Raw genomic sequence first — 113,395 nt, forward strand, 5'->3', positions numbered from 1 at the left:
TGCTCAGTGCTACGGATATCATGCAGTTCCAGGCTTGATTTAGGTACTAGTGAAAACCCCTTTTAGTTGTTGCAATCTTTGATAGATAGGTAAGCACTTTTAAAGAGTTAAGTAACCTGTCATCCACACTTCCACCTGTGGCTTTTCTAAGTTGGCACCCGACGTGGATGTATGTTTAATTATTTTAATAACACCTAAATGTACAAAATATGTGCTACGGCCTAAGCCGTATTTTCCGTCTTTGAGGCCTGTTTCTATGAAGTTGATGAAGTGAAGACGCTCATTATTTTGATTTATTGCTTGGAAAGGAGACTTTACACAATTATCTTTTACTTTGAAATAGCCATATTATTATGTAGGCTTAAGTCCGAGGTACACAAGTTAGCTGCAGAAGGAGTTAATGTGAAACTAAAGCAACAGTCCAAAAATTATCCCTCCACCTAACTTTACAGTTTGCGAACAGGGCAAATAGTTTACGATAGCAAAAAACGTCTGACCTATTCCATAACTTTACTTTATATCGGGGGGTCTAATTATGGGATAATCAGTCATCATCACACATTGTTATGGTTTCAAAGAGAAGTGACGTAGCAGTTCAGCTCCAAGGCGTCGACTAAACGAGGCCGCAGAGGTGATTTAGCGATATTTCCTTAACGATATTATTTCATCTCGTTGATTTCTTTATGTTGGCTGAAAAACTGCGGACAAAGGGCTGTGGTGACCTGGATTGTTATGTTAAATTGTTGACTGAGAAAAATAAAGCACGATTAATATAAGCTTCAGTAACTCTAGAACTCGACAACTAAACAAATAAAGATCAAATTAAATTTTCTTATAGTAGAGGCACGAGTAGGACACTATACTAAAAGTAAAATAAACTTCTAAATTCCTTTATACTTTTCACAACGATATCCCATTGATAAGATCCACGCAGACTGTAAGAAAAATAGGAATTCGCTTCTATCGCTCCTCTTTGCAGTTCTTTCCTTGTGTTGNATCGGATTTAAATTTCAAAAGTCATTGACCAATCCCAGTTCATATAATAACTATTATGACGTTTTCTATTGGCCAAAAGATTTAACTTTCTAAAAATCCGCGTGCAACCATATCCTGCTTAAATATTGTGCACTTTATTCAGCACAGATTAAACAAGCTAAATGACAAATAGAATAGATTGAAATGACAGATTGCACTTGAATTACCCTACTGACAATAATGCAATGCAAAGTTTCAAATAGTAATCTGACAATAACACTATACAATAGTTTAGTTTATCTACTAACAGATACACTCGTCTGATTTTATTGCATCGCAATGTTGCACCGTCGGATAGCTTTCAACTGAACAATGAACTTGTCATTTTGACATAATATTTCCCATACTGAAACTGTCAAGGTGCCAAACTTATTCTTCAGTTAAAAGTTAGGTATCTGACGATGTTACAATGAGCCCTAAAAAGATTTCAAAGACATTAGTATCAATAAGGATAAGTACAGGTAGGTAGGTGCGTGTGTATTTTTGATTTACGCATAGCCTAAAATATGACGTTCATAAATTTTGACTAGAAACATTAACTTTCTCGAAGATTAGTGAAAGTGGGTTCTACTAAAGCTGCGAGTTGTCAGCAACTTCGGAGGCTCTCAGTGTCGGGATTTAACGCTTGGTAATGGCTTTTGACAACAATGAGTTCCATTCATTGTCCCATTTGAGACGCTATTTCGAGAATATTCGGTGGTGGCAATATCCTTGCGGAATTAGTTGTCAAGAGAATTAATAATAGAGCCAATATGGATAAACATAAAACTTTTAGATTAAGTACGGTATAAATAAACTAGGACATATTTATATGAGTTATCCGTGTTTCTCTATTTTAGATGAAAGGATCGCAAAAGTTTAAAGTCTTTTATGTAAATCTAATGCGCTGGTAATTGATGTAAGTACAGCTATGAATAGAATAAAATAGAAATATTTATTTGTCTTTTAATGTTTCTTAACATAACTTTATCTGTGTAATATTTTTAGAATGTTACGTTAATGTATATTTGAAAGTGTTTTCTTGTTACAGAAGATTTATCACCTCTAATAACTAACTAATTGCCAAAGACATTTGAGAAAGATAAACAAATAGTAATAGAACATTGGTTAGCTTTTGTCTCCAATGTAAAGCTATGCCGTGATACATTTATCATGGGCATGGTCGCCATTAGTTAATGGACTTTGATTGCGTATATGACAGGGTTGAAGGCACAGCCGTTTATGAATCTGTTTGCGTCAGGCACGAAGATATGACTTATAGGGTTCCGTATACCAGCCACAATATTTACATACTTTGATAGGACATGATATGTTACTTAAGTACGATTATTTACTCATAGGATGAATCGTATTCCCCTTAAGTGCATGATAAACAGTCGGTCCTAATCTTTTTCCCATTCCATCCTTCAAATATTTTTCTATATTGAATAAAATGTTATGAAAATACCGATAATTTTAGCTCACTTGGAGAGTAAGGAGAAAATCTAGCCATAGTAGAGTGAGAAAATTATTTAGGCTATTCCAACAAGCTCTCTATAGAATAAAACAATTGTTTTGGCATCCGAACCACAGCTGACGCCGCGCGAAGCCCCAAATTTGAAAATGTAATTCTGATCGGGCGCTCTACATGGAGAGTGCCCGACCCGCACACGGAGATGGGTACTCAGAGTTTAATAGAATAGTGCAGTGTAACCTCGACCTCTTTGTTGCTCTTTGATACCGAGAAATTCTATGTAAATTTCCATTTATTCACACAATCTACAAAGTAGATTTCTCGCTAAACGCGCCTTTCTTTGTGTATTCTAAATAGCTCCTCAAAGATAGCGAATACGTTTTACATCTCGTATGTTTATTTATTCAAATTTAATGTAACATACAACGTATAAAAACTTTTTCGTGGACAAATTACCCACAATGTAGCACATAATCAAAACTTTGATTGCTTCTTTCTTAATCTAGTAAATCAGTGAACGCGCACTAATAAGCGAGATTAAAAGGATAAGGGGAAAAGTAATTTCCAAAGCCAGAAGGCAATAACATGTATCTCCATGTCGACATAATGTCCTCGTGTAAGTATACGTTCCACTAGTTATCTCCCAAGATAACGTGCGATTCGCCACGCGACAGATCTTACTGAGTAATGAAGTTCAGGTGGCCGCTAGGGAAATCTGACATAGTCTTGGAACTCGCAAATTTAATAAAGATCAAATATATTGAAGGCCACGCATGAAATAATAAATGCCGGCATGCCTAACATAATAAAACTATGAAATATTACGTGTTGAGGATTTAACGTATACAAATTACCGCTAATTCTATTTTAGTGTTGATACCGCGATCAGCGAGCAAGCTTGCTTACAATAACTGTAAATCATGGATTACTACTACATTTTTCAGTTTTTGTCTTTGAAATCTGAAGCTTTGTTAGCCATAAGTATATGCGCTTAACTATAAGCGCTTCGTTACTAATATTTTCTAAGAAATTAAATAAATTAATTCTTAAATTGCTCATGTATTTGGCTCTAGCCAATTTATGCCTCATCACGTTTTTAATACTTAGGTAAAGATTGTTTTTCGGAATATGGTCCACAGTAAAATTAGCTGGAATACTTACTTAAAGTAGATATTTTATAGGTATTTGCATACATAATTTAAAACTGATTGTTCATGCCCAGTACGATACGGTGTTTATTCATCCATCATAATTCATCATCCATTACTACTTGTTTATTGAAGGTAAAGATCTATCGTCATCATACCTAATGTAATCTGTCTAAATGTAGAAGTTCCAGTCAATTAGAACTCTGAAACAAGACGATACTGAACATTGTCTAGTACCTACTATACTGCAATTGATAAGTAGATACCTACCTATAGTTTCTGCCGATGCAATATCTTGGTCACCGAATTGGTCATGCCATCATCATGTATTTCAAATGATTGATTTGCTTCAATTCAGTTAAATATTATGATTTATTATTTCCCATTCGTGTTGTAAAAAGACGAAATGATCTGAATCGTGACTGAGATGCGAGTGACCTTATAGTGTTCCGTTGTTACAAAACTTGTACGGTTTTCTAAATATTGATAGAACAAGCATCTCATATTAAACAAGTAACTGCTCCTTAAATTAAAGTCTCGTTGGAATCACCATCACGAGTATTACGCTTTAAATTCGAATTTTACTCACCCAAAGAGTATAAATCATTCTGATATGCAGTAAGAGGAAATATCGCACTTATACGAGTAGCTGCGCATCTTTATGCATTTCAAGGAAGATGTGGTGAAAATTGAATGTCGGGTAAACGTAATAGTGTCTGAGACGTTTGATCGTGATCTACATGCTACATTTTATGCGCTGACAAGATAGATTGAGTTAACTTAAACATACGCAAGCGTATAGTCTGATGACAACTATAAATAGTTTTTGAAAAAACCTATAAGTTACTGTCAATATGTATACGAGTAGTACGAGTACATTACATAATGTACCTATTCTATACAGTATAGTACAGTACATCCGAAATGTGGAGACTAGCGTGAGAACCTGCTAAACTTAGTTTGCACTTTCAAAGTTTTCAATAACACGGCGCTACCTAAAAAAAGTTAAATTAGGATTTATAAAAGCAGAGCAAATGCTTTAAAAACATCATGAGTGAACGCAAGCAACTTTTACAGAGAAATAAATAAAGTAAGCAATAACTTCTTAACGAATAAGGACCAACCCAATAATCGTAACAAATATCAACAAATCTAATAATGCTGTTGTTTGTGTGGATAGGAGCATAAATATGAGCGTGTATCTGATTGCTGGTGTCAAAACCGTGTCATCCTACACAAATGATAAAACTTGGCGGTAACTTATAACTCAGTTGACCAATTTGATTCGTTAGCATCAGCTCTCAACCTTGTTTAGCTAATATTAGCAAACTTGACCTTCACAGGTTGGGTTTTTATTGGCTGTCAAACTGTAGATCCTGGCTCTGGCTACACAGGAGTTGCAGTGGTGGGAACAAAAGGTGGGAATACTCCCGTACGTAATACTAGCACACCTAAATACTCGTATTATATCGGATCCCTAAAATATAGAGCTTGCTACGTATCTAAACGATCCCGATCATGGGAATGTCTCTATCAGCATCAGCGAAGCTAGTGGAGCATATTATCAAGCAGCCCATCATGGCCGCCGGCGCGGGTTGCGGCTAATCGCACCATAATAGCCGCTACAGTGAAATGACACTAAGTAGGCTCTTGAAACTTCCAAAATATGACAGTAATTCATGAAAAAATAGAATTGCTTAAAATGGGAATCGAAACTACCATAAAAAAATACTATGACATAGTATAGATGCCAGATATTTCTTAAGGTTCGGCCAAACCAACGCGATCACACGCGATCAGCCGGCGTGCAGCGATGGCGAACAATGCACTTAAGATGGAGTTGCCCATTTTTAAATAAAGCAAGCTTGCAAAATTTTATTCACTTTAGCTAAATTTTATTGCCTTTAGCTTGTCAAGAAAGGATGTTAGAACTCGTTTGTAGGACTCTTATAACTTGATTAGAACCTACTTTCGATATATTTTCATTATGTAACCGCTTAGCTATGTCGTTCGACGCGTTATCAATTGGATATTGGAAACTATTTAACTGATAATGATAGTGCTGAACACCCAAAATGAAAAATGACATTTTCGTGCGGCAATAAAGATAACCTGTGTAATTTAAGCGATTCTTACACTCGCTCGTAGACTGGGCTTTGGTTTCATGCTCAATATTGTTCAGTCTGGTTCGGCTAAGCTCAAAATATTTGTAACCACATTATATGTATATGCTCCAATTTTTTTTAATGTTTGAGACTTACCTATCTTAACGAAACAATCGTATAATTGTGATCATTACCTTAATTGCAATCTATGGCGGGCTTAACCAAAAAAATTACAAAGACCACAAAAAAAAACCATACGGAATGACTCTATTAATACTAATATCCCAATTCTTAATTGATCATACCAATTTAAGGTAATAGTGGTCATGAAATTAGCACACATAGTGGTCATGAAATTAGCACACCATAAATTGAACGGCGTAATTTGTTCGTTTAGGTCGCAGGGTGTTAGAACTTTCGTTTCTCATTCTCAGTTAGAAAGCTTCGTGAGCTTGACCAATAAACAACTGCTCTGCGTATTTCGTATAATTCTACGATAATTCTATACCAAAGTATACTTGATACTTGGTCTGAAACATTAGGTATACCAAAGAGGATTCAGAGCTATAAAATATAAAAATCTCATTTTGCAAAAGTTTCGTCGATTCTCGATCCTGAATATTTTTCCAATAATTTTATGCCAATACTTTCTGGTCGCAGTTTGCACAAAAATATTCACTTGTGAATATCGAGAATTCAAGACAAATGAAAAGTGTTATGTGAAAGAATATAGAAATTGTAAAATGAACATTTTGATTCATTTTAATTTTATTGTGTGTCAAAATGTTCTGGTCTTAAACTCAAACTTGTTAGAAATCAAGTAGAATTTTATCTCAGAACAATATTTCTCTTGGCTGACCGAAAAATATCGGGTCTGAATTCAAAACGAAATTTGAAGCCAAGTAAATAGTGGAAATACCCTCGATATTCCTGAAATTGAAGATATATGCGAGCACACGTCGGAATTTCCACATTTACTTATAGCAAAAAGCGCCAGAGTTTTCATAGTTTGTTTTGGTGCTTTTGCTTTAAACTTTTCAACTTGGGGTTTTTGAAAACTAGATAATCATATTGGGCACAAAATAAAAACACAAAGCGATTTTTACATTTTTTGATTCTATACTAAATAATGTTTGATCATTAAGATTATGACCAAACGTTGTTTTTCGTCAGATAGAATAACACTTAACAACAACATACCCACTTTTTGGTAAGCAACCTTGACTGTTAGTGGTTGAATACAAACAAACTAAAAAAACACCCATTTATGAGCTTGAACCCGAGTCATTTGTTAAGTATGTAGACGTTGATAAGCAATTCTACCGAGTATGCTTAGTGCTGGCTGAGATTAGTGTTAACAGACCACAGTTCAAATTCTGTTTCATTGTAAAGTGTACGTCACTGCGGTGTCGACTATCCATCCATTTGTGTCAGTTCTCGTGAAAATAATAAACAACCTGCCATTATAGATACTCGTATTTAATCCAGGCAAGTACCGAAACCATATTTAAGCTCCATGATAAATTAACACAGCGTTTCTGATAAATAGCTCGGTTATTAATTAGCCATACGTCATTTGTTTATTTGTACATAAGATAATAAATAAGAAGTAAATAAGCGTTCCTCATAATTCATGACACGGTGAATCGTGGTTTTAATCAGGGCCAAAGTTTGGCTCGCCAATCTCTTACGGTCGGATAAAGAAACTTCTGTAAGTAGTACCTACAGACGCACATTAAGCTAAATGTTGTAATCTTATTCAGTCGTATTAGATGCTATTTTGCAAGTTTGAGCAGTCTGCTTTTCTATTGACTGTACCTACGTATAAATGCGTAAAGAAAGTTCACTAAAATCCAACTTTGAAGGTGAAGAGTAAATAATTAAGAAAAAAATGTGTTTAAGAGTTATCATGCAACTTATTTTGGCGTTGTCGTTATGTAATAGTATTTTAGTATTAATATTTTTTTTCTAACAGACCATGGAATCAGCTACTGATTATAGGTGTATAATCAGATATTATTTATACAAAGTTTTTATGAAGGCCCAATGTTATTTTTTCTTCGCCTTGGCCGACAACTTTGTTGGTGTAAGGAATAATGTATAATTTCAGACTTGGTTTGATGTTTGACTTCAACACGTTTCATAAATCGTTTCATATTACAAGTTCTTAAACCATCCGTACTGAATAAAACTTGAGGTTTTATACGGTGTTATGAGTAACGTTTATGTTACTTAGAAGTTTGTAGCGATATTGCGCGCCTTATTACACCTGTTAAAGGGGCTATATCGGAAACAAACGAGCTATGCGAAGTTCTCACTCCTCACGCATAGCGCAGCTAAAGGCGAATTTATTCGCTAGGGCCATCAATTCTGCGATGAAAAGCGGCCGTGTGAGAGCACGCTTGAGTTACGACTCGAGGAGGTCAGCCATCACAATTAGTGCAAAATGAATATCTACGGATCCAACAAAGTTCGTTCGTTCAGCCGAATGACGTCTACTGCTGACCAGATCGTCAGTCCACCTATTGGGAGGCCAGTCCACACTACATCTTCCGGCAAATAAATGAATACAGATCCAACCAAGGCATGATAGACAGTATGACACATGGTGTGATACATTTTTGTAATGTTAGACCTCAATATAAGATATTTTCCTGGCACATTTCTCATCAGATAAGCAGGGCAGCGCGCTATTTGACACAGATAAAATTATTCTTTCCTCCTTATTTATGTATTATGTCGTTAGTAAAGGAAGACGTTAATTATGAAGTTCGCTGTACGTGTCATATTTTTTCGCTGGGAGATAAGAGAAGTTCATGATAATTTATGTTTCCGTAATAGCTAATATGATGGTATTTGTACAAGTAACTTGAGAAACATTTATTTAGTAGATTCGTCTCGTTAGTTCTTGCTTTTACGGACCGAAACCGTTAGGTAGGTACGCAATAATCAACTTTTGTCGGTGATGTGTTATTAAATGTAGAGTCTCAAATATTGCGAAGCCGCTGGTAGCTGGAGTCAATAGAATACAAGTAGTCAATACTTTTTAACTGTCGTTGTGGACAGTTTAGGGTAGGGCTTTGTACAGCATTTATCTGAAACAAACGAACGAACTTTTAAACGAAATTACGCTTTTTGAATCTGGCTGCTTTCGCCCGTATTCCACCTTGAGTGTTGCCTCGTCTCGTTAACTAAGAACTGGCGGAAAATTAAGCCCCTAACCGACCCGCGAGCGCGAACGGTAGCACCATCATTGCCCATTAACCTCATAATAGGTTAAATATGCTAAAGAGCTCGCATTCACGAATAATAGTGGCGTCAAAGTTTATTGATATGCGCACCGCGCTCTGGGATGCGCGTGGGCTAACATTAGGGGTATTGGGACAAGTACAAGTTGTATGAGGAATTGCTTATATAGGTCGGTTAGTTTATGGGGTGGGGACGTTTATTTTACAAGTTTAAGCGCCTGAACACATCTCATTAAAAAGTAGATGCAAAACATAACGATCAGTGACATTGATAACCAGTGAAGGAAATGGTGTTGCTTGATTGTTTTAGTTACAGATATATTTTCCCTAAAAAACTGACGATCATCATTCAACTATATTTTTTACAATGTTGATTTATCCATTTACCTACTTATCTAATAGAGGAAATCCAACCACATAACTTATGATAAAGTAACCTACTAAAATAAATTTTCTCAACCACAACTCTAGCTAAACTTTCCGGGCACTGTTCAAAATCCGAATAGAACTTGAATCGACGGGAAAATAAAAAACATTAGTTTGAAAAGCTGTGCAGTCTGGCGCCTTTGCAAAATCTCTGTCTTAAACCAAATAAGGACCAAAATTGTATGAACGAAGCTACATAGTTCTTTCGTGCCCAAGGGCTTTCATTAACAAGAGATTTCCTTGTCATTTGGAATATTTTCAAGTCACGTGCTGTTCTATGCGTACCTTGAAGCGATGACTGTAGGCTATTGCAATATAAATTGTACAAACTCTACGGGCGGCCATAAAACAGATGACATAGAGAATAACACAATAAACTCAATAAGATTAAGTATATTATCCGTCTGCCTTGTGTGCCTGAGAATACCCAGGAGATGTTATTGTTTGACCCACTTCAGAGGACCGCGTTTGAGATGAAATTCCACAGCGTTTATGACATCAGATTTTTCAAGTTTCACTTTACGATACGTTAGGTTTAAAGTTGATCGAGTTATGGAGCAATATTTTGGGATATCGTGTTGATACTCGACTCCAATATCAACGTAGAACATCGCATATAACTTGCTTTTAATCTACGTGTATTAAGGAAGCCTCAAAACAAAGTTTTCCCATTGTAAGTAAGTTTTCCTTTTGCCATCTAATCACATAAGTTATGAGCAATAATAGGGAACGATTTCTGATTTATTATCAGAGCATTTGCACATATTGCGTTCATAACACTTGTTTTACTCGTAGTTATAAAAGTTATATGATTATAGTTTATAGCTTCATATCTTTTGCTCATTTTCAATCTGCATTTGATAACAAGTCATCCACCATCTGTTTTGTGTTGAGTTGAGATATTTTAAGAATTCATGTTAAATGTTTTGTCATCGTTATTCCGTGGGCCTAATTTCTACTAAATCTTATTTCAAAGCTCGCTTTACTTTTAATTCTATCATCCTCAGCCCGTTGATCAATTTGCCGCAAGAACCCTTCTATTATACCCAATTAAGTTGAGGTCCTTTGTGTTTTATTGGTACTAAGATCACACGATTGTACATAATAAATAAATAGCTATTTATGTACTGAACTATACTGAAACCTATTTAAATAGGTTGAGAAGCGGAATTGGTACTGTGCAATGTACTTAAGAGGTTTTAAAATTGCAAAAAAAAATATTAGTCAGCAGAAGTCCCAAATCTTTACTGGTATAAAAATTTTAGAAGTCTATTAAGCCTTAAAATTTCAAATCTTAACCTATAATATACCGCAACATTCACTGACAAATGTAAACATTTATCAACGCTACAGACTACGCAGCCGTTGCTTGAATACGCAGCCTCAGACAGAATTTTAACAACTTCATAAATCATCAAAACCTTACGTTTGACTAAGAACTAAGTATTGAAGCTCCTCTGTGTAAAATTGGACCGATTAAAATTCACTTAAAGCCATCCATACTGCTATAAATCACATGTTTTTAAATTCAGTAATTTTGGCATAATCGTAGTCAGCAATCAATATACTTACCCCCTTATTAATGAAAAGATATGTACACCTAGGATGAACTCTGTATTATAATGACATTTCCATACTAAATGTCAATTTAAGCCAGAATTCAACTAACTAACTTTTATTAAAGGGTATAAGAATCGCCGAAAAGACATTCGGTACTATAGAATTAATAGAAAATGACTCTTCTTGAAGAAACAAGACAAATCAAACGTTAATGTAGTGCTATAATTTGGTGACCGTGCAAACAAATTTTACTTTACTTCTAAAAATAATATCACCGACTTGTTTTGCTGTTGTACACGTGTTCGGAAAACGCGAAGTCGTCAAGATAAGGCCGTCACGTCGCAGGCGTGTAATGAGTCTCTATCTGGCGCACTGTCGCTGCAAGATCAGCCCTGGCTACGCTTGTGCTTTGAATACGCGAACGTCTTTGATAAGGGCCACAGTAGACATGCTACTACGACTATTTCGACTGTATCGATGCAGCATCGTGATTTCGCGACTTCATGCGTTCAGACGCGGTATCAAGATCACGCGTTTTAGCGACTCTATCGATGCAGCATCGCGATTTCGTGACGTTATGCGTTCGGACGCGGTATTAGAATCATGCGTTTTAACGACTGCTATCGCTGCGTCGAGCTACCGAAAAGCGACTCGATCCCGCGTTNAATATACCGAACTCTCCCCTATGATTTTATAGTTTCTAGCTTCATATCTTTTGCTTATTTTCAATCTGCATTTGATAACAAGTCATCCACCATCTGTTTTGTGTTGAGTTGAGATATTTTAAGAATTCATGTTAAATGTTTTGTCATCGTTATTCCGTGGGCCTAATTTCTACTAAATCTTATTTCAAAGCTCGCTTTACTTTTAATTCTATCATCCTCAGCCCGTTGATCAATTTGCCGCAAGAACCCTTCTATTATACCCAATTAAGTTGAGGTCCTTTGTGTTTTATTGGTACTAAGATCACACGATTGTACATAATAAATAAATAGCTATTTATGTACCGAACCATACTGAAACCTATTTAAGTAGGTTGAGGAGCGGAATTGGTACTGTGCAATGTTAGAGATATTAAAATTGCAAAAAATAATAATTAGTCGGTCTCCCAGTCAGTGGAAGTCCCAAATCTTTACTGGTATAAAAATTTTAGAAGTCTATTAAGCCTTAACATTTCAAATCTTAACCCATAATATAGCAGCATTCACTGACAAATGTAAACATTTATCAACGCTACAGACTACGCAGCCGTTGCTTGAATACGCAGCCTCAGACAGAATTTTAACAACTTCATAAATCATCAAAACCTTACGTTTGACTAAGAACTAAGTATTGAAGCTCCTCTGTGTAAAATTGGACCGATTAAAACCATTCAAACTGGTATAAATCACATTTTTTCAAATTCAGTAATTTTGGCATTATCTTAGTCAAGCAATCAATATCTATCTTGAAAATTATAAATAACTTGAAAAAATCGAATTGCCTAAGGCGGGAATTGAACCCACGACCTTCCGCTTGCCGGGCGACTGCTCTTCCAGATGATTTATTGATTGAGATGCGACTCTTAACGCTAAAAATTAAATAACTAAATATCTAATATATAAACTAGCTGACCCGGCAAACTTTGTTCCGCCTTAATGGCAATAAAAAGTCCTATGTCCTTCTCCTGGCTCTAAACTACCTCCCTGACAATTTTCAGCCAAATCGGTTCAGCCGTTCTTGAGTTATAAGTGGAGTAACTTTTTACCCCGTTCGAAATTTTTAAAAAAGTCTGCTTATTTATTGCCATTAAGGCGGAACAAAGTTCGCCGGGTCAGCTAGTAGGATATAAGAATCGCCGAAATGACATTTCGGGTCTGTAGAATTCGTAGAAAATGACTCCTCTTGAAGAGACAAGATATACCTAACGGTAATGCAGTGCTACAATTTTACTTTAGTACAAAAATAATATCACCGACTTGTTTAGCTGTTGTACACGTGTTCGGAAAACGCCAAGTCGTCAAGATAAGGCCGTCACGTCGCAGGCGTGTAATGAGCCTCTATCTGGCGCACTGTCGCTGCAAGATCAGCCCTGGCTACGCTTGTGCTTTGAATACGCGAACGTCTTTGATAAGGGCCATAGTAGACATGCTACTTTTGCGACTGTATCGATGCAGCATCGCGATTTCGCGACTTCATGCGTTCAGACGCGGTATCAAGATTACGCGTTTTAGCGACTCTATCTATGCAGCATCGCGATTTCGTGGCGTCATGCGTTCGGACGCGGTATTAGAATCATGCGTTTTAACGACTGCTATCGCTGCGTCGAGCTTCCGAAAAGCGACTCGATGCTGCTTTTCGCGTTTTTAAAAACGGCTAAATCGTCGATCGCCGATGCTAAAAGTCGTATGTGTGCTGTAGCTCTAACTCCCCAAACTTTTTAACAAATATTACAGCAGCATTGCGGAATATTGAATCTCGCCAAGAAAATGTTTTCCGAAGTTGTACCCTCAATTTGGATTATGAAAGTAATAAACTGTCACTGTCTACATTTCCTGGTCAAAAACTTTCTTATTAGTTTTAATAAAGCCTGAAATATAGCTATTCTACTCTCTCGTAACCTTCTTTTACAGTAATCAGACTAAGCGATGCAATTTCATTAACATTCACAACAAAATGTAGAGCCAGGAAATTGCCAAAATACTCATTTTCACAAGCACTCATCATCATTAGCGTACAAAACTGTTGTAGGTACTTTGCTTGGAGTAATAAGTGAAACAAAACACTTGGACAAAATATTATCGACAAACCTTTATCGACTGTTTCAATGGCAGTTATCTGCCACGAGTCAAAAGATGTCATTTTCAGTAGTAATATAATGTCATCTACATAAATGCGGGTCTGAATAGATAAACATATGGTGCTCCATCTCGCCCGAGGCGCAAAGCCGACCGTCGGGGTTCGCATTTACCGAAACCCTTAACAAACGAGCTGTACGGAAGCTTTCAACCATCGCACAAATCCTAGCCGAAAAACCTTCATGTCAAGTACATCCGTTCGGACTCTGAAAGGCGCATTCATTTTCTTTCTAATTTAGTGGATTTTCGGCCGGCTTCAGTTTGAGCAGCTCACGCGATTTGCAGTGTTTGAAGAATGGTTTTAACGATTTTTTAAAACAAATTATAAGTCGGTCTAATCTTATACTTAAATCCCGCCTTATCTGTCCTATTTTTATGAACTCTTATAGCTTATAATCCGATTATTAAAATATCCAAAGATGTAGGTACCTACTCAAAATTTTCACCGATCTATTTCTTAAGGTATGAAAAAAACATTATTAGGCACAACGACAGGACAAGACATCGAGTTAATCGTTATGGCATCTTAAGCAGATGCTATAGATGCTATTTTGCAGCAAGATGAACAGTCTGCTGTGATGTCGACTGTACATATAAGCATGTTTAGATTTGGAGGTACGATCCGTGACATCTGCAGACTGAAGCCATAGGTCCCGGGAGACTTGTAGACGTTGTGTGTATGCATTTTCCTGTTGGCTCTTATTTCTCAAGTACTAAGGATCAAACTGGGTCAGCACTACAATTGCTGTTTTGGACATCGCTTACCCATCCCCACATAACATTGAGTGGGAACTCTCATGGGTACCGTACCAAGCCTGCAAAATATTTTGGTTACTATCAGAGACCGAAATTGTATGTATTAAGAAATGTTTTGTATGGGTGATATTATTGGCAATCTTTTATACTAACGTATTAGACTAATAGTTAAATGCCAATTCAGGTATGCCAAACAAAAAGACGTTATAACAGCTCATATTATAAAGTACAGTAAAAGATTGGAGTGTCATGTAAGAAACCTAATAGCAATCAGGCCTAGGGATAAAATTAATGAACGCTAATTAATGAAGACAGTAACTCTTAACAAGGAGCAACAAAGGAATATAAAATACAGCTATGCCAATTTGAAACGGAAAACCTAACGTCTCAAGTCACATTATTAGATTTTTGAAGTAATTTGTATGAATTACTTTTTTCGATACTACCTACCCCTTACTTATAAAAGTACCGCGTGTCACGTTTTGTATAGGAATGCATAAGTATCTTGAACTTGTAAATAGTTCAAATGCGCGTAACTTTAGAAAAGGAGTGGAGTAGAGATAAACTTGACTTTTTGTAACACTACGAAAAACTAAAATGTAGGTCTAACTAAGAAATAGTAACATGGAATTACATAGGTATTTTATTGTAAAATAATAAAATTCGTACAAATATGCTTTGATACGCAAATATCCTGCTAACTTAGCATATCGTACTGGATAGTAGCTGATAGTTACAATGTTACAAAAAGACGAAATCCCAAACAGTACCCATATCATTTTTGCGTTGATTGGCGGACGCGGAAAAGGCGTTCTCGAATCATAACCCTCATCATTCCGATACCGTATTCGGCCTTTCAGAAACTTTTACTTGAAAGAAATATGCGTATTTCATACAAAAAGGTTTATTTATTGTGCAGTTTAACGCAGGCGATTCCGTAGCTTAATCTTTCATATCATTAAATCGTTTTCTTCTTGTTTCAGATTTCATCCAAGAACATGGAACTTTAGTTTAAGTGAATAAGCTTTAAGTTATTCTAGTCATAACATACCAAAGAACACCAGTTTAAAACTATGTGCCTATAAGTTTAAAAATACTCAAAATCTAATTTACTGCTATAGCAAATAGAGTGAAAAAATAAGATAAGTGTTATAAATAAACAAGTGAAAGCGTCTAAAGACTTAAGTGAAGTTTAGTGTTAGTGTGTACAGTGGCAGTGTTATTGTGAGTGAAGTGAAAAAGAAAGAAATCAAGATGCTGCCAGTACCGCAGGATCGCATGTCTGGTCGCAGGAGCAGTTCCATCGTCAGCCGAACATTGCTTGGACGGAGAGCGTCGGTCTACGTCACAGGGGCTCATCAGGACCCTGCCAAGGTAAATTAAATACAGTGTTACAAAGGATTCTAAGCCACAAACATTCAAATAAAACTCAATTACCTACGTACGGTAAGCCCCATGGGACAAAAAGATAATGTTCTTTACCCAGCCCTAAATGCATGTTTTTTCCTTCCACTTTATGTGCAAACAAATCACGTTCAATTGCTTAAATTGACTTTATCTATTACATTGCTCAAATAACACAGCTAGATATTTTGAATAATTTAAGAGAAACACATTTCACATTTCAGCAAATTGGCTTCACAATAAGTAAGTGATTTCGAAGTGTTTAATAATATCTCACATAACGCCAAGAGCCATGTACCGTACGTACTGATTCGTATGAGCAGTGAAAAAACAATAAACGTGAAGTAGTAGATAATAACGACGGCCTCTTGTGCTGCTTAAATTACATTCCAATACTCTAGACTTGATCTCAACACTCCTGATTTTAAGAATTTCGGCATATTAGTACGAAGAATTCCGCCTATTTTCACAGAGATTGAGGAAACATCGACATATTTGCGTTTTATTATTTGCCTTATTATATGGTTGTTATGGTGTCCGGATGAAATAAAGATACAAGCTCATGTATTTTGCAGTAATTTGCATTGCAGAAACGTTCTCCATATTCATTAAAAAAAACTGGCTATATCCAGTCTTTATAAAAGTAAAAATCTAAAAATCTGTATAAATTATGTAAGAGACTAAATGGACATATTCAAACTTATTTATTTCATTTTTATAACAATACCGTTTATGTATAAAAGATGCGCCTACTAGATGTACTTAATCCATAAAACATGATAAACTTATGTCCCTATGGTAGTAGTAATTGGTATGCAATTAAATTGAACTTTAGCAACTAAATACTACTGTAAGAAGACGAGTTATAAATAGACTAATTTAGTAAATTACCTACTTCAAATTGAAGTCGATATTGCCATTCATAGCATCTTACCGATTCTGATTGTCTAGCTAGAGGTATAGAGAGATGATTTAGATGGAACAATGGTCCCACCCGCATATCTAATCGAGATCGAAGTTAGTTTGCGACTACCTGGGCCAGGCTAATACCCAATCAAAAAGGGCATGAGAAGTATTTATACAAGCAAATAGTTACTTTGATAACAGATAGAAGTTTAATTACTTACTTCCATGTATGTTCTACTTAAGTATGGCAAATAGTTTCAAAACAGAACTTAGACAAATAAATTAGTACAAAAGTTAATACTCTACCTCGAGAGCAACGTATTAATATCATATTAACAACAGACTTCTATAGAATTAGTCAACCAGTTTCTAAGCACGAGTAATCAATCTTCTAACTAAATAGGAATTTAGGATATAGAAACATACAGGGTGTCCCGGAATGGGTGAATCAAACTGATAGGGGAGGTAGCTCTACTAATGTACTATCCCTAAAAAATATGAAAAAAAAGCACATAAGGACAAATTTTTTTTTAAACGCGAAAATAAATCAGCTTTCCCTAAGTATCTGGCTATAATTGCTGCGTTTGGAGTTTATTTGTACTTTTTTCTTATTAATATTAATTGTACATGATCGCTTCGTTTATCTGTAAACAAACTTTTAAAATAATGACTAGATTTCGAGTTTAGAGCACATTACCTATTTAAAAGAAATTCCGAACTCAATTTTTTTTTCATATTTTTTTAGGGATTAGTAGAGCCACCTCCCCTATAAGTTTGATTCACCCATTCTGGGACACCCTGTATACGCTAGGTAGGCAGACAAATACGACAATAGTACAAAGGTGTCTATGTCGGACCGCCAATTCTAGGGTCTGTAGTTCGATCCCAATTCCCAACGACCATTGGATTATTGAAGTGAAATCACTCCTAACACGCGTATTAGCTAATCTGGAGAAAATAGCCGTATGTCAAGCTTATGGTAATGGGGTGAGATGAGTGTGACGTGTGATATTTCGAATATCTTAGACAAGATGGCATATCGTACAATTCTTTCAGTTCCAATTCATCTAAATGGCCTGTTTTCCTTTCCATGCAAACTGGTCAACGTCATTGAGTCACTTATCCCTCCATTCCCTACTATAAATCGTCCTCCACACACCGATCAGCCATTACTCAGTTTCTTTATATGTATACTCATTTCCGAAAGTAAGAAGAAATTGTTATTTTTGTGATAGGCGTACCTAACTACTGATCGACATGTTGTTCGTAAGTCTTAATTCAATACGTCTGTTAGGGACACAGGGTTTGGTCAAGTCGATCTAGGCTCTAGATCTGAGAGCGTCTAAATCGTATTTCGTTAGACCCTTCACATAGCAATGCATGTAATACAATAGACGTATGAAACGGAGCAGTCCTCAGTTTCGTTATCTGATCTTGATAAACAACAATAGTTACCTAATACTATCGAAATCGTATTAATGAAAGTTCCTTCACAGTTCCGGTGCCTTAAGGAACATGTTATAAGAACATTTAACAACCGAAGAATCGGAAAATTAACAAAGAAATTACAACAATTAGTTAACAAATGCAAAATTCATAATAAGCTCTTAATTAACTATTAACTACGACTATTAGGGTGCTGAACACCCAACGGGTAATTTTTTGTGTTCGATAAAGATGGACTTTTATGAAATCAAACTTTCAAGTAGGTACCTAAACATCTGCGTAAATGTTTTCGTACATTTAACAAGAGAGACATAACTGATTAAAGCCTCAAAATTGTAAAACGAATTCCGTTAAACCGGATTTATCATTTGTCACTGCAAACACGGATACCTTTTTTCGGTCGGCCTTATTGGATTACAAAAACAACGTCCTCATTTTGTACCTTCATTTATGAGATAAGTTGTACATACAACGGCACATCAGACTAAAAAAATTGTTGGAAAATAGCTACTATTGTAACTACATAAGATTCACGGTGTTTAGCTTCAGGTGCTGTCGCTGTACAATCGAATTATTTATTCCATGGGCGACTTAGAGTTTCGGTTTGATCGTGCCACGGAATCGGCAACAGCTGAAGAGAAATTGCATTATAAATCGTAGGTAACTACAATAGGTGTCGTAACAGTAGAGTTTCTGTTTATCCCAATTGATATCAGTCTATCAGGATCGTTAATATGTTATTACCTACTACTGAAGTAAGTATCTGTATTAATTTATGTGTGATCTATCATGTGCCATACTATCTGAAGCACAGTCAAATCAATTCAGTAGAACGAATGATATTGTTACATGCCTCTAGCGTTACCAAGACCAGTAGTCATGATAGTGGAGACAATGACTTTCTATTTTAGATTGTAGAGTCAATTAAAGAGACTATCGACGAATAAGAAGGAGAGGTCATGTTTGCCAAAAATTAAACACCTTAGACAAAGTATCTAAAATCGTTTTACGAGGCAAAGTAACACAAAAAACGTCTGAGCGAAGCGATTTCGGAATTACAACTGTCACTTTCTCCATTCCCCTGGAGTCTACTACTCCACCGTTACACTGTCGCAGGAGTTCCCAAATTGTTCTGTTCGCGAGCGCGAGTCAATTAGCATTGCCCGCTTATCAATTAGATTACAAACGCGTCTTAATGGAGGTACGTAATGAGCCGCATCATTACGCATCAGAGCCATTTATTATTGAGGTTTTGTTTGGTTAAGGTAATTCCTTGTTGTTTGAAATGACTACCGATTGCTAGCGACTTTACCTGTAGATGCTATTTTAAATAAAATTAATTGAGGCAGTTCCCTACTCCAATCGTAAAGAGCTGTTATGAGTTATTCTGGTTTAAATTAATCCCACCAAAAACATTTTCATGCAAAATGTTGCCAAGACATACCGTATGGCTCGCACTGTGAAAAAGTTATGAGATCTCATGCAGAGCCAAGCTTCTAACTCTACACGCCCCAACTCTACGCCTTAGTTAAAATAAATAGCTTAACCGTTTTTTTTTACTACAACAAGTTTTGTTAAATAACCAGTTTCAAGAATCCTGCAAAAATATTATGCATAATATTTTTCCATGGAAAACATTTATTTTACTGTTATTGTTCACGTGTAAAATATCATACATCTTTCGAAACCTTCCCCTCCTTTTCATTAAAAACAAAAGTCCTATTGCTTCCTTTACAATGGGAAAATATGACTTGAGAGATGGTTCAAGTTACCCTGAAACGTTCACTTTTAATGATGTGTAAGAATTCCACAAATATTTTATGTCAGTTAACGTTTTCAAATCGAGTTCAAGTAACCAAGTTTTTTAAGTTTACATCAATAAGTTTAGTTTACACGAACGAGTTATAAAGCACCCGCAAATAATAGAAAGTAACATATTAAATACAAAACTAAAGCTTTATACATTACTCGTACATACGGGATTGGAGTTTCTAAATAGTTTTTCTTTTCCATTCGCCAGCGTTTTCGTCCACGAGCTCTTTCATTCGTCCGGTGAACAATGTCGTATTTTGGCCCTGCTAAATTAAAAACCGCCATATGTTGTGTTTTGTACTACTGAAAATATATTTTTAACACCAAAATAAATGAAGTCATGAAAATTTATATGAGTATTGAGTACTAAGAAGCATATTATAATAAGTATAGATTCAAGAATTGAGTAGGTAGGTACCTACATACCTAAATATGTTCAAATAATATTGAGCAATGAATTTTCTGACATGAACTCTTTACGTAGAAGAAAATTATGGTTTTGAAAGTAGCCTTCGAAAACTTTGTCGAATGTATTGCTTAGATATAGGTTAAAGATAAATGTAATACAGATCCTCAGATATTTCGATTTAAGGGTACACGGATATTTGGAAGCTACGTGTGAAAGCTCTAACATCAGTGCACCGGTGATGCGACGCAAAAGCAATATAGGAGACATGTTCCGGTGGAATTGATATCAGACTATGAATACGAAACACCTTCCAAACATAAGGATATTTTTGTGCTACGTAACCTACACCAACCTATCTCTAGACTGTTTTCTGTGTAGGCATCCAATATTTTGTTTAAATTAGGTGACAGTGTCATCCTTGATTATTTGATATCGAATCGACATAATATCGAAATAATAATGTGAGTTAATGCATTATATTATTTCATCTCCGTGTTGATTCCATCTTGAAAACGAGACGTTTCATTTCTTTATGATATTAAAAAGCATCAAAATAACAGCACCTCTGTGAAATCATAAAAGTTGCACTATTCCGAAACCGTAAAACAAGTCTTATGAGAATATTTTAATGAAATTCCTCGGAAAAGTAATTTGGCAGGTAAGAAATTGTTTACGTTTTAATGGTAGCTCCGCTCAAACTGCTTACCTTCATGTCTGCGTGTCGGGAGAGCGTAAACATTAAATGAATTATAGCGTTTGTAGAACTGCGTAAAGTTTCACGAACGCGTGTTTACACTTTACAATCTCATTTGGCAAGTGAATGGCCGGTTTCTAATCAGTCGGGTGTCGAATCTATTTGAAAAAATCCATCCACTGGGCAAACGACACCGTGATTTAGATAAATGTACGCCCAACGACGAGGCTACCGCCATTCGGGAGGGCCTAACGTTAGTAAAATCATTGACGTATTACGATGTAGATATCTTGGCGTGATAAATTAAGGGAAAGTAGGTAAGATACGGTATTATATCTTTCTGCTTATTTTAAGTCACTATAATAAACAAACATTTACCTTTTGTGTTAGCGATTGTATGATCGTTGATAATTGAGCTTGTCCGTGATTTCATACGTCGTTACGTTTCATACGTTAAAAAGCTCTGTCCACGTGAATAAATTGAGAATCAACTTATAAACTCTTAAAATTTTATTGGGTGAACTTAAATCAGCGTCATTTAAGGGCCTAGATCCTAACTGAGGTTGAAAACCAAAAAAAAAAAAAAATTAAGTACTAAGTTAAATAATCATAATCATCATCTCAGCCATAGGACGTCCACTGCTGAACATAGGCCTCCCAACCATGTTGCCTGCCGTTGGTAGCAACCTGCGTCCAGCACCTTCCTGCTACCTTTACGATGTCGTCGGTCCACCTTGTGGGTGGACGTCTCACAAGGTCCCAGTGAAATATTAACACAGCATAATGTCAGTTGACATACAGTTAAATAGTCCAACTAATATACTCGTAGTACCTAGATCGTCTATCGCCGAACATAAGGTCGTGGCGACGTTACAAGCCAAACTTGAGCCCTAATGTTCCGAATGACTTCGAAACGTAGAACTTACATTAAGTTAGCCGTCGAATAAATTTGCGGCAGCCCACAGAACGGCTCAATTTACTGCCGATAGTCCAACCGGCCGAAGTTTACAACTTCATCACCCTGTACAATGAAATTAAAAATTCTTGCTTTAAAAATCTAATAATAAAACCAGCTGTAAGAACTGAGTTTTTATAAATCTGCATTCATATGAGTCAACTCTTGTGAAGCTAAAGTTTTGTATAAAATTGTTGTTACCTAACTTTCGGTAGTCATATTTACACGACACTACCATTATAATAGGCAATAATCAAACAGCTACTTACTTAATATGAAAATTATTTGAGTTCTTAGCACAGCCAACTGAGCCCAATTTTTAATTTCGGAGCCAAAATTATCTCTTGTATAAACTAATCTCCTTACAATTTCCATGCCAGTGTTGTTGCAGAGCGCCTACATAAATTAGGGACTAAGCGGCGGCTTCAGATAACGGTGGCCGCTCCAAGCACAAGAGCTGCTCGTTTTCATCACATTACGACGGAAAAATTACAGTGAATCTGCCCACAAACAACGTCCCTTGCCACAATGGCCGCCTTAGCTTCGTTATAATTAATTGTGTTGACACAAACTGTAACCGGCTCATTCATACGTTAATTAGGGTTTCGTTGGAAATAGTTAAGGGTCTGTTTTAGCCGGAATACCTAAACTTTGAAAACAGTGCGCTACGGTCACGTAATGTGCTTGAATTAGGATCGTTTGACCAGAAAGCCATACCATGGGTAAATCCGTCATTTGGCTAATAAATTATAAGTAGCGGGTGTTGCTCCTTTAGTAACGACTAATTGACCTGATGTTGACCAAAAACCATTCTAATAAGAACTAGAATAGATCATCAGTAGAAACCAAACGACATGGCCATGACCAAAAAGACATTAGAATGAGAACTATAATAATAGTTTACACTAGGAATCACAGAACCTCCTGGATCTCCATAAGATTGTTAGATCCATTCCGAAAAGGGAAAATAGATTCAGGGGCAAACAGATGCTTTCAACCTTTCCCGAAAACAGACTTTGCCGGTAATTTCGCAAAGTTACTAAATTCTTTTTTCCCCCAAAAGTTAGCGCGACAAATAAAACTTTATGAAAACAGAACCGTATTCATTGAAACGGTAACGGGAAGTTTTATCCCGTTAGCCCCCTAGTCAAGCGTAGGTTGGACAAAACTGAAAATAATTCTCCATTCGCGCGCTTTTCGCTTCGAGCCGGATGAAATAAATGCGATTATGGCTTACGCAGCTCACAGTTAAAATAATACCGTTCCACTCCATTAATTTAACCTTAACCTGCAGATTTTTTAAGCTTTTGTTTTTAAAAAAAACATAAAACTTTATGCAAAAAAGGGCTGGGAATGGGGCATTATCTAAATGGCAAGTCATTAGATGACTGTAATAATGAATGCTTGATTGCTGCTGGGTTTTAGTACCTAAGCTTTAAAAAAAACACATTATAAATTCTGATATAAATGCTGTTGCAATGCAAAATGCGTACGTACTTAATAACAATTAAACTTCGTCTATCATAAAGTTGAATACAAGCAAGACTTCTACATAATGTACGTATTTTTAGCATTATCCCTCTCTCTTACCCCGGGCTCTGTTACGAGCAAAAACGTCAGATAAAATCATAAACACCTGTAAAAATCGCGTTACTAAAGACGCAAAAGGTTGTTACCACCCGATAGGAGACGGGGATTAGTCGATAGCACCCTAAGTACCGTATCCAGGGCATATCAGAGTATCCATTTTTGTTGCAATATAGCATCTATTACCACTCCATAAGACGTCACAGTGTTTAGTTTGATATGCCGTCGTCCGTACATTATGTAATATTTATTATCGCTGGCAAAATGACGGCTCCGTAAACAGAATGACGCAACTTCTCTTCCGATCGTGTTAGGACCGAGATTGATTTTGTATTGAATAAATTGCCATACACTGCCAGAGATATGCATAACTTATAATCTCGGTAAAGAAGTGCCTGAGATTTTTTCTCCTTCATGGATTTTACTTAGGCGGTATCTTCGTTTAAACTAAACAATCCGCTTTCCTAATAAGTATTTTGCATACGTAGGTAATTGTCACCGAGTAATTTCATACATTGATTCTATTGATGAAAACCAAAGTCAATGTAACTGGTCTGATAGGTAGTATATTAAGTTGTTCTATGTGTACTCATAAGCTGTAAATACTACTGAATTCTTACCTGAAATCGTCAAAACTAAGTTGCTAAATACGAGTACCTACACTAAATCAGTAAATTCGTAGTTAATTCAATTCTAGTGGCACATAGTTGAACTTAGTCATCCACCGTTTAGCCTTCTTGTCCAGGCAATATCCGCCATGCCATTCCAAATAGTTTCATCTGTCGGCTGCAGTCGTGCGTGCTTACTTTAGATTTCAGAAAATTTTACCGTATCGTCGTAACTAAAAAGTGTGTTTTGAACTCTTTTTTAATTTCTTCTGCTTTCGCCATACGAGTATTTAATTATGAGTACACAAGTGTATAATATACAATTATTATTTTGATGCTATTGTTGGCTTTTATTGCCCGTAATCCTACTACATATTTGGTGTAGGTGTTATTTCAGACAACAAAGGTTTTCTTATATCAAACTATTTATTTTATAATATAAAAAATATTTTATTTACAAATTCGCTTTCACTAGTAACTATTAGGTTGTTTTAGCCCACAGTTTAGGTCGCCTAAACAGCCTGTTACAATAGCGAGTATTATTTAGTATTTACCATTGTTTAGTTCAGCGGATTAAAAGTGTACATGGGACGTAACTCTCGTCCTTTCTCGTTACTTTTCAACCGACTTCAAAAAAGGAGGAGGTTCTCAATTCGACCCGTATGTTTTTTTTTCTATGTTTGTTACGCGATAACTCCGCCAATTATGAACCGTGTACCTACCATGAGTTTACGTTAGGTGTGCTCGCTAGCGAGTACGTCAAAAATCTCTATGAAGATTTTGTTTCTTGAAAGTAGCCGCTAGGGGCGCTGCACAATATGTCATACAATTAAATGTCATTTTTTTACGCAGTCGCTAGCGAGCACCCCTAACGTAAACTCATGGTAAGCACACCGATTTGAACAAATCTTTTTTCGGCGTATAGGTAAATACCTCAAGGGTGGTCCCATTTAAATTTAATAATAGAAAAAACAACCCCCAAGGGTGGAAAATTGGGGATGAACTTTTTTATACGCAATATCTCCGCCGATTATAAATCAATTTGAACGATTATTTTTTTGTTGAATAGGTATTATCAAAAGGATGGTTTCTTGCGAATTTGAAGAAAATAGTTCACCCCCAAGGGTGGAAAATTGGGGATGAACTTTTTTATACGCAACATTTTTAATTTTTAGTTTTTTTTTGTGTTCACGCATTTGAAGTCGGTTTTTTTTTAAAGCTAATTATTTAATACACTTTTGCAATATTTTGTTTTTCGTGCCACCTTCATTACTCAGGGCAAGTTCTGTCGCCCGTGTGTACCGGTAGAGTCTATCTCTCCCCTAATTTGGGGGACAAACACAGCCGAGGTAAAGTGCGGCTCAACTGAATGTAGTCAGTTCCTAATTGAGATTTACCGAATTGGTCACGACTGGTCACGTTTGGAACCAAATTACAATTTTGCTTTTCTAACCTAATTTAGGCGCAAAGTAGCAGTAAAAGGGAGATTTAATTAAGCCAAGCCAAGATTAGTTTGTTAATCTGCTTTATTTGAACTACCAACTAATTTCTTATTAGATAAGCTTGTCTTGAGGATTTTAAGTTGGAAATTATTTTGTAAGAGATATTTGAGGTTTATAATTTCAATTATTTACATGGTCGTAGGAAAATCTTTTGGTTTCCCAGGTCTAGGATAGAGATATCTGGCAGATAAGTGACCCTTTATAACTAAGTTAGATAGACTTTATGTTACATGTCTGTCTGTAACTTCATAAGTGAAACTAGCCCTTAGTGACATATGGGTACCCACTAGTAACATATCTTAGGGACGTCCCAGTAGGTTAATTGGGACGCTCTTAACGAGAGGAGGAATAGGCCGGCACACAAACACACTATAATACAATGACAGATGCAAATTGTTTTGCGTTCATAATACTTATTATGGGAATAAGATTTAATACGTACAGATTGTTTTGACTACGTAAAAAAAATGTAATTGACAACATTAAAGCTGGGTTGCACCATCTTACTTTAACTTTGACAAACGTCAAAAATCTGTTAAACTCCATACAAAAAACACCGGTTATCGTCAAAGTTACGGTCAAAGATAGGTGGTGCAACTCAGCCTAAGAGATAATTTTAGGTTACAATTTCTCTTTTCATTACAGCGATCCAATTTATTTTCAAATTATCAGTAAAATCACATTTATATTTTTCGACCACCAGTAAATAAGTTTTTAGCTATAAGTACTAAGGTACTTACCTAAGTATCAATTAGATAGGTATCAATAAAAAATAATTATTGTGGTTCCCAAGTATTCACAAGTGCTTCCAACTTTGCATCAATTCAGTCAACGGGAATTATTCATATTCATTTATTCACTTCGAATTGTTACTGAAGTTCTAACAATAAAGTAGTAGGTACAAGATATTCAATCGTAATGTAATGTAAAATAGAGTCTTTTATAAACATTTATCCAAACTAGCGGCCGCCCGCGACTTCCTACGCGTGGATCCCGTTTTACCACCTTAGGGGTGGAGTTTCGTAAAATCCTTTCTTAGCGGATGGCTACGTCATAACATCTACCTGCCATACCAAACAGTCCGATACGTCCAGTGGTTTGGGCTGTGCGATGATAGATCACTATGTCAGTCAGTCAGTCAGTCAGTCAGTCACCTGTGAGTTATATTATATTTAAATTATCTCTATGAAGTACAATAAAAGCACTTACCATAACGTAACCTACATGCTTATTTCCTTTCTTTTATAATAAAAGACAAACAAACACGGTGAAGTTAGTAGAGCGCTCTCAGCTGAATGCAGCAGAAAGCTCGTGCGTAATTGAGATTTATTTACCGACCCCGTCACGCAGCCTGTGGTCTACAATAAAAGATGCTGCAAAACGATTTCGATATTTCTGTCTCTCCTTCTTATCTTAGAATGATAAAATAAGTGAAAGAGAAAGCTAGTGTTGCGGAAAATGCTCAAGAAAAATGTGTATAAAATTAGTGCGTGAATGAAACAATCGGATGTGAATTGGATCTATTATTATCTCACGAAAGTTACTGTGTAGGTACTAAGTTAAAACTTTTTCATTTGTTGATTGTTTGAAATAAATAGTGCTCAGCGCGTTAAAATGATATTTCCTATAGTATGGAATTCTTATTGTAATATAACGTAGAAAAAATGTTGTTTAATATTTTGCAATTAAGCATTCCGCTTTTGCACGTCCCAAACAACAAATCAAAATTAGTCGCTGTAGTTACTAGTTGCGTAGCCAAAGAATCTATCCGCAATACAATCGTAGGAAACCACAATAAAACGTGTTTGCTTGGTCCTTTTAATTTTGGAGAGACCACGCAGTGGCAGGTTGAGTTCGGGTCACTGAATGCAGGCTCGGTGCTCCGTAGTAATAGAGATTTATTCTCCGACCACCGTGCGGTTCAGCCGACCCGACCGTAGATTAGAGCCAAACGCACGACCTTATGCGTGATATGTCGGAGAATTTACATAAAAAATGTAATGCTGTTTAAATAATAGTGTGCGTGTCATAGCATACTTTGGTCAATCAGCGAGTTAAGTTTTGACTGAGTTTGGGAAAAAAATCGAAAAGATATTTTTAATTACAAACAATTTTATTCATAAATTCTCTCACTTCTTTGACTTTATGGTGATAAAGGTTATGATTATTTCTTCAATCACATAAACCTTATTAAACATAATAAACCTTATTAGTATCTTTAAAGCTGATTACTTGATAAGATCTTATCTTAAGCTCAGTTGCACCAACTTATAACGTAGGTACTGATAACTGTACCTCTAGCATGAACAACTTTCGTCTTCGAATCGTTTGCGTATTCGATAAAATTCGATACTCAATCTTCAAATTAAACCATAACGTGACAATTTTGATTCTCAAAATAAGTTTCGTGCAACCACATCTCATACTAAGTTCACTTTACGACACGTTCACAAGGGCGCTGTTGTAGTTTTCTTACTAAATCTTTTGATGGCGATTCGAGTACGCAAACGATTTGAATTCGAAAGTTTTTCGTGCTAGCCGTTCGTTTCAGCCAAATGACGTCCACTGCTGGACAAAGGCCTCCCCCAAGGTTTTCCACAATGAACGGTCCTGCGCTGCCCGCATCCAGGCTCTTCCCGCGACCTTTACCAGATCGTCGGTCCACCTAGTAGGAGGCCTGCCCACGCTACGTTTTCCAGCCCGTGGTCGCCACTCGAGAACTTTCCTGCCCCAACGGCCATCGTCTCTACGAGCTATGTGCCCCGCCCACTGCCACTTGATTTTAGCAATTCTGCGAGCTATGTCGGTTACTTTGGTTCTCCTACGGATCTCCTCATTTCTGATTCGATCACGCAGGGAAACTCCGAGCATAGCCCGCTCCATCGCCCTTTGGGTGACCTTGAGCCTTCTTATGAGGCCCATAGTAAGCGACCACGTTTCGGATCCATATGTCAACACTGGCAACACACACTGCTCGAAGACTTTCGTCTTGAGACACTGCGGTATTTCGGACATGAGTATATGGCGAAGCTTCCCGAACGCTGCCCATCCGAGTTGGATTCGACGATTGACCTCTTTCTCGAAGTTGGACCTACCTAACTGGACTGTTTGTCCCAGGTATACATAATTGTCGACAACTTCGAGTGTAGAGTCTCCAACCTTCAGAGGAGCCGTGCTAGCCGTACTGGTGCATATTTTTGACGTTTGTTAAAGTTAGAGTTGCATCAGCAGAACTCAGCCTTAGAATTTATAGGTGCGTAAATGTGACCAATATCTCACATAATCTAAAACCATTAGATGACCAACTTGACCAAAAAACATGACGTAAACAATTTTCCCGTAGTTTTGCACGAACCTATCGTGCAGGCGACGTAGTAATTTCATCATGTCCGCACGTCGCCTCGTCTCTTCGTCCATTTTTCTTCCTCATGATAACCTTATACTTATTTTATTTCACCTCGCAATCTTTTACGATGAAATTTTACTTGGGCTTTAGTGTTTTATGATAGCCAAACGTAAAAGCACGGACATAACGATAAGTTGGACAACTGCGGTTATAGGCATACCTAGACCTAGTACCTTATTATTATTACTTACTACGTCATTAATGTTTTTGTGAAAATCATCGAATGCATTAAGGCCCGTATAGAAATGACTCAGGTCTAAATCTCCTAAGAATAGATTCAGGTATACAATTGGTTCAACCAGTCACTGGCTTTAGTCTTCAAGCATAGGATGAATCCAGTAAACTCCATAAACTGGCAGTTGTACCTAAATTCAGTTGTTTGTTTTATGTTACAAGATTTGCGAAAGAACAATAAGATTAAACATAATTAAACATGATGAACGCCAGGTGCGATTGTGGTCGAAAACACCTGCCTTGTTATGCATAAAAAATAATTATGTATCTTTTACATTTAGCCCAGCGTTCAATCTGCAAATTCTGCAATTTGCTAATGTTTAATTATAGTCATATTGACATGATGATGTTAAGGGAAGCGTATACCTACAGTCAAATTCTTTAGAATTCAGCAGAAAAGTAAACAAATATGGCCAACTGACATTAAAGCATTTTTAATCTGTGCACTAGTGAGGCGACAAAATCTCTCGTTAATAGCGAATTGATATTATTGTAGTACCTATTTACGTACCTATAGAAATATTTTTTGCCTTAAAAAGCAGTGCATTAAATAATATAATTAATAGTACATTAAATGAAGAAAAAATACATTGTTGAATATGGCCCTATTTTTATCCCTTTATTTAAATGTAATCAGTAATAAAAATGATTGAATAATAATTGAAATAAAATCGATTTTTACCGATTATTGTCTTTGACCTTACCTACAGGTTACAACACTGATTTGTCAAAGATAACACATAATTTTAAACGTCAAATCAATTTGACAAGTCTCACAAATTTTCATCGTCCACGTATTTTGCTAAAATAATTTGTTTCAAAGATTGATTTCAAACTTGTATAATCGTGAGAATAAAGTTGGTTTCATGGGCTTGTGAGATAATGTGTATGATATTATCAACACGTAAGTGATTATGGTGTAATTGTGTATGAAAGTGTTTGTTTACGTTTCTGCTGGATTCTAAAGAATCAAGGTATAAGTACCGAAATGCTGGAATCACCGTGTATCCAAAGTTAGCAAGAAACCCAATCTCCTTCCTCTGAATTTCTCGACTCGTTGTAAATCTCGCAAACACACGGATTTTAATTTATGAGTACCATTACTGTAACTCTAATTTATGTTCTATCAGATATCAGACGATTCTTTACACCTGCCGCTACATCTTGGGCGCTCGGTAATAGAAACGTCTGAATTAATGGTCCGATTTCTATAAAAAAGAAGATTTAATACGGCTGTTGAATACAAAATTGTAAAACAGCTAGCAAAGACAATTTTAGACTGCCTATAAGCATTGTGCTCGTGGAAACAATCACTGAAAGGCGTAAATGTGACATTGAAGTGAAAATAGCAACTCTAATCATTTTCAGTCTTTTGACAAAATATGGAAGGGAAAACTTAGTACGAAAGTACTAGAATGCTTTGCTCCTTGCAAAGTCTTATACTTGAAGCAAACGCTGATACTAGTGATGTCGGGATCAACTTAGGTCTGATTAGTCCTTCTGGTACGGAGAACTCCACATAGCCCACTAACTGCGCCGCGCCTGGTGGGTATACAAATTCATGTACCTTCCTGACGATAAAGAAAAAAAAGTCTTTATATCTCAACTCAATCATATACGCGAATGTCATGTTAAATGAGAACACACTTTAATTTGACACGTTGCCGTAGCACGCCGGCGCGTGAATGGAGTCGGTCCCTTCATAATTCATTCGTCGCGAAGTCACTTGACGCTCTCCTGCATTATTAAGCACCCGAATTAGCTAACACGAACTAAACAATTCATAGCCAATGCAGGAGTTTAATGGTTAATGACAGGAAGGATATTGATTCAGGAATGGTTACGTGGGACCTAAACAATCCTCCGCAACTAATATGTCTATGGATGGTCATAATTCGAATTGCTATAGAGCAATTGGAGCTATATAGCCCGACGGATTAGCAAGCTGAAGTGCCAATGGGCAGGGCACATAGTACGCAGAACTGACGGCCGATGGGGCAGCAAGGTTCTGGAGTGGAGGCCGCGTACCGGAAAACGCAGCGTGGGACGTCCACCTACAAGGTGGACCAACGACATCATAAAAGTAGCAGGAAGGCGCTGGACGCAGGCCGCTACCAACCGGGCAACAGGGAAAGCATTGGGGGAGGCTTATGTTCAGCAGTGGACGACTTATGGCTGAGATGATGATGATGAATTGAAGTTATAAATAGTGTTTTACGTGCGGCACTTTTGTCTGGAGGACCACTGTAATTTTTAACGTTCGTTCGTTCGTTTCAGCCGAAAGACGTCCACTGTTGGACAAAGGCCTCCCCCAAGGATTTCCACAAAGACCGGTCCTGCGCCGCTTGCATCCAGGTACTTCCCGCGACCTTCACCAGATCGTCGGTCCACCTAGTGGGAGGTCTGCCCACGCTACGTCTTCCAGCTCGTGGTCGCCACTCAAGAACTTTCCTGGCCCAGCGGCCATCAGCTCTTCGAGCTATGTGCCCCGCCAATAAATTTAACGTTCAATAAATAAATAAATAATAGACTTCAATTGGCATTATAAAGTTTCTTAATTTAATTACAAGCAAAATATTTTCATGATATTCCTTATGCTAAGGTCCTAGCCTATACAATGTACCTCCTACTTGTAATTCAACGTCCTACTCTATTTTCGTTTCCGGCTGAGTTTCATTAATCATTTCGGAAAGAGTTTATTTGCTAATTACCCAAAAATGTATGTGTTGTGTAATTAGAAAGTTCGGAGGGTCTATACATCAGGGTGACGTCAGCGAACTAACAGTGACGTACTGGCTTGCTTAGGGTTAAGCACAAAACGTTAAGAATATGAAGTAGGCAATTACAACCCTTAAGATAATTAAAAGTTAACGAGGTGTGCCGTCTACGTGTATTTTACTATATCTAAGAAATATTACCTTTGATGTCTTTGATAACTCAAACACGCTGCTTTAATTTTCTTATAATAATATTGTAATAGTCTCCAGGTATAAGTAAGTAGGTATTTACATTATGTGGTGATATATCTCATGTCTGTTTCTAAATTGTTTCTTATGTCGCGTTTCTGATGATAATGAAAATGAATTTGAATTGAAGGCTTTGTAAAAGTCAAATATTAGTTACTTTAGAATTGAAAACATTAAAATCTATTAAAATTTTAAGGTATTATTCCAATTCCACTGCCTGAAAATACTTTCGCAATCACCTGTGCCTCTACCATGAGTTGCCATCGAAAACTTGTATTCGTATACTACAGTCGATAGAGTTTAAACGTGGATCGATGAAGTTTGCATTAAAATCATACCATGAGTTCAATTACCGTATACTTTACTCGCCAGCGATAATTCGATGGTTTTGTGATGTTATGTTGGTGAACATGTTAACGTATCCAACTTCACACTCTATGAATGGATGAATGAAAGAACGAATGCCGCTCCTTTCTAACTATATAGAAAAGATAGAGTAGGAAATAACAAAAATGTCAAAAATAACACTGCAAAATTTAAGTGTCCTAGAACAGTGCTTAAAGCTGAATTAAAATGATGATTTTAAATTTGTATTGTTTATTTCTTGTCATTGCGACTTTGACGCAGCTGTTGTCATGACAACAGATAACAAAACATGTTTTGTTGAAAGATTATTGATGAATAATTTTCCACAAAAAATGGATTTTAACCACGATAGGAAAATGAGAACCTGCGCCTATCCGTTTAAACCGATTGTAGAATTTATGGAAAGGTAAGTTAAGTAAAAATAAACATACTATGTAGTGGAGGAATTTCGAAATTAAACGAATAATTTTGAGCTGGTTTTTTTGGAGAAATACAACCTTTCCAGCATAACTTCCACGTGCCTAGCTAAAATTCAGTAATATGAGTGCTAGATTTATATTTTCTAGATACAATAAAGTTGTTTTTCTATAGATATGGCGATCTGAGTATGCCCACTGAAGGGCCCCAAGAAAGAGCCAACAATAGTCAACGGTGGGTGGAACTAACGGACACGCGAACGTGAAATGCTGATGCCACCGGCGACACGAAAACTACTGAGAAATTGAGAAAAGTGTGTATAAATACCTACTACTTTATTCATTTTGATTGCTTTTATCTTATTTCGTCATTATTATTTGTAATGTTTATTTGTTAAGGTGTGGAGTGACTTTAAACAGCAAGAAGAAGGCAACTCGCATACACAGAGCTGCCAAGGGAACACTGGACTGGTGGCGGTCCAGGTTCTTCCCTGAAGCCAAAGGATTTAGAGCAGAGTGCTTGTAAATAACTACTTGTAAATTAAATCCATAATAAAGACCTAGGGTAACTGGATGGATATACCTACCTTATTATTGTAAAACTTAAGATATTATAATTAATTAAATACATTATATTGTTTTAATCTTTCATGGTCACTAAACATACATGGTAGCAATCTCGTCAGTAATAATAATTAAGTAAATACATATCCTACTAATATCCTACTTAATATTAAAAATGCGAAAGTTTGGATGTCTGGATGTTTGTTACTCTTTCACGCAAAAACTACTGAACGGATTTTGATGAAACTTTACAGTATTATTGTTTATAACCCAGATTAACATATAGGCTATAATTATGACGATCTGTGACAAACTAAATTTCACGCGGACGAAGCCGCGGGCAAAAGCTAGTTGAAAATAAAATGATTAATTTTTATTGACTATTTATTTCACAAAACCTAATAGGTACATAATACACAGACTGATTAAAAACAAAAGTAAATTTCAACTTATGAAAATACATATTCATTGTCGGATTAGCTTTCTATCATGATCTCGTAAGGCTGCGTTTCCACCAGAGATGTGCGAGGATGCGTAGCGAAGGATGTGTTTGTAAAGAACCAATAGAATCGCTTCATTTACCTCGCCTCGGTCAGCACATCTCTGGTAGAAAAGGCTCAGGCTGTACAACACTAATGAGCATTTTCAAATCTCTGCTACACATCCTCGTACGATACATTTTCCTCGCACAGCTTTGGTGGAAACCCGCACACATTTTCACAGCACAGCTAGACATCTTCGCACGACACAATTCCCTCGCATATCTCTGGGAAACGCAGCATCCTCTCCCTCCCCCAAGGATCTCCACAATGTGCCCGCATCCAGGTTCTTCCCGCGACCTTCACCAGATCGTCGGTCCACCTAGTGGGAGGTCTGCCCACATGCTGATAACATGTTCCATCGTAATAAACTTCTTTCCGACATAATTTAATAAAGAAAACACCTAAAATGACCTAAAACCACAATTTTATTTTGCTTTTCACACGTCAATAAGCCAGTGAGTTACGTTACTGTGACAGCTAAGGTATTTTTCGATGACATCTTTGAAAATTGCAACTCATGGTAAGTTATTTGTATGAAACTTAATAAAAACTTTAGTCGCTATCGTATTCATTTAGATAGGTTTTTTACCTAACGATTTGAGATGAACTCATGGTAGTGTTTTTAGTTTTGCTGTGGTTCAGCTACTAACCGCTAGAGGCGCTGTACAATTTGCCATACATTTTTTTACGCCCTCGATAGCGAGATGCTCGGTAGGTAAACTCATGGTAGAGGCACTGATATTTCTTATCGATCACGTTGAATCGAATAACGAAATTTAAGAACCATCTTTCGAATCGCTAGAAGGTTAGATTAAAATCCAACACCGGTTCTTTAGGATTATTTTACCGTTTTCCATTTTCCATTATCGCAGATATTTTCCGTAACGAAATAGAATCTGCAAGATTTATTACTTATTATAAATATGTAATAAAATAGCGTAAGTACACCATATCGCATTATTATCTCACTCACTATACGAGTCTGAAAAAAAAGAACCCTTTGGTTTTGCTTAATTTAAAGTATCTACTTTTTAAGTTATCATCATGATAGGATGATCTTACGCAAAAAACTGCATATCGGTTTAACGCTAATAATTTCTCTTACATTATATAAAAAAATGTATAAAAGATATTATTTGGTTTTTTATGATCAGTGCCTCTACCATGAGTTGCCATCGAAAACTTGTATTCGTATACTACAGTCGATAGAGTTTAAACGTGGATCGATGAAGTTTGCATTAAAATCATACCATGAGTTCAATTACCGTATACTTTACTCGCCAGCGATAATTCGATGGTTTTGTGATGTCATGTTGGTGAACATGTTAACGTATCCAACTTCACACTCTATGAATGGATGAATGAAAGAACGAATGCCGCTCCTTTCTAACTATATAGAAAAGATAGAGTAGGAAATAACAAAAATGTCAAAAATAACACTGCAAAATTTAAGTGTCCTAGAACAGTGCTTAAAGCTGAATTAACATGATGATTTTAAATTTGTATTGTTTATTTCTTGTCATTGCGACTTTGACGCAGCTGTTGTCATGACAACAGATAACAAAACATGTTTTGTTGAAGGATTATTGATGAACTAGTTGACCCGGCGAACTTTGTTCCGCCTTAATGGCAATAAATAAGCAGACTTTTTTTTTATTTCGAACGGGATAAAAAGTATCCTATGTCCTTCTCCTGGCTCTAAACTACCTCCCTGACAATTTTCAGCTAAATCGGTTCAGCCGTTCTTGAGTTATAAGCGAAGTAACTAACACGACTTTCTTTTATATATATAGATACTAGCTGACCCGGCGAACTTTGTTCCGCCTTAATGGCAATAAATAACGGGATAAAAAGTATCCTATGTCCTTCTCCTGGCTCTAAACTACCTCTGGTTTTGGTTAATTTAAAGTATCTACTTTTAATGATGATATCATGTTAGGATCTGCCTTACGGTTTAAATTGCATACTTATCGGCTTTACGCTAATAATTTCTGTTACACTCTACTTCCACAAAAACAAAAAAAAATAAAGATATCTTTTTTTTTTATAATCAGATGTCGATTTACTTCATCTGAAACGATAAGGACGTTCTTCTTTATTAAGTCTTACAAATCCTTCGAAACAACCTTGAAACAAAACATAATTTTAAGAAAACAGCAAACAATGACGTCATTGCTATAGCCGTCATACTCGGCCAACAGGCTGGAAAAATGAATTGCCGTGAAATGTATTTTGAATTCCTTAAATGACGTTAATTTTTATAACTTAGCAATGTCATTTAAAACTGATTTACAATCTTCAATATTCTTTTAAATCGTCTGCATTTCTGTAAATAAATTAATCAGTTTTAGGAGGTCTAGGTGCACAGACGTTTCGTTTTAGCGAACTTCAAACTAGAGGTGGGCGCCACGCCGGCGCGCCGCCGCCGCCGTGAATTTTTTCACGCCGCCGCCGCCGACGACCAGCTGTCGGCGCGCCGATACTGATACTGTACCAACTATTTGCAATTTATTTCTCTCTAATACTGTACTAATTAGTGTTTCGAACGCAGAAGAACTATTGTTTTTATTGAGTTGAGCGGCTATTCTAGTTCAATAAAGTCCTAGAAAGTTCAATAAAGATCTATTGTGATCGCCGCTATTTTCCTTACAGTTCGTCTCCGAGTCCTACATCCATTAGGAATTGCAGTATCTTTTGGGGGGCGATATGTTTTACATCTTGTGGGCTTAGGATGTGTTTGCCCAGGTGTAAGCTCCGCTTGCGCATCAAAGGTCCGCAGCCGTGAGAATGTGTGGTGGCGTTTCATCTGCCTCTTGGCACATCCTGCGCGTTCTTGATTTGGACAGTCCCATAGTGGACAAGTGCTTATTTAAGCTGCAGTGTCCAGTGAGGGCTCGAACTAAGATGCGCATTTTGATCCTACTCAGTCCTATGATCTGCTTAGAGCATTTTCGGTCATAGGCTTTTATGAGAGCTTTGCAATGAGTTAATCCTGGCGTGTCTGACCATGCCTTAAAGGATTTGTTTAAAAAGATGTTCTCCAGGGTCATTCAAGCGAGACTTTTGGGAATGCCACAAAAGGGTTCTGGACCATATTATTATTGTGTTCCCTCCGCTCGCTAGTTCGTCGGCATTTTCATTGCCACGATTCCCGCGTGACCTGAAACCCATTTCAGCGTTACTCTGTTACGTTCTCCTAGGGTTTTCAGTCGACTCATGCAGTTTTCTACCAACTTTGAGGTGATTAAGTTGGAGTTTAAGGCCATCAGCGCGGCCTGACTTTCTGAGTTAATGTAAATTATGTGGTTGGTATAATTTTTTCGCAACTTAATGCCGTTGATATACTAATAAATTGATTGAATAACTCAATACTAACTTTATTAACAGTTAATCAAGTACATTATTGAAGTTGCTGCTTGGTCTAGTAAATAATTGAACGCGAGAGGCGTCGGTCCCTCTTGCTGTCAAGATAAAAATCCCCGCCTTCGTCTGGCAGACAACCCACACTATTGGACTATACTTTAAGCGAATCACACACACAGAGTTTGGCAAATATGTCTCGGAATGCAAATGGGAACCACAACCTCTGGAAGGTAACAAAGTACCTCCCTCAAAGTGTTCTCCGCTTATTAGGTCCAATAAATACATGAGTGCGAACTGACAAGAAAAATCTCAGACCTTTGCTACATGATTATTTAAACCCATTGACACAGATAATCCAAAAAATCCACAATTCAATCAAAAAAATAAGATCAAGCATTGAACTTGATCCGAGACTTGCAGCTATGATGCCTGGCTTTGATTCATCCGACCGATTTCGGTCATGGTGACCACTTCGACTTAGCTGTCTTAGCGGCGCTGGTGCGCCCAAAGATGACTTACCTAGCCGATATTTGCGGCAAACTCCTCGCACATTGAGAGTTTTACATCATCGCGTTTTGCGTCGAGTTCAGTTGTGCGCTGCTCCTTGAATTCGCGGACTCGTCTCTACACAACACAATCTCCCGCCATTCTAGGTGCTGTGCTGCCAAACCTTCTCATTGTGATTTGAGAGGGCCCATTTTGCATCTTTTCGTATGCTGCTTCTGGACATCTTTGTACTTGACTATCTGAGGAGTTGACCGCCATGTTTCCGCTTACCCTCCTCAAGTTCAAAGTAGAAGATTGATTCCTACTACGCTAATTGAGGACGAAAGACGCAGGAGGACAAAGTGACTGACGTAGCCCACAGAATCGCTAAAATCAAGTGGCAGTGGGCGGGGCACATATCTCGGGGTAGTAAAGTTCTTGAGTGGCAACCACGAGCCGAAAGACGTAGCGTGGGCAGGCCTCCCACTAGGTGGACCGACGAATTGGGGAAGGTCGCAGGAAGTGCCTGGATGCGAGCGGCGCAGGACGTCTTTCGGCTGAATCGAAAGAACTAACGCTAAGAGAGATGGCTAAACTAAAGAAATAGCAAAAATGAACCCTCGTAAAGCACTTGCATTTGATCTGATCACCATGAAGTCCATGGTATTGACAATGACCACACTGAGTAAGAACCTCGCAAGTCGCCTAACGAATTCTCTTATCGCTCAATTAATCTGACATTTGTATTGTTAAAATTATGGAAAAGGATCATTCTTGCTCGTTTATTCCCTTGCCTAAGTATGACCCATGTAATATAGTATACCCGACCATAAATTTTGGCAGAAACTATACCAACCATAATCAGTACAATGTTTGGAAAAGAAAGAATCCTGTACGTCTGCTTTCGCTGCGGCTTCAGCTGGGTTTATCATAAAGGACTACTCTATGAAATTAAAAAGTACCTTCTAGCACACTTCTACTACCTGCTGATGGATTCTTATCTCAGTGACAGACAGTTTAAAATCAAACTCGGTGACAAAATCTTCTCTTTTTAGCTGCAGAGCTGGAGTACCCCAGGACTCTGTACTTGGTCCGATACTCTATAACATCTACTAGTAAAGTAGCCCAGATACCAGAAAGCTGCGGCCTTCCTCAAATGTAACTGTGATCTTAAAGTGACTAGACTGTTGCAAAGTCAGCTGATTGGCTGACCAAGTGGCGCATGTAATTTAGCCTCGAAGTCTCACCATATTTTATTATCATTTAAGACGTGAAACGTATCCTACGGCCAATCTAGACCTCGACCCATTGCTGCAATCAACCTACATTAACATCCTGGACCGGAGGATAACATAGAAAGACCATAAATATAAATACAACAGAACTGAATATAATATTCTACCAACAGTCAGCTAATCTAACATTAACTANGGGTTTTCATCTAGTTACTTTATTAATAACTGACAATCAAACTGAAGATCTACAGTCTATCCAATATAGCTTGATTAGAATGACAGCTGTCAAACGAATGTGACTAGTGGGTGTGTTTCGTACGGTTCACATAGATGATTTATATAAAATGCACCCAATTTTTCTTCATATCTTTATTCATAAAAATGACAATTAAAATTCATATTTTAAGACAGTGAAATTTAAAATTCATGTCAAGGGTGTACAACCTAAGTCGTAGTCATCATCATCAGTGTTCTTCAGTGGTTTTTTCCTCTCGCTAGAGGGCGGTGGGCATCTCTTCTAGAGCAACGGTGCTATGAATACCCTAAAAATTACCGGTTTCCTATGTTTGGTTATTTAAGAATGAAATGTTTTTTGGTTTTTAATAGTTAACATTTAGAAAAACATTTAAAAATGTAAAAAAATTAGTTAGAAAAAAAAATTGTTAAATATGTTAAAAAATTAGTTTTAATTTTAATTTGACATTAATTGTCGATATGTCCCATCGCTAACATTTTTGTAACTCGAGATAATCTAGCTTGATTTTTATGATTTCGAATTACTACTTATTGGTGTAATTTAACGCTGCATTTACACGAAATTAACATTTTTATTGGAAGCACTGTCGTCGAAAATATTGTTTGTAAGTCAGACGTGAATTATTTGACGTCCGCCAATATTTAGCTCTCATTGATCGCTACTACAAAGTTATGTCGTTACTTTTGATGGCAGCTATCATTATAATCAAGCTATATTGGATTGACTGTAATAATTATGATAGTTTTTTTAAATATCAGTTCATCGCGAATCGAAGCCAAATATTTTGCATTCCAGGTATAATATAGCACAAGCACAACCAAACTTTAAATACCTGTAAGTACGTTTATAAGAAATTTATTTTTTGTTCATTTTACAATCTTTTCTATTAACGTAAGAAATAGCTTGTTTAATTTAATTATCACTTGGCTTCACAGTGTTATAAATAAATAAAAGAATATGCGAGGTCGAGATTTTCAAGTGAAAAATCATGTTCTAGGTAAAGTAAAAGTACCTAAATTCAAAAACTTTTAGGAAAGCTCCAAGTCGAACGGTGTCGATTCGTAATCTATGGACTTAATTTGTTCCTTTCGTTCTGCCTACTCCATATTCGTGCCTTTTTTCTCGTTCAGTCCCCTCGATAATTCATTTAATATTCATTTAATATAATACAAGGGCGGGTACAAATGGCTTTTAACTCTGTGGCAATATTCCCAGATGTAAAAGCTAGTAACAGATTATAAAAGAACTAGATGAAAACCCGGCTTCGCNCCACCTCTACTTCAAACCCGTAATTAGGTAAAAACTTCTCTTTAGAAAATCCAACTTTAGCAAAATACATGCACATTTTTGTTGGAATTGACTAAGGTAAGATAATGATAGAAAAAAAAATGCATTTCTGCATGCCAATGTACTCGTATCTATTAGTACAAAATCAACTAGCGTCATTAGGAATAGGTAGTACCTAAATAGAAGATCCAGTCAGCAGTCGATTTCAGTTCACAACTTCGTTCGTTCTGTTGAAATCTGCTCTAAATTACGCCAGCAGAATTGGATCAGCTTCACTAAGACCCTGCCTTAAGGTCCCGCAGATCGCTTCGCTGCTTATCAATGTGGAGCACACGGCACACGCCACATTGTGTCTGAATATGACATCTTCACCGGAATATTCCGTTCATGCCCATACTCGACTTTGAACGAGCGTTATTCCTGGAACGTAATACAATAACTTATTTACCACAAATTTTTCAATATCGAATCGGAAAACTTTCAGATGATCAGACATGAATGGTCAATGTTACTGGTTTTATGTTTGTTATAATATTTATGATTCCCTAGTAGTCAATAATATCGTAAAAGTAAACATAATATTTTTTATTTAGTTAAAAAACAAAGAGTTTCTATAACCGCTTCTCTAAAGTACCTCTTGAAGCATAACATTATACCCTACGTAGGAAGTACAACTATTTGCTAAAGAGAGTGCCTCCTATTTTTGAACTTACTCAAACACTCAGGCGTGTCAATTACATCTTACTACTAAAATACGAGTATATTTTTTCTGTCTTGCCAACGTCTTGTGCGGGGAAAATGTACGGAGCAAGAAACGTCATACCTATCTTAGAATTTCATATCAAAGTTTTTAAGTACCTACCTTCTTCCTTCATAGATTTGACATAAGTAGGATAGTACCGCCTATTACAAGTACTTAAATAAATAAATAAATTAACTAAAACCCCGTGATCTAGTGGCTACTGAATTGTACCTACTCTTATGCTTGAGCTTTAAAATTGTCGTATGGAGAGATTATGACGACTTATAACATGTCTACCAAATGTTAAGTCGTCAAGGTCTTTGAACTTTAGTACGCAATGAATGAACACGAAATCTTAGCTTAGAACTCGAAGTCTTTGTGTCAGAGTACTAAGAATGGATTAAAACTTCACAACGCTTACTCGTGTTTCAAGAACAAACACAGAAATACAACAATGAAACCAAATTTCCAAGTTCTACAATTACCTGCACGTGTAAATTTATCGTACCTAGGTACATATCCTGTAAACATTTTCAGCCACTTGTCTCTGAGGAAAATATTTTTTTACTTGAAACTAATGTCATTTCAGAAAATATTAACAAAAGTTTATATTTTATTGCCCGCGGCTTCACCCGCGTGAAATTCAGTTTGTCACAGATCGTCATAAATTATAGCCTAGATATATGTTATTCTGGCTTATAAACAATAATACTGTAAAGTTTCATCAAAATCCGTTCAGTAGTTTTTGCGTGAAAGAGTAACAAACATCCAGACATAGAGACATCCAGACATCCAAAGTCCAAACTTTCGCATTTATAATATTAGTAGGATATTATAAACCATCGCCCAAAAGTAGGTACCTACACTACATACAACTAGGTGCTGCCAATATAAACTTATAGATGTTTATTTATTTAGATAGAGTATGGATGGACGGCCGTCTAACACTTATTTACCCTGTTTAGGGATTTATAGATTTTTGGCTTTTTCTAGCAATGGGCCTCAAGATTTTGAATAGTCAATGTTGAATATCGTGTATAAAATATAAACGGCCTGGAACATTTTAAGGGATTAAGTTGGTTGAAATATTAATGCCCACTAATGCAAAGTTGGGTCCCTGTGATTCAAGTAGTTATTTTATTATCTATAATTAAACAAGGAATGATCTGAGTATTAAGTAGGTATACATGCGTCGCGTATTCAAATACATAATAGGTAGGTATCTATTCTATTGCAGTGGTTTACATTGTCACGAAAAATTGTGGTTACATTGCAATAAATCTCACATCATTTTTAAATCGTTTAGGTATATTAAGATAACCTTTTTTCGTACAGAAAATGAGTGATGCGTGAACATGATAGTTCTTCCAAATATTGAAGCCTCGTCATGACGTGTCTTGCCAGTCTTGCCTCAGAATACATGTATATGCCATTCCTCGAAGTACAAAATACAAATACAAATAATTTATTGAATTTAAAAGTAGACTAAAGATTATGATTAAAAAGAAGTAGACTGAACTACTAATATTACATACCTAATAATACATATGTTCTCGATAATATAAACGAAATAATTTCTGAAGAATTTTGGTAACTATATTATCAAGACAAATGGGTACTCATTTTAAAAATTAAACAAATATGCTTTTCAAAAACCTATGTAAGTACATACACACCTATATTAAAATATTAATTTGGGGTGGTTTACTATGCTATACAAGCCAAATATACTTATCAGAATTGATTTTAAAAAAAGCTACGATTAAAACCCGTATCAACGTGTTAGATTACATTTTCCAATGCACAACTCATGCTCGTTACTCCTGTTACATCCCCACCTAATACTCGTAACACACAGAGACAATTTCGCTAGAATTGCCACACGCATTCTTTCTCAATTGTGTGATAAGAATTTTTATTACAATTGTGATAGTAAATTTGATAGTTTTACGGACGTTTATTGATTTACTTACTTGATTCGATGATTGTTTCCAATTTATAATTAAAAGAAATAGCTCATCATTTAGGCTGGGTTGCACCATCTTACTTTGACTTTAAAATCTGTCAAACTCCATACAAAAAACACCGGTTATTCTTATAGTTACGGTTATAGTTAGGTGGTGTAACTCAGCCTTAGTATCGCCTTGCAACACTTATATGAAAACCCATCCATAAGAAACTAACAAAGTTATGTTTTTCTAACGCAAACACGAGAATTCACAGACGTCGGTACGACAAAGTGTGATGGCTACTTATTTAATATCTTATCATAAAACAAAGTTCATAAACAATACATTGAAAGAATACGTCCACAATTCATCTAAAACTTTTATTTCATTTCGTGTCCGCAGAATCACAATTCAGTTGGCCGACCGTTTGTTTGGTGGAAAAATATTATCCGTGCTATCAAACTTTTCTAATCTGTCTTGCCATTTCGGCCTAATTCCTTGGAAGACGGCATAGTGGCTGCGGCACAAGTTTCAATGAAAGCATTCAAACTTGTCTGTGACTATGAATGGCGGATGGCACAGTTTGTCTCTACAACTTCGTCGATTTAACTCCACTCTGTTCTTCTGTCCCGGGCTTTCACGGGCTCTTTTGAAAACTGAAAAATTGAATTAAACTGTTTTTTCTCGTTATTAGGTTCGTCTACTTTGGATCAATAGTGCTGACTTTAAGTTTTCCACGGATTAAGCAGTAATTTCACGGTATTATTATCCTCGTTAACCATAACTTTCGTTCCTTTCTTTTTATCTGCAATTTTCCTGAATAGGTAGTACTATAGGTGGGAACTTTTAATTGGCCTTACTTTAATTATAAACATTACTTAATGCAACACTTAGCTGTAAGTTCTCCAAAAAATTGTAAAATAAAAAATAAATAAATAAAATAAAATACTTTGAATTACTTTATACCTTTGTTGTTTTACAATCAACTTATCAAATACATATTTGCATTAGAATGTTTGCTTTCTTAGCAAAATATTGTAGAACAGAATTTCTATGGAATCTAGGTTTACTCATAGTTTAACAGTTCAATTGATAAGTCGCAAACGAGACGACGCGATCGAGCAGAAAAGCTTAACGAGCTTCGAGCGATCTTGCATCTCGCACATACAACATCGCTGGGTTCATAATATTATCTAAGATAAGATATTCTTGGAAATACATTTATCAAAGGTACCTATTTTCCAATGGATAAGTGAGCGATGCACACGACGTAGGAACTGACGCAGATAAAGATGGAATGATAAGTCAACCTTAATACAAACCGCTTTTAGATAGGTAATATTTTATTTCATTTAGATATTTTGGTATTTAGTTAGGTAACAATCTTACACATATATCAAAATGATATTAATGAAAAGCTTATAATTTTACGTTTAATTTCGTTTTCTCTGAAAATTCTAATCTTTACATTTTCAATTAACTGTAGCAGTAATTTCATCCGTTTCTGAGAGGCATATTGCAGCAACAGAACTCGAAATATTGCCAACTTTCGTAATAATGCCAGAGTCTGTTACTTTTTATTGCAATCATTCCCAAAAATGAAATGGGCAAACCGCCGAAATTGAAACATTGAGGCACTGCACTGTGATGCAATACTAGTCATACCTATTTGTTGAAACCTTTTTGTATAAACACAGTTTATTTCAACAATTTTATTGTTTCAAAGCTATAAAGTACTGCTTTACATCTGTGACAAAAAATTTATGAAAGTATTTATTACCCTTGTTTTATAGATCTGTAATTTTAAAATTATACTAGATGAAAACCCGGCTTCGCTCGGGTGCAATTTGACTCATAATACCTTAGATTAATAAAACCTAGATGGATAGTCTTCATACAAACGCTTCGTCAAGAGTGAGGCAAAAATCGTATGTCATTAGTGTCAATTTTGTTGGGGAGTGTAGACAGTGAAGGTGATTTTCCCGAAAGTAGGGAAATTTTTAATACGTTTTTAATTATTTTATAACTAACAAAAACAAAACGCATCATGTACTTACTTATNCGTCCTCGACTTCTCCGTTGTCGCGCTCCATCTGAGCTAACTGAGTTTAATAAGAGAAATATATTTTATTTTTAGACAATTATTCAAATAATAATAAGTATTGTGAATGTATGTAGGTGTAGGTATATCCTCCCACCTTATATTTATTTATACCTCTGTGAAAGATAAATAAAGTTTATTTATTATTATTATTATTTTACTTTACTCAGTAAACTACACTATTAACTTACCTGAAAGTCATCAAATAAATCTTGTGAAGCAGCAGAAGCAGCTTTTTGCTTTTTAGGAAAAAGGTTTGATAGTGCCCGAGCCTTGTTTATTCTTAACTGCCTAATTGTTTCTAAGCCACAATACTCGCAATAATTGAAATTATCTGCAAAAATATATTACACAATTATTTATAATAAGAACCAGCCGAGCTCAAGTGGAACTTGCGCATGAAGGAGTCTATTCGGTTATCAGAAAAAACGGAAAACGGTGCAAAAATCGTGTCTGTTTCTGTATTTATGTTGATAACAACTCAACACAGGCTATGCATGTGGTCATTTATTATTATTTTTCGGGTTAAATAAAAAAAATATTAAGCCGCTTACCGAGTATAATGTTGTCGCATTCCACACATCGACTGCACATTTGCATTTGTTTGCAGTTTCTTACAAATATTTTACCATTACAAAAATTGCATGTCACTTTGATGTCACTGGAATTTATCACTGTGCGAAACTAAATGACATTGACATTTGAACTTCAATGGCCAATGTTATGGCTAATATTCTTTTTTTGTGGTTGAATCGGCCAATACCAGGTTTAAAGAAAAAACACATAACAAAGAGTATATTATCATAAAAATCGCGAAACGCACTGATTTCCATTTTATAGTTCCAAAATACTGGATTGTCCTGTCGATGACATTGACAGTGGGGCGCCACCGTCAATACCGGATCGCTGGTTCAGATTTTTGCCATGTTGGAAACCATATAGTTGAACGATGGTAGCGCCCCCCTGTCATTGAGTTTGGTGGGACAGTTCAGCGTGGGTCATCTATATTTATGGATCGATGACAACCCAGCTTTTGGCGTTGATCGCATAGTGAGTGGATGGTGAACTACTAAAGATGGCGACAGCGGTTTGTTTGTCAAATGCCATCGGAATTTAACGAAATTCTCCATTATCCGAATTTTGCGGATATATGTTGTCGACTCAAAATCGTTATTTTTTTATGCTTTGTTATTCATATAAGGTTTCGATCCAGTCTACCGTACCCCTTGACGAAATTATTAATATAGATTAGGTACATTATTGCATAATCTACTTCAGTTATTTTTATCAAGGCAAAACTTTTTCGCTTTCTACGCTAACATCATTTCGAATTACAACATGCTTGATCACATCGAACCTTTTACCTTTTTATAGAACAGAATATTCAACCAGCTGAAGAAATTTCTATCAAACAGAAAGAAAGTTATTACCTACTTACCTATCTTACAAGACGTCACAAATAATATGATCTTCATATTTTTAAAACCATACCTGCTAAAATAAACCTGACATTCGTTGCTGCTACTGAATTTAACCAAAAAATTTGGTAAAGTTCTGTCTTCATTATACCTACAAAAGAAGATACAGCCATAGATTCTCATAACACGTAAAAGGAAACAGATGTTGCTTGTTCTTGCCTTTAAGAATCCTAGTAAATATTCCAACTGGCTTAGTGTCCGAGTAAAAAGTTGTTTCGAAGTCAGCGCTGCCGGGACTTTATTGGGCCGAGTGTAGCCACCCAGTCCACAAATCTCTTAGTATTAGGTAGGAGTACATTTCCGAGGCGTCAGTATCGTCGATTGTGCCCGCTTTACCCAGATTGTGTGGGTACTTTATTTTGTTCAATTCAACTGTGGAACTTATTCCTGGAGTCAATATTGGTTTCGTTTTGGGTCGCACATCCATCGCCGCTATCTAAATGTCTCTAGGAGTCATTAAGTTGCGGTTGCTTTAGCGGTGTAAGGTTCTCATTCTGCCCGCACTTTTTCTTTCAGACGGTCGCTCCAGAAATAGAACCAATGTAACATTTTAAACAACAGCAAAACCTCGTAATTAATGTTGAAGTACAAAATAAACAAGTGTTTGGTTTCAGTTTTCACTGTAACAGCAATAACAGACGAAACTATCAATTATACAGAGCAACAAAAAAACATTTTGTCAAAAGGTCAGAGAGGTTTGCTGCAAAAAATTCGCGACTAAAAATAGCATTGGAAGTAATTCCCTGCAGTTGCGGTGCGTCCAGAACTCCAAAGTACTCGTAGGCCGAGCGCTGAGCCCGTTCGTGACATCCTCCTTGATTTGTGGATTTCGACGGTTTTAATTTGTTAAAACAACTGTCTAGCGAAACTCGGCTTCGCGCTGGAAAGACAAATTCGATGGGCGTGTTATGAAAGACCCTCGGCAGCCTTTAATGGCACAACTTCGCCATTAGTGGTTAAATGGACGTGTTAATCTCATAATAGAGACGAGAAAGCTGCTTAAGCGGGGAAAGTATGACCTATTTCATGCTGCGAATAAAATGATTAGTTCCGTTTACGGGATTTCAAAGCGCTGCTTAGTATGAGCAATTAATCGTTTTAATTTCATCATCAAAACATTTTTGAAATGATTGCATAATCTGCATTTAGAACTACTATGCTGTTTAATATTAAACAAGTTTAAATAAGAACTGAGTTTTTAAAGAGGAAAGTATTGGTGAACTCTGAAAACCCGAAGTACCTAAAACATGAAATATTTTAAAAGCCGAATTACATTTTTGTATGCACCCAATTCATAGGTGAATGTGTCTGGATCTGGCTATTACAAAGACAAAGAATGTATTTGAGCATGAAGACTTCTTATTTGAGCGTGAAAGATAAAAGCGTTGAAGGACTTCGGAATACAGGAGAAGCCGCAGGCGCTCTCTAGCATCCTCCTATCATGCGCGAGGTGAGCCTTAAAACAAAATTGTTATCTTATGCCTATGCAAACAAGGTTCAATTTTCGCGGGCATTATTCAAGTTGATTGTATGGCACATACATATAAAACAGTGGGGTTACGTGGGATGCCGTTAAGGAAAAGTCGTTGTATGAACGGCTCGAAGCCTCGAGAGCTCTAAAGCCCGACTATCAACGACTTTGGGAGAGATTTGTAAGCACAATATTTTATAGAGGAATAATACAGTCGACAGCACATCAGATATACTTTTTTTTTTGCAGAATATCTCCTATTAGGTACAATTACATAAGCTGCCACAGTGTTTACATAATACTATCGTCTGTATCGAAACTTATTCACCTCAAATATATATTACAAGGTGAACTGCAAGGTAAATGTAAGTAGCTAGATGAATAGCGTTAATAATAATAATAATAATAATAATTCATTTATTTCAACACACAGTCATAGGTTTAAGGTTACAGTTAATAATTATAATAATAATAAAATATAAAAAGTAGAAAGTGCTATGAGCACTTTAGTTTTCAATAATTATAGTGATGCTGTTACAATTACGGTATTATTGGCAAAGGCTGTAATTACTTTAGTGTCTGCGCAGTCTGCCGAAAATCTAATGAGCGCTTGTATCTGTACCAAGTTTCTTCGCGATAATAAAATAACACTGCTGGAGACTGCATCGTAATCCGTTTATTAGTTCCATCGAGATTTCTCCGTGGAATAATACAATCTTTTTGGTTAATGGTTCTGCGTAAAATATTTAATAAAACATCTAATGAATGTTATGACGCTGGGGATGACTGAGCAAGTGAGCATTGCGACTTTTCTCATTATGACAGTGTCCACATGAACAGTCTTTGTAATAATGTTAATCCAATTCTGTCCGAAAGATCATACCTTATACTTATTTCATATTTATGTTAAAGGCATCATCCAAATATTCCCATCTAACATTATTTTCATATCACATCAACATCATATTATTATTAGAAAATGTTGTATAAAACGAACATAAATGTGCGTTAGATGAGAGCCAAAATTAATGTCCCTATCCATATTTATAGGTACTAATTTTATCAGCAACTAGCTTACACGTGGTTCAGCAGCTTTTCCATGAAGAAAATATCCATTCACCCATCCTATCAAATATTCACGTATACAATAACCATTATAGGTTGTAAATTCCACAACAATGGCTGAACTCTCATCGCGTTCAAAGGAAATTATAGTATTTAGGGCAATAACTTTGTTCACGAAGGCAGCCGCAAACACATCTCGTGAATAGCCCGATAAATTAGGGTACAATTAAAGTGCCCTCGGACAGTGACTGATATACAGCCTCCTAGCTACGGGCCGACATATTGTGCACGGACCAAGCGGAAAAAATGAGAGCCTGCAGACACGTCTCCTACAGAATTTATTCGGAGGACGTGTCGGAGCGCGTTAGTTGAGACTTTAATGTAGTTAAAGCAACCGACGCTTACAAGTTTTCAGCAGATAGTTTTCACGTTAGGTGTGAAGTTAATTTTCACACTGTAACATTAGCATTCATTAGAACATGATTTATTTATACCGTGCACTTTTTTACTATTGATTTTCTGATAATTATACTCGTAGGTATTAATGTAATAGCAGCTATAAAGTTTCTATTCTAAATAGTTGATACCAATAGCGTCTTTGCATTTTAGAGAAAAAGAGGATTAAAATGTCCAGCTATGGACTGACGTCAACTCTCATAAAAAGTCTATATCTAATATACTTCAATACTTATCTATACTAATATTATAAATGCGAAAGTAACTATATCTATACTTCTATACTTATCTATACTAATATTATAAATGCGAAAGTCTGTCTGTCTGTCTGTCTGTCTTGCTTTCACGTCTAAACCACTAAACCGATTTTGCTGAAATTTGGCATAGAGATAGTTTGAGTCCCGGGTAAGGATATAGGATAGTTTTTATCCCGGTTTTTGAAACAGGGACGCGCGCGATAAAGTTTTTCTGTGACAGGAAAAATTCTACGCGGGCGAAGCCGCGGGCGGAAAGCTAGTATTAAATAAAAGTAAAGTACAAGTAAAGTAAAAGTAAAGTTGCTTTAAGTGTATGCAAATAAATGATTTATCTATCTATCTATCTTTTTGCAGGATTATATTATTATAATTTTTTACCAAAAATCGATACAGTTTTTCGAAGTTACTGTTCTTGTTTCCAATATTAGCCTTATAGAAACTTCACACTCAGCCAACATAGCTGCATTGTATTCGGTCGGTAAAACATTGTTCGCCTTGTTCAAACATAGTTCGGTAACGGGTGTATAGCGATAGTTAATTATTAATTATCACATTGATTTATTCAGCCATTGATAAAGTAGGATGATGTTAAAATGCCTAAAACCTTCCTCGATAGATCCAACACAAAAAGAATTTTTCAAATCATACCAGTAGTAGTACCTGAGATTAGCGAGTCCAAGCAAACAAATAACTATTCAGCTTTATAATATTAACTAGTATAATTATATTGGAGATTTTATGCCTTTTACCAAATGTTACTGGAACTGGCCATAAATGTAATCAGTTATAAAAAAACTACATTTTAGATACATTTTTAGTATTTGTTTTTCTTTGAAGATGGATTGCGTGAATCCGCAACACAGCAAAGTCGCAACGATATTACTTTAGCTCAAATTCGTTTCCTCCATCTCGAAGTTGGTTGAACTTGATGTTGATAGCAAGTCGTATTAGTTTTGTTTGAAGCCAGTTCTGCCACGAATAGTTGTCAAACCCCTTGCAAAGTTAAACTTAAAGCAATAGAAACCGTATTACCCGTTATTTAAAAAAAACACACGTTAAATTGCCAAGTTTGTTTCCAAAACAACTGTCGAAAGTTGTACTAGTTGTAATAACAAAACAACAACTAAAGTAACTAGTTTGTACAGTATAATTATTTCAAACATCAAACTTATTTTCAAAGTTCATTTTACCTCTTATTTTACAAAATTCAGACGACAGCGAAACTGTTGGCGCCACCTAGCGAATCGGTTTGAAAACGTAACGGGTGTCACAGCGCCTGAAACCACCCTCCGGAGCTGGCGAGCTGAAAACTTCTAGTTAGGGAAACTCCCGGCAGGTGGCGCATTTCGGGAAAGCCCATAGGAAAATCAGAAGCTATAAATGTGTTGAAATATTGTATTGCTACTCGTAAGACCAGTTAATAACATTCTTATTTAAACTCTAAACACTGTTAAGTCTAAGATGCAGTCACAACAACGCTGTCAGTGTTGTTAGTAAACAGAAGTCTTTTTCCATCGTGATATTAACCAGTCGCCGGACATCTGTGATTTCGGCGACAATTTGTTTCAATAATCCGGTCTGACAGTTTTTGTTTTGCTGAGTTGACTAAAAATAATCCATGTGGTTGGATAGTATTACACTTAAATGTAAATCAATTTTAATTCTACACACACTTATTGAGGGGGTGCTTTTAGCTTAGTGGCAGAAGGGCATTGGTGGAGATTACATTTGTCCCAAACCTGATAAAGGTACCTGTAGCTCCAGTAATAGTTCTCAATAAATTGCTTAAACATATAAAAACATACCTACATAGGTAGAAACTAGTCGGCACACACTAATGTACACAACGACATCGTTTGTTATTGCTTGCTGTCCGTATTGGTACCACAAAGCAACACTGAAAAATAAAACGATTCTCCTATTTTTCCATGGAAACAATACTTCAAAGAAAAGTGAACGGTAGTACACAACAAACAACTGTTTTTAAACACCCTGGTAGAGACAATCGCCTATAGAGCCGAGCTCGATGACAGGTCTGGAAAAAAAAATACCTGGGATGCATGATGGAGTAACAAAAATTTGTGTGTGACGTGTGCTGTTTATCGCCAAAACAATTTGAACAAATCATGAATAATATTTATTATCTCTACCGAAAATATACATAGAGTACCTACTATTTCGCGGTGTAAAAACGTCTCCATCAATTACATCTTTTTATCGCTTTTTTAATGTCCCTAAAAATTAAATGGCAGAAAAGCAGAAACTGAATAACAAACCGGGCCATAAAGCTTGCAGCTCGTAAAACTGCCAAATCTTTATTTGCAAAGCTGGAGCGTGCTGCATACAAAGGGTAATAGAATCCAAGTGACCGCGTGGATTCTCAAAGAAAACGTTCTACTGAATGCTGCCAGCGAGTTTAAACTCGAAATTAATCTAGCTCGAACCGGATTTAGTTCGAAAAGCGTACACGTTGTTACCGAAATACACTTAATTTGTAAAGTGGCTGAAGTTCTCTTCAGTCCATATTTAAATTAACATCTTTAACATCTACTTATTCAGCTGGTAAACTTGCCAAAGTTTTTGAATAAAATTACCTGCCTGAATTATAAACTTTAGAAACAAGCGTCGAGTTTAGGCGGTATATTTATGTTCTAAATGTCTGTCGATATTTTACCTGTTTTTAACAGCTAAATGATCTTAATATTAGAAAATTGTTTTGCACTTGGAATTATAAACGTTTTAAGGATAAAAGTTTGAATATGATATCAAGATAACTTTCTCTGTTAAATTATATCAACTAAATTAAATATGAACTGATATTTTACTCCTCAACTTACATTTTGAACCATTACGGCCACCAATCACGCTAACATGTATATTTTTCCGTCATCAAAATGTAATGCAGCTCATTACATTGCTCATAAAAATAAAATGAATATGAGGAGTTTGTGTATTGCAGAGAACTATGGTTATTCATGGACTAAAATACATAAAATTTTGATGTGCTAGTAATATTCATGAAAATTTTATTTCAGCTTTCCTTTGTTTTCAGGATATTCATTGAAAATTATTCAGTCTGATTCAGTTGAAAACAAAAATGAGTTGCTCAAACGCTGTAAGTAACTTTTCCTGGCGATTTCACTGCCTAAAATATAGTAGGTACAGATCGGTATAACTATATTTCATTTGAGGCCTTTTGCACGCAATCATAAAGCACAACGTCTACAAACACATTCACTGCTTCGAAGAAATCAAGTCATATTAGATATCTAAAGAGCTCTAAAATAAGTATCTTTTATAACTAAGAGATAAAACTAGTGCAACAAAATACTTAGTTAGCATATGTACTTGGTGGGTAAATAAATACTTTGATGTCTCGAAACACCAAGTTTTATGCGAGTTTATTACGTGCCTTTTCTAGATCATATGAAGTGTTCGGGGAAAATGGTAACAGGCTGCGAGTTTCTAACTACTTATTTTTATACCTATGTATTATACCTACAGGATGATCCGTAAGTAATGGACCAACATTAAGAGTTAAAAGCTTACATAATTACCTAGGTATATATTTTTCATAGCAAGTGGTAGGTACTGGTATAAGTAATTGAAATATTATAAATAGGTACTTTAAGTTAACCAAATAAGGTTATTAAAATTTGCATAAATGTCGTCAAAATCTACAAAAATGTTGGTAATGCAGTTTTTTTTACCTTCTCAATTTAGTTTTAGGTAATCTAATCAAGTATGTTAATGATACCTAACTAACGTTGCTAAATTATTTTCGAGGCACCCTGTAAGTTCTATTCTAGGAATACTTTGCTTTTTTTGCTAGGTACTTGTTAAGTAACTTTCATCAATTCTGATAATTTACAAATTTTTTGCTAGGTACTTGTTAAGTAACTTTCATCAATTCTGATAATTTACAAATTGCCTACGAGTTCCCTGAAGCCTAACTACAAATACAAATACAATACAAAATCATTTATTGTGAATCATAGGTAAAATGGTGACATTTTACATTAGGTAGTATCACTATGTTCCGCTCAAAGAGCATACAATTTGTCAGACAACAATAAAATTTGGCAGTTACATAAACTAATTAAATTTATCGNCTGTTCTTGAGTTATAAGTGGTGTAACTAACACGACTTTCTTTTATATATGTATATAAGATCTACAGCGAACTATACTTACATAATTATAGATAGAAATCGTAAACATGAAATGTTGTAATTCAGAAGTTTGAATTTGTGAAAACAACTTTGAGCAATATTATTGTTTTACATCCCATTCTAATCCGTACCCACACAATATACGGCAGTAGGGACTGTAAAAAAGTAACCCTACGTCACATTACCTAGCTTACAAAGTGGCAAGCTCATTGCAAATTTATTATTCCTACGATACGACCCTTTAAATAACTGAACGCAAACCCCCGGATTCTGAGTTTGGCGACAAAAGTTATCTCGCAAAAGCATTGTTAACAGTTTGATGCGGATCTCATTAATCAATAAAGCTTTAACGAACGTGATATAATACGTTACACATAGATACAGTTAGAAATCATCAGAGTTTAAATATTTATTGAAAAATAGCACANGTTAATACTGTTGATTCATTGGATATCTTCCGCAACATGTATAGGGCATAAGAGAACTTACTTAGTTTTTTGCATAAAGATTGTATTTGAAAAGTCCATCTTAATTTATTGTCTAAATCCAACCCAAGAAATTTAACTTGCAGCATCAGTCTCGTCAATATTTCTGTCAAGGAATTTAATGTCAAGTCAACTGTGGGATAGGTTGCGAACATTTTTAGCGTGTTGCTGAAGAGTTAAATAATAGAAATTTCTTTGTAACACTTCAGGTGTAGAAGAGCGAAAGCTATTAATTAAAAGAAGATTATTTCGCGAACAAAAAGTTGTTGAGCGTTGGAAACAAAATTAGCACTATTATATTCCACCGTAAAAGTAAAGGTTGGTTTATAAAGTGCACATTGACATTATCCACTTTAAAAAAAATTGCTTATATCGCGTCAGCTTTTCGTCAAAAAACATGAGTCATTTAAGCAAGTATTTTACTTATTATAACGTGAGTTTGTGTTATAAAACAAAAGGTGAGATTTAATCATTTCGTTGTAACCTTATAAGTACACGTTTGACTTTACTATTCGTGACCAAATCGGGGCACCAGTTCCTCGGGTCACTTCAAACTAACTGCGCTCTCTAATAAACCATAAAAACACAGTTAAATGAATTAATGAACTCAGGGGTATTTAACATTCAAAAATGATTTACTTTCGTGGATTGAGGTCGGTTCATGCTCTTTAGTTAGTCTCTTTCAGGTTTTAAACGAGCTGTTTTGTGCTTTACTTACTGCTAGCAGAATTAAGCTGATTATCGTTGGAATTTCAATGTCTTTATAGACACTTACCTAAGTCTGAATTGAGCTTTGAGTTTAGTATTTGAATAAGAGCATGAGTGTCAAAAGACTGACGACTACAAACATTACTATGAGGTCTCACAGGGTGAACACACACACGAACCAATCACAGAGCTCTATTCACCTCTATGCGTTCGATTTGCTGCTTCACTTAAGCTACGCGTTATTAGGTAAATAGTATTTACCTAATAACGCGTAGTTTTCAAACTGTATAAACATAATATCACTAACGTTTCAGAGGTCAATTGACCTAGTAAACTTTTGGGAGAGCGTGAATTTTTAGCGATACCATCGGTCCCTCGTAACGGTTTATATCGTTGACGTTATGGGCATAAAAATATTTACCATAACATTTTATAAACCCATAGGAAAATATGCCCAAATTCCTTATAGATTTGCTTAAACATCTCTTTGATATATTCAATGGCGAGTATCTAAAGCACCAAACCATCTCATTCAGAATGGCACGTGATTCTACTTAAAACCGACTTTATTTCTATTCGAATTTATTTTTAAGAAGGTAAAGTTGTAGGCAACTTATTATTTCAAATCATACTTTTTGTATTGAGCTATTTTTACTAATAATACCCTGAATATACTCGTAACTAGTACAAAACGAACGTTAAATGATTTAGTACTAGATCTTTAACTTTCAACTAACTTATTGAGTGATGCGATTAGTTACTGTAATCCTATTCTAAAATAACCGTTTGTGTAGGCTCAAAATGGTTCTCAACACAATAGATTCCTTCCACTGCGATACAACGTTTAATAAAAGCTCGACTTAACCGAACATGGCGGAGCACAATGGTTATGTATCGGCTATTCACCGGGCCGCATCAATTTTATCGCATCCATCGCAGGAAGCTTATTCAATCTCAATGCACGTTCTTTGCCAGCTCCTCTTTAATATACAGACATAGGATATTTATCCGTCGTACAACGACGGTTTTTAAACAGGTTTTTACTTTTTGCAATGCACTTTTTATGGTTAAATTTTATGGTTAAAATAGCCAGTGTCATGTAATGATATTATAACAATTCTTTATGTTTATTAATATGATGGCAGCCATTAGTTTCTAAATATATGGCAGTTCCCCGCGTAGACTGCGAAGACTTCTTGAGAGAATTTGAAAATCTCACAGCGTCGAGCATTCGCTAGAATGGAACATTACATGGAAATGCTTTAGGAAACTGAGCATTTACTATGGTACTGCTCATAAGGACTTTACATTGCTCTTGGCAATTGCTCTAGTCTACTTATCTATAGAAAATTTAAAAAAAACTGCCAAACATGTATGACGCTTTCCCGCCAAGAAGTCTTTTTGATTATGAAAATTGAAATAAAATACTGGCCATTCTTTTATCTAGAATAGAGTAAGATGACTATGCACAAAAAATAGAACAGCATTTTCAAACAAAGAACAAAAGTATACCTTTAAAATATAGGTTCTTATTCATAAAGAAAACACGATGTCAACGACCCGTCCAAAAAGTTGGCAGAAACCCAAACACAAGTTTCTACCAAGTTCATAAAGAAACCTCTACATTTTTAGGTTTCTGTTTAATTGCAAAAGGCGTACGGCAATCTCAGAATAGAAAATCTGATATTTTGTATTCAACTGATATAACTTTTAACTATTACAGAAATATACATATACCTACCATCGTCCACTTTTCATAGTTTTACTATACCTACTACTCACTCACCACACAGGTTAAAATAAATGCAACGTTGGTTATAATTGGCCTTCGCAGCTTAATTTGCTGGGCCACGTTTCATGCTGCAGCTCGGCGCTCGAACAGCCATAATATGTTATACAGAGAGTATTCTAATATTCGTTCAGGTAATTGGTAGTGTAGTTCAGTAATTTTAGCATGGAATCACTATATTTTCGAAGAACGCAAGTGATCTACGTTATTTTTTCTATTTCCAAAGTAGGTAATAACTTTATTGCACAAAAAATAATCTTTGGGTTAAAACTTGTAGCATCTAGGGATTGCAATCCGGTCCGACGGATCCGGTAATCCGGCGGATCCGGTGTGTTTTTGGACCTACCGGATCCGGTGAGTCGGCGCCGGATCCGGTGGCGGATCCGGTAAAGCAAAAAATACGCGAACGTGAACTGGGAAAGTCGAGCGCGCGCGCACTTGCCAGATCGCTAGACGTGCCGCGACACTACATTGCATTTTCCTTTGCAAAAAATAAATGCTTCTTGTTTTATTGTTTCTTAGGAGTCAGATTATTTCTTAAAAAGAACTGAAGTTGAATTTCTAAGTACAAATTTAAAAGACTGTTTTGTTGATTTAAGTCTGTGTAAATTATTAATAAGAGTTTAACAGTATTATTATTTAAGTACTTTCAGATACTTACATACAGCAATAAGTCAGACTGATTACTAACTTTATTATTTAGAATTTTCATAATTTTATTAGGACAAATAGTACGTACTTACCAAAAATTACAATTAATACCGAAAAATATAAATAAAAGTGACTTTATTTTCCATAAATACGTATTTTATTTTTCTTTTTATGTACTATTATCAAAACTAAAAATCACTAAATACTAGACCAAGTAACTTTGCAATCCGGCCGGATCCGGACGGATTAGCGTCAATCCGGTGAAATCCGGCCGGATTGAAAATGATACCGGATTGCAATCCCTAGTAGCATCACTATTGATACGTAGTATAAGAGACTGTTCGGTCTATTGTAAATACATTAGTAAAGCTACTAGCCTATACCATATATTAAATGACTTGATATATGAATACCCGTATTGTGAAGATGCAGCGCGATAAACTTTATTATTTTTATTCAGTCAAAGCCTTTTTCTACTCTACTGCATACGACCTCATATCGCAAACTGACACTTATTAAAATTGAAATTGTCTGTGTCGATTAATTATTTTTTCCCTTTCCACTCCACGGCGTATATTCCCATATTTCAAATTGACTCTTTAAGTTGATTGGAATCGATTTCTTTATATTAATTACTTCATAGACTGCTTTGTTTTAAATTATAGTTTTTCTTTATGCATAACAAGGCAGGTATTTGACCGCAATCGGACCTGGTGTTAAGTGAGATGCAGTCTAGTAGTACTCCCTGTTCGAATAAAATGCTCCCTATTTGTTGGTCTAAATGCTGATATCCTACTTATGACAGGCCTGAATCTATATTCTACTTTGAATCGAGTTTCACGTGTCATTTCATAGTAACGAGCTGCAGCTCTCGCCGTATGAACCGTGCTCATATCAGTCTGAATTGTTTTGTTTATGCAGCCAATATACAAACGTTATAGCACTATAAGTGCTATAGCATAGACGAATAAATAACCGGTTCAGTGGTTGCGGAACAAGCTCGTCAGCAGATGCAACGCGAAGCTTTGTTGTTTAATTCGCTCTTCTGCCACCGACACCTCTTTCCACTCCAATGCACTCGTCCTCATATCGTGCTTTGATAGTTATTTAAATTGGAATTGATTTGGTGCAGATTAAATATTTTTCTCTGCTGTCTCTTTTAAAAGTTGGATGCTGCTATATTGAGGTTAAAATTAAGAGTGCAAATGGATTCAGGAATCTAAGTAGGTAGGTTAGGTATGAATGAAGCTGAGAAAAATATTTTTGCTACGATTGCAGACGTTGTTTTTATTGCACAAAGAATTTTCATTTCATATTTCACTTTTATACATAGGTCAAACTCAGAAATACGGTGCCTCTTAAATAACGCGACGTCTCTCTGCTAAGGTCAAAAATATGCAGATTTATTAGTATCTGTTTTCTCTCTTTATCTGTCTTTCTCACTCAGCTTCGGCTTCTGACATGAGTGGAAGAGAAGCACACAGTCAACATATCAAATTCGATTTGCGAGTAGTTGTCCCGCTGGAACCTTCACCATATAAATATTCACCGCAAGCTGTTTCACGCATTCGAAGTGTAGAGATTTCAAAACCGCACATGGTAGTGAAAACGGAGTACTCACGAAAGACGAGTTTGTTATCTTTGATATAAAGTTATAGGCAAATACCTACAACTAAAGAAATTGATTCACTAAAAAATTGGCACAGGAACACGCAGTTAATAATGACCACGTTTTATCGGTTTTAAAATCACCCATTGACTAAGGTTGAGATGCACCATCTTTGACAAACTTTGACAAACGTCAAAAATCTGTCAAACTATACAAAAATAACCGGTTATTGTTTAAGTTACGGTTAAAGTGAGCTGGTGAACTCAGCCTTATTGGGTTTGGTAAATTGTCACAAACTCATAAACAATTAATAATCATGGTTAAGAACAGCCTGTCTTAGTACGAATGACTCCGGCATAAACCGCCGGCAGCAAAAATGTGCTCGATATCCTGTCGGCTATACTAGAAGACTTAGATAAAAGCTATCAAACTTAGGTACATTGGCAGGCTTCTTTTTTGTGTTCTGTGGTGTACAGTTATGTACACTTCGGGCCATAAATAAACGTTGGTCTCTGTTGTTTGATTTGGTCCCGTCGCCGCCACCTCGGTTCCAGCTGGCTGCCCACGGCCGCAACTCATCTCGCGCCGTGCTCACTTCTATTTGAATTGTTGTATATGACCCCACTCGGTTTCCATTTCTCGTTTTGTGGCACCGTCACCCTTTGTAGTTTTATCAATTCAGTTTTTTTAGTACAAAATTCCGATATTAGATAATCAGGTCTAAATAAATGATAGAATAGCTAATCGCCTTAGCTTTCAGCAGTCCAAAACGGAACCTAATGATGACTTGCTCATGAAACTGTTGGACTATGAACTATAATACTGAGAACCGAATCTACCGGCATTACCTCTATGCCAAACATCAAAATCGATTAGTGATTTAAACGTAACAAACAGGCAGAGTTCCTTTCGCATTTATAATAATAGTAGGGATTTGCTGTTTTATTTGATACCTAATCTATTATAAAATAAAAACTTAATAACTTTAAATCCTCTGTGCTCGTCCAATTTCGGTGGCGGAGCCAACGTGATCACTTTGTTGCGCCGCCAGCGCCGTAATAGGTCACGTGCGCGCAATCAGCGCTGTTCACGGAATAGACACTTCAATCAATTCTGTCCTGTCAGTGGATTTTATGTAACTGTCTTTATGAATAAAGAATTCAATGAAACAAATCAACGGTTTTGTGTGCATTGTGAAACGGTTTGAAAAATTTTCCTTAAGCTGCTGCTTAACTTTAAGAAAAAAAGAAAAATGCAAACAGCTCAGGCCTCCTCAACCCGTCTGGTCAGCGTGCGGAGTATAAGTGGTTGGTACTTATACGTTTGTTTTGTCTGAACAAAACCTCCATTTGCCTCTGGTCGATGATTTTTTTTTTATTATTTGTCTTAACAAATGATTTTGAAGATAATCGAGATAAAGGATAAAAAACAGCAATTATACATTATTTCTTAAAATAGCACTTGTGTGGCCGATATACCTATTAAGCATTTTAATACTGCACCTGCTTTACGCTCGACGCCCACATCCCGCCCACATTTTGCCACAATTTAATATTTTCTGTATATTCGACCTAAAGTTGTGCGAGTGATTCTTCGTAGCAGCCATTTTAGTCGCGTAGCAACTGCTACGAAATAGGTAGAGATCATAAAATATGTTCAGAATTTATGGTTACTTTAATTTCCCACCGTAAGATCTTCTATGCAAAAGTAGCGTAGTAACGCCTAACTGCTGAATGGATTGACCATCTCAGGAAGATGGCTCAAACAGCTGAATGAAAAAAGCGGATTATAGCGCATTGTGTCATTCCTTGAAGCAGTAAACTGCAAAAGCTGAATTATGAAGACATATCAAGAGGACTTTTTCATTCTATAGTTATGCTTGGACTAAGTAATATTCCAGGGTCGGCGATTGACATTTATTGTTACCTACATCCGTGTGAAATTCCTCTGATATCGTTTACTGTAAAATTGTGTGTTTATTGTTCTGTGCTAGCAGTCGTAATAGGTCACGCGCGACTGCCGCGACTACCCTCGCGGAATTGGCAATCCGCTCGCGGCCGCGGGTTGCGTCCGATCGAACTGCATCTAGGGGTGGCAACTGCCCAATTGGTTTCTTTTTTAATTTGTTTCATGTATGGTTTACACATTTAGCCAGTGTCAAGTAAATTGATTGATTTGATGTTGATTCAAGTAATTAAAAATTGATACTTACACTGAATTCAGTAAAGATGTGCCACTTTAGAATATGAAGTAATGCTGCAATAGATACTCACGCACGTTCATGAATACTTTAATTCGTTCGTTCTCCTGATTTCTGATTCTATTACGCAGGGAAACTCCGAGCATAGCACGCTCCATCGCCTGAGTCTTCTTATGAGGCCCATAGTAAGCGACCACACCTCAAATCCGTATACCATCACTGGTAACACAACTGGTCAAAGACTTTTGACTTTAGACACTTTAGAATACTTTAATTAATACACATTAATATACGATTAACTAGAAAATAAAACAAAACTGCTAAACATGACTCTTCAATTCCCCGCCCTGATTAGTATTTCAATTAAACGGACTCGTGATAATTGGATTGATGATTGATAGTTGTAGTATTAGCACATTTGGTGAAATGTACCGTGTTGATAGTTTATTATTATCCATTTGAACTTTGTGAATTGTGAACTCAAACTGCTATCTACGTAGAATAAAGTGATTTATATTCCAAATAAATTAGACAAATCATACACTCTTTCAATAAAATGAGTGACCAATAATGTCACTCTAGCAAACCGAACATGTGATTGTGTGTTTCAAAATAGCGAACGTGCGAATAAAAATGTACCGCTGAATAGTTTATATTCCGGGAAAAATGGCACTGGAGGTAAGGTCTTTATTTACCTTATTTCGCAACCTGTCCCTGTCGTCATGTATTCTTCAATATTTTAATAAAACATGATAACCCCATGGTTTCAGAAAACAGCATCCCTACATGTCCATGGGTTGTCATACCTAATCAAGTCTTGTTACCAACTCTACGCGGAATCGACTCGGCTGCTGCACGTCAAATTATAGTTGTCTGACAACCACCCGTTAACTGTAGCTCCCGAACAGACACGAATTATTGAATATTTAGTAGCTTGCATAATATCGCATTACCTAGTTTGAATAGGTCCAGAGGCTTAGCTACATTATGAATGGAAATGTAAAGCACCCTGTGTGCTTACCATGAGTTTACGTTAGGTGTGCTCGCTAGCGACTGCGTAAAAAAATGACATTGATTGTATGACATATTGTGCAGCGCCCCTAGCGGCTACATTCAAGAAACAAAATCTTCATAGAGATTTTTGACGTACTCGCTAGCGAGCACACCTAACGTGAACTCATGGTAGGTACACTGGACTTTAAAAAGCGTAACTATTAGACAGTATTAGGTACACATAGCCAGTAATTGTGGAGTCAAACATAGGTTCAGAAAAAGTTATTGTAAAATTATATTCCATACTTTCCATACATTTTTTACTTCTTCTTCTTTTCGTGTCGACAACAAACCTACACAGTGTCAGCCCAAAACTCCGCCAGTCAGCTTGTCAGCAGCACTCATCAAATCCTCCCGAGTGCAGTTGCTTGGGCACTCAGGGCACGACATCAGGTGCTTCATCGACTGGGGAACAAAACCGCACCTGCACTCCATGTTTAAGCCATCCAAGAATCCCCACCTGACCAGATTGTCCTTACTACGGCCAACCTGCGTCCGAAGTCTATTTACTAATTTATTTGTAGTTTATCATATAGAAACAACATCATCGCGCACTTCCGCATCACGCTCACGTTAGCTCTATGTAAACTACTAGAGGATTTAGTGCGAATATAATCTGGGTTAACCGTTAACGAATAATCGTTACCTAATTTAAAACATAAACCTCACAACTAACTAAGAGTATTTCCCTTTAATTCATATCCATAATATACAAGTCGATCTGTCGAAAACACGACCGCTAATATTCGAAGACAAGATAGAAATTAGGTAAATATATCAGTTACAATTAGTGTGTTTGGTTTGCTAGTTGCAAATTGTAAGATAATAGATAACGACGTAACAGTACGCGGCGGTGTTTGCCGCCAGTAACGCGACTCCAACTTGTTAAATTAAACCGCAATGTAAATAGGCGGAGAAGGTTCCTTAACGCCACAGAACAATAAGCGAATCAATATTTTAGGAACACTAAGGTTTTGGTTGTACCATCTTACTTTAACTTTGACAAACGTCAAAAATCTCTCAAAATCCATACAAAAAGCACCGGTTATCGTTAAAGTTACGGTCAAAGTTAGGTGGTGCAACTCAGCCTAAGTATCACGCCTTTCAAAAGTAGATTGTACTTACTTCTATCAAAGTTATCTATGAAACTGTAATCCCATTCAAATAAACATTAGAAATGCACAAGTAACCTGTCTTAATTTTGTAACAATAGATCAATCGTCGTAGGGTTTCTTATTAGTGATATGACAACACATTTCTTCATCTTAATTTCCAGTTTCTGATAAAAAATTAAGTGCTTTTGATTAGGGAACGCCAGTCACAAGTATTGGTAAGTTAATTAATAAAATTAATCCCGGAATAACGATGAACATTACGAAAAGAGTACAATTCTTAATTGTAGTGATAATTAGGTCCTTTAACTCTTAATTTTAACTAACGTTTTTACCACATCAATTAGTTAAATACAAGACTACTGTTCCTACTTATGTATTATTAAGATAAACCTTCCCGTTTGACGGAACGGTAAACATTTGTGCGGAGATTATTAAATCTGCCTCTAATTGTTTTGAAACTCCTTTAATTTATTAAAACGCGCGAGATTGTTTCCAGTGCACTTTACAATAACAAAGCTGGTATCATTTACTTTACGGGTATTGTCTTACCTGTTAACTTCGTTTATTTAGTTCTTCATTTACATTTATTATAAACTAGCTTTTGCCCGCGGCTTCACTCGCTTGAAATTTAGTTTGTCACATATCGTCATAAATTATAGGCTATATGTTATTTTGGGTTAAAAACAATAATACTGTAAAGTTTCATCAAAATCCGTTCAGTAGTTTTTGCGTGAAAGAGCCAAACATCGATCCATATCCTGACATCCAAACTTTTGCATTTATAATATTAGTAGGATAAAGTTGTCTATTTTTTGCGCCAAAATTACGTAACTCTATCAAATAAAAATTTCACATTAATATGTGAGCCAAATAGAAATTTTATAGAGAAAATAAAGGTCGAGACACGTGTATCTTCGTCGCCAAAAGAAAAGGTCAATCTCAACTTTCCATGGTTGCTGCAGAACGTTTCAAGGTCGAAAGTTCAGACAATATAGATTTCAGCTTCAGATATCATGTATTTAAGGCTTGCAGTATTTTAAGTCAATATAAATTTAAGGTGCCTAATTTTTCACTCGGGAAAATCGTTTAGGTATCTCTAGTTTAAGACTCAAACGCACGATTTAATACTTGCCAAGTGACTGCTCTAACCACTGAGCACTGAAAGTTTCTTTCACCCTGTTAAAATCATCACATTACCTTTCTCATTACAATGTAAAGCTAGATAAAATATCTCAAAAACAACTTCAAGTATTTTAATACTTGAGATAACATATGGGTTTCGGTACTAGAACTGCAACTACATATACCAATCTGGCTCGGATTGTGGGGCATATAATTAGACGAAAATAAATGGTTCATGCAGTGTCAATAGTTGCAAACTTATCAAGATATCCGACTGTATAACCATCTTTGACAAAGTTAAAAAGCCGCACCTCGCAATAAAATATCGAACGTCTAGCCAAAAAGACCGACGGTGGCGTGAGTCCCCGAAGATAATTTATCTTCGGCTAAATAAAAGCAATTCCGGTAAACTACTGTCACCTTGCCGACCACTTTGAACTTTTAACGACTTAAGTCTTTATTTACTCGAAACTTAGACGCTTCAACTTTGTTTGGATAAACAACCATTAAAATGTTTGGTGAACAGTTTGCTTCAAATCTTTTAGATCTTATAAAGTGATTTGGATTGATGTAAGTAATTTGAAGTAATGATTGGCTCTGAAAATGTTATAATTGGTAGTAGTATTAGATACATAACAAACTAGCTGACCCGACGAACTTTGTTCCGCCTTAATGGCAATTAATAAGCAGACTTTTTTTATTTCGAACGGGATAAAAAGTATTCTTTGTCCTTTTCCTGGCTCTAAACTACCTCCCTGACAATTTTCAGCTAAATCGGTTCAGCCGTTCTTGAGTTATAAGTGGTGTAACTAACACGACTTTCTTTTATATATAGACTAGTTGACCCGGCGAACTTTGTTCCGCCTAAATGACAATAAATAAGCAGACTTTTTTTTTAATTTCGAACGGGATATAAAGTATCCTATGTCCTTCTCCTGGCTCTAAACTACCTCCCTTACAATTTTCAGCTAAATCGGTTCAGCTGTTCTTGAGTTATAAGTGGTGTAACTAACACGACTTTCTTTTATATATATATATAAGATCTACAGCGAACTATACTTACATAATTATAGATAGAAATCGTAAACATGAAATGTTGTAATTCAGAAGTTTGAATTTGTGAAAACAACTTTGATCAATATTATGGTTTTACATCCCATTCTAATCCGTACCCACACAATATACGGCAGTAGGGACTGTAAAAAAGTAACCCTACGTCACATTACCTAGCTTACAAAGTGGCAAGCTCATTGCAAATTTATTATTCCTACGATACGACCCTTTAAATAACTGAACGCAAACCCCCGGATTCTGAGTTTGGCGACAAAAGTTATCTCGCAAAAGCATTGTTAACAGTTTGATGCGGATCTCATTAATCAATAAAGCTTTAACGAACGTGATATAATACGTTACACATAGATACAGTTAGAAATCATCAGAGTTTAAATATTTATTGAAAAATAGCACATATCAGAACTTAAAATGCTTGATAGGCAGCTGTCTGTAGGGCTAGCACGAAAAACTTTCGAGTTCGTGTCGTTTGCGTATTCGAATCGCCATCTAAAGATTTAGTACGAAAACTACAACAGCGTCCTTGTGAACGTGTCGTAAGGTGAACTTAGTATGAGAAATGGTTGCACGAAACTTATTTTGAGAATCAAAATTGTCACGCTATTGTTTAATTCGAAGGTTGAGTATAGAATTTTGTCGAATACGCAAACGATTCGAAGACGAAAGTTGTTCATGCTAGAGGTACTGTACCTCAAAATGTGAACGATAGAATTTCCTTTGCATTTGCAAGCCCTAATAGTCTCCAAATGGATGAACACTCGATTGAATGGTGCATTTGTCCGGACTTCGGACAGAACGAGCTTACCTGTTGCCGTGGCGCTTCCGTCCGCCTCCGGACATACTCGCAGACCGCCCGATGCTATCAATACCGTGCATAATCTGAGCTTGCAGCTTGAAAGCTTTCCTGTGGCACGCAAAACATTGGCTTTTACCAAGCCGATCATTCCATTTCGTTGGAGCTTTTGTTTGACTCTTTCTTCTATGGTGTATGTAGTTGGTTATGCATAGCTTAGCCCTAGTCGTAGACTTAATGAAATGCCATAGGCGTCATACCTGGCTTATAAAATAGACGTCCATATAGGTCCTGTCCTATCCGTTTAAACAAAGTAAACAAACGCCAGAATGAAGGGATTACAATTAACACGTTTCTAACTTGTGTAGGGTGCAGGAAGCGTATTTGTTTTCTGACGATTGATTCTATTCTACACTGACCAAAAAATGCACAAAGTGCCTGATATGACAACGTACCTATTTTCTGACTATGAAGTCGATAAAGTCTTTTTACTAGACCACGCAGCAATAAACTTTTACTTTAATGTCTTTGAACTAAATAACATACACAAACATTGCAGTTTTTGTCACGTCTCTCCCCGACGGGGTTAATTATAATTATATTCATTTCAAACTTGAGCAATTTAAACTTCTAACTATACACTTGAAACATGACTTAAATAAACTCGTTTGCAGTTGCAGTAACTTTAGTGTCAAGTTTGTGAGAGTAGTTGAGTCTTAATACACTAATTTTATTTCAAGTAGGTATATAAATCATTCATCCTACAGTTAAATCAATTGTTAGTACTACCTATGTAAGTACTATTGAACGTTTCCTGTACCTACTCATTTTAATAAATCATTTAACTTTTGACATGCAATTTTAGACGCCATGGATATCAAAATTAACACGGTTTTTATTCCAACCAACACGATAAAAGAGCTATTTCAAACTCTTTATTAAAAGAGTAAAATATTTTAATAAAGAGTTATAAAATGTTTTCTTTAATATCTCCCTACATTTAGCCATTACGTTGGTTTGGAACAGACAGTTTCAACAAAATTTTTGCCGGTCCCCGATTTACTGAAGAGGGTCACCTCTGTACCTATTTAATTTCTTTCCAGTCATCTTTTGATTAAATTACGCTCAAAAACATTCATCACGGGTCCATAAATAAGCCACTTAATTATAACAATTAGGGATAAAGCCCAACGTCCAGTGCTATCTCATAAATGTTTGAAAAATATAAAAAATTAAATACGACATTCAATTTACCCGAAGGATGGGATTTGGGGATTTGCTCCCAGTCGTATTCCGGTCCCGATAATATCTGTAGGTATGTATAGAATACTGACACCATCGACAATTTTTCATTATTTTTTATATTTTTCTTAGCTCTAAAACTCATTTAGTTTTATTATAATTTTAGTTGCATTGTAATAAATGAATTGTTATTCATATGCTCATGCAAAAAATAGTAGCATAATTTCCAACACAATCCATCATGATATTCATCAATTTTGATAACTCGCAAAATGTCGCTCGTACTACGTACCTGCCTAATATGAAATGATGTTTGTTTACACACCACCTTTTGAATAAATTGATAAAAATCTAGGGATTTCGAGGATGGAATCAGTTCTATTCTAGTCAGTTCTATCATATTTACCTATTGCTGTATTCTAGTCTATGTCCAAACAATGGCCGAAGATTCCAAAAAGATAACGTCATTTGCTACATCACAGACCGGCCACATAGTTTTTGCGGAGTCGCGACTATGTTGAACTCTCCGCGAAATTATTCGCCATTAATCACAATCCCGTTTCTTCTAGCCGTGACTCAGCAAATCTGCGTAACTAATAGCCTAAGTTGAGTTGATGCCAGTTTGAATTCTTCGCCGCCACTTATTTATAAAGAGTCACTTTTCAAAGTCACAAATTTTCTAAGTTCACGAAGAACAGAATGCTTAATATTGCCCACATGGCCCTTAACGATAATATAATAATTAATTTGGCTTGCTTTCTGTGGCTCACATACCGAAAAAAGGTTCTGTAGTTCACCAACAAATATACACTTACGTTCATTGCTCACCATATGACTGTGGTGGCGATTGGTGGTTATTTCAAGGTAAGATAGATACCAAATAACTTACTCATTTATCCTACTGCCATTCATCGATTCAAATCTAAAAAAACATCAGAATCGTAGTCACTGAAATAATTACCTAAATTGCTTTAAACACATTCGTAGCCACGAATATTTTAGAAAACCGCAATCGCATCACATAATAATTTTCCTTTGTTTACTGTCGTCCGATACTGTGCAATATAAACGGTTATGTAAACATTTCAATGCGTTTCCACTTGGCGTGCACGTGTTGGCATCCCTCCAAAATTGACTTACCAGCATAATAAAGTTCGGCGCTGGTGAAAAACTTGCATGTAGGCACCCCACGTNGCCCACACGTGCGGCACGGGCGCGTCATGCACCCAAGTGTTGGTAATTTCACCGAGTTTTGTGGAGTTCCAATTAAGCAGTTGACGTTAATTGCTCATAATTGAGAAGGCACACGTTATGTATTTTTGTGAAATGGTTCGCTTGAAATCTACTGACTGCAGAAAATTAGTAACACTGGTCTAGAAAGATAACAAACTCCTTAGAAAAAAAGAGTAAATTGAACACAGTTAAAATGATATTTCCATGCAAAACGTTTCTTCAAATTGGTCATTGACGTAAGTGTTTCTTTTATTAGTAAAAGGACTAATAAGTATCTAAGTAAATTTCGATAAAATTAAAATAATATTTTTATTTATTTAAATAAAAATACATTTTACAACCTCAATCAAATATAGGTCGCTGAACGCTGTAACACCAATTGAATATGCGTGTTTTTCCTTTGCTTCCCAGTGAGTTGTTTTACAAAATGATTTGCTTCTCCAAGTGTAGGCATGCATGCATTAAGTAAATACATATTTTTAAAATGTTTAGTATTTAATAAACAGTTAGGTATATGGGGCAGTTCTACACAACATGTCTCATTAGGACGTTATTATATGTGAAATTGAGTAGGTGTTATGTATTTGTATAATAAAAGCATGCGATAATAAAATAAGCACGGGCACATTATTCATTTGAAAACAAAAAATCAAAGATGTTTCTTCTAACGAAAACAAATTACATGGTTGCGAGTTCCATCTAGTTATTTTCTTTCCTTCATTTTCACCGTCTCTAATTCCATCATGAAAAATATATGTGCGAAAATATAGAAGTATAATACTATAGTTTAGTCCTCAGTTTTAAAGGGATACTGAAATTAAATGTATATTGAACCGAACACGTTAATTTACGTTTAAGTAATATGCGCAGAACATACTAATTTCTGCTCATTGCGGGCTTTAAATTACGTATTCATTCGGCGTATTTATTTAATGAGTATTGGCCAATTTGGACCGCAATGTCCATGAAGAAATTGTTGTAAATAATTTTATCGAATGCGGTCAGCATGTCACAAAGCACACACAAGTACTTCTGCATTACTGGAAACTTAGAGCGAGCTGTTGTCCCCATTGTCTTGTCGTTTGGTTTAAGACAACTTAGATTTCCCTCGAGTGGCCTGCTAACTTCAATCTTTACCGCCAATATTTGACCACTGTTGTGAGCATTTACCAAGCGACCTACTGGATTACGACAACGACATAAATGTTATAATTTTCGTTGAGCAAAAAGTACCTACATATCTACATTTGTAATACTCGCAATATGAAATAAAATTACTTTGAGAAGGTCGTGCGTAAAAGATAATCATACGTTTCTTATAACAATGACCTACTTTCAGTTTATCTTAGATATAATCCGCCTTTAGAAATGTAATGGAAAACACGGCTGTAGTAAGTATTAGGAAAGTACCAAAAATACTGAAACAAGACGCGAGCTTCATTGAACCGTGAACGCGTAATGAAATATTTCTACTTGAATAATGATAAGTACTTAATTCTGTCTAAACGTGAGAAACGAGGCTATTTTCAGACTAACTTTTGTACTGTTAAAATAATTACTATTCGTTCGTTCGTTTCAGCAAAATGACGTCCACTGCTGGACAAAGGCCTCCGCCAAGGTTTTCCACAAAGCACGATCCTGTGCTGCCCGCATTCAGGCTCCTCCCGCGACCTTTACCAGATCGCCGGTCCACCTAGTTACTATTAAAACCAACTTACTATGAATGATATGATTTCATTGGATCTAAAAGACCTACTTTGCAGATGTAAGCTCCATATTGACATCGTTTTCTGAATTAAGTTCGCTTATTCCCGCTTTTCCCGGAACTCACATAAACTGTTATAAGGATTTTATACTTTCATTTTGGTAACGCATTCGTGTGAAAAAGTAAAGGATAACGATAAAAATCGTATTTAATATAGCGGTAACAGATAGGTATCACATCATTAACTTATATTTTAACACATATAAATGTAAAGCCTAACTAGTTTTTAACATGTCCGTCCTATCGAGACCGATGTCAGTATTTAAGGTAAAGGTTCGTATTGGCCGCTGCGATACAAGCTTTCTTGCTTAGTGCAGAGACCGCCAGAATAAACTGTACATGTGACATCTTTTAGTAATAAATACTTTTTACTTTACTTTTACATTCAACTGGCGACATGACCCATTTGATCTTCCCTTCTGAGGGCTGAGTGTGAGCTTACATCAAGTGAAGTACAGTACCTAGCATGAACAACTTTCGTCTTCGAATCGTTTGCGTATTCGACAAAATTCGATACACAACCTTCGAATTAAACGATAATTTTGATTCTCAAAATAAGTTTCGTGCAAATTTTCTCGTACTAAGTTCACTTTACGATACCTTCACAAGGGCGCTGTTGTAGTTTACGTACTAAATCTTTTGATGGCGATTCGAATACGCAAACGATTCGAACTCGAAAGTTTTTCGTGCTAGCCGTACAGTAATCAGAAGAACTAGTGAGCGCGTAAAAAAATGACATTGAAATGTATGACAGATTGTACAGCGTCCCTAGCGGAAACTTTCAAGAACTAACATTTTCATTTTTTTAAATGTAAACTCACACTAAGCCCTCTAAATACAGCCTTAGTCGTGAGTTGTGAATGTGTTCACGTGTGGTAAATGCATGATATCGACACGCTCACGTGACTTTCAACAGGTAGACTATTACAGGGCCATGGAATACTGTGGCATTGCGGTCACAGGGTTGCCTGATCGTAATTGGAATTTAATACACACACATTTAATACATTTCCTTTATATTCGACTGTTTATCATTGTGTAATTTTATTGTAAAACATATTACCTACTATGTAAATACTACAACTGACAATTAGGTACCTATATGTTTATAAAATAGATGATAATGTAAATGTTGTATTTTTTTAAGCAAAGACCGTTTGTAGTCGACTTAAAAGTAAAAAGAACACACTTGAATGCAAACTCATAAATAGCAATTACCTACAATATCTAGCCTAAAGTGACCCTTATAAACATTATACATAATTATATTATAATTCAATATCCCCAATTATTTGTAAGGGCAAAGTGACAAAGAATATTAGGCCAGATGAGGCAATAACAAGATACTCAGGTATTATTAACTGTCAGCCCTTATTAGCAAAGAACGCCCCGACCCGCTCGGCTGATTTAGGTGTCAACGCGAAAAGCCTTCTGATGGATGAGGGCGCTCGACACTGGCACTTTTATCTCGGGACACTCGAAGCGAAATGGAAAAAAATGGTCAGTGTTTATATTTGTACGTTGGTATTGCAACTATGCCGTGGTTTGTTGACGGCAAGTTCTGCCCTAAGAAAACACAGGTGAAGTACTTTGTCAATCATTAGGGCGGGAGTGCGCGCGGACGGTGCGGGCGCGCGTTTGCGGCAGTCGAGGGCAGGCGGTCGACTCGTAGACCGCCCCGCGTAGCTTGCTCCGAAACTCTCTCGTAGCTCGTAGCACTACGACTCGCCACCCGTAGTGCTACGAAAAAGCGCGTAGTGAAACTCACAAAGCACGCCTAAACTACTGGAAACTCTCAAATAGTATTAGAAGTGTAACTTCTGCACAGAAAAAAGTTTCTTTCAAATATTTTGACGCTTTTAGAAATACGTTTAGGACAGAAAACAAAGTGGAACGATTTCATTTAACTTCGATAATTTTCCTCTCAAATTCGGAGAATTTTATTTAGTGCCCTTGCTGGAAGTCCACTGATTTTATTTTGATAACGCTTATTTACTTCGCAATTTATTTCCAAATATAAAAAGACCGAAATAATATAATTAAAATGTTCGTTTATAATGTTCTCGGTTAAAACCTAGGTATTAATATTATATTGCCCTATTTATTTACAATGTAAATAAATAGCGCAATATTAATCAATTAATTCAGTTCCTGATCGTCCAATTATCACGCGAGCCATAATATAAGCGCAAATGTTCTGTCAGCAATTAACGTATCCTTTGATCAATTAAATCGTGCGAGGAAGTATATTTTCTGACATTTTAGTGAAGTTTTATAATTTATTACACATTCACACTGTTGATAATTTTTAAAATACACTTTTATTTAACATTTCAATCTTTAGTATCATATTTTTCCTAAAACTATCACTTATTACGTAGCATTTTATAGTAGTAAATAATCGTAGATACATGCGATTTTATACAAGCAATCTACACCGAATGTCACGATCAGGCACTGGTGATTGCCTCTGGTAGAGTTCCGTACTTTAGCCATATAAATCGCAAGGCAGTTTTATTCTTCATATAACTAACTGTTATAGCCAAGAAGTACTCAAAAATATTATTTAATTCCAAATATTGTCCTTTCTTATGGTTGTCTGGAAGAGATCAGGTTACCCGTGCTGTTTCTATTTACCCTGTATCATTAGTTTAAGGCTGGGTTGCACCATCTTACTTTGACTTTAAGAAAGGTCAAAAATCTGTCAAACTCCATACAAAATACACTAGTTATCGTTATAGTCACGGTTAAAGTTAGGTGGTGCAACTCTGCCTTAGAAGTACAATAAAGTGTATCTATCTATTTGCGCAGCCTTATCATCCAGAGAAAGCAGATCCTAAGTACTCTTGTAAATAATAAACGTCCTTAATTTAGAAAGTTATTCGCCCTCCGTTGAACTTTCTACATTTGTCATAGCGATAACCTTCTTTTTTAACGAACGCGCATTTTTTATTCAAATTTACCTAAGGTCGCTAATTAATTATGCTTTTCCCCTTTTCATATTTACTCGTATAATCAAGTCGCCTTGACGTGCAGGTCCAATTTTTCATGTTTCATAGATTCGTATCTTTGGCATGTTATGCTTTTATTTACCAGTCAAAATGTTTACTTATTAATTTTTATAACCCACAAACGTATGTAGCGTTTTTGAACTTTATAGTCGACTACCTATGTCGCAAGTATAGTAGGTATGTACTCCTACCTACTAATGATATACCTACTCGTACAAAAACAGTCCTCTAGAATATCTGTTAAAATTTAAAAAAAACAAGGCCGCTGATTCCATGTAATAGATGAAAGGAATACAACAAAATCAGTTAATAATCAGCTTCATACATGTACGTCTTATTACATAGGTACGTAAATTGATATTCTTCATACTATCCTCTATGGCTGCATTAAAAACCGGTCTATCATTTGAAATCTCCGCACGTAGTGCAAGTAAGATAGACTAATCCGCCGAGGGAGTCTTGCAGAGTAATCTCTAACCAACGAGATAGCGGGAGCCTTGTGTAATTGGCTAGTCCTAGTATAGCTCACCTATATGTGTGGGAAATACACCGGACTGCCGATTCGAGGGTCGGTAATTTGATGCCTGTTAATGTAAATGTCCACTGTACTAACGTGCCAGATCCACTTCTAAGCTAAGTCGGATAGAATTAAAATACACTTGTAATTACAAATAATTTAATTTAATTTATTATAACTGCTCTCTCTCTCCCTAAGTCCTACCAAAATATTTAGTAGGAAAAGTTTAGGCTTTCTCTTTGTGCAATTCAAATGATGGAGATTATTCCTTAAATCTTTTTCGTGTAACAATTATTATCTTCTCCATGCGCGATTAACATAATAAGTTATAAGTTCTATGTAGAAAATATAACTCATGATAAGTTTATATATTTAGTTGCATGAGACTTAACCCTTGGTGTGTTTCGTCTTGCTGACCCACGCTACACAATTTATCTCAAAGTAGTCTCGGACTAAAATGTTTGTAAGCGAAAACAGCTTTTTGTTAGCCATTATTATAATAGATATTGTTTTTGTTTATTAATTCACTATGTAATATCCCAGTGAGTAGAGAGTTTAATTGATATCACTAGCTGTTAAAAACAGACACACTCCAAACTAGAAGCGGTCCTAAACTGGAGAATTATGCATAATAAATCACACTACTAAAGGCACCCAAACTATGGAGTGCCATTTAAAGTCATTAAAATTAAATTATCCGGTGATTGTAACTCTACCCAATAGTCGTAACTATCAACTTCACTAAGCGCTATAGCGTCAGACGTTCTTAAATAATTGGCAATAATATACGTATAGATTTTACAAGAAAACATAGTATTAATTACTTTAGCAACGTTGTCCCAACAGAAACCTCCACATTATTATAATTCTCCAAATCCTTACCAAAATTGATCGCTAAAAGCCTCTACTCGATGTTAATAGATACTATCTGTACGCTAATAAGTTTTAACTAAGTTAAACTAACGGTTCTGTAGCAACTCGGTACTCACGAGTATATGAACAGCAATATCCGTCAATTTTGATATCCCGCTTGTCAGTAATTTCATTTTACATCTTCAAATAATATAATACGGAAAACAAAAAGAACATCACATTAAATCGTGAACAAATAATGTGACGCAATAAAAACACACGCGCAGGAATATCGCATCCTCAAGTTTACTCAGATGATGAAAAATAAACCAGCAAGAAGGCAATCTCTCGTCCCGTATGAACTTACAAAGTATTAAGTTGAAAGCTTTATTTCAGCCGCTTAAACCCGCAATCGCATTTTAAATGGCGAACCGACAATTTTATTTCCTAGGGCCACGTTTTTACGATCAGACGAAAGATTTTAAATATAATGAAAAAGTTTAACAGCAGACTGGGAACTTAACAAAAACTTCAACGTTACGATGAGTCGACGTCTGCGCCGGGGTAATATTGGACCAGGGGACAGCTGGGCTGTGTGGAAGAAGACGTAGCCTGGGACCATGGCTGGGACCATCCGCCATCTCTCCACGTACCACCATGAAACGGAGCCCTCGGCAACCTCGGTAAGTCCATCAATCAAACTAAGTTTGTTGGCAAACGTATCAACCCTGCTTCAACTAAATATTTAACTGAAAATGGGAGACCTACTGAATAGCAAATATATACCATAACTTATTCATTTTAAAGAGCATAACAAACTAATGCGCAACAACTTACGACTGGTTTTGGCAACTATAAATTCAGTCGCTCCGACCAGCATACCTTTTGTTATTATAGAAAAGTATTTTAATATTGGAAACCCTTTTCAATGTTGATGGACACGTACAATTGAACACAACTATGTATCAAGCTGTCAATTACTTTCTCGTGCTCAAATGGATTTATATTCAGCAGTCAATTTACTGTGGCCGCCATTGACGGCATGCTGGCTCCTGTTCCATATCAATCATTTTAACTGATATTTGACATTTTATCGAAGACAATATTTGTAAAGTAAATAATTTAAAAGGATATTTTAATTACTAATCTATTGCCAAAAAAAGCAATTAAAGCGAAGGACGCTTAAAAATTCGACAGAGACGAATTGATTGTACGACAGCATTGTGCGAAATGGGTAAGTAATTTATTCAGTTATCCAGTTAAAGGAAAATACGCTGTCGAAAAGTTTTGAAGATATTCGTTTTTTACTAATTCCTTTATTGGACATCTACTTACTCAAACGGTCACTAAAAAAAGAAACATCTGAACCCGCTTTCCCTGGAATATTTAGATTGAACTCTAAAACACTTTCAAACAGATTAATTTGAGGCATAACTTCCATATAAAAAGTAATTTAATAAAAAGTAGGCTTTCGAATGCGGTCCAAATTATAACTTGAAGATTTTAGACACGAGTTGCAAATAAAAAATGGGTTGAATTCCCGGTACAGATAGGTACTTTCGTAATGAAAAACAATTTTTACTTTTACCTGGAACTAAAGGAGTATTGTTAACATTAACTTGAAACTTGTATTCTCGCTACAATCTCGCGCCGTAAGGACAATCAATTTGGTTCATAAACTTTTAATGAAAGACTTGAGGCGAGGCAGCGCCTGCATAGATTGTTGCAGCGCCTTTGGCTCAATTTCTTTATTTAACTTTGTTCTGGATTGAGCAAAACGGAAGCTAAACCATATATTAAGCCACCATATATTAATTCGTTGTGTGACATGTTGTGACACTGAAATTCAAGGATACTTTGTGAGTTGATTTTATAATTTAAATGTTGCCTTTTTCACACAGTACATTTAGACATAAAAAATTGCAAATTGCTACTATTTTACCCGACTTCAGCGAAGCTAAAAGGAAGGGTTATGTTTTAGCAGTTTGTTTATTTATTTGACCAAATCAAAAGACAGAGGTAGTAAGAAAGGACGATAATCGATTTTAAAAGATTTACATTTCTAGAGTTCAGTATGTGTTAGCTTTCATATCGGTTGTGCTTGTAATTCTTAGAACTTCAATAATAAAAAAGAAAGGCTACGTTTTAACTTAAAAAAATCACGTTTCCGAGGAATGCTCGATATTTCTATCATAATTCTAATCCAAGTATAAATGTCTAGTGACCTATAACCATTTAGTTGCCTTGAGAAGTGTTACAATATCAATCAGTCAGGCGCGCTGGTGCGTGCTAGTTTCACTCCAATAAGCCTCTCAGGATAGCCAAGACGACAGTCTCTTGCATCCACGCCTGCCTACACACTGTTCATTTAACCTCTTACCTACGGGAGGCACCTATAGTTGCCAAGTCAAAAGTCACTTCTCAATACGGGTGGCATCTATTGTTATTTTGGCAAAGCCAATACTAAATCACGGTTTACGACAAAAAAACAATAAAATTGCAAATTAAGTGTAAAATGCGCTTGTAATTATGAAACTACATTAGTTGCAGAATATAATATTCCAAATTTCAATACCGTAAGTCTCATACTTTTTAAAATATCTTGATGTAAAGTGGAGAAAACAATTTTATAGGTTAAAATACCCCATATTGTGAGGCGACTTTGGGTTTCCAAGGGCCCGTAGGTAAAGGGTTAACTTACATATAATTTTCCATTTATGACGTCTCGTTTTCGCCAAGTTGTAGAATATTTTTTTCAGTTCATTAGTTTCAAACCTAAAGAGCCTTGCACTACCCAATATTTTACGTGAGTGTTTGTGTGTTAAATTAGTGCTAGTTTCTCTATTCTATATTGACAACATTTGCTAATTAGAAGCATGCAATATATCAAGCGTTGCAATATCGCCTGCATCAGTGATTTCACGGTAGGTATTTATATTTTTATCGTTTCTATCAGATTCGATTGATAAGTCTATTGCAGAATACCATTCCAAGCTCTATATTTCTCGGCTTTACGGTGTATGTAACTAAATACAAATACAAAGATGGAATCGCGTACTGATGCGTAAAGTTTCACCCCCTTTGATGAAGGCACCAAAGATGTCAGCCGTTTTCTACTGCACAACCCACACTTATTACTCGATCGCAAAGTGCAACTTCAATTTAAAAACCTTTACCAACATAATTTAATCTTTGTGACAACAAGTCAAGCCAGAGATATTAAAAACCGGCCAAGTGCGTGTCGGACTAACGCAAAAAGGGTTCCGTACCATTGATTTATGAATTTTTTTTTTTTAATTTAAGTTATTTGTATGAAAGATTACGCGGTAATAAGCGGTTTACGATTTACGAGGTATTAAAAAAAACTACTTACTAGATCTCATTCAAAACAATTTTCGTTGGTAGTTTTTATAGTAATGTAGGTACATCATATTTTATGTTTTTTTAGATTTTTCATTTTCTTATTTTAGAATTTAGAGGGGGGGGGGCAACTTTTTTCGACTTTGGAAGAGTCGGTCACGCAAACTATTCGGTTTAGNAGTTATTTGTATGAAAGATTACGCGGTAATAAGCGGTTTACGATTTACGAGGTATTAAAAAAAACTACTTACTAGATCTCATTCAAAACAATTTTCGTTGGTAGTTTTTATAGTAATGTAGGTACATCATATTTTATGTTTTTTTAGATTTTTCATTTTCTTATTTTAGAATTTAGAGGGGGGGGGGGGGCAACTTTTTTCCACTTTGGAAGAGTCTGTCACGCAAACTATTCGGTTTAGAAAAAAAGTATTTTAAAAACCTCGATATCATTTTTAAAGACCTACCATAGACACCCCACACGTATGTGTTTGATGAAAAAAAATTTTTTGAGTTTCAGTTCTAAGTATGGGGAGCCCCTAATATTTATTATTATTTTTTTATTTTTGCAACAAAATCTTAATGCGGTTCACAGAATACATTTACCTCCCAAGTTTCAACAGTATAGCTCTTATAGTTTCGGAAAAAAATGGCTGTGACATACGGACAGACAGACGGACGGACAGACATGACGAATCTATAAGGGTTCCGTTTTTTTCCATTTGGCTCTGGAACCCTAAAAACTGTTGAACATAATTTATAGCACCTATTACAAACAACATAAGATGTCTCAGAGTTTAGCTTGATGCGCTGTCGTCCGTACTTTGAACTGTACATTTTCCGTTGATACGTTATTAGTTAACCATACTTTTAAGTAAAGTAACCAATTAGATTCATAAGTTATGCAACTAATTCCGCAGAGAAATCTCGTTTAGCTGAAGTTTTGTGTTAATTACTTATTTCGTGCTGGCAACAACTGCTGACTAATTATATTTGTGGTAAACTAACTAAACAGCGTTTGTAAATCTTTAAAGCATTTACACTAACAGATGTGTCTCTACAGGTAAACACAGCTTACACACAAAATAAAAACTTGACGACCGAAAGCTCAATACCAAAAAATTAAGTTTAAAATAACAGTTAACAATTTCATTTCACTTATATAAACACATCTTGAAAGACCACCACTCTCACACCATGAAAGATGTCAATGTGACTATCCTTTAAATCGTTACCACACATAGTAAGCAAGAGTTTAATAAATAGATAACTATCAATATATTAGGTAGAGCCCCTATTCTGAAGTGTGAAAGTTAACAACAACACTTTGCCAGTCGTTTGTAGCACTCCACGCATTTCCACTCAGACACAGTAGTTGGCAGCAAAGTTTACAAAACTGTTTCTCGAATCTCGCCCCATGCCGCACTGAACGACTGACGCCATCTTCAAACTCAAATACACCAACTTTGCAATGCTCTCAAAGTTCATTTGTTTCTGATAGTTTGTTAATGGCCGCTTCGTTCGCTTTATTTTTGCCTGCAACATTTTTTTTTACAACGAGAAAGTTCTTGCCTTGTATCTCACCAGATAGTAGTGATGAACAGGCCGAAGGTGGAATCGAGCTTCACCCGGAATCCTCAACCTCAACATTATCTGTCTATGCTACACTTTGAATATCAGTGTCGGTATATTGTTGGGGCACCATGATTTTGTCAGTAGAAACGAGTTTTCCTGTAAAAGGTAGGTGGGCCGATTTTTGTGATGACCAGTGTATAATTCACACTATCCTTCCTCTTTTAGGTACACTTNCAATGTTGCCTTTTTCACACAGTTAGATTTAGACATAAAAAATTGCAAATTGCTACTATTTTACCCGACTTCAGCGAAGCCAAAAGGAAGGGTTATGTTTTAGCAGTTTGTTTATTTATTTGACCAAATCAAAAGACAGAGATAGTAAGAAAGGACGATAATCGATTTTAAAAGATTTGCATTTCTAGAGTTCAGTATGTGTTAGCTTTCATATCGGTTGTGCTTGTAATTCTTAGAACTTCAATAATAAAGAAGAAAGGCTACGTTTTAACTTCAAAAAATCACGTTTCCGAGGAATGCTCGATATTTCTATCATAATTCTAATCCAAGTATAAATGTCTAGTGACCTATAACCACTTAGTTGCCTTGAGAAGTGTTACAATATCAATCAGTCAGGCGCGCTGGTGCGTGCTAGTTTAACTCCAATAAGCCTCTCAGGATAGCCAAGACGACAGTCTCTTGCATCCACACCTGCCTACACATTGTTCATTTAACTTACATATAATTTTCCATTTATGACGTCTCATTTTCGCCAAGTTGTAGAATATTTTTTTCAGTTCATTAGTTACAAACCTAAAGTGCCTTGCACTACCCAATATTTTTACGTGAGTGTTTGTGTGTTCAATTAGTGCTAGTTTATCTATTCTATATTGACAACACTAGCTAATTAGAAACATGCAATATATCAAGCGTTGCAATATCGCCTACATCAGTGATTTTACGGTAGGTATTTATATTTTTATCGTTTCTATCAGATATTGAGAAGTCTATTGCAGAATATATGTATTTCACGGCTTCACGGTGTATGTAACTAAATACAAATACAAAAGATGGAATCGCGCACTGATGCGTAAAGTTTCACCCCCGTTGATGAAGGCATCAAAGACGTCAGCCGTTTTCTACTGCACATCCCACACATATTACACGTTCGCAAAGTGCAACTTTAATTTTAAAAAACTTTTACAAACATAATTTAATCTTTGTGACAACAAGTTATAAAAGAAATATTAAAAACTGTTGAGAATAGAAACATAATTTTATGTTGTACATACATTTATAGCACAAACAACATATTAAGATGTCTCAGAGTATAGCTTGATGCGCTGTATTCCGTACTTTGAACAACATTTTCCGTTGATACGTTATTATTTAATCATACTTTTAAGTAAAGTAACCAATTAGATTTAAAAGTTATGCAACTAATTCCGCAGAGAAATCTCGTGTAGCTTAAGATTTGTGTAACAACTACTGCTGATTAATTATGTTTGTGGTGAACTAAGTAAGTAAAGTTTGCAAATCTTTAAGGTATTTCCAGTAACCACAGTACCTACTTGCTTACTAACAAGAGTTTAATAAATTAAAATTATCACTTCACGGATTTTTGCAACAAAATCTTTTTAAAACGGTAAAAATTTCAACTCGGTTGCACGAGTCAGATAATCGAGTTTAATAAATTAGATAACTATCAATCTATTATATTGTAGAGCCCCTATTCTGAAGCGTGAAAGTTAACAACAACACTTTGCCAGTCGTTTGAAGCACTCCACGCATTTCCACTCAGACATAGTAGTTGGCAGCAAAGTTTACAAAACTGTTTCTCGAATCTCGCCCCATGCCGCGATGAACGACTGACGCCATCTTCAAACTCAAATACACCAACTTTACAATGCTCTCGAAGTTCATTTGTTTCTGATAGTTTGTTAATGGCCGCTTCGTTCGCTTTATTTTTGCCTGCAACATTTTTTTTTACAACGAGAAAGTTCTTGCCTTGTATCTCACCAGATAGTAGTGATGAACAGGCCGAAGGTGGAAGCGAGCTTCACCCGGAATCCTCAACCTCAACATTATCTGTCTATGCTACACTTTGAATATCAGTGTCGGTATATTGTTGGGGCACCATGATTGTGTCAGTAGAAACGAGTTTTCCTGTAAAAGGTAGGTGGGCCGATTTTTGTGATGACCAGTGTATAATTCACACTATCCTTCCTCTTTTAGGTACACTTTATTGATACAGTTTGTATGCGAAAGTGAGATTATTTATTGAAATTTCCATTCACAAAGTAGTTGTATTTGAGCTGAAGAATAACACCTTTCGGATCAGACTGGGTTATTTTAGATATACCTACTGTACCAATCTATAATCACGTTACAATCGCTATTTATACAATTTTTGTTTGTTTGTTTTTGTTTAGCTTACGAACGGAACAACAATAAACGCAATATTTTGGCAGGCAATGAGACCAATTGGCCCAATAAAAATGTGCTTATTCAGCATTAATACGAGCCTTTTTGCTTACTCTTACAGCCGCTATAAAGCTGAAATAAATAATTAAAGAGGTGAGAGTTCCGAACCACGGAGGCCATCCATTACTTTCCCACTATGATATTCCCTTTCGGGGTCCTGTGCAGGTTGCAATAGGTTGAATTTTAATCAGATTACTTCTCGCACCCCTCTCCCTCGTGTGTATAAAAAATGCACGTTCATTGATAAGGAGTGCTGAAAAATTCTGTATCTGCATATTTGTACGCAGAGTGAACTCTACGTTTGCCATGAAAATACGACGGTGCGTACTTGGCTGTAACTTTGCTCTTTAATATTTAATATCAATGCAAGTGTTCTCAAGGAACTTTATTGACCTGGTACCTTATAAGTTTATTAACAGTTGGCATATTCGCATAGTTAACGAAGCATCAATGCTAGTTACGTCTCCCTTATTAATGTATGTGACCTCAAACACTCGTGGTAAGCTTTGTCAACAAGCTAGTGTTCATTGTGTAGATAAGTACCACATGGGACATTAGGTACCACGAGTAAGTATATTAATTTGTTTTTTGTTCATTTATAAACTTGCAAATGGAAAATGCATTAACGTGTCTCTAAATTGCAGCATCTGTGTAAGACTACACGATAAATAAAGTTAAAGAAAAGTTTCCGAACAAAATTTCATATTGAAAACTCTGAGTTTTTAGGTGCCGCATATAATGGCATTCAAGCGAAAACATTTCTTATGTTGCAAATTGATATTAATTATTTTGGCAAATGGAAAACTTCGAAGATGACTGAGTTTGTGAAAAATATAAACATGATAAACTTTACAATATAATTAGCGAAAGCTTGATGCCGTGCATGCTTAATATTTTCAGATTTTTCATTTAAAGTCGCAGCAAATGGCATAAAAAGCGATGTGTAAGTATATTGCCGAATAAATGAGCAGCTTAATAGGTGTGTATCACGCCATCATTACTAAATAACTCCGTTGAACTCGTCACTTCTCCCACGTCTGTGCCATTGTATCGCTCCCTTTTTTACTTCGAATAAAGAAATTTGAGACAGAAGCTTTCCCAACGCGATAACTTCTCCGACCTCTAGAGAATGCAAAGTGCTATCTTGAGTTTCATTTCAAATAATAAAAGACGAACCAGTCCCATATCATTTTTCAGACTCGTAAATGTTCGGGCGTATTTCACGGACGCGTAAACCGTGTTTTTGATATTACAGCAAAACGACGCGCTGTCTGAGTTGATTCAAACTGGCTCGTTTGTCACAGCAAATACATTTCCTGTCGATCTCGTCTTTTAGATTTAGTACAGATTTAAATAGGTATCTATTTCGCACTGGTAAACGCTATTTAAACAAATGGAGGGATTTATGTTGCTGTGTATTTAAAAGCAGCTCAGCTTAATGTGTTTTCTGTATCGTAAATATTACATTGTAAAATAACGATGAAGCCATCGATCGATACGATGGATTAATTGACTGATAGCAGATATACATCCCTCAGCAGCTCACATAGATCCATTAGCGTCGAAACCAAATTTGTTTCAATTGCCTGTTTTGAAAATGGGTCACTCGTGTCGTCAAAGTTATGCAAAATAATACCCCGGCGGGTTCGATCGAGTAACGTAACGTGACAAATGAATTGATCATTTATATGTACGGCACTCTTTCGCCTAGTTACAGCTTGTTATGAACGACAGGCATGTGTTTCTGTCGGCTTTGCGAAGTACGTGTCGAAATATACGACCTTTTGCGATGGGCTGAGGTTTGTTCTACGAGTACTGACTCGATTCACATGTCTACATTTATTCGATCGTTTAGTCGTTCACTTACTGAACTTTAATAACCTCATTTCATATTCGATACTTTTTGAAAAAGTAACGGTTCAGTCAGGTAAATTATGGCGAAGCTACTACTTATACCCGTAGATAGTAGGTATTAGGTATTTATTTGTAAATTATGAGGTAGGCTAGAATCCTCTACTCACGATCTTTCCTGAATAAGAATCATCGATTTGCCTTATCCACGTCATGTCCCGAATATTTGTTGCAACAATCCTAGCACTCACGCGGTGATTCGTCATGTCACTATCGGGTTGCGTGTAAAATGGCAAATACCGCATTATAAATCATCGAAGGTGCGTACGAACAGTTATGTTTCGTACGTAAAATACGGCTCTTGTAAACCAAAAGTTTTGAAAAAGAAATACAAAAAAAATGTTTGTTTTCGCCGATTTGCGTAATATATTTTGGAGGAAAATTATGATTACAGGGAGTTTACACACCTCACATAATAATAATGTACGGTAATTTTGGATCCTTTTCGGTTTAATTAATTTATTTATTTTTGTAGTTAGCCTCTGACTTTCCCACCTGAAAGTCGTTATTAACCAAATGTAATTAATACCAGTAACACTCTAATCCCAACAAAGGCATATTATAAAATATTGTATTGAATTCTGATCAAATCACAGGCAGTTATTAGCGGCGTACACACGATTGTCCCTATCAATTTATACAATTGGTTCGTGTTTTTCACGAGCTGACATGCGTCGTTACATTTATCGGTCGATTAAGCACAGCTTTCCTACACAAAATTGATTACTAACGCAATCCGGTGTAGCGTGAACAGACTGATTATAGCTTGTACGCGTCTAATGCACACCCTTTTATTTGTTTATTATCGTACACATGATTTATAAGGTTGTAATGACAGCTAATTAGGCCATAATCACGCACATGTTTTTAATAATCTTGTACAGAAGACATCACTTCAAACTGTACATTTTTGTTGCAATATGGCTCCTATTACAACTGCAGAAGAGGCCACAGTGATTAGCTTGACGTGCTGTTGGCTGTACATTTAATGGAGCCCACCTTTTCTTAGATTTTTTTCGGATTTAGTTGCCCCCATTCAGTAGGTCCAAGTAAACCCATTAACTAAGTAAGTCCTCGTTCGTTTCAATCCTTCGCTTTTGTCCCTTTACATTGCCTAGATTTAGCTTTTTTCATTCGAGTCAAAGAGGATTCTAAAATATTGATCTTTTGTACGAAATTGGAAACGGCTAAAATAAAGAGAGCAAACAATGAATAGGTTAGCCCGGCTTTTCATCTCCCAATACAAATCAAACGGGGAGATACTCGTTGCTCGTATTGCGTTTTGGATATTAAGCCTAGATTTGTACTTTGTGTTGTAAATATTAAAGTAGAAAATAATGTTTGTTGGTTTCTTTTCAAAAATACTAAAATAATCATTAGGAAGGAACTACGTGATAGTAATGTAATAGCCAATAAAGCTTACATCCAGCTTAAAAATTTGAAATAAATGCTGCTAAGGTGCCGGCATAGTAGAACAGGAAGACTCCCATTTTTCATGTGGAAGTCTTAAAAGGCAACTTTTAGGGACTAAATCGCGAATGTTAGGCATCACCCTGGCCAGTGCGGGAAGTGTAGGCTAATCCTCTATTTACCTCTGAAAATACAAATGTAGTCGTATCGAATGCGTTAACGATCGAAATAGTAAGAAAATACGTTCTGTGTGCTTACCATGAGTTTACGTTAGGTGTGCTCGCTAGCGACTGCGTAAAAAAATGACATTTAAATGTATGACATATTGTGCAGCGCCCCTAGCGGCTACTTTCAAGAAATAAAATCTTCATATAATTTTTTGACGTATTCGCTAGCGAGCTCACCTAACGTAAACTCATGGTAGGCACACTGGTCTCGAAGTCCAAAGTTTTTCGTGCTAGTGGTACTGGTATTTTAAAACCACTATCACTAGCACTTTGGCGCAATGTAAAATCTCTGGCAATGGCACCTCTCTCTGGGACTCAATGGAAAATGATGATGAAATTATGCTGCAGTAGAGACTAAGGCTTAGTTGCACCAACTTACTTTCACCGTAACTTTAACAATAACCGGTCCTTTTTGTATGGAGTTTGACAGATTTTTAACGTTTGTCAAAGTTAAAGTAAAATGTTGCAACCCAGCCTAAATGACTCTATTTATAATCATGACGAAATACCCTATCTTCTTCCTACATCCAACCATTTTTTGCATAGTAAATAGAGTTTTTCTTCTTTGTCCCCAGCTAATAACCGAGATCAACGTCCAACTGGCGTTGTTCCGGGACCTGCTGATCCACATCGGGCAGTCGCATGACTGCCCGGAGTTGCGCGAGCGCGTGCGCCGCCTGCGCCGCGCGTGCGTGGAGGCCACGAAGCAGACCAGCCAGCTCGTGCTGCCTAACTGTAAGAAGTAAGTGATATAATGGATATTCTAACTTAGGCCCAGTTTTTTGATTCACAGATGCCAAATGACAAGTGGTTAAATATCAGAAAAAAATGTTTTGCTTTGTTTAGCTTGACTTTTAGTACATTTTTTAACTATTAGTTTACATTTTGTTAATATTTAACCATTAGTAGCAAAATTTAACAATTAGTTATTTTAACCATGAATCAAAAAACTGGGCCTTAGAGTGAGGAATTCCCCAACAAATTGTTACAAACGTAACTAAGGCTGGGTTGCACCATCTTACTTTAACTTTGACAAACGTCAAAAATTTGTCAAATTCCATACAAAAAACGCCGGTTATCGTTAAAGTTACGGTCAAAGTAAGGTGGCGCAACTCAGCTTGAGTATGAATAAAATATTTTTCTGTTTTTATATTTTTGGTAATTTATGCATTGCTCTCTAGTCCCAAACTAAGCAAAGTTTAATGTAGGTAGTGGTACTGTTGTAAACTATACAGCATACTTTAATGGCTCTTAAATACATAACTAAAAAATGTATGCATACGTTGATGCATAAAAATTTAAAATTAAGCGGGGAGTAATTTGTGACGCCACCTAAGTACTGTGCCAAATCGTCATATTGGATAAGGTTAAGTACGTAATAAACTTCGCCCGAGTAGATTTTGGTGGCCTTTCCAAAAAAACTTTTCCCAGCGCGCTGCGTCCCATCCCACCCAACACAGTCGTAAAATGTAAGCTCTTCTGAAACACTTTTTTCATACCATTTATATCAATTTTCATTAAGGGTCCATTAAGGACTAACTAAACAAAATATAGTGATGGGAACGGAAGGTGAGAATTGTCCCGTATGTCTATGAACACTTGTTGGCAACGACAGTGTCCCCGATCCTCTGACCAGCGATATACGTAGAGAAGCACGTGCCTGGTGAGTTGGAAAAAACGTGACAGAGCACTGTAAATAGCTAAAAAATATCCTACATCGTAGAACTCATTAGTGGAATGACTTATCACCATGGGTGTTAAATACCTATCGAATAAAACATTTGCGGTCTTTAAGAATAACGCGGGCGAGACTTTCTATAAAAGAAAAGAGGCATCGACAACTGTTTTGATGTTGAATTTTGTGTAACCATTCATTATGAGATCTTATAAAATTATGTTTGTGCTTCTTTAGAATTTAAAAATGTGACCTCATTTAGTGATGGTCAACTCGAGTACCTAACTCGAGTTAACTCGAGTTGGGCGTAACTCGAGCCCACTCGAGTTGAATTCTCTCTGACTCGAGTTCGTAAACTGTATGGAACCGACAGAAACTGCCGGTTATTGTTGTAGATTTTTGTGTTTTATGTTCTGTTTTTGAAAAATGCCGGGTCCTAAAAGAAAATCTTTAGTTTGGGACGTATTTGAATCGCCGGAGAGTGGACGCGTTGCGTGTAAACAGTGTTCAGATTCATTCAAATATATTGGAAATACGATCACATTATTAAACCACATTAAAAAAAAGCATCCTAATGTTGCCATCGAGGAAAGTCAGAGTTCATTATCAACAATGAAAGTACCTAATATGAGTACTTCGACTGATTCATCGCAGTTACTTGTATTGACAACCACATTGGATGTTGAGCCTCCTCAAAAAAGGTTAAGGCACACTCAAACCCGTCACTGTGCCAAAAAAAATAACGCTTCTGGTATTAACGCTTTAATTAATTTGATAGTAAAAGATTTGTAGCCATTCACATAGTGGAAAATTCAGGTCTAATTTTTTTAACTAAGTATTAATGCGAAGCTGAGGGATTAAACTGGTAAAAATAAATAAAAAACATTCACTTGTCCACCCAGTTAACTCGAGTTACGTAACTCGAGTTCAACCCGAGTTATGTGGATTTTAACTCGGGTTAAATCGAGTTTTATTTTTTACGAGTTGGCCCATCATTAACTCATTTGTTACCACCCTCCCGATAGAAGTTTGTGTCTTCCGGTCATATTACCGTAGTAGGTACTTTCACGAAAATCCTTTTTATTCAACTTCCTTTTTTCTTTCTTTCCTTATTAATTTATTTCGTGTTCAAGGAAAATATAAAATAAGTAGTAGGCTGAAATATTTACTGGAAAGTTACCTACTTCACTTAAGTACTCGTACAAGCTAAAAATTTGTGAAAATGCAAAACATAAAACTTTCTCGGTGTGATCTAGACTCTAGAGATGTAAATACTTTTGCTTTATATTTACATTACTTATAACAATGATGAACTGAAATCAATATTTGTATTAATCCTTCTTACCGATTATTGCGGACAACGCCCAATTTGCCAGTACTTACATTTTTATGAGTCGGCATTAATGGGTTTTCAATCGCCAAAAATTGTACCTACAAGGTATTGAAAATGTTCAGTTACTGGCCACATGGCAACAGAACCAATGTTGGTATCTGAAATATTTTGGTTATTTAGACGTAGAGAAAAGCCGAACACACGCTCAATCGCACCTCTCCCGGGCCCGAATAGATGTCCAGGTTTAGACAAATGCTCTTTCACTACTGATAAATGGCCGCCCGTTTTCACACAAAATAAATAGAAATAAAACTGGGATAAAAAATAAAAGTTCAGTCAATATACTATTGTAGATTTGTGTAAGTATATTTGTTTCGCGGTGTAAAAAAACAACGAATAGGTACTTTCGAAGTAAAATATGAATGATACATTTTTAGATATCCGATTCGCACTTTTTTTCCACCAGTAGGCCTAAGATGCGCGCCGCGATAAGCGGTTATCACGCGGTATCAAACTCCATTTTATAGATTTTGTCCATACATTTTGACGTCGATAAAAGTTATCACGGCGCGCATCTTAGGCCTACTGGTTGGTTTTACTAAATGGAACAAATATTTCATTGATATAGGTAACAATCGGACCGTGGACCGTTTACATTTACATTAATATGAAATGAAACTATAAAAAGTACAGATACAGATAATAAAAGTAATAGTTTCCAAACGCAAATGAAATAGCTAAGTAAGTACCTACTCAGAGGCGTTAGACACAACACGTGAATGTACATATGAAATGAGTAGCCATGAAAGTTATATTTGTTTGGCCAACTCTGGGGTTACCAAAGGTGAACTCGTAAAACTACTAACAGATTAAATTTGGCTTTTGAACTAACCCCTGCCGTGTTTAGTCAAACTTACTATTAATATAGACGTGTAAAATTATTAATATCTCATTACGATTAACCGGATAGTTTTGATTGGATGCTTATTGAGTTAAAATTTTGTGTTGTTGTCGGGTCGAAGGTTCTTCAGTTTTAATCACTATAGTCCCTTTGACAGCACATCAGATTACACCTTTTGTTGTAAAATAGCACCTAAGTATTGTGACTTTATAAAATGCCTCAATGTACAGGTAAAATCTTTATTTAGTTTGGAGATTAGTACCAGTTTGATTACGAAAACCAGGTATTTAAAATGAAAGTTTTAAAAGGTTACGTAAAGTTTTTTTGGTGCACCTCAGTCATTAAAAACCCAACTCCATAATCTTTAGAATTCGGATTCGACACACGCAATATTTTGTATAGGTACGGCGACGAATGTGCAGCGAAGTACTCGTACTGTAGCAACGGAAACTGCCGGTTCAGTCGACAAATTGTGTTCGTCGCTTTCATGTAACTTGAGTAGATTCCTCGTACCCAATTATTTGCATTTCAAAAGGCAAACCAGTCCTCTCGGAAGTAAATCCGAAAGAGAACTAATTACGGCACGAAAAGTTCCACCTTTCACCGTATCCTGTCGATGTGACGTAATTCAACAAACTAATAAATTCCAGTAACGAAATCGCGGATGACGAGGGCCATTGAGCTCTATTTTAATTCTTTTGCCTTCCGATTTGTTGGGCAAACCCTTATCCTTTCAAAAAAATTAAGCAATCATTCATTTTATCGGTTAAATACTTTTCGAATCATTTTTCGTTTTACATCTATGTTTTACCACAAAAGAGCAAGATTGTGTAATTTTCAATTTCAATCTTGCTATTAGTAGCTTATTCAAATAATAGCACCTAAAGTACACACGACAATATAACTTCGTAACTAGTGATGCCCAATTCGATGAAAACTAAATGTTATATTATTATTGTGTTCTATGACAACAGTACTATAACTTTACATAGTTCGCAGGGCTTGACCACATTTCGCCGAAATTCAAGTGGCCAATACTTAATAGGTCGATGACGAGTGGTTGACAGTTCAATCCAGCTTCGGTTTGTTTCAGTGGGCGATACATAATTAAGTCGAAATTTATATTAAGAGTACCTATAAAATAGATATAATATGAGTAGTTCTTCATTTATCTAAGTTATTAAGTACTTTTTTAGTTCCGCATACAGAACAAAGATCGAAACTCTATACAATTTCAAGCTATTAATCTATATAATTGAGGCTATTGATTGATAGAATTTCTATAAAGAGACCAATCACAGCATACAACCTATAACAGAGCTTGAATCGAGTTCTGAGTATTGTTTTGTAATACGGATCTGAGAATACCTACTTAATGGTGATTAACAATTGTATTGCAATAGATTTATATGAAAACAAATATAAAAATTATATGAGGGCAAACTTGTGAATAAAAAAGCTAAGCCTAAACCGTAGACATACTTCATCCACAAGACGCACTTCAGCACACACGAAGTGTATCTTTTACTCATATTTTGTACAGCGGCCCATCAGACTACATATTTTTGTTAAAAAATAGTACCTATTGCAACTACATAAGACACCATAGTCTATACCTTGATGTGCTGTCGTCTGTACATTAGGTATGTTTGAAGGTAAAACATTGCTGATTTAATATCAACCGCTCGTGCCTACCTATATCATCTCGTCTCACATATTTCTATTTACGATATTACTTCGTTGTAAAACACAGGAATGTTTTCAAGCGCCGTTGACACGTTTATTGAAAATAATATTATCAAGAATTATTCAAATGTGTGTGTGTTTAATGCTGTGACTATATTCTGCGATGGGTACAAGAAAAGTGATCACAGAGAGAGACTCATTCTTACTGACAATCAAGTCAGTTATGTTTAATGTCATAAAATTGGGATAATCCATTGCTTTTTATATCTACTAAGATAATACATACAATCAAATAGGCATATTATAAATACCTATTTATAATATAATATTATAAATACCTATTTATAATATGCCTATAGGAACCCGATCGCGTGGCAGGTCACCAATGCGCTGGACCGACCAAGTGAAAGCAGCAGTGGGAGACGGCTTATGTGACTGCACCAGACAGTCTGCCAATAGAGAGAGATGGAGGGAGATCGTGCGGAGAGTTGTATCCGCCTCTACAACCGATGTGTACAACGCCTCAACGTGACCACGACCGCTCTGCCAAGAGCATAACGAATAATAAGAAGAAATACCTATTTATTCAATGATTATTGACTCCGCTATTGAGATCTGTCGACGCGTTCAAGTAACATCCGAATTCCAATTCGTATACGAAGCTTCGCAAATAAGAGCGGACACGTCTCGTGATTCGTGACCGTAACTCGATGTTTGGTAGTTTTTCAAACACAGAATCCATTAACTAAAACTAGATTGCTTAGGGTCCAAATGTGTACAAGAGTATCGACTGCCTTGATTTAACTTTCAAAGAAAAACACTAATTAGTTTTTGATTACTCATACTCGTATGTATTGACAGAATGAAACCATAAAGCGTAGATGTATGTCCGAAAATCGATCTTGTAGGCTGATAGTGTAGGGCCTGATATTGTTTCAAATAGCTTTGGAAAAAGGGAAATCGTTCACGTCTTTGTTGGCAGGTCTACAAGTAATAAGCAGTTATGTTTATTTGTTGGCAGGTCCACGAGCGAAGGGTGCTCCGAGCAGCCACAGATGGTGCTGCTCTACTTTATGGCGCAGCTGCTTCTGAGGGAACTGGCCAAGTGCCATCGGCTGGTCCAACTCGTGCCCATGGATATGACGTCATATTATGGTATGCCCTACAACTGTCACTTTCTACTATGAATTTCATTATCAGCCCAAAATTCACTTTTATGAGAAATGTCTGCACGAAAGGCCTAGGAATCTTTAGGTGAAGATGATGATGAACATCTCTTATCTAAATTACTACGGTCTCTATAACCAAGACTGTGATTTCCACTAAAAGAAATAATTTAACAATTAGCAGCAGCCATAATACCTATTTTTTCAATTGCATAGGTATCTCTTGAAACAGCATTATGTTACATCTAACAAATATGGGAATTGAAACGTCATAAAGCATTACCTAATCGGCTTTTACAAACGATAGTGTTTAAGTGAACATTATGTTGATGCCAATAACAAATTAATAGCTTAACGAGGAACGTCATTATGATGCTGAATTTCTGACGATGTCGCAACGTGGCAGCGATTGATATGCATATAATACGACGTGGCTAATCAAATTAGGTGCTGTCATAGTGCGTAGGTAGATTGAAGACCCCGAGATAGGTACTTAATATGTCATCTAAGTTCGGCCCCGAACATTCAAAGCTACCAAGTAGCTCTTGTTACCCAATTTCACAGGATGCGTTAAATTTTCAACAGCGCCCCCATTTAGAAGCGGTTCCAGCTTACATTGTTACAATTTTACTGGTGGCTTGTCTAGATACCTGAATACAAAGGTAGAAACTGGAGTTTATTCTTTATTTCGTGAGCAATTTGTTCCGAAATTAAGGCAACCAAAATACCAGCGAAACGGTCGACACAATTGGTTTTTAATATCGGAAACACAAAAATGCACCTGCGTATTGGTTTTGTAATTGTCACGTGCCCTAATACTTTATTCTGGAGCTTTGTATGTGTTCTTCGTAATACAAAAGGCGACGATTATGTGCAAATACTCCATTTTAATTATACCCATGGTATCTTGAAGGTACATGCATGTTTAATTTCATCCGACGGCTGAAAAATGTTTCTTGTCTGACAAATGGGTTTACTTTGCCCTAGGGAGGTTTTGCGGAGGCCATATAAAAAAATATGGTACTTACGTAAACAGTGGAACAAACATTTTTTGTTGGTAGCTGGCTAAAACAACAGACATGGCATTCCGGCGAGGCAACGTAAACTTTTTATTTTAACTTGGATATCAGTCATGGTTCATTTTAGCCCATAATCCAGTTAAGCTTTTTGGCTAATACCAACGTTAACTAGCCTGAATCGTTTCATATGAAAAAACTTATAAGAAAGCGATACTAAACCTGTTTAGAAGCTACAAACGTATTAACTACTTGTTATGTGTTGATAAAAACAATTTCCTAACAATGTATCCATCAGTTTAGCCACCAACAGAAGCTCAACAGTCCGCAGCATAGTTTATTTTACTTTGTATTTACTAGGTACGAACGACCGGTGTGAAACGATTTCTTTGTGTTCTTCACACCTGTGCTAACATCTCAATATTGCCTTGTTCAATTTTATACATGATGAAAAAACCGCATTAATTTTCATATTTTTAAAGACTGGTCCTTAATCATATCATATCACCAAAAATATGGCGAGCAGTGCAGTTTTTATGGATTAAATCATGTGAAAAAATTAAGTTTCACAAGAACTAAAAAGCTCTCTTGNATCTCTTGTCTTGACGTCATACAAGAACATTAATTTTAACTAAACATTCTTCTAACAGAAAATCGAGCGGGCCCGTCGAATTTCGGAAACGTCATCAGTCAAATTCTGCTGTGCAAGCAGATCACGCCTGACTTCAACCAAGAGGAGCTGTGCAGCATCGCCAAAGACACGCAGGAGATCACCAGGATAGTCAACGACATCCAGGAGTACCTGCCGCAGCATGAAAGCCTCAACCATTTAGGTATTGTATTAATAAGATTCATTTTTATGACAGAATCTACTTACACTGTACACCATTTTGCGATCTCTTACAATGTGTATTGTGTAAGTAAGTAGCTTTAAAAGTAAGGTGTATGCGAGCAGCTAATGTCTGAAGATGTCATGAACTTGTATTACACCTTCTGGTGTTATGACTATAAAACGAATTTTATGATAAAACAACAACATAATTTTCATTTACAAACAATGCCAATGCACGCGTAAAATTTTACGCAGAATAAAAATATAATGATTTTATAAGACAGAATAGAGATATCAGTTTAGCAGTAGATAAGTAATAGTGGTTCGTAATAAAGCCACCACTATTTTAACGACTCGCGTTCGCCATAATGCTTGCAATTTCAACGATAATGTTAGTACCGATTAAACGCATCACATATGAGATAACCTAATAAGTTAATAGCAAATGCAATAAAGATCCCAGTAGGATATTTTCAAACTAGTATGCAGTTTCAGCATACCTAATCGACATGAAAATACTTGACTCTACAAGATTACAAATTGATTAAATTAAATTAATTTGCAAGCAATGGAAACCAGTACACCAAAGCTTAATTTTGATCGTGGATGGCATTATAAAAGTAATAAATACATGGCTTAAAATTAGGTGTTTATTGCATATTGGTGGAACGATTAAGGTTTTCTTCTTTGTTCTCTATTATTAATGGACAAGTTTGTAAGTTCCACACCAATTAGCAATCTTGCAGACAAACTTTGCTCACAGAACACCAAACCGTCCCTATAGTGATGTGCAAAAAATATGAAGTATTAATAATATTGAGCCGGTTTAGTCTTCATTGTGTTCCAAGAAATAAATCTTATTTTAAGAATTCCTAGAATCTGTGGACATTTACCTATACATTTAGGCGTGTTCGTTTGCTCAATAAAATTGATTTTCTATCAGGCATGTGTGCTATGCTTAGCAACACGTATATCGTATTAATCACGCATAACACGCCTAAATACTTAATTCGGCGAGTTAAACACGCATTACGGGTAACGAGCTGTGACCTGGTTGGTTTAATAGCCTAATTGAAGCAAGGAACTTCGAATTACTTACCAAATCCTAATGCCGGCTTGAACCCGTTAAATGAGTTGAAACCCGACACGCAAGATTAACTCATTCTAGCTGGAACACAATGTGTGTATATGAAATATTCATGATTGTAGTATTCACAGACATTTACTATGAGGTCTCATAGTGCACGTGGACGCATACTTAGGGTGACACACGAACTGTGAGTTCCATTTGCTGCTTCACTTAAGCAAGCATCGTTTGTTATTACGAGTGTAAGAGTAACTATTTTATACATGATCAAGTAACAAATCTGAAATGTTTATTAATTACTTAGATACTTTACATAAATGAAACATTATAGGCCACGTTTCACCCATAGCTATGTATCTGCAGCTGGCGTTTTGATTTTATCATCTTTCGTATGAATGGAAGGGTTTACGTAAAGCCTCCGCCAATCTACTATCTCGTGTTTCACACATCAATTCACCCCAGATGTCGCCTATTCTATTTATACGACTTGTATAAACTAATATCCTACCCTCTTGCCCTTGTTTGTATTCCGTTAAGGATATGTGGTTTTCACGGCAAACCTAACCATTATCAGCGTTTTGATCTCTTCATCCGGCTCCTGTGATATTCTACGAGGTATAAATCCGAGTGCTGCCCCGGGATCCTTAATTACTCGTAATTATCAATGCCAGCGCGCGTTACATTACACACATAATAACAAAGGAAGGAGGGCCCATTTACATAAAAGGATTACGGGATTTGCGCCTCGTCCGCGTCTTTCAGCACATTAAGAACACTCTGCGGGGAAAAATACTCTTTATCCGACACACTCGCGTCGACTTTTACAAATGTTTGTAATTATCATTTGCTCGGTTAACAGAATTTTTCAGTAGCTCTTCACACAATTACCCGCGCTGCAGGCACTCAAGCATATAATATTTCGCGCTTTGTTCTCGCTTATTTATAATGCAGTCTGAATTGCCAACTTAATTTCTGACTTTGTTGTGGCATTTATTTACTTTTACACAACTGAGCAATTTCTTTGTTAGTTCATTGTGTTAAGAAAAATTTTAGTGTAGGTTTAATTACTGTAAAACTGTATTTTCCTGTTAGCATAACTTATTTCATGCCTGTATAAATCACACATAGCCTGCGTGACTCCGAAATGAACCCAAACTGAAATTATCCGTGATAACATCTATGTCATACTTTGACACAAAACGTGTTTCATTTCACGTGATATTTTAATTCTGACACAAACTGTTCCATTGTTTCGTAGTCACGTTATACGGCTAGGCTTGTGTCCTGATGACAAAATGTGTTACCAATTTTAAAATAAATAAAATGGTACTTGCAAATGCCTATGATACCAGGTGGAATTGTGTATCGCAAACTGAATATTTATAACAGTAAAAATAAATTCACTGTTCAAAATTGACTGCTCTACAATAGCTTTTATGAAGGTAACTCATACGTTTAATGTATGTATATATGCTGAGGTAACCAATAATATCATTTTCTTTTCCGTCTCAATGTTCTACATCCCGCTCCTTCGAAGGCAGCATCAAGTTAACTAAATGTTATCCGGACAAATCGTGTTAACCCCTGATCTTGTTTCAGAGACGAACGTTGCGCTGAAAGGTGACGACGTTAGCGGCCTATGGAGGAACAAAAGGCGGGGCTCCATGTACAAAGGCATGGGAGTGCTTTGTTGTGTTTCGAGGCCCAACTACCTCTGAGGGTGACGAGGCTCGCCGACGCGGCGGCCCAGCATGCACACGGACTGATCCCCATCTGTGAACGTGCTTACCTATTCCGAAAACTAAAAACGTGTTCAGTGAAGTTTAGGCCACGAGAACTCTATGACTACAGAATCAGTATTCCTAGGTAGTGAGTCCGCAGTGAACACTGCACGTATTTGTGTATAATACACATAAATTAGCCGAGTTAAGGTTAAAGTTAATTAATTACGACAATTTGTCACAGGATTGGACACCAAGTTAGAAGATATAAATTAAACAATCGAATGTTCAAACTACCATCAGACATATTTTTTGTAATCAACGCCAATGAAAGTTTGGAATATTGGAAAATTTGATTTACAATGCGTGAGAGTATAAATGAAAACAGATTACATGAATATTTATATCAGAGTAGTGGAACGCGCTCGTGATTCGGGCGTACTAGTACTTAGTACATTATATACGCCCAAGTATAGTACATATTAAGTGATATAATAGTGGATGTATGCATGTTTGTACGAGTACGCTGTACAGAATAGTAAATGAAAGGGTCCATTGTTTAAATTAGACGATAAATATCTAACGATGGTGGAGATTCAAGTATGTACAGTAATCGCCAACTGCGCGTAGTTCAATTGATATGTAGGTAGCTATTAATTATAATGAGTATACTAAAATCAATAATTAATTATACACCTAATTAGAAAGAGTTATTGTGAATTGCCTGGAATGGGATCAATTGCGTTTAAGTAGAATTAAATTGAAATTGTTATATTTCTTTGCACAATATCTCATAATTCCTTTATTTTACCACCATTTGACTCCAATTACTTTAAGATATTAATAACGGCCATTGTTTTAGTCGTAGATCTTCTTGAATACGTTTTTATACTTCTGTATCTATATGCCTTATCTTTATTATTTTAGCTCAAAATTTTTAAACTGATAATTATTAACTATAACACATATAAAATAATAAATTTAAAAAGACTTAGGTTAAATTAGAAACATAATGATCTTCATCACATTATTATCAGCACATATAATTTTAATTAGACTGAAAAAAATTGTTAAACTTGTTGAACACGAGGTATACCATGCAAGTTTTCATCAAACTAGATACATTATTATGTTAAACATATGTGTTTATTATACCATTTAATAGATAGTTTTTTTATACATAAAAAGTTAATAAATAAAGTTTACCAGCATCTAAATACACCCGAACAAAGCTAGTAGGCAAGTAATATTTTTTAATCAACCCTGCAGCGAAAGCCTCGTAGTGAGCGTCCATTGCCGCAGTTAACGTGTGGGGTTTAAAAATAACCTCGTAAAGGTCAATTCTATTAATTTATTTTTTAAAAGCAATAATGCTATGCTTTATTGTTGCAATTGTGATAATAAACAATAAACTATTAGGCTGAGTTGCACCATCTTACCTTAACTTTGATAAACGTCAAATATCTGTCAAATTCCATACGAAAAGCACCGGTTATTTGTTAATGTTACGGTTAAAATAAGTTGATGCAAGCCTTAGAAATACAAAGTCTAGACCGATGGTAATACCTATTCAAAATCCCCAATTTTCGACTTTGATCTGATAGAAGTGAAAAAATGAGAGTTAGGATATATGCACATTGAACTCTACGATAGAGGCATGTATTTTCGTTTATTAATTACTTCTGTATTAACAATAACTACCTAAACAAACAAAAATAAATCGCAACACAATCTAAAAACCGAAACCTGTTTCAATTATTCTTTTTTTATAAAAAAAAACAAATATAAAAATTAATTAAATAATAATTGGTTTGTTTTGAAATGATTGTTTGCAGTATTCGTTAAAAAATATTGTTTCCTATTAAATTATTACAGAGATTTAAGCTGATATGGCCTAAAAAAATAAAAATTAATAATACTATTTATTCTAGTCAATTACATAACGCCCGCAGTGTATTATTAATAATTTAATATTGTGTTTATTAATGTTAAGATATTCAGTATCTTATCATAGTAATATATTTACTAAGCTATTTATAAACAATGTCACAGCAAAGTAGACGACATTAATAGAAGGTTATGAAGGCTTACGCTATATTATATGCTGTGGTCGGTATATTAATAATACTACACTGAGTAATTATGATTCTCAATTTAGATCGACATAATTAATGGTACAATTTAAATACCGCATGTTCATTTATTTGTCGCTCAAAAAACAAACTGCCGATGTGTCCGTTTAATTTTCTTTTTCGTTTATTCAACCGACTTTTATTGACACATGGCAGGTATTTTGTGTGGGAATATGGGTTTGATTGACGTTCAAAAATGTACCTTTAAAAGTATTATTTTGGAGCCTTCTTTCAGATATTTTTTGTGTTACAAGGAATTTTTGTATAGTATTATTCTGAAAGCTGTGGCGGTAGACAAAGTTCCATTCTATAGGGTAATTGACACCTAGATCCCAGGCACAACTTCTGAATAACACTCTTTCATGTCCCTATAAACCGTAAGTTTACAAAGTGTTATAAAATTAGTTCTTTTAGCTCAGAGGCACATTTTGACAGGTCTAAAAGTATGTCAATTGACTAGTGGTGTCGTATTTTGTGATCGCTCTACAAACTCTACATAGCAAAATGGTGTACAAAAAAGACCTAGAGCGATCGCGAATCCTTTAGGTATCAGTCACGAACATTACTTTATCTAAAGACCCTGGTGACTCATAAGAAGGATAATTTTAAGTCCTAGCCAATTAATAAAATTAAAGGCAGAAACCAAAACCATTGAAACTTTTTGCTACTTGTTAAAAAAGAGTGGCCCACTCCCACACGTTAGTCTCGTTGTGTAACTCCGCCAAGTACCTACCTTCTTATTTTCAACTTCTCGTATTTTCCTTTAAAGTGACTCGAATTGAGCTTCCTCAATCAAACTTGTAAATTGGGTAAGTTACTTGATACTTGCTAAATAAATAAGTACCTGTTATTTTTTAACTTAATGTAAAGCAATCAGAAGTTTTTATTGCCTCTTTGCATTGTGTAGAATCGGAGATTAAGTTACAATTAAGTTACATAACATTGATATTTGTGTATGTAATCGTTAAATTATTATTATGCTCAAACGCAGTATTCTCGAAACTGTCAATTTGAGGAAAACTATTGGCTAGATATTTGATATGTTAAGATTTCGTCAAACTCTGGTATCTTTTAAACCATAGCCGAATATAATAGAACTATATTATAGCCGCCCTAGGGGGCGCTGTTTAATTTTTCATACAAAATTTTTCGATGACACTTTGAATACGCAACGAAACGAACTCGAAAGTTTTTCCTACTAGAGGTACAGAACAGACGGTGAAACGCAACTGCAACGAAACTGCAACTGCTAATAGTTACTTTTGAGTTGCATCTAAGTTTCTGCCATAGCGTCCGTTGAGAGACCACACGTGTGTGATCTCTTAACTGGTCGCGTCATGACGCGAACAGTTTGAAACTTTCACTTTCAGTTTCAGTTTCATCCATCAGAATCATCACAAAGTTGCAGTTTCGTTGCAGTTGCGATTCACTGTCTGTTCTGGGCCTAACAGGCACTGTAGAAAGTTTGGACGTACACGACAAATACTATATTNAATTATTATTATGCTCAAACGCAGTATTCTCGAAACTGTCAATTCGAGGAAAACTATTGGCTAGATATTTGATATGTTAAGATTTCGTCAAACTCTGGTATCTTCTAAACCATAGCCGAATATAATAGAACTGTGCCTGTAGACAATATGCCTGTAACGTTATTGATTCGAATCGATACCGATCATTTTGTCTAAGGTCCAGAACAGACGGTGAAACGCAACTGCAACTGCTAATAGTTACTTTTGAGTTGCATCTAAGTTTCTGCCATAGCGTCCGTTGAGAGACCACACGTGTGTGATCTCTCAACTGGTCGCGTCATGACGCGAACAGTTTGAAACTTTCACTTTCAGTTTCAGTTTCATCCATCAGAATCATCACAAAGTTGCAGTTTCGTTGCAGTTGCGTTTCACCGTCTGTTCTGGGCCTAACAGGCACTGTAGAAAGTTTAGACGTACACGACAAACACTATATTAATGGTACATACCTACTCGTCATTCACAATTCGTATATATAAAGCTATGTACCAAAATACACCGGATTTAGAAACACGAACTACATTTATATACCTAATTGATAAATAATCACATTACTAGGAGATAATGCACTTAAATCTAGTCAACAATAACAGTGTATTTTTGTTTTTTAATACACTATATTTTGAATTTTACTAGTCAATACTAAATTAGGTAATTAATCATCATTAAACTATGTTAATGCACTTACTAAAGTGATGACTGTGATATACTCGTAATATAAATTATTACTTATAGAAGAGAATAATTATGCATTAGTAAAAACATAATCATTTGTTTTGTGTTTTATTATAATCCTCTTTTTGTAAATAATTGTAATCAACGAATGAATGAAAGAATGGCCAACAAAATGTCTCTTATTCTAATCATGGTATATAATAATTAACCTCGTTAAGAAATTAATGTTGGTAATTACTGCAGTGAAATTTTATGTTTGTGACAAACCGTTATTTTTATATCCGACAGATAAGTTTTATTTCATATCTCATTAAAATAATATTTCGAATGATTTTCAGTATAAGCCATGTTAATTTCAACATTATCAATCTCAGGAGAAACATTTACAGGTTGGTACGTGAATATACGAATTGATAACGTGTGTTAGTGTGATGTCCTGCATATTTTATGTAACCTACCATTCAAACGCGTTGAGTTTGTATGTAACAAGCCTTTGTAATTTATTTTTTATTATTTAATTTCGTCTTTTGTTCTGAATCTAACAGCACACTCCTGGAAGGGGATTGTCAAGTCAAAATTTGTATAGTTTTCAGTACCTGTTTCAGGATTCAACAAGCATTGAATGAATTAATTGATAATAGCTGTATAAGAATGTTTATTATAAAACTACTCAGTGTATAACTAGTTGTCTCTCTCGTAGATATCTCCACGATGTCTGATGTAGGGGATGGCAGTGCGACCGCCGGCGCCGCCGCCGCCGCCCCCGCTCCCGCGGTCGTTCCTGGAACGCTTCGGCCTGAAGTCTTCTTCTACCGAATCTTTGCCGAACACTAAACATAGATTTTAATTAATTAAATTCCATTATTAGTCTCCGGATACTTAGATGTCATGTACCAGGATTTTGTAACCCATAAACACCTGATGCTCACCGAGCAACACGTATCGATACGTAATGTTGAAATCCCATTGAAGGCGGAAAACAAATCAATATTATGAATAATATCCCGTACGTGACCCGTTTGTGCTTTATTTATAGGTTTTTCATTGTAATTTCACAATCCTTTGTTAAGTTAAATTTATTTTGATACAAAATTTTCTTCATGAATGAGATTGTCCTATTTTCCTATTGACAAGTTTTAAAACAATGATTAATACTTACTCTCCCGGGAGTCCCGCCTAGCCCTCCTCGACAAAAACCCTGGCTTCACAGAAAAGCCTTTGTATTTCTTTTTCCTGTTCTTTTTTTCTACTGTCGAAGACGAAGACGTCAAGGATAATATTTTTGCTAACCTTAAATATAAAATATTATTTTTAACACCGCACACACTCCAAAATAATATATTCGTCACAACACTTACAATTTGTTAAGTTTTTCCTTGTTAGGACTTTTCTCGATTGCTTTTGGATTCAGGACAACATACACTTTTGAATATGCTCCAAGATTATCCCGATTTTCATCCCTGTAATTTTTTGACTCCTCTGACCCAGCTAAACTATTAGGTACGAGTTTGTGTCTTGGTTTATCTTTATATTTTCTGTCTAGAACGTTTTGTGTTAGCAATTGTTCCAATGCTTCCTCATTATAGCGGCTGTATTGATAACGATCATCGTCATCTTTATATTTATCCTTATTTTTAACATTTGACTGATAATTGTAGAGTAGACCATCATTTAGACTGTTCTCTTCCAATTCTTTGTACAGCTCTTTATAATACTGCCCCTTACTAGACTCCTTTTTCCTTTCGTCAGAGTCTTTGTCATCATATATTTTATTATTCCACTCCTTACCCTGAGTAGCTCTATGTACGAGCTCTACAATTTCTTGGCTTTTTAATGAGCCGTAATGACTATTGGACTCGTCTCGGGAGTCTACTTCATATTTGTCATACTCATCTTGTCCGTCCTTTTGAGCATTGTGATTTTGTACCAGTTCTAAAAAACTTCGGAAGTCTAGTTCTTGTACTGGGGCTGGTTTGCAGTAAACTTGTACGATATGAAATATTATTGTAATCGCTGTGGACGTAAAATGGTTGAGTCAGAAATATTCTTAAAAAGTTCAAACAAGGGCATTGTCTCAACTTCAGAAAGACAGATTTAGCCGTTCGGGAGGGATGAGAAAGGAGTTACAAGTTTTGAGGCCGTTCGAACGGTTGTCTCAAGTTACAAGTATCATCAAACTGGAAATTTTATACGAACTCCTTACCATTAAATAAAACCGCTGGGCTCAACATTATCAGTTGTTCGTTACGAAGTACCGCGTAAAAGAATACGTTCCGAATCGTTATCGAAGCAGTAAAATGTGTGTACATTTTACACGGTTATTTTCATTTTTCATTTCCGCTTATCGGTTTTGGGAATCATGCCTGTTTATACAAAGTAACGATGCCATACCAGTTGCACGCGAGAGAATTACATGAAACTAACTATGAAATCTAATTATCGTGAAATAAGATTTACAAACGCGAAAATCATTGTTATTGAACATTTTCAAACTTACTTGAGCATTTTCAATGTTGTTTAGATTTTTCATTCTTATTTTATTCCTTTTTGCCAGTGAACTTACTTTATTGAAGTTACAAGTGTAAAGCTAATAAAACTACGATGTTAGTTTTCTGATAATAGCCCATATATAGAAAAATGCAAGATCTTCGGGTGATAAGTAATAAATGTATATTAATTACATACCTACTTACGTTTAAGCCATTTAAATTTAAACTCGACAACTTCCTATATTTCAAATTAAAATGTATTACGACGTCAGTTTACGCTCCGGCCTACGAAGCTAAAAGAGCAGCAGAAACTTTATGTTAAGATACACAAGTTGCATTTCATCAAGGTCTCGGTGAAAGGCTGGCATTCACGTAAATTCATTTTTTCTTCCGTTTGGTACCATCTGCATTGCAGCTCTTTCATTCGGAATAAGGAGAGCTTTATTGTTCACTCTTGGGACGAGAACTGAAATCAAAATAGAAACTATATTCAGTAGGCACAAAACGTACCGCAAATAAGAAAAATGGGCTGGTATTGAAGGTCATTGAATATATTTTTCTAGAATTTCTTTCCGCGTATGAATACTGATTGGATCTTTTCATTTATTAACGAACTGGAGGAGTATATGTCGGTCATTCTCCGGATCTGGATTATTTTGTTGATTACCCCTACCTTTTTTATTTTTGAATTTAGAGTGGGTTTAGGTAAAACATTTCAAAATAGACATTATTACGAGCATATTTTTTATATTGGCCCATCTGTAGCAAGCAGGAATAAAAAGTTATGCGACATCAAAATTTTCATGGTCGGGGTAATCAAAGTTGGGAGTCAGAGTAATCAAAAATAAAACAAAATATTTTATTTTCTAAGGTTTTTTTTAAGTTATGGTAAAATAAATGTTATTATAACTAGCCATTTGTTATTTTGATGTATAAACGACAATATTGTAAGGTTTCAACAAAATCTGTTAAGTAGCTGTTGCGTAAAAGAGTAAAAAACATACATATACATTATACATATAATATTAGTGACTCAATGTCCTATGTCTCCTATATGGGACAGAAGGCGTCCACAACAGTCCTCCATCGCATTCGGTCTTGAGCTTCGTGTTTGATCTCGCTCCAAGTCTTAACAGTGCGCCGCTATGTTTTTTTGGCGCGACCACGTTTGCATTTTCCCTGGGGGTTCCAATCTAGAGCCTGCTTGGGGATGTGATCGGGGTCCCTTCGGAGAGTGTGGCCGATCCAGTTCCACTTGCAGCGTTTATTCTGCTGAAAGATCGGTATTTCGTGGCAGCGTTCCAAAAGTTCGTCGTTTGAAGATTTTGGAGAATTCGGCGAAGACAGCGGCTGAAGAAGATCTGCAGCTGGTGCGAGATAACCTTAGTGACCTTCCACGTTTCACGCCCATAGAGCAGAACTGGTCTGACGTTGGACCCGAATATTTTGATCTTGCTTGGGTCAATTTCCGTGACTGCCATACGGCTCGAAGTTGTGCGAAGGTAGCTCTGGCCTTGGCAATGCGCGAAGTGATGTCTTCTTCGGTACCTCCAGGCTCTGAAACGATGCTCCCGAGGTAAGTGTAATTGTGGACTCGTTGGACATCCTCTGCACCAACGGTGTGCAATTCCTCAATCCAGATCGCATCTCTTGGGTCTTCCGGTACTGATACCCTTGCTTTACCCTTTTTTCGGCACAATAATTAGAAGCCCCTTATGCCAGTCGTCTGGGAGTTCCTCTTCCATCCAGATGTTTTCGAAGACAGGTGTCAGGACGTTAACGGCGGAGTTTACATCGGCTTACAGCATTTCAGCGGTGATAAGGTCGAGTCCAGGGGTCTTGCCAATTTTGAGGGATAATATTATGTATTAATAGAAGATAGGATTTCATTTTAGTAAAGGGTAATTTTGCTTATTAAACGTTATTTAGTTAATCATTCATTAGTAAAATTACAGTATTATTGATTACTCGGTGACAAAAGTCGGGGTAATCAAGGTCGGGGTAGTCAAAAAATTAAGGTTTATCCTGAGCCCTGCCCAATCTGTAAGTTGAATCCCATATGTTTTAATACACAAAAATGCGGTTACATGGACCATTATTCCTGTACATTCTCAAGAACTTTCCATGTAAAGAAACCTAAAAAAACAGGATAGAGTAAATCANGTGAATACTGATTGGATCTTTTCATTTATTAACGAACTGGAGGAGTATATGTAACTTATTATTAAATATGTACAGTACATAATGCCAAAGTTTAATTACTTTTAAAATACAATGGTTACATCCTAACTACAATCGGAAAATCTGCGCTAAGTAGTTGTTTCAGAGATTTTTATTCTACTAATTAATAAATCATCCTTCACAGAGTACTAATTATTAAGCAAACTTTACATATCACCAGGCTTAGGACAGTTGTTACACATTAACGCTGGAGTCCCAAATGAATTTATTAAGCGGGCGCTATGAAAAAACTGACTTCAAATTTCAGCTCCTGTCACTAGCTTTCATAATTAATGTGCATGTATAAGTGAAGTGAGTGATTTTATTTATGTCTACTACTACTTTTGAATTATCATTTCAGTAGACATATGCTGCATCGTAGAAAATGACGCTGACTGACACATTGTGTGTGATGCCTCTTTGAGAATATTCCATAAAAATCTTGAATGGAATCACAAGGTCAAAATAAACAAGTTTCTATCTTCCACCAATGAAATTTCCTTTTACATTTATGACTGTAAGAAATGAGGGTAAAGAAACCACAAAAATGGCGTTTTCGTACTCACATTCTCAAAATAAGAAAAGCTTTCCAAATGATTCATTTTTAGGGTTACTTACAAGTTGTGGAAAAACGGAGTCCTTCTATTAGTATGTCTGTCTAATATTTATAATTATGTTAAAAGGAAATAGGTACTTTATGGATAAACTTCCAAATATAGCATAATGATCAAAAGAAGACCGTAAAAGAAAAGAATTTTTCAAAAACCAAATTTGAACACACAAAATAAGCTTAAATTATGTAAGCCATAATTTAAGCTTATTTTGATGCATAATGATGAAGATAAGTATTGAAAAGTTCTTTACCAAAGCCAGCTAAATATTTTTAACTACTAAGTACACTTTATTCTGATAATCATGTTACGAAACCTTACTTACGCTTAGGTTTCTATGAATTTTCAGAACCCTCGAGTATAACTCGCACTTGGCAGGTTTTTAACTGTATTTCACTTTAATAACCCCTAATTACAGTTTGAGCAATATTTTACTATGCCGAGCTGTTTTTGATGATCGTTGCCGATAAAGCCCGTGGATTTTGTAAAACAACGTAAAGTTTCACAGAAATGTTTCAGATAAATGATTTTATTTCCCCGCATTAATTTAACTAAAATAATAAAACCATTAACTATTATTTTGTTTCATGGTGTTATATGCAACACAGCCTCCATGGTCCTGTGATAAATTACTTTATCGGAGTTTCTGGGTTCGGAAGAACCCTTAGAAACCCTAAAACTACATAGAAACGGGGCCGTGACTTCAGTTTTTATACAGAAGAAGAAGATAGTTTTTCATCTTCCTCAATCTTTAATCTACTAGGCCTAAAATGGCCTACGTTTTTCCGGTGTAAATAAGATAAATAAACGTTTTTTGAGTCTGTACTGAGCCAACTTGCCACTTGGCGACCAGTCCGCGGGCCTAACCAAACAGTGTCATCCATCTTCACATGCCACAGTTTCGCCTATGTCATTAATTATCAGGATTTCTGATTAGTCTCGGCTATTCCAGAATGTTCTGCTTCGGCAAGTCATCCGTGTCATACCTGATACAACATTGATTCCATTGGGCCAGAGTAGGTAATTATGGATATTGTGATACACAAAATCCTCAAGGAAACTATAAGTTAAAGTTAATATACGCATAGAAAGCGATATTTTTAATATCAAAAATAGCTCTCGCTCAAAACAAAAGACCCCGTATCATGAAAGCCACTTAAAATAACTCTATAAGAACAAGAAGGCAAAACAATTTGGTAAAAGGCTGAATAATACCAGTTTAGCTTATAAGGGGCCATATTTGAGGGTGCTTGTAATTCATATTACAGTTTCATATGTAAATAGTACGAAGGTGAAAGAAGGCAGAATGTCGCCTTGCGTGTGTGTTTAATGGCTTCTACTAAATTTGTTCTAACGGTCCTCTAACACGAAAAACTTGACTGCGATTAATTATACATACGGATATTCAACAGAGCCGAATATAATATTGATAGGCGGCAGGTGGGTGCTTGCTAAAATATTGAAACTTTGTTCTGCATACGTAACTACGTGCCAATTGTAAGGTATTGTATTGCTCCTTATTGTATTGGGCGTTCATGGTTATAATATGAACCTCTATCCTTAGAAAGTTACAGGATTTGAAGGAGCTTAATAATGGTTTTGTGTGATTGTATGTCTCAATGTCACAACTCGCCAATTATCTTTGTGTCTCATAAAGTAATAAAAACAAAATTAGCTGTCAATTAGTGTTATGTCAACCTGTTGACGAGGGTACCAATTGGTACCTACCTAATTAGGTAAGTAGGTACGGAAAGCACGGAAGACGTCTCGTGTGCGCTACAAATCGCGCGAGACATTACAAAGTCGTGCACTGAGGTTGACAGGAACTAGATATCGAAAGAGCCTAGAAAATATCAACGTCAAAAGGTTATGACACGACATGAACTCTCAAAGAGAGTTCCTGCGGGAATGTAAGCTACGATATCGAGATCACTCGTGCATTTCCAAGTTGCTAAGATGAAATGCAAATAAATTATGTTACATCTAGTCAAATACAAAAGTACCTAACTGTTTTCTGTACAAATTATAACCCAGATAATCTAATTATAGACCGTGTCTGAAACAGACACTCAAATTGTAAGTTTAGAATCAATCTTAGTCGGCCTTATTGATTTATAGGTAAACTTTAGTAAATTCTAGTAATTCTACCAGTCTTATTATAGAACAATTAAAAATATTAACTCTACCATCGTGTAGTAGAAAGAAAGTTTTTTGAAACTAAATCATCCAAATCATTAAAATATTATTTTACAGCTTTGATTCATTTTTTCCATACATATTTGTTATTTCATTACTTAATGGAACTTATCCATTAGGGGGAGATCCTACACGTAGGTACAACACAAAATATACAAAGCAACATCATAACATCATCAATGTAAATAACAAAGGCTTTTTAGCTGTATTTGAAATAAAATGTTACTTTCGACCACTAACGAATAACGAATCGAATTTTCATGTTAACCTCGTAAACGTTTATCGGTAAATTGAAAGCTAGTGAAATAATTTGGTAAAATACGAGGTCTTTAACATCATTAACGTATTTAACTAGGCATGATGAATCACGAACTCGCTCTATGATTATACAAAAGCTCAAATAATGTTTACTATACCCTGAAATGGAGCTCAGTTCATTCAAGTCGCCCTAAGCTGTAATTAAGTCCGTGCTTAAAGTTAAGACTCGGTACGCGCCCGAGAGCGTCAGCGTACTTACTAACTAGGTACTTAGTGCAATTTTTATGCAAACACACCGACTGATAAGACTTAAAAAAAAGTATTTATCTTAAAACGTCGTTCGTTCTTTTCATTAGGGCCATGCCACACAGCAAAAGAAACCCAGAACCTTCGAGAGTCGTCTACAATGAATAGGTAATAATATATAATATAATATAATAATATAATACTACATAATATTTTTTTTAAAAACCTATTTCGTCAAGTAATAATAGGCTGAAAATCGAAAAAGCGCGGAGCTTACCTATTCCTACTATTGTGATTTGTATAATGGGAGTCACATTCATGTATGTATTCTAATTCCTACGAACACACTGATTACCTAAGCGTAGCTCAATAGGTATGAATTGAACCTATCTTCAATCTAGAGATTAGCTAGTGCTAGATTAAAGCTAATCCACAATTTCTCTACCACTTAATAAATAATCAAATCTCATCTCAGCATTTAGCTGAAATGGTTGCGGAAATAATCTATCGAATGTAGATGGCTTAGATTTGCAGCAATTAAAAAGACAACTTCAGGCCCCAGCTGTATATTGCTTCCTCAGATTAACACCGAGCTTCCAGTTAATTTCCCGTGTTCCATTCCGGGGCGCTGAAACATCCTACCGAATATCTTAGCCGACGGGATCAGCAACTACACGAATGTATAGGCAATAAAAAGAGGACATTGCCATAGGGACCACTCCAACATACAGTAATATTCTTCATCTCTTTAAGGCGTGTTTGATATTTTGTGGGCAGCTCGCGCTCCTAATGGAAATATGAGGGTATCTCGCTCCCCTGTATTAATGGCCGCTCTTTCATTTGTATGCTTTTGTCTCCGAGGCCCATTTACATACAATTGTTTATATGCTTTATGTTTGTATAACTGTGATTAATGTGGCAAGCATTTAAGTTGTTTAAATTATTGTTATCAGTGCACGAACCGCGTTGGAAAATCCTGCTAAAGACGTGGAGAGTTGTTAATGACGTCTTAATGACGACGCTGGTTCCCATTCCCTTAAATACATTTACACAAGTCGAAGTGTTCTAAGCACTCTTGGATGTCGAGTTAAACCAATTTACGCAAGTCCTTAGGCGGATTATAATCGTACATATAATTTACATGAGCATATGTTAGCTAATTAGCATTAATTAATTTTCATAATCCATATCTGTAGCATAATGGATTAAGTAAGCGAGCTTTTGAGAAGAGTCACGTCTCGGCATACCTACGTAACGTAGGACTCCCCGTTTGATGGACAGACGACTTCAAGAAGATAGCTTGTACTTGTGACTGATAGGTAGTAAAGACAAAAAAATGTACTAGGGTCAAGAACAATCAAGATAAAAATGTAATGTACTCGAATGATACCGTCCATTTCTGATTTTCTGTCTATTGCTCATGTACTCTTATATGTATACGAGCTCTTAGTATTCATATTATAGGGTCTTTCGCATAGCTACGTTTTCATGTTGTCTAGTCTATAATATGCCGTATAAATAGCATTATCTATTCATGCCTAATGTAGATCAATTGATACAATAAGATATAACAATGTTCAATTTGTAGTAATCCGATATTAACGGCATTAGGCCTCGGATTGTGATCTCGGTCCTAAGTCAACAACCTCACTCAACTGCAAACGGTAAGCGCCTTTAATTAATTACAATCCTTTGTGCTATATCTATTAGAGAATTATAATGCACGAAGGTTCAATTTATTATGAACTGTACCACGGTCTAGCTACCCTCAAACAATAAGGTGTATAATTAATTTGTCTTTGGTGAAGTTTAGAGCTCAGTACCTCTAGTAGGAAAAACTTTCGAGTTCGTTTCGTTGCGTATTCAAAGTGTCATCGAAAAATTTTGTATGAAAAATTAAACAGCGCCTCCTATATTATAGCCGCCCTAGGGGGCGCTGTTTAATTTTTCATACAAAATTTTTCGATGACACTTTGAATACGCAACGAAACGAACTCGAAAGTTTTTCCTACTAGAGGTACAGTGCACACGTTAAATCTATCGAAGCAATTACGAACGAGTAATATTTTCCTGCTTGTATAAGCAACTTTAAAATAAGCTAAATACTGTGGCATCTTACAGAGCTGTTATATACAAAAAAAATGTAAATCAATATAATATCGCCGATTCGCCAACTATACAAATTCATATTTATCTACCTTATGAAATGGAGGAAGAAAATTAATTTTGAAATCAGATTCTAACGATATCCCACAAAATTAGCCCTGAAAATTCAGAATAATAAGAGTTTGCTAGTGTATTTTTATCATTTGTAACCACTATAAATCTCCTTTGTGGCTCTGCTGCGCTCACTTCAGTGTTACAATGTTACTTAGTTATAGTTATCACCTATCCTTTCTTTCAAAACAAGTAGGCGTCTGGTTTAAAAAGGGCATTCTTCATTTTAGATTTTCAGTGATAGTATAATATTTAGTGTTTAGCTTAAATAAATGTGAACTCTATAAATTATTAATTTTGCAACAAAAAGGAAACAGGTATTTTTAAAGTAAAGTCGTATTTAAAATATATTTTGCATTTTTTTAGTGATATAAAAGGAAAATTAACAACCGTATTCTTAGAAAATTTGAATTTAAAAACTGAATCAAAAATATTCTGTGCAAACTCAAGGTTGGTAACAAACGATTAGAATTTTCCTGCTTCAAAAATACTACAAATGGTTGATTCATTAAACAATAATTGTCATAAT

General features: G+C 35.9%; 1 protein-coding gene across 1 annotated transcript; it reads left to right on the forward strand.

Annotated features, from left to right (window-relative positions):
* Positions 1-15,567: 15,567 nt before the first annotated feature.
* On the forward strand, positions 15,568-100,033 carry dcma (decima). Its single transcript, XM_028320588.1, has 5 exons — positions 15,568-15,942; positions 87,452-87,618; positions 93,493-93,626; positions 95,304-95,486; positions 98,172-100,033. The coding sequence occupies exons 1-5, from the start codon at positions 15,823-15,825 to the stop codon at positions 98,288-98,290; spliced, it is 723 nt and encodes a 240-aa protein (XP_028176389.1). The 5' UTR covers positions 15,568-15,822; the 3' UTR covers positions 98,291-100,033.
* The last annotated feature ends 13,362 nt before the right edge of the window (positions 100,034-113,395 follow it).

The sequence above is a fragment of the Ostrinia furnacalis genome, unplaced genomic scaffold (genome assembly GCF_004193835.3).
Source record: "Ostrinia furnacalis isolate ACB-3 unplaced genomic scaffold, ASM419383v2 OfSCF7395, whole genome shotgun sequence".
Taxonomy (NCBI): Eukaryota; Metazoa; Arthropoda; class Insecta; order Lepidoptera; family Crambidae; genus Ostrinia; species Ostrinia furnacalis.

What these genes read in the sequence shown, in the direction of transcription:
- dcma (XM_028320588.1), top strand. Translation starts at nt 15,823, where the DNA reads ATGCTGCCAGTACCGCAGGATCGCATGTCTGGTCGCAGGAGCAGTTCC. An exon ending in CTCATCAGGACCCTGCCAAG is followed by an intron (nt 15,943 to 87,451) that starts GTAAATTAAATA and finishes CTTTGTCCCCAG; the next exon opens with CTAATAACCGAGATCAACGT. An exon ending in TGAAAGCCTCAACCATTTAG is followed by an intron (nt 95,487 to 98,171) that starts GTATTGTATTAA and finishes ATCTTGTTTCAG; the next exon opens with AGACGAACGTTGCGCTGAAA.